The 121,896-nt window shown below is 40.0% G+C and overlaps 3 protein-coding genes across 3 annotated transcripts in view; 1 reads left to right on the top strand and 2 right to left on the bottom strand.

Moving 5' to 3' along the window:
• Positions 1 to 2,583: 2,583 nt before the first annotated feature.
• LOC139728912 (activin receptor type-2A-like) lies at positions 2,584 to 66,731 on the bottom strand. The gene is made up of 7 exons (XM_071639843.1): positions 66,031 to 66,731; positions 19,511 to 19,707; positions 16,034 to 16,217; positions 12,950 to 13,656; positions 11,642 to 11,780; positions 6,110 to 6,240; positions 2,584 to 4,265 (listed from the first exon to the last, which is right to left on the bottom strand). Exons 1-7 carry the CDS (start codon positions 66,086 to 66,088, stop codon positions 4,002 to 4,004), a joined length of 1,680 nt encoding a protein of 559 aa, XP_071495944.1. The 5' UTR covers positions 66,089 to 66,731; the 3' UTR covers positions 2,584 to 4,001.
• Positions 66,732 to 75,598: 8,867 nt separating this feature from the next.
• Positions 75,599 to 103,002, top strand: LOC139728910 (testis-expressed protein 9-like). Its single transcript, XM_071639840.1, has 11 exons — positions 75,599 to 75,718; positions 81,767 to 81,900; positions 86,087 to 86,150; positions 87,789 to 87,902; positions 88,650 to 88,759; positions 89,574 to 89,761; positions 90,714 to 90,796; positions 91,628 to 91,801; positions 99,467 to 99,601; positions 101,989 to 102,123; positions 102,874 to 103,002. Exons 1-11 carry the CDS (start codon positions 75,671 to 75,673, stop codon positions 102,946 to 102,948), a joined length of 1,260 nt encoding a protein of 419 aa, XP_071495941.1. The 5' UTR covers positions 75,599 to 75,670; the 3' UTR covers positions 102,949 to 103,002.
• An 18,444-nt stretch (positions 103,003 to 121,446) lies between these two features.
• The window catches only part of LOC139728909 (ras-related protein Rab-13-like), a 22,000-nt gene continuing 21,550 nt past the window's right edge, over positions 121,447 to 121,896 (bottom strand). Inside the window, exon 7 of the mRNA XM_071639839.1 lies at positions 121,447 to 121,896. This exon is cut by the window's right edge and continues 331 nt beyond it. The gene's annotated coding sequence lies outside the window, so the exon portion shown is untranslated.

Genomic DNA, 121,896 nt, shown 5'->3' with positions numbered 1-121,896 from the left:
GTGAAAACAGCAGAAACAACCCTCCCACTTTTACCACCAGTATAACCACAGCTCTCATACTGATTGGATTCAGTATTACAGCAGTGTATAGATATACCAAGATGCAAGGGGAACCCGACACAGAATGCCCAATCACATTGGATTATAGACTACAAGCATGAGAGCACTGGCTGAGAATGACCTATGAGAGCAATTCAATAAAGGGAGAATATCGAAATCCATACGAACACTGATTGCCAAAACCATCCTATTCAAATGAAATTTAGTACATCATGTATGCCGATGATGCAAAACCTTTTCTCGTCTCAAAATGGCTTGGTGCAAGTTTGCTCTAGGTTCAATTTCAATAAGGTGAACAAGCAAAGAAAAGGAACTCTCTTATTCTATCATTCTTGTAAAAATTCAGAGGAAACATGCACACACATTTAAAAAAAAAAAAATTAAATAAGAGAACCTTCCTGTTTTTGTTTTTGTTTTCTCTTTCCAAAACTTGAAATTGGGGTTGACTACATATTGCACTGTTGGAAAATTGGAATAGAAGTCACCTTATCATCTCAGCAAATCCTAATTTTACATTGTGCCTGTTTATTGAATATCTCTATTAACACTTTTAAAGTTTTTTTGTGGGCCCTTAAAATCTGGCATACTTCAGAATAAAAGAAGTACTCTGCATATTATGTATTTATGTGAAAATGAAAAATAAGGGCTTGGAATCTCAGCATATGTACATTATCAAAACACTTACGCCATTCTATTCTACGCGTACATTGCGTAAAGCGCATCCTCAGCTAAACTTTGCTTATCTCTGTCAGAATTTGCCAAGCCATGTAAATGTCTGAAATTGAAATATTTGCTCAATGAGTAATCATACTCAACAACAAGGAGAGTATGTTTGGTCCAGACTTCACACCTCCTCCCACCATCTCCCCCCCCCCCCACCCCCCCCGTAACAAAATGCTGTCTATTCTACCAGCTGACAGGTAGACAATAATGCCAAATACCCTATGCAAATGTTATCTCACAGTTACATAGCAAACGAACGGCATGTTCGCCAGACGAGCAAACATCTCACAAATCAACGATGCATCATGATGGGTGGGGTGAAGAGAACGGGGCAGTCTGCACGCAGACAAGGAAGTGGTGCACATCTCAAAATGTTTGCCCCACACTACCAACTGTTAGACCACACATAACGCAACAAGTTCGTAACTGCTGAGACGATCACTGATCAGGTGTTCTGTCGCCCAGAGGTTCAATCTCTTTGATGTCGCCACTGCGGCGCTATGTCATCACAATGTGCTTGCCGACGATGTGATGCACCTGCGATCAACACTGTGAGAAAGTCACCCACGCATGACCTTAGGAGAATACTGGGAACGTCCAACTATTAGAGCGGGACAGGAACAAAAGCACATCTATGCTGAAAACGAAAGACTTTGTCTACACACCAGTCGTCTGAAATGTACAGTATCTATAGTATACACGTACGGGCCTCACAAACTCAGAGCTGTATTCTCTTTACGTACCTTGCAGCATTTTACTCGAGGATATGCAAATAATAAAATGCATACCAAATACAAGGGCAATTTAAACTTGACCCCTACCTTTCTCATTTCTCACCAAGATGCCCTCCAACTCATGCGGGTTGGCTTCCCTGCATTTCTTCTACATTCCAAAGTGACATACTCATACAGGATTATTTCTGCTACTGTTCATGCTACTGGCAAAACTCATATAACACTGACACATTCAATGCAGCAGAAATAGGGCATTTGCGAAATTTGTGCTACGTCTACACCCTTTTTGCCTCTTTGACATGTTACTGTACATCACCTTCCCCTGTAAACATGAGAACTATTTAAAATAAGTGGCAAAATGACTACATTTTCTTGCTTTTAAGCTTCCATAATGCCCTCATATAATGCTTTGTGACAGGTGAGCCACAATTAAATCCTCCAATCCATGGAAACATACCTTCATGCGAATTTTGTGATTTTTATCACGTTTTGCAGGAGCTTCATCTCCCCCTTTGAAGGAAAGGAGGAATGCCTACGGAGATCAGACCCACCTCAAATTCCTTCTCCAGTGTGCTTTTGTTGTTGAGAATCTGTGCACATTGAGCCAAGACTAACTCCTCAGCTTAGTCAACAGCAGAGACCAAAAAAAAAAGAAAGGGATACACTGCAGAGTGTGAGAGAGAGAACAGGGGAGAGAGGAAAAGAGGGATAGACATAAAGAGAGAAGGAAAGATAGACAGAAAGAATGAAATGGAGCAGACTCAATTGAAGTCATTTATGCAGCATTCTATATGTTCTGAGTTCACCTCTTACATTGTACCCATGACTACCTATCCCCCCCCCAAAAAAAAAAATAATAATAATAACAACTATTCTGAAACATGCAGCATTTTTCTTGTTTAACTGTTTGCGTTGCTTCATAATGTTCAGCCTTAATAATAGAAATAAAAAGAAAACAAGGTTTCGATATAATGACCGCAACGGCATGTACAAAAATCAAGAATTACAGCAGGGTTCTATTTTCGTTACTTTCTGAGAGGACATGATTTACTGTTTACTCTCCAAAAACCTCCTCCCTGTAGTCTTTGCATTCAAACTTTTGAACAGTCTTGCAAAAAACAAAACAAAACAAAACAAAAACAAGACAAAGAAAGTTAACAATCGGGTGCCACTGAACAAAAGACTACAGAAAATGTATCCTACAATCACTGCTACCTCAACAGCAACAGCCTGTTGGCTCTGCACAATACATCTATTGAAACCACAGTGGTTGTACTTATTGTAAGCTACTTGCATAGTAGGGCATCCACGCGACGAAGCCCTTGACTGCTAACACAGAGGACAACGGCAACATCTTAATCAAGACAAAAAGAAAAAAATATATATATACATCTACATTATACTCTAATATCCTGCAGCAAAGACAGCAACTATGCATTCCTCGAATGCTGGCAAAACAGAAACAGAGTTTGACATGTACACTTAAAAGGGAGAAGAAAAAAAAAGAAGACGGAAAAAAAAATGCAACAGGGACGTTAAAAGTTCTCTTGTGCACACAAAGCATCAATAATGAAATATACTCTCCTATGCCAAGGCAGCAATAAATAACTGCAGACAACAACGCTTACGTAGCATGAGCCACATAGCGCTGCAGCGCCTGCAGACACCATCTTGGGAAATCCTCTCAGAGGAATTCCCGTATTTACAAAACATAATCTTTGCAAAATCCTGCCGCTGCTCCCTCACGGAAAGCCTCGAGGAACATGTCCAAAGTATATCTTATCTCTTGGCGACAAACGTATCACGGAGATTGAAAGAGAAAGGAAGGGTGAGGGGGGAGGGTGCAATTAGGACAGAGTACATCCCATTTTACAGTTTATGATTTGGCCTTATGTCACAGTCACGCAACATTGTGCTACAACGCCCCAGCTGGCAGCTAAAGGGTTAAGTATTGGGGGTGGGGGCGCCTTTTGTCTTTGGCTCACTGAAGAGGTTGTGGGCTCTCCAACACGCCAGCCACACCTCTGGCTAGGATTGAGGGAGTGTCGTGGGTATCCTCCAAGCAGAAACGTGTCACGGTGAAAGGCCATTTCTGCGTTCAATGGCGGTGGCATCCACACCACGGCCATTTGGGGTCGCTCTCCGACGACATCGGCGCGCAGACGATGTCCGCCGCTGACCGCACAGAACTTGTGCTTCCCTCTGCATGGGTTGTCAGCTCCTTGTGCATTCTCGGCACGTTCCCGCCGACACCTCATCCACGTTGAGCAGCCCTCCTGGTTGGCATGATGATGAAGTTATTATATCCCGCAGTTTGTTGCTGCACCAACCTTGCGACGAAGATGGCCCATGCCCAACTGCCATTGTTGACCCTTGCCATTCAGTTTGTCAATTTTTTGTGTGTGTGTTTGTCTGTGTCCATCGTCGCAGAATTCCACACGGAGTGTGGGGACTGAAGTCACTTGCGAGCAGTTTCATCGAGTCTTATAAATTGGACTCCTTCGGTGGCGGCGAAGGCGAGTTCCTGTACAGTATAACATCCGTGCTCTCCGTCGTGTTGGTGTTCTCGAAGCTGGTGCTGTTGTGCAACGTCTGCATGATGAGCGGCGTCTGCGGCGAAGTGTGGTGGCCGTTCGTGTGGCAGTGGCTGAACTGGGCTATCCGCTCCTCCACGCATCCCGCCGAGAGGCGTGCCTCTGCATCTTGGTCCCAACACTCCTCCACCGTTTCGCATAGCAGCTCCAGGCCCTGGAAAAGTTGGGAGATGGAACAATGTAATTAGTACGGTTCCCATTCAGAGCACACACTGCAAAGATCCTTGTGTATAAGTACTAGCTTGTACAGACAACTTTGCAAATTTGGAAAAGCAAAGGCTCCAATAGGATACACACACCACTTGGCTCACAGAGAAGTTGCACTAAAACAGACAAAAATAAATGGAATGCAGAAGTGGTGTATTGAACAAGAACAACTATGCACATAAAGAAGGTGTTCCTTTCTTTCTTTCCATTTTTTCCCCCTCAGCAACTAGAGTTTACCAAAACCGAGCCCAGCAATAAAACACCCTGTATTTAGTAGCAATGTCAACTTTTACATATAATTTTTGTGCTTGTTTTGTAATTACTTATTTGGGCCTTTGGTAGGCTTCCTCTGTGTGTGTTTATCTTTTTAGTAGTAATTATTTCAAACTCATTCTTTACCTCAGTATGCACTTAAACCCAAATATTCAGAAACATCTCTGGGTCCATGATTCTGAAAAAAATAAATAAATAAAAATTTATGTTTTGGTGGCATACATTCCCTATACATGCCTGACTCATTACATATGAACCTGAAGTTCTCCAATGGCCACCCAAATGGAAATTTGCGAGGTCCGATTACTCCATTAACAACTCACAGCTAATTCATTGCACCTGCTTCCAAGCCTGGTTCCCTACATGGACTGCACCTACACATGTATTTCCTCAGACTTACGGTGCCAGAATACATATTTTTCTCACTATTTTTCTTTGAGTAACTGAAATGACACCATGATTAAGAGGAGCCATGTGCCTTCACCCTAGATTAACTGGGTGTTTTCAATTTGACCCCCCCCCCCCCCCCGCCCCATCCTAATTTTGTGACTTTTCAGAAACAGCAACAGTTGTGAAGTTATCCATTCACGACTTTTTTCTTTGAAGTCTTGCACAAATTTTGGTACAAAATTTTTGAAGATCGGACTGAGCATTAGAAGGTCACATGACAATTAAGGGTGAAGATGTCTTCTCAGTCACTGAGATATCCCCATGACGTCTCCACATCGTCCCTGGTAGGTTACTATGGGTCTCTGCAAGGTCGCAAAGACATCCAGTTCTCCAATCCCTCCACTGTCTCCCCATACATCAATGTATCACCTTTAAAATCCTTCTTATTGTTTATAAGATATGTAATAATCTTGCCCCATCTTATCTTAAAAACTTGATTTCCTTCCACTCCTCCACTTCAACCTGTTATCTCCGTTCTTCCTCCAGTCTCCAATTATCACATGGTCCCGGCATCTGTACCCATTATGGCGATAGGGCTTTTTCTGTTATTTCTCCATCTCTTTCGAACAAACTCCCTCCCTATATTTGTAATGCTGAAAGTGTTGATAAGTTTAAATCATTGCTGAAAACTTATATATTTACTCAATCCTAATTTTTGTTGTTGTTGTTGTTATATCATATGTACATAGTGCTGTATTTTACTTCAATATTTTTTTTTTCCCGGATTAATGCGCTTAGAAACATCAGTATTAAGCGCTATATAAGTGTTATTCATTATCACTATCACTATTGTGGACAAAATTAGTCTCTGTGACTTTGCCATGACTACTGAGAGAGATTTAAAAAAGTCTCTGAAAAAAACTGAACTTGCTGGATTCTCTCGCGACTGCCCAGAGACCAGGCTATAGTCTCCAGGAAACATCGCGGAGACGTCTTAGCGACCAGCAAGACTCGAGTTGCCACCAGTTCACCACCTAGTCTCCAAACAAATGAGATACCCACTTAATAAAACACTGCTATGCAATACCAGCAGCATAACACACTGCATGGCTAGCAGAGCAATCTCACCTTGTGCTTCAGCCAGTGGTTTTTGATGGCCGGACGTTTCCTCTTGACCACCACCCACTCTTGCATGTCCTCCAGCGAGGGTCCCTGGCCGAGCTCTTCTTCGAAAGGAAGCCGGTACTCCGGGATGGGACCTGGGTTGGGGGCAAACAGACACATTCGTCAAAGCACCCGTAAAGGGCAACCTGTTAGCATGTACAGTACACTGCAGGTTAATGAAAGGATGCACATAGAAGATTTTGACATCACAGAATTCAATTCACGGAAATATGTGACCGCCGATTTAGAATTTTACAGTTGCATGTCTCCATGGCACCATGATGTAGAATTTTTTTTTTTAAGCGACATGATGATACCCTTGAGCTGCAATATTACAAATACATGTAACATTGTTTCAGTTTGACAAGATTGGAACCGTAGGGTCCTCAGCGATACCAGCGCAGCTGATATTGAAACTGATTGTTCAATGACTCAAAACAACATTGAAATGATGTGAAGTGACTGCTGTATGACTGAGTGTTTTCTGATCCATTTCAGCAGCAATAGAAAATACAGCAATAGAGTTTGAAAACTCTTAAAACCACGATGGTGGTTTAAATTTTGACCATGCTTAACGCAAATTCCATTCTGCGTAAATATGCGATTGACTGATTGCGAACGTCAACAGACGTCCAGTAACAAACGCATGTTGATATGCACATGCCAAAGGTATGCCTATTTCACACCCATTTTAGTCCATGGTCTATAATTCACACCACCTTCATGAATTTGGGTCTTATACTCTGGCCACCACATTGTCTGACATCAGAGTTTTCCAAACTTGCTTATGGCAATCACGTATCAACAAATTAATCTCTCCAGTTTAAACCCTTAAATCTAAGAGCCCGTTTACACCGCCTTTTGGGTCGGCCTAAAAGTCGGGTGTAAACGCACGCTGGCCCAAATGCGGTACCAAATTTGGACCCGCATTTAGACAAGCTCCGGAGGTTGTCTCGGGCCGGCCCTGGGCCGACCTATTCTCGGTGTAAACGCGCACGCTGGCACAAATGCGGTACCAAATGCGAGTCCCACTTCCTTTCCGCAGCGATCGTGACGTAATTGCGTAATGTTATGAGTGCTTATATCGTGCATGCTGTCTTGTCTTGTCTTGAAGGAGCGGAGAATTCTGTCCTGCAATGTCTCACAATGTTTCATCTCTGTAATTTTTTTTTTCCTCACTCCAGAAAATTTGTGCATAGGTAAGGATGGTGAAAAACTGTGAAATTGATTTTTGTTGGGTAGTGGCGGTGATGTGACGTTATTTGTGATTTGAATTATCCCAAAATCCATGCTCTGTCTCGCACAAAATAGTCATTACATCCCCAGGTATTCAGTTTCATGTTAGTAAAAGTGATCGTGACAAAGATGAAAATAATTTTGTGTAACGTTAGGCCTATGCTCCTGACCTGATTGAGGTTGGATGAAACCGCGGCTAACAAACCATTGAAGGATTACGAATAGTGACATTTTAAAATTATGAAAAAAAAATTGTATAGGTCTAGGTGCTATGCTAGAACGTCAGTGCTAAAATTGAGGATTGACTTTCCAAGCCACTCCATTCAATTTCAATAGATTTCTATGTAGACTAGAGTATATTTCTATTAGCAGTTAACCAATGGAAAATGAGAAGTTTTTCAGCAAAAAATAAATTAAATAATGAAATAAAATAAAAATAAATGAATTAAAATTCTATTGAGATGGAATGCTTTCATGCCCTTCCTTGACAGGCTAGGGCTAGATGAATACAGAAAACTGCATTCAGTCCTCACTGCAAATGATAATTTCATTCCAGCAGGAAGACCTCAGTCTAATAAAGTGTATGAATTCTTCATTAGGAATTCTTCATTTTAAGAAAATAGCGGTTTTTATGTTGTGCGTGTGTGTGTTGTCTTGTCTTGGTTGAGTCGGCATACGCAGAGTAGCTGTACTCACATGCAGAGCGCCGCTACCGTCAGAATATTTATATATAGGCCGGCCCAAATTCTCGGTTTTAACGCACACCGAGTACCGCAATTTGGGCCGGCCTAAAAGTGGTCAGGCGGTGTAAACGGGGGTCTAAGACAAAAACCTATGTCATGAAAGACACATCTGATTCACAAGATGGAGTATGCCTCACATAAGCAAGAAGAAAAGGGGGGGGGGGGGGGAAACCCAAGAACTACAGTATGCAATCTCTGCCTTCCCATACATTACATTCTCTCATAAATATGGTTATAGTGTACAGGTGTTATGTGTTCATATTGCTGTGAAGTTCATTGCCCTGGAAGATAGGCCTTCAACCTCACTGCACAAAGGAACTATTTTTCAATTCATTTCTACCAATCTCTGAATGATATAATGGTTTAATAGACAATTGACTTTACATGCTAAATTTAGGTGACCTTTGACCTGGACTGTTTTTCTTTTTTTTTTAATTCCATCATTTCTTGCACACAATATCATTCATTTCCATCCTTCCCTACAAAATGCCAGTACAACTGGACATTCAATAATTTCCATACATTCATTAAAGTACAGGTAACCTTTGACCTTTGACTTTGCAATCATATAATTCTATATTAATAATTTGCCAACTTATCTTTATCCCTCCTCCCATATCATATCAGCATTGGACATTTCCAGCTGCAAACACGGACGGACAACAACATTTTTCATCAAAGTTCAGTGACTTGTGACCAGTAACTGTGAAGAGTTTGCCCAAAGTCATACCGGTCAGGCTTAACCTAACATGGCAACCCGAGTCATGACTTTCTGTCATGACATTCCATCAAATTTGTCTAAAACTGTATTTTTTAGATTTGGGGGGGGGGGGGGTGTGACATAGTAGATGGACAGACAGATTACATGAAAACATATTATTCATGGCAGGACTTTGACACTAAAATTTTTCTCTGGTGGGCCCATTTTAGCCACTAAAATCTTTTAATCTGAAAGTTTGGTGACCAGAAAATAAACAGAAACATAACAATCCATTTGATATCCTTAAGTGCCCGATCAGGGCCCTGTTTTATGAAGAGTTAAAATTGATTATAAAGTTGATTTCAACTGAAGTCTATGGCAGACTGTGTAGTAAGAAAATTTAAAATTGATTTTATCTTTTGATAAAACGGGGCCCAGGTCACCAAAAGATAGCCCTTTTGCAAATTTGGTGGCCAGACATCAATTTTAAGTGGCCCCAGGCCACCGGGCCATTGCTAATGTCCAGCCCTGCCTAAATCGCCTTTCTCAGTAGAGGCAAAAACATTCAAACTCATTTCTTAAAAATTCATCTCTTTTCAGACATTCACCTTGTGGCACAGAACTGGAAAAACAGCACTGATAATCCTTAACTCTCAATACCACTAAGATTATGTGATAAAGGGCAAAGCTGATAATGGTACCATTGTTGCTCATCATGTGTCTGAGAACCGAACTGATAAGCGATTATAATCAAGAGTAGCGATGACTAAAATCACAAGTAGTATGATTAATTTCTTTCTTTTCAGGATGCTAACACTTTTGAAAACAGTGCAGGAATATTTTATGTCATTTAATTTCATTTTACTTTCAGTTGAAATCCTAAATAATGTGATTAATGCTGGTGATTCAAAGAATGGTGTCAAAGGCAAGTGTGGAGCTTTTCTTTGGGGAATGGCAATGAAAAAGCTGTTATATTCCAACCTACAATAAATGTTTAATCAGTCTGATTCCTTATCCATGTATAATGTATATATTTTGTGCATTCATTTGCAGGGTAAATCATTGCCATATGGGTGTCATAATTCAAAGTTGCTTTCTGACCAAAACGAAAAAGTAGTTAAAAAGTATGTATATATTGAGAGCATACACTAGTAGCAATTTGAAAAATGTGCAAGTATTTATGACTCTCACGCTCAATGAGCAGAATACAAATATCCTTCACACTTAGTAGATTGCTTGCTCAACGCCAAAACAAGCATGAATCAGTTGAAACTATGTATATTGAAACTCCACCAACCAGCTTCTCTGAATTTCTTTCAATTTGTGACAAGTTATCAAACATGAAAAAGAAATTGGAAAACGCACTCATGCTTGCATTGGAATATCCACAGGTAGGTCTTATCAAAGTTACCAGTACATGTACACACACATTTGACACACATTTGTACATTAGTGTGAGCTGAATTTCTGTGGTTTTTACTTACAGCAGTGAATCAAATGTGCGTGTCTTTGGCAGGCGATTGTCACTCCCCAAGAAGTGGGATTGTTTGTTTGTTTATTTGTTTTGCTTTGTTTTGTTTTGTTTTTTTTTGCAGCCGTCTGTTTATATGCATAATGTCATGTGTTATCTTCTGACCCTGTTCAACCCTTGATAATGGGCACGTACGAATACTAGTACAGATGTATAAGGCAATGTTTGCAACTACAGGTCATGTGACAGGCCTATCTTACAGCTACATCTGTGCACTTGATACCACTGTGGAGGGCCTGTAAGAGATAAACACTGTGGGAAGTTTTGACTTGTCTTGGCAACACTCTTTAAATTACATATTACACATTTCTCCTGAGCTACAAGAGAGGAACAAGTGCACAATTGTTTTTATCCAATGTGACAGATTTATTGATCAGCCACTAGGTTCTGTTGAATGATTAGAGAATACATTTGTAGTTGTCATTCCTTTGCAAGCGTTCCTCTTTTCAACTGAAATATTACATCACAATCCAAATCAACATCATCCTGCGTTCTACTTCAACTACTGCAAGGAAATATTTTCTTGGTTTACTGTTTGTTTACTGTAAATGCTCTAAAGGACAAATTCACCTTCATACAAATGTGGATTGAGCGAATTAGTAGAACACATCAGTGAAAGTTTGAGAAAAATCAGATAATCTGTTCAAAAGTTATGAATTTTTGATTTTCTGTACAGTCACTGCTGGATGAGAAGACTACAACAGTTTTTGATGTCACATGTGTAGAACAACATAGGGAAAAAATAAAGAGAATTTCACAAAATTTAATCTGAAAAAAATACATATTCTGACTTATCAGTGACAAATTCCCCCTGCCATCTGACTCTTTTATTATATATGAAAAAAGTGAAATTATGTTGAATTTTCTTTATGTTTTCTTTATATCGTTTGACATGTGACATCACAAAGGCAGACAGACATGAGCATCAGTTTTAGCTCTTATTTTATAGCATAAACAATTGCACTTCTAATTTGATGTCCTGTTTGAAAAAGCATTGATTTTAATTTTGATTTGCTACATGATCTTCCATCAACATTTCACAACCCTGCCACCCCCCACCCCCCCCCCCCCCCGCAAGAAAATAAAAACAATTGAATCAATTCTTATAAACATGGGTGAAGTCCTTCGACACTTGTACATTCTCGAGCACATTACTTTCAACTACATTGTACCAATGTAACTGTCATTGCGTTCTGTCTGTCAAGCAATACCAACACGGGCTTCTGCCACTGAGATAAAGCTATTCACAGCAGAGTAACAACAAAATGGCAAGGAAACTTGCGTACCGTCTTGTATCGTACATCTCGTCACCAGCTCCCAGAGTACCAACGCAAAGGCGTACATGTCGATGCGCAGGAAGGCATCCCGCTTGAACTGAATGGCGCCTTCCAGGACCTCTGGTGCCATGTAACGTCTCGTTCCAACCTGAGGAGATAGCCAGCATTGAGGCGAGACATTTTAGTGGGGGTGTGCACCTTTTTTAGCACGATTGTTACCACATACCATCACACATACTCAAGATACACACTCAAACATACACGCATACATGCATACGTGTACACCCGTGTTTACACTGGATCCTACGTTGCAGGGACCGTCATCACAGATCTTATCTTTTTTATAACTGAGCGTCCACACTGCTATCTCGACTGTCCCCGCGCCGTAGGAGCAATCGGGGCTTGGGTGAGCCCTGCCAGTCGGAAACCAGACTTAACACACAACCACATTTAATGAATACAGCTGGGGGCTATCAATAACAGCCCAAGGTCACTCTCCTCTTCAAGTTCTGTCACCAGACTCGACTGGCTTCACAGGGAAAGGGGGAACAGGTCCCAGTGAGTGTCCACACTATGGTTTCAGAGGGGAAAGTCCTGCGGCTGCTTTCATCACTAGCATATCTGTACAAAGTAAATCCTGCCAAGATAGCGTGCTAATTTTTTGATTACTCGAGGAAAAGCGTTCATATCTCACTCAGTGTCCTAACATGCCTCTTACACACTGCATGAAACACGGGAATAACTTCAGAAACGATCAAAACTAGACTAATCAGTTGAGTGTACTATGCCAAATGCTAGCCAGTAAAAAGACACAGCTTACAAACAGACAAAAGGGGTAAAACAAGATCAGCAAGTATATCTGTGTTATCATTTTAGGGAGAACAAGTGATTTGTTTTCTTTTTGATTTCTACTGAAAATTTAGATTACAGATGATGAGAAAGCGAATTTGGAATATGCCAGGACCAGCTGGAATGAGCTTTGCCAAGAAAAGGAAAAAATCTCACCCCAAATTAGCACCATCAAAAAAAGCTTATGACTGTTTGATGCATGCCACATGATTTTCAAGAAACATCCTTTCTATTGCACAGTACCTGGGTGCTATAAGCTCCGTCTATTTGATTTGTTAGGATGAAATGACTCGTTACGTGTAAATACTGTCGCTGATAAAATGCATTGTGTATCCATGATGGGAAACCTTCAGATAGCTCACAAAATGATCTTTTGTCAAATGTGACACATGCATGACATGAACAGCTTTTGATTGACTGGTCAACAAGAAAGGCACTATTCTATAACCGACGGTGTTGGCTTCTTACTTGTCCATGTGTATCTCCTGGATTCTTGCCCGCTTCAAATACGCAGGCCAAGCCAAAGTCTGCTATACACGCCGTCGTACCATTCTTTAGCAGCACATTTTTGCTCTTGAAATCGCGGTGGGCCACAGCAGGTTTGACGAAGGGTATGGCTGTGGTGGGAGGGATGTCTTCATGGAGGTAGGCTAGCCCCTTGGCCATGGAGAGCGCGATGCCACACAGCTCTTTCCAGGAGATGACGTTGGCTTTGAGGTAGTCGCACAGGGAGCCGAGATGGTGGAACTCCGTGATCAGCCACAGTTCTTGGTCCAGGCCCTCACCCCGCTTCTCCGTGGCGATGAAGCGGAGGATGTTCTCGTGGTTCATGTGGGGGAGGTTGTAGATCTCGCGCTCGTTGGCCCAGGAGTTGCGATCCTGGATGGGGAACACCTTGACGGCCACAATGTCGTTGAGGCAAGAGCCCTTCCAGACCGCCCCAAAACGACCCCGAGCTTTAATCTCGATGAGTTGGATGGGAGGTAGAGTGGTGAGAGGGGACGGCGTGGGCTCCACAGTAGGGATGGCAATGAGGGAATGGTAACGGTGCCGTCTGCACATCCAGTACAGCATGATGATGACAAACGTTACCGTGGTGATTGGTACAATGGAATACAAGATGGTTTTGGTCAGCATCTCATTCTTCTTCATCCTTTCAACAGGCTCCCCAGACCCTATATTGACACACACACACACACACACACAAAAAAAAAAAAAAAGAACAAAAACAAAAAACAAATATGGAGTGTACGATGTAGTGCCCAATCATGTGTGTAATCCCCATACACTTTCCAGGGAATTGTGTACAAATACTGAGAATACCACAAATATTTTATGTATATTAAGGTAAATCTCATCAGAACCAACATCCTCTGATCTATCTATTCCACAACAGAGGATTGATTCACATAATGAAAAACATCAATTTTAACTACTTTCTTCCAACAGGGAATCGGGGGGGGGGGGGGGGGGGGGGAGGGGAGGAGAGTTGGAATCGTGGAGAATTCAAGAGTGGCACTACAGTCTGGTTATCGCCACCTGCATTCTGTATGGTAAACACTGTAGCTGAAAGCCTTGTGTGGGAACCTCCTTTCTATACTTTTCTCCAGCTGATACAATAGGTGTGCTGCCTTTAATGGGGAATTCCAACCTAATTAAAAGTTAGTCTGAAAAGAAATGGTAATATTCAATAAGTAGAACAGTGAAACTTTGATCAAAATTGGATAAAAATGTATTAAAAGATATAAAATTGTGAACTTACGCTAATTTTGGACAAACAGTTCTTCAACAGTTAATATGAATATATGCATACAACTGTATGAGCGAGCTGATGATGGCACCACCTCACAATTTTCCACTAATTGTATTTTTTTTAAAAATGACAAAAATTAAATTTCTCCACTATGAAGTTGTATTATAACCATATTCCTAGCTGATTAACTTCAGAATAATGATCAGTCAGATATATTAGGATTTGAGACTGGGCACAAATGTGTTTGAACATAAAAGGCAAATTTCAAAACTTTCGCGTAAAAACTGTATGGCAACGTTGTGAGAGCATGACATCATTAACTCACTCATTGCATAGTCATATTGACTGTTCATAAAGTGTTACGTGAAAATAAGTTAAACTTCATAATTTCCTCCATCCTTATCCAATATTGATCAAATTTTCACTGTTGTGCCTATGGATATTCACTCTTTCTACTCGGACTAACTTGTAACAGGACTGGAATTCATCTTTAAATCTTCTTTATCCCAACACCACCCTCATTGGCAAAAAAGAAAGAATGAGAACAAAAATTGAAAGAAGCGTGATTCTACGACTACATGTGTAGGATATTCTATCTAGTGGGGTAGATATGTGAATAAGATGCTCGCATTCGGCGGAGAGTATGAAATTTTGCATACATAGGGGTATTTGGGGCGCTGATTTAAAAAATTGCCGGATCCAAGAGATCTGACCACTGGGTCGGCAACCATTTTGAATTCCAATATGGCCACCATTACAAAACATTTAAAGTTCTGTATCTTCAGTTCTGAATGACACAGGCCATTGAAATTTGATACATAAAAGCATGGTAATATGATGACTTCAATAACAGATTCATTTGACATGTCTGACAAGTTGCCAGGTAGTCAATTTCATTTTTTCTTTATGGTTGCCATGTTGGAGTGTTAAAAATCTCTATCTCTGGTTTATTAATTAGGCTACCTAATTGAGAGCGCATTTGTAACTGATTGAGTGCGCGCCGCTGTATGTACATTGTGACGTCAGTGAAAGTGCATTATGCTTTATTTTTGCTGCACTTTTTTTTGCATGCCCATGAATGTTAGTCGTGATGTTGGTCTTGGCAGCCATACTGGAATTAAAAATGGGGGGCATAGCGTTTGTCAGACACGTCACATTATTCCATTTTTTAACCCAGCATGTTAAAATACCTATTTGCACCAAGCTTCAGCATCACTTGTCATTTAGAACTCACGATAGTTATGTTAAACATTTCGTCCAGGCAGCCATATTGGAATTCAAAATGGCTGCCATTCGATGCTTGTCAGACACTTCAAATTAATCCGTCACTGAATTAAACACATCAAAACGTTCTTGTGTACTAAATTTTGGTGCCACAGGTTATTTAGAATACAAGATATGGTTTTCAAATATTTTGTGATGCTGGTCATATTGGAAATTCAAAATGGCGGCCGACCAAGTAGTCAGTTGTCTTGGATCCGGCAATTTTCAAAATCAGCGTCCCAAAATACCCCTATTTCTATGCAAAATTTCATACTCTAGGCCGGATGAAAGCATTTTGACCAATTTTTGCTATATATCTGTCCCACTAATCCTGCATGATCCCTCTACATGCATCTCAAGCAACAGTATGCAAGAATCTGTGAAGTATGTCAACAAACAAAATTGCAGATGCCTACATGACAATTAAAGTTGCCGTGTCTGTATATGGAAGCAATCAATGTAAAAGTACTAGTACTGTAAATGCAGAAATTGGCTGCGAAGACAGGACAACTTTTACAGAAGATGAAAAGCCTCACCTGTTGTGGGAGTTGGAGAGAGCGTCGTCTGCGGCTCCGGCGTCGGAAAGAATGAGAAGTCCATGTTGCACAGGTTGCCTATGCAGCAGCAGAAGTAGAGGTTCTGGTCAGCAGGCCGTGAGCTCATGCAGTAGTTAGTATCCAGGCAGTCGTCATGGTTCTGCCAGCAGCCTCTCATCATTACCTGCGCAGACAAGAACGCCAAAGTGCTGTGCAATATACTGTTGTGGGTCTAACCCTCCTACAAGCAATTCCTCCTACCCAATACAGTGATCGTACAAAACAGGGGGGAAAATGCAAGTAGAAATTCTGAAATGAGATCTTTGACAAAAGCATGCACAAATCAAACTAACATCATGGCAACAATGGGCAGATCAATGCAGTATTCTTCCACAAAGGCAACCTAAATTAGCCCTTCATGAATACAGGAGAATTCAACTTCAAAGCAACAGCCATTTCCGATGAAATGTCTGGAGTCAAATCCACATGTATGTACAGTGTATACATTGTACACTGTACCAGTGAAGTTCTGAGCAATATCACACATGTATAAAATTCCAACATACAATTAGATGTCAATCGGTCATCGAATGTGACAGCATAACCAGCTCTTGGAATACTCAGACGTAACTGTCATTGCAGGCAAAATCCAAATGCTACAGTTTACAGTAATGTAAATGCACAAGCTCTCCATGAATATGTAGTAGCTTGAGGATACTTGCTATTTCAGAGTACCCACAAATTACCATGGTTGATTATCTGTTTCAGAGGGTCACCTGTATCTTGATAAAAAAATTTCCGCTTGATTCATCAATCACCAGCCTAGCACATCTTTAATTCTGTCCAAATTCATGTGTGGAATGACTACAGCACAATGTAATATACAATTTGTACATATTATCAGTAGGCCTACCCTCTCTCAATCCTTATCTAATGTCCCGTCCTCCTCCTTACCCCTCCCCCTCTATCTCCCCCTCTCCCTCTACCTCCCCCTCCCCATCTACCTCCCCCCCACCCCCCCCCCACCCCTACCCCTCACCCTTACACCTCCTCCCTCCCCCCCCCCCCCCCATTCCAGGAATCAGCCAAATAAAGTTGGCTCATCTCAAGCAGCACTACTATGGCACTATCATGGATGGATACTAGCTGTCCTCCAGGACTAGAGTGCAGGTGATCCCAAACTCTGCTTCACACAAAATTTGAAGGCGGGACGTGTGTTACCACACAAACAGGATGCACTATGCCACAGCTCCTGGTCCCATCCAAACCATGTTAAACTAAGTAACGCATTTCAATGATGATGGCAATACCCGAGCAAAACATGATGTATTAAAGATATTTCTTTTGCCTGGAGCACCTAAACATTGATTAAAAACAAATATGTTTCATATGTTGAGAAAGAATCCAGTAAATCAGATGCATGGAGTGTGCTATTGAAGAATATTTTCAGTGTCACAGAAAGATATCAAAATCTATCAGATAAAGCATGACAGGGACGTATGAATCACTGGACAGAATAATAGTGTTTACGGGAAGGAACACAAAGAAATAGGTTGTTTAAATGTGGTTTCTTCTGTTTCCTGGGACAGAGCCATCATTTCAAGTACTCTGATGATGACAACAACGGAGGTGTAGGATTTACAGTAGATCCACTGAATATCGAATCTGTATGATGTACACAATTTGAAGATGTTTAGACAATAGGCAGGCTGTCACTGTAATTCAATGAGCTCTCAAAATCAGTTACATAATTTATGTATCTGGCTTGCAAACTGTTTTAGATGTCACGTTATACTATACCGTTGCACATGGTATTTCCCAAAATCACAGGAAATTTATGCTTGCATGCACATACTTTGTACCTAGTCAATATGGTCAATTCACATGTATAGTGTACATTGTATGTAGCTACATTGTATACACCTATGAGTGGGTGTCACCAAGGAGAGCATGGAGCCACTTTGCAAAAAGCTCATGTGCAAACCACATGTATTTTTTTCTTGAGAGTATAGGCTGTATGAAAGTATGATCAAAAGGAGTTCATTCCCCAGCTCCCAATTTACATGTATAGTATAACAGCCATGGTAGAAACAAAACAAATGGAACTTTAAGGAATATCTCTGGCAACTGGAGAAAATGTTTCCTGTGCCTAAACATTACCATTGTAGCTTGCTTGTTTGTTTGTTTGTTTTTTCTGAGATAAAAAAGGTACTGGTAATGTTTAGGTCAAGCAATGGTCATCAAGAGAGCCTGTAACGGAAGGCCTTTTGTTATGATTCCTACAAATCAACAAGTAAACATCAACCTACGGTACCACCATACTCCCACACCCATCTTTGTGTTGAAGAACCACTAAAGGATGTGGTATAAATACACTCATACAGCTGTACCAAGGAATTAAAGGAAGTCATAGAAACTCAGGAATTAAATCAATGCACAGATAGTTCTCAAAGGGCCTAGATGTTATTTAAATGCAAGTGTATTGTACATGTTGATTCATGATACCCTCAACATCACTCACACGTATGTTGTGAAACAAGTATCTAGGTCCATTCCATATGTTTCATGATCATTTTTTTACTATTTTTCTTCAGATTACATATAATGGATACACCCCAAAAAAACCTTGCAAACCAATATTCTCCTTGTGACTCATCTGTCAATCACTGCTAAAGTACTAATGTCTAAACAAAAGACATTGGAATGCACCTTCCACTCGACTGAGCATAACTAGCATGTTTCCGTGTTACTATGAATGTGAATAGACAAGACATCGCGGACAAGCATGCCACTTACAAATGCTCTATCTCAGGGAAGGTGCATTCCAATGCTTTTTGTTAGTATCATAGCAGTACTTTAGCAAATGATTGACAGATGAGGTCATAAGCAGAATATCGGTTTGGAAGGTTTTTTTTGTGGGCGTATCCAAGTAATTTCACCAAATAGAGTAGAAATATTATGAAATATATGAAATGTATATCCTTTTGCCACAGAAGTGTTGTTGAGGGTATCATGAATCAACACAAGTCAACATGCATTTTGCACATATAATGTAGTTTCACTCATGGTGACTGGTCATACAGGGTAGCTCAAGTGAGGTGTTTTTCACACAGAACCACTTCAATTCATTGAAGGGATTTTCTCTTTTGCTTTTTTTTTTACCATTGGTGATTAACATGCAAAAAAAAAAACAACAACAACAAAATGAAAGGAACATATAAGCCTAATATGCAAAATAGATTGTTTCTCCTTTGTTTCATCGAAAGAGAAGTTTAAAATCTATATCTATAGACGCTAACTACCACCACAAGGGCACAAATCCGGTCACTCCATCAGTACAATGGACAGGCCATACTCAATACGACAAGTGCAAACTACTGATTTCTTATTGCACCCTGACCATTCTCCATCTCCCTCCTTGACGAGACACGACGAGAATTGACAGCAATGAACATGGGATTCAAGCTGACATCTTACCTCCACCCCGCCCCCTATGGACGTTTCGTTCTTCCAGAGGACGTAGCACGAGGGCACATCCACTTCGCTGCTGTTGCACTCCTCTGTGGTGTTGCCGCACTTGGTGCCCTCCATCTCGCACTCCTGCTTGCTGTAGTGGTAGCACTTGGTGTTTCCAAGCGGCAGGTTGACACTGGCCCCTTCTACCCCAGCAGACACTGCAAGATCACAGACGGACAAGGAACAGAAATTTAAGGATGTCATTCATTTGTTTGTTTGTTATTGTGCTATTTTACCAGTACAAGCTTACTTTGAATAGTATGGCCAAAACAGCACTTGACTGTTAACAGGAAGTGACTGTAAAACCACAAATATTCGCATGCATGAAAATTTCATGAATTTTGCAAGGAGCCAAGATTCATGAAAGTAAAATGCACATGAAAATTTTGGTCTGCACATTTCTGTCTCCACCATGAAAGTTTTTGTCTACACAAAGCACTGATTGCCAGTACAATGCTGTACACCATCATAGCCAGCAACTTGTGAAAGTTTCATGTCCCGAAAAAAAGGCTGCCTACTCCAATTCAAAGTTTGATGCTGCAAATGTTCCTGGTTTTTGAGTACTTACAATGTATGTCACAATACGTACCGGTAATGGTAAGTTTATAAAGATATAGTACATATCATGAGATTTAATAGAGTACAGTGATAACATCCCATTGACTTGTGTTTCAGTACAGAAACATACACACATACAGTAGATAACCATTTTCTAGCTGAGTGAAAATTTTTGAGTGGCAAATCCATCTTACAAATCCAATTGTGAATAGTTCATGACATTGTGGGGTGCAGGGCACCGTCAGGGTATTGACACTGATATAAACTGCACTCGACACAGAGTGCCTGGTGCAATCTGCATCAACGCTCGTACCTCAACAATTGTGTTGGGCACGCTGCTACAATGTACTCATACAAGATGTGCACTATGCCTATGTACGGTATTTGTATACCAACCCATGGACAGTGTATAGCATCTGTGAGCAGGGAGGTCGTGCCCATTTAAGTACATTGCACTACTAATACTAACTTCACATTTCATGCTTATCAGTGTAAGTGGAATGACAGTGTAGGGGCTAAATGGCGTGCTGTAGAGGCTCGATTAGCCGCTCATCACTTTGTGTGTAGCAACCCTGTTTTGGCCAGTTTAATTTGCCACTGATTCAGTATTGAATATTAGCAAGATTTCCCCCAGCCTTACATAGCTCATGGAAATTTCCATGCATAGTTGTTTGACCTTAAATTCTAGTTCTGACCGGTTCACAGTCATGTTATGTAGCACATGTTTCATAGATTTATTATTCATCATACAGCGTTAATCCAATCACTGTAGATTTAAGTGTGTAACCTATGTTTCTTTTGACCTATCGCGACCGTTATTCGCACGTCACCCATCATCGCACATGCGAGGTGTCACAGGACCCTTCGCGGCATCAAATCACTCCCCCTTCAACTACCCTAGAGGTACGACCTCCGGATCACCTGCGGTAGAGTCACCCTTCACCTCTGTGTTTTATGGGCCCGCTGCTGTTTAAAGTTTCTACCCGGCAGCTGTCCTCTCTGCGCACCGTACCAGAGATTCGGGAATGGAGCTTCGCAGTTTTGTTGTCTCCTGCACAGAACTTTCATTTATTCATCCTATGACATGTTCTCATTGTCGTCGAGTGACCGCACACCATTCATCGCTCTCGCCATGGACGACCCCACTGTCTGGCTGAGCAACTACATCCATCTCGTTCCAGGCGACTCACTGTCCTGTTGAACTTATTTTCTTCAGCCTCCCGCCGACTCACCGCGTTGGTAGAGAGCTGCATTTCATCTTTCTCTAACCTCCGTTATGGCTCTTCAGCCCCGTACGACGGAGTGTCGCATCACTTCAAGTCTCCGAACAATCCACGCATCGAGCTCTTCATCGCATCTTCCCATCCGCTCAGCTCCGCAGGATCCCGTTCGTTGAGCCCCTTTTCTGTCACCGAGTCCAGTCCTTCAATTTGGTCTTCTACGACAGCAATTCGCTTACCTTCACCAGTCGGCACGATAAAATCGCTTTGTTTAATAGACCGCGGACTGTGGACACTTAATTCACCAAACACTTGCCTTTATTGCATGGACTTCAAGTTGATTTCCATTAGTTGGTATGTCCTCATTTCACTTTGTATTTTGTAGCGCTACATTCTACATGTTAACCCTCCACATTTTGAGTGTCTTACAATGTCAGTTTATTATTACACTCTCCTCACATATCTTAAATTGGTGCAATATTTTATTTCAAACATACCACAGTTATTTCTATAATAAATACAGAAAAGGGAATATTTTGACTCATCTTGCTTATTTGTGTGAACTTCTTTCGAGGTAAATCATAAAGTTAAAAAAGGGAGATTGATTGTGTGAACACGCATTTTGTTTAGTGTGATTGAAGATGCAATTTTTAACTTGCCAAACAACACTCTCATATTGTCAGAATCCTTTATCAATTTTCCCACAACAGCATGGTTGCCAAACTTCAAGACAAGGTCAATTGCCAAAACAAAGCATAGAGTTAGGAAAGCATGAATGTCACTTGGCAGAGTCATAGTGCTCGCTGATACATGCTGTATCAGCTGTTTTTGTTTTTATCTTTGTTTTTTGTTTTGTTTTGTGTGGTTTGTTTGTTTTTTTTTTGGTGCACAGGTGATACAAACATGTCATGCAAAGTCTTATTTGCACACACTAGTTTTTAAGAATACATTATAGAGATTTTTGGCTGTTGTTGGTTTTTTCTTTTCTTATTGTTCTTCGTAAATAAGATTGTAAGCTTGATCGATACTATCATGAACACCAAGGGAAAAAAACAGGGGATGGGATTAGATCGCTCATCACCTACATGTATGCACTGGGGATGTCAAACTGGCTTAACTTTGAGATCATTTTGTGAAGTATACTCGTCCATTCACAGTGGCGGCCAAACTTCTCAAAGTTTCCGTTCTTGTCAATGAGTTCTTGACATTTGGGTCACAAGTGCACATGTGCAACAAAGCCAAAAGCAGAGACTCCAACTCTCCCGTTTTCGACGGGAGATCTCCCGCCGAAAACCCATTTTGGCAAAATCTCCCGTTCTCCCGCTTGAGATTTAATTTCTCCCGCCCTGGCTCTGTGTCTCCCGTTGGAAAGGATTTCTTACTTATTGCTATTGTATGTTGAGAAATATAAGCTTTAGATAGCACCAGAGAGCATCTAGAACCCTAGGGACTTCGCACACATCAACTTGGAGTCTCCCGTTTGCAAGGGGTTTCAGGCGGGAGAATCTCCAGATCAGACGGTGCTTAGGGTTGGACTCTCTGCAAAAGTGTGTGTCGTCTGACAGCTTCAGAGATACCGCAGACAGGAAGTGGACTTGTCACATGACAAACTTCGCTAAGTTTCAGCTACCTATGTTCAGACTGCGCAAACTTAAAGAAGATCTGCAGAGGTTCGGGAAATTTTCCTACATAATAGCTTTAGTGGGAGGTATTTAATAGCAAGAAGTCTCGCGACAAGTTTTCGGGAAGTTTACGTTCAGATAGGCCAAGCTTTAAGAAGTTTTGCTAGTATGATTATGACTTACACTGTATGGCAGAGTTTTTGTCTTGCTTCTCAGGCAAGTTGTTCAGACATGTACAATGACTTTATAATTGCACATGAGGTACAGTGTGTACATAAACAGTAGCATATGAAACAAGAAAGTGAGCTTTCTTCCAAACTAGCATTCTTGGATTTTGCATGTTCTACTGCAAATAGGCTGCCCTTGTGGGGAGAGTGGGGTTTTTACATTTTCACAACCTACTTCTTTTCTATCCAATTTCACATACATACTGTACTCTGCCAAACACGTCACTTCATTGTGTGATAATCGTATCAGTTTCTCTTTAAAGTATAATGTAACACCACAAGACGATGCACATCATCTGACAGTACCAGCAATATCACATTGATTCACATACTAATCAAGAAATAATAATGCAAGAAATGTATAGAATGTACAATTACAGCTGTGGGTCATTAAATGCCTCACCTACTGTACTGATTATGCTCAAAGTCACTTTGCATAAGTAATAGTTGAATCCGTCTGATCTGACTGGCCCATGCATCCCTTGCTTTCTCATAAACGAGAGTTCAATATTTGAACCACTTCCCGAGCAGGTTCATAAGAAAAGTATGCCAGAAGTCATTCTTTTCATTTCTACTCTTTCAGCAGGAAAAAGGTTATGCAAAATTGATTCTTTTGTCTCTCTCCTCCCTTTAGCATGGCATACCAGTACACTTGGGCCTCATATCCTGTATTATACAACACATGTATTATAGATCCTTGCCATCTGATTGGAGGAATACAGGTCACATGACATTCAGGAGAATCAGCTATCCCACGTTCATTCTCAATGGCAGTGCAATAGTCTACCATTGAATGGTAAATCAAAGAGCCAGCAGTACAATAGATCCTACAATTGTAGGACACCCTGAACTTCCCTTGTGTATCGTAAAAGCATTTTACTGCATATGCGCACACCTGTTTGTGCTCCAGCAAGACCTATACAGATGTAGAGCCAGATCTAGATCTAGGGGTGCGTTCGAGCGCTCTCCTAAAGCGCACTGTACTGTACCCGCACCAGAGGAGCGCTCGAACGCTCCTAAAGTGTACCGTACTGTACTGTACCGAGCCAAAAGTGGACCACTTCCCGATGTGCTTCAAAAGCGTACCAAAAGTTCGCTGTAAAGCATGCGTGTATCATGCGCATATGTCACAATGGAAAGACATCATTCTCTTTGTTCGGGACAGGTGCAAGTAGTTCAAGCGCCAGGTGGATGACATTCTTGCTACAAAATGCATGACCTTTTCTAAAAATAACTCGCGAGGTACGCTTCCTCAACAGAGCGCTCGAATGCTTCAAATCTGGCACAGTTCGGTACGGTACGCTTTGGTTCAGTTCGCTCTGGTTCGCTTTAGAGCGCTCGAACGCACCCTAGGCCTATAACTGTTAGTCCTCCTCCTACCAGGCCTATATTGTGTGTTGTATAAAACAAATATTCAATGTTTTATCATTTGCACAATGGTTTGAATGTTACATTCTGTGCAAGTTTAACCGTTCTATTCAACTCTGCTTCACGTGGTTGAATACTGTAGAATGGTTACACTTGCACGCTCATGTACATACGTACATGGTTGTAATATCTGGAGCCATCGCACACATAAACATTGAATATCCGTAGAATGATTTACATTGCGGAGTAAATTATGCTCACATAAAAGCTTTCCTTTCAATAGGGCTGTTTTTGTTGGTCTTGATATTTTTGTGTTGTTTTTTTGTCCTTGTCATCCCAGCTCATTTCTTCTCTGGATGAACAATGTCTATAGCATGTTACTACCCATGGTGGTTTTCACTAGCGCACAGTTCGATTTTGGATTTATAGGAGACATTTAATAGGCAATAGCAGGCCCATTTTTACTGCTACATATTGCGACACTAAAAATTGCTATTCACCACTGTACATTTGAGCTCTCCATTCATACAGCAACTACACTGTAAAAATCACATATATTCAGAAATGTTGGGTTTTTTCTGCAATCATAATAACCTTCACATGCAACAATAACGTTTGTGGCTTGAATGTAGTGATACATGTAGGACTTTAGGGCTTTTTACTGCATATTTTTGCTTATTCCCATATACCAACAGTGGGGCTAAGGGGGGGGGGGGGGGGGGGGCCTTAGCCCCACCGTTGGTACCGGACTTTCCTTAGCCCACTTTCTGTTTAAACTTGTTTTTGCCAAAGTGGGCTAGCCCCATCGATAATCCCGTACTATCTGGCCCTGCAAAATAGCAGGGTTAGCACCACAATTGCGGTGCTAACCCCGCAACTGCGGTGCCAAGCAAGCGAGTGTAAACAAAACGAAAATATTATCCAGTGCTAAGCGACGGAGACGAAGTCCGACCCCCCACTGACCACAGCGTAATCATGAATATTCATGTGGTTTGGAAAGTATGGGGCTAAGAAATATGAGTATAAAAAGGTAAGTTTTCTCCTTAGCCCAGGACAAGAGCTTACATGTAGTACGGGATTTATTGGCGAGTGTAAAAAGCCGAAAAAAATTGGTACGGGACTAACGATAGTCCTGGGTCAGAGAAAGTACGGGGTTAAGAAACACTAGTGTAAAAAGGGCTTTAGTAGTATGTGACAAAAGGGACAAATCAAAACAGTAAGAGCAAACCATGCTTGTGACCAATATATCAACTTGCCTCATGATTTTTGTATGGTGAGCAAACATTTATGGTGTGAAACTTTTGCGAATGGCCCCTGACATTCAATGCATTCTCCTGAAAAATACTTTCATGTGCATATTACCATCACAAATCTTGCAAAATTTGTGAACATTTCTGTTTTTGTATGTGTAAAAATTGTACTTCTGCCAAAGTATGTGTGTGCATCTACATGTACATTGTATATTACCCAGGCCTGTTTGAATACGCATATAATGTACATTATCTATTCAATAGAATTGTGTATTCGACTAGCAGGCCAGAGTTTACATGCAGCTGTTATACAAAATGAAATGAAATTTGCGTACAAAAAAAAAAAATGCAGTCACAAAGGATACTTAGTTTGTATTCCCGGTGTTTCTGAACGACTCTTGTTGCCATGCATGCCTACATGATGTACCACATGTTTGAAAATCATTATGATAAAAAAGATATGTTTTTTGGTCTGAAATCCATTCTTTTCTGGGAAAAAAAAAACTTTAGCATATCTTCTCACTGTATGAACACTTGCATTCAGTGTATTCCAGTGTGAAAGGTATACAATTACACTAAATGTACATTGTACAACACATGTATGACAACTGTTGATGACTCATTTAACACAGCTTCACTTGGAAAAGATAGGATAACTGTGCCTACTGTAAACCTTGGAATGGTTTGAAACAGGAAAGCATGTGCACGCAATTTACAGAAGAATTCATTGCCCCCTACATTTCCTTTGGACACTGAAAATGGTAAAGCATGAAGAAAACAAAACTGGCCACAAACAAGCCAAACCTGAGGGAAAATGCAGTCACATGTACTGTATACGCAATACATTTCACAGGGTTTTTGCTTTTCACAAATTATGCGAGATGGATGCTCATCACAAATCATAACAACACACGAAAATATTAAATCTGATCCCAACATGAATGTGACGTGCATGCATACATTTCGTTGTTTATTACTGTAGGTTTACTCCATAATCGCGAAATTTTTGGGAAATTCTGATTCGTGAAAAATAAGATTTCCTACATGTACAAATATGTAAATAGGGCCTAGAAACCTATATGGTGAAGGCCTACGCAGCAGTGGGGAAATGTGTGTACTACAGCTGTATTCAGGGGTCGCACTTAACTTTTTTTTTAACTAGCCAGGCGGACTACTTAGAATCAATTTTGACACTGAAGCAATATTTTGGCTAGCCAGACGGACTAGTGACTTCAGAATTTTATGATTTTTGACTAGTCCGACGTGATTTTGGGTGGCCAATGGCCAGCGGACCATCGCCAATTTCGAACCCTGTGACTGTATGACATACAGTATACAAATACAATGTAGGGCCTACTGTGTACATGCAATGAAATTGGAGATCAACTTCCAGATTATGTCAAGACATTGTAGGCTAATGTCAAATGTACAAAGGGTCTAATAACACACCTTAACCTAACCTAACATACTATGTAGAAGTGTCTTGCATACTCACTGTATATGATCCTACATACGTGTATCTGATTTATAACTTTATCACTCTTTCATATTTAATACAGCATGATGCATTTTAGCAAGATACAGTAAGACAGTGTAGGACCTACACTGTATTCCACATGCAAGGCACGTCATTATAAATTACCGGTATTTCAAATCATGTTCATGTGAAAATGATTTACAAGCATAAATCTTGGCTACATGGCTCAGATATCAATTGGAGTACATAAATGAATACATACATTGTACCTACAAAGTGTATTGTACACAATTATGCACAAATTGTACAATTTTATAGATTTGCTTTTTAATCAAATAGTAGTATTGTACAAAGAGTGCAATTTCTTATATGTACACACAACACACAGTACAATAAAAATATATGATTTTGAAAACCTTTTCACTCAGAAGCATCAACTTGACCAATTATTAGATCAGTCCAATCCATATCAAAGACTATTGGTAACAAGTAGGCCTACACAGTGAACAAAGAGTAACATGCACCATCATAAGGCACAGGATTAAAAGCAGTGTGTTCTACATGTTTCGCAAGCTATATATTTGTAGGGTACTCTGAGGACACCTTGTTGAATTGATGATTTAATTGCAAATTAAAAGATACAAATTTTGTTAAATTCTGCAAAATTTAACTCCATTTGTTAAGTTATAGTAAAGTCTGTTTCCTTTCTACAATATAGTGCCGTTTTCTACCAACAACTTCATTATCTGAATACCCTTTCATCTTAAAGCCATCCAGTGGTGCATTGTGTTGTTGGACATAAAACAAAATACACGCACACGTACACCGCATGCACACAGATGTAATATACTATTCCTCCCCATGACAGCTTCTTGTGATGAAGGCAACTGCAGCAATGCTGCTGAGAAGAGGAAAGAAACCTCTGACCTCAAGTGGAAGACATGTTTTCACTCATCCCAGTGGCCTTGGCATCCCAACACCACAGGCATGGGATAGACCATCCTTCACATTACAAGAGGGCCAGTAGCCTGATGCCTTGGTTAGAAGAACATTCATGCCCCTTTACATTCTGTGCTACCCTGTGAATACCATAGAAACACACACACACATTGTATACACACAACACTCTCTCCCTCTCTCATCATCCCCACCCCCTCTCTTTCACACACACACACACACACACACACACACACATATACACAATACATGTACATGTACACACACAACTCAAAAGCCCTGGCTCTTGTTATAGTAAAGCATCTTTCGTTCTGTATTCATAATAAATGAGCAGACATGCATAATGGCTCTCTCCCCATGAGTTGGGGTACTGCGGGGACTGTGTGTGTATCTTTGTGTATGTCTTTGCGAGTATGTTTTATAGTGTATGGTGGGTGCATGTGTTCCCACAGGCAAGCAGTAAAAACACACACACATATACACGAGCATGCACACGTGAACACACACACAAACACTCACACAATGCATAAACACACCCTCACAAAAACACACACACACACACATACACACACACACACAAACACAGGAGTGTGGGCCACTACTTTACCCATGGCATACCTAACTGCCCAAGTGTGCTGAATGGAATCGCTTTGTGAACAATAGGATTTCTCGATTTACTGGGAAGTAGGCATTGCTCAGGCCCAGTAGGGGGAAATGGAATAATTCAGAGTTAATCCAATGCAACCACTGTGCAAGGTTACAGAAGCATTGTGAATGGAGCCAGGCAATTAAACTCTACTGGTGAAGGGAAACAGCAAATGGCAAATGGTTTTTGATTGGAAACTCAGTAATACAACATACTGTACCACTAATGGCCCGAATGGCACCGGCCAAAGCTTTAGACAACATGAGGCCTGCAGATGCATTTAAAGCCTACATTGTAGCTGATCTACACTGCCACATCTGTGATCGTATACAGCACACCTTTTTTCAAAGACACAAAATTTGCAAATATCTTTAATAGTAAAAAGTCACTGGTAAATACCCCAACCTGCAGGTAGTAGTTCAAATCCTACAAGCCAATGCTCTGGAAACATCTTGTGAAAGTGATATAGGCCTACAATGTATGATCAGCTAAATGAGGCCTAGCCAACATGTACGGTGTACAAGTGTAGATCTTGGAGCGTGTTTCTACTGGGGACACTTCGCATCACCTCGTATCACCTTGCATCACCACAAATTTTTGTCCCTCGCATCACCTCTTATTTTATGACTACCCGAACTGTTTCTACTGATCGATAAATATGCGGTGATGCGCAGTAATGCAGGGAGATGCAAGAGAACTTGTTGTGAATAGGGAGTCGCGTATTTTACAGATGTGGTTGTAAGTCGCGCGGTACATGAAGGTAAACAACAATCAATTTTGAAAAATTTTTTTTAATGAAAAAGTGCACATTTCCTCGACTTGCCACTGACGTATTAAAGGTAATATTATTCACCCTGCCTTCTGAAAGAGAAAAGTCAAACGTTCTTTTATTATGCGAGAAAAGTGAAAATATGTTGAATTTTCTTTGTTTTCTTTATATCGTCGTACACATATGACATCACAGGCTGTAGTAGTCTTCTCATCCAGCAGTGACTGAGCAGAAACTTCAAAAAATTCATAACTTTTTAACAGGTTGTCCAATTTTCCTTAACCCCTCACTGATGTGTTCAACTATTATTGCTGCATTCACTCAATCCACATGTCTACGAAGGTGGACTTGTCCTTTAATACACAAGATGCACCAGCGCAGTGAATGCAGAGCATGTGTGTGACCATTTGAATAACGCGAGCAAAATCTCCCAATAGTTCGAGACTTCTGGTACACCACGAATTTCGTTACCCACTGTGTCTCTACTGAAAATCGTTCCTCGCATCACCGTGCACTGACCACCTCAAAAGATGAACGACGGGGCACCTTGCATCACCGCGCATCGGCCACTACCCGATGTGTTTCTCCTGAGGAAAAATTTGAGGTGTCACTGCGCATCGCCGCACATCACCACGTATCACCACCGAATCACCTGGCATCGCCTCAAATATCTAGCGCTCAGTAGAAACACCCTCTTTGGTGTAGGCCTACTATATGTAAAATAGCCTGATATAATTCTGGTGATGATGCCATACTTTCCTAAAACAAATTTCCAAATGGTCTGAATGACTGTTGGATTTATAGTAAACTCACCAATGTAGAAGCCCTTAATACAGTTTGAAGGATTGGTATCAAGGATTCACCAAAGAAAATCAAATAAACACAGACTTGTTGAAAACCACTTGCTCATCTAATCGAAACTAGAAATGTCGCTACGGCGACTGGTGTATGACTCCGCCATAATGCATGGTTCTCCTAATAGGTCTATAGTACAATGTCTTGACAATGTGTGATGACAGTTTCACACAATTGGCAAAATATTAAAATGACAGGTTTGCCACAAATGTGCTGAATGTTCACTTTCCTAGAACTAGGTTCAATTGGATGAATGATTAAAATGTCAGAGTGCAGGTATTTGGGGGAACTGATGATTTTTACTTGACTTTTGACCCTTTTATAAGTTTATGCATTGAGTAATTTTCAAGGTATTGAGAAAAAGTATAATTTCAGTATCAAATGGTAAAATAGTATTATCTAAACCTGGCCTTGACCTTTGACCTCACAGTTCCAAAGAGAATCACTGTTAGGTAGAACATGCATAAATATGTAAGTTTCATGATAATACCTTGAGTTACTTTTGAGATATGGAGGAAGAAGTGCAATTTAGCACTTTCACTTGACCTTTGACCTTTTGGCTAGAAACTTCCCACAGAATATATATTGGGTTATACATGCATACATCAAGTTTTAAAAAAATTCTTCAGGCATTGTATAAATATAAGGAAAGTAGTGATGTTTTGAGGAGTTGACCTTGACCTTTGACCCCTGACCTTTGACCCATGACCCCCAACTTCCCTAGATAATCACTGCCCATCGGTACATGCATACATTTGTATATACTAAGTTCCATGAAGATACCTTGAACCATTTGCGAGATATGGAGAAAAACATGAAATTTCAACCTTTTTTTCACAAAATAACCTGTGACCTTTGACCTTTGACCCCGTGACACTAAAATCCAAACAAAGTATCATCCCCCCAGGATATACCCTCATACCAAGTTTGATGCAAAACCACATCACGGTTCTTGAGATATCGACAAAAACAAAACGGGACGGACGTACAGACGTACGGACGACCCGAAAACATAATGCCTCTGGCCACTTCGTTGGCGGAGGCATAAAAACAAATATGGTCCTGAGAAACATGTAATGTGAGTGAAACAACTCGTTCCTGTCAATCTGTAAGGAGTACTACATTTCATCCACATGTATGCAAACAAAGAAGTGAATGAAATATGAAGAAGCCTTTCTATTGTGTGCATTCAGATCAGTGATACCTCATCTTAATACACGGGTGAGCTCAGCTTGAACTCCCTCGTTTGTTAGCCCTATAATTGCCAATGATAATCCTTCCAAAAACAACAAAAAAATCAGAGTATCATAGAACCAGATGGTTACCTGTCTCACTACCAACATTTAATCACCTGTTCCTTGTGCCATTATCAACTTTTCCTGTAAGCTTCATCTATACATGTACTTTCACAATGTTTTGACTTATTTTGCGAACAGACAGACAAACAAACCAACACCAACAAAAACATAACCTCCTTGGCGGGGGTAATAGGGACTTTTCAATTTCACGTCCTGGACATGGACGTTGAGGTAATGACGTTATTTTTATATGGAACTGTGCACGCTACAGGTTCTCCAGCATGTCCAAAACCATAATAATGCGTTTTCCAAGGATTTCAGGGCCACTTAGTTTCAGCGTGTGAGTGATGTCATCGCTTGGCATACCAATCGCCAGCCCGCTGGAGAGGACAGGGCCATGATGTCACAGCAGTACAATGTGAACGGCGTGCACTGAAAATCAAAGTAGGTGATAACACCGCAGACGTGACGAGTGGACTGCAGCAATAAGCCAGTTTGTAATTAGCTCATGTACACATCGGTATACAAATGACTATTCTTTTTTCTCAGTTACAATTTATGTACATTGTAGTTAGGCACTTCACTCATTTTCAAAGTGGCATAATGCATAAGCTTGCCCGACGTAACAATTTATGGAATTCATGTTCAAACAAAGAATGAACTTGCGTTGAGATCAGGTGATCAGAATACTCCATCAGTTGACAATTTTATAGCACAGATCCATTTCATTGTTTTGTATTGAATGCCATAGCAGCCTTTTTCTTTTTATATAGCAAAATACCATTCTTGCTGTCAGGTGGATGTGCTGGCAAGCACCATGTACAAAAGGATCACATGAATAATCATCGCATCACAGATCCTCAGTGAGTTTACAAACCAATATGCCTATTGGCACAAATGACCTTTTTCTGCTCATGCGCAATGTGGAAGTACGAACTGGTCTATTTTGAACCACTCTTGTATATGAGAAAGGCAGCCACGTCCACACAATCGAAAAGTCCCTACACAATAATAATGCCTCAGGAATCCCCTGGGAAGGAGGCACAGTGTAAAAAAATAATCAAATGCACACTACAAAAACCAAAACTATAATCAACAAATGTTCTGCAAAATGTTCACTATACTTGCAATCGCTTATAAAATGTGGCAAACAAAAAAGAGAACGCAGGGTGCATCAACTCACTTCTAGAATTAGAAGTAGAATTAAAGGGACTGTACAGTTCTGGTTGAGATGAGGATTTAGCTTTTCACATTTTGCGAGATATTCAGAACCCACTCTATGAGATGTCAAACAGCATACAATTCTAAGGGGAATCAAAAGTTTATTTGATGAAAATCGGTTTTGAAATGACTGAGATATCCCAAAACAAGGTGTAACAAAGAGATCCTAATAAAAGCATGGCCTGCATGTTATTATCGCTTTTTTGGACATCTCGGCCATTTGAGAACCAATTTTCATTGCCAAACATTGAATACTTCTTAAAATTACATGCTCTTCCATACTTAAAGGACAAGTCCACCTTTATATACATGTGGATTGAGTGAATGCAGCAATATTAGTAGAACACATCAGTGAAAGTTTGGGGAAAATTGGACAATCCGTTCAAAAGTTATGAATTTTTAAAGTATCTGCGTAGTCACTGCTGGATGAGAAGACTACTACAGTGTATGATGTCATATGCGTACAACCATATAAAGAAAATAAAAAGAGAATTTCACAAAACTTTACTTTTTGAATAAAGTGCACATTTCTTCAACTTGTTAGTGACATATGTTAAGGGTAATATTATTCCCCCTGCCTTCTGAGAGAGAGAAGGCAAGTGTTCTTTTGTTATGCGAGAAAAGTGAAAATATGTTGAATTTTCTTTATTCTTTCTTTATATCGTTGTACTCATGTGACATCACAAGCTATAGTAGTCTTCTCACCCAGCCTTGAGTGAGCAGAAACTTCAAAAATTCATAACTTTTGAACAGATTGTCCGATTTTCCTCAAACTCTCAATGATGTGCTCGACTAGTATTGCTGTATTCACTCAACCCACATGTCTATGAAGGTGAACTTGTCCTTTAAGAGGTTTCTCATTATCTCACTTAGGAATGTTATAAACCTGAATCCTCACCTCAACCAGTACTGTACAGTCCCTTTAAGGTTTCCAAACAACTTTCAGGGAGATTTGGGCAGATGAGCGGAAAGCTGTTTTGATTATGGGGTCAGAAACACCTTTCTGAAACACAGAAAAGGTGAGCCAGAGATGATCATTTCAAAGCTGCTTTGAAGTGTGTTCATAGCTTGGACATGCCCACACCAAATCCATCTCTGCTCCTCAGGTCAATCTGAGCAAAGGAGCTGTGCAGTGACCAGAGATGTACACAACAACTCCAAAAACATGTTCCAAGAGGCCTTTGCAATACTGTATACGCCAATATTTTCGCGTACAGATATTTTCGCGAATCACAGTATCAGTGGCATTTTCACGTCTTGTTAAATTCGCGATTGATACTAGTAGTAGTAGGGTCTACTGACAAGCCCGAGAAACACGTTCAAACACTTGCCAACGTACTTGTAATGTTTTTCCATTTGCATTGTGACTTCCCAAACATGACAATAGAAAAGACACAGTAGAAGATTTATAGAATGAGACAATTATGGGAACTTGCAATGAGACACTCACACACGGCATTCACAAGTACCTACCAAATGCAACAAATAGATGTAGACGACAAAGTTTCAGAGCTGCGCTAGCACTAGCAAAAGTTTTAAATGCATCCCTTGGCCTCACCGGTGCTCGGAGCCGGTGTTCGTTCGCGTAGGGTAACTAGCACGTGTAACTGCAACCAGCAGCCCCATGCGCATAGCATATAATGGGGCTGCGGACTGTGGCATTCAGGATCATGGCAGAGTAGTATCGCAGACAAATATCAACTTGAAATCGAAAAATTTCTTCCATTTGAAGACTTACTAGTAAAGGTGAAGTATTGACAACAGGGGTCTGTTTGAATTGATGACTTAATGTGACTCCGTCCAGAGGAACCTGGGAGAGCTACACTGAATTGACGGCCAGCGCATGCTCACATAGACATAAATCCAGTCAATGGACTTGAAATTTGTGCGCATGTGATATGTACACATGCGCTGGTCGTCAATTCAGTGTGGCTCTCAAGCTCTCCCAGGTTCCTCTTGACTGAGTCACATTAAGTCATCAATTCGAACAGAAAGGGACTATTGGTAGAACCAAACGTTGCACGAACCCTGTTGTCAATACTTCAACTTCCCTGGTAAGTCTTCAAATTGAAGAAATTTTTCGATTTTAAGTTGATATTTGTCCGCGATACTACCCTGTCATGATCCTAAATGCTACAGTCCGCTGCCCCATTACGCTATGCGTATGGGGCTGCTGCGCTGGTCGCAGTTACGTAGCACTGAGATTGCACATGTTTAGCATCGTACCGGGTACTGCACTTCCACAATCGGTCGCACTTACTGTAGCGTACGTACTAGTAGGATAGTATGTGTACGTACTGGCCGGTGTAACAGCCACGTTGGTCCGGCCAGCGTTGGATGCATTTTGTCATCAATTTGTACATAAGGTATGAGGGGGTAATATTTTTGCGTGTTTTTAATTTCGCGATCAACCTGAAACTTGCGAAATTCGCGAAAATAAATACAGTATTTAAATGCGTTTGGATACAAACTGTAGTGGGTATTGGAACATGTTTCAAACATGGGAAAGATGATAAATGCAGCCAAAGTCATTCTTTCTTTCTGCTGCTTTACTCCCCTTGAGTCGTGATGTGTACAGATAATCAAATCAGTCTAGCTAAGACTTGCCAAGACATCATTCCCAACAACCATCCAAAGAACAATGCAAACTCTGGACAGAGATGTGGGTATTGTTTACAACCATTTATTTTGCTTATGTCTGAGAACAGAAATCATTTAGTCTCCATGACTTGTACAATACTTGATAAAATCATTATGGTTCAGCCTTAACGATGGCAGGAGAGAGGAGAAAAACAAATGCAAGGGAGGGGGAACCCTGATTTTAGGGAAATACGAGTGTACAAATGTAGGCCTGTGCATCATTTCGAATACAGAATTAGCCTGCTAGTATTTCAATAAAATGCTGAGAAGTTTGCTGTTGTTGTTTTTTGGAGGAAGTTGGAACTGAAAAATGCTGTTCTACTGAACTTTCACTGCTCTCCCCCCCCCCCCCCCCCTTAGAAATCACTGTAGGTCCTACTGGTTATTTGATAACGTGAATAACTTTGGCTTAAGCAATATAATTATCAGCAAGGAAAGGCTGCTGTTGTTGAGTGTCTGAATTCTAAACTACAATCCAGCATGACATCGGAGTTAAGTTGAAAGCTGAACGGCAGGAAGTACTTTCCCCCGTTTGCCTGACAGCTTGATATGCCCTCTGCCTTACAGCAGGGACAGTTTGTCTAGACCTGGAGACTACTCTCACTACACAGAAGATTATTAGTCTCACACTACAGTCTTTTGCAAACAGTTTTCAGTCAGGACTGCAGCTTGTGGCTAAGCTCGCATACATTGAGTTACGTCATGGCACTTGATGTTACAAGCCCATGAATGAAAACACTACAAGAGCATTAACTGTACGGAGTATCTCTCGCAGAGTGTTTTTTAACCTGTTGAGGACGGACTGATTTTGCTACAACACGCATTTCCCATAGACGCTTGCCCGAGTATATTCGGGACTCGTCCTCAATGGTTTAAAAGACACCACACAAACCCAGCTCATGCACTACACACACTTACAGTATGTTCCCAGCTTCCACATCAGAGCGGCATCTCTTCTCATTTGAACCTGTCTAGATGTAAAATCTGCACTGTCTACAATGTACATTCCATACCAAAAAGTACACATCAATGTTATCTAGAGCACTGTAAAGTCATAGATATCAACATCACATCCCATGAGGTAGCATATTGCTTAGGCCTATATGACTAAATGCCCCCCCCCCCATCTCAACATAAAGCCCAGCGTGCCAGAAAAATACAAAAGTGTAAATTGTTTTAGATATCACATTTGAATGCAAACTATTCTTTTCCTTTCAACTCTACTGTATTATCCAACTCCCCCCCCCCCCTCTTTTTTTTTTTTAATTCTTTCTGCAAGTGAAAAGTATTGGTAATTTGTAAGAGGTGGCTGTTTTCTGAGCCTAGCTCACAGGGATGGAACCAGCTTCATTAATACCCCTAAGTAAAGGAATGATGAGCGCACAGAGCCCAAGATGGCTGCTACCCATAATCCTGCGAGACATGCTGCGAGATGGAGTTTCATGCCCCTCTCCTCTCTTGATGGGGTAAAAATTTGTATTGCGGCATCCAGTGGCAATGAGTGACTCAATTACACATAAATCAGTCTCAAGACACTGTATGTTGGCTGACATCTATATCAATTAGGGTACAAACAAGGAGAAGGTTCAGGGCTAGCAAATTTTAAGTGTCATGGGCTCCATGAAAATTTCACATTTTACGCCAATCTCGACACAACAAATGGGGATCATCAAAAAACAACTGAATATTTTTTCGAGTCATTCTATCTTTCCACTGGTACCGAGAAACAGTATATTACATATTTGTGCATAAAGACAATTCTTAAATTAAACTGGGCAATTGCTGTGTCCTGCTCAGGACACAAATTTTAAGGATAGGCCCATTTACACTTGCTTGGAAAAATCGCGATTTTTCTAAAATCGCGACATTTGGGTGTAAGTTGCTAAGCAACTACACCCAAACGCCCTCGAAACATCGCCAGAAAAATCGCCAGCCGGAGTGCGATTTTTTGAAACTTCGCGAAGTTTGAGGCGAAGTTAGCGAGTGTAAACCCAAGCCGCAGAAATATCGCGATTTTTCATCACGTGACTTTCGGTATCGGATTGCACCAGGAGTTTACGCGCGCTCCCCTCTTTGGAACGTGTAGAGAGTACGTCGGTCACTGGCCAGAGTACTACACACACGGTATAGACAGCTGTGTACAGGTCTAAACGGCCGATCCTCGATCGGCTCGTGGTCTCTCACCTCCCTCTCCCTGATGAAACTAGTACGTGAAAACTACTACATAGCAAACTTGAAGTTCTCCAACCACGTATCATCACCCCATGACGAGTTAACAAAATTATGTTCTCCCAGAAAATGCGTTGATTCAGATTGTGGGAGTGCCCGTACTGCTCTCGATATACATTGTTTGTGGAATACAGGAGTACGTAACAAGTGTGAGTTCTTGCTGTCGCCTGATAAAATACCAGTCCTAACTTCCAAGTCCTACTTCTCACTTTCGTCATATCGGCAAAATTTCATGATCCTCCTGAATGCTGCTGTAGATGAAGTTTTACACACCTACTACGTATGTGATCTAATATAGCAAGCTCTATAGTTTTACCGTAAGTAAACAGTCGCGAGAAGCACAAATTTATGTGTGCATTGTACTGATAAAAAGCCCTGCTCAACATTCCAACCAGCTGGCTGTGATCAAAATACGTGTATACTGTATACTGCACTGCAGTGAAAACGAACAGAATAGCGCGCGCTTCCACTCAGCTGCCGTGTTGAAAAGAGGTAAATTACGCATGCGCACTACCGACCAAAAAATCGCGATGTTTCGTGTGAAGCTCAAACTTCGCATGCTTTTGCGCAAGTGTAAACGGTGGACGAAAATATCGCGATTTTAAAAATCGCGATGTTAGTAAGTGTAAATGCGGCTACTGTCACTTTTGCAGAGAGGTGAATGACTTCAGGGTCATTCTAACTCGTAAATACTGAGATTTGTAAATTTGATAGGATGTTTGATACCTAATACATAATATATTCTATTAAAAGTCCACACTCATTCACACTATCACAATGCTTTGAATTCTTTACCAAATTTACAAAATGCATTCCCCTGCGTGGCACTTTGAACTACATGTACGACATGTATATGGCAAAGGGCATGATGGGTGACGTGGGGTGCGTTTATGCTCATTTGGGAAGGCAGGATTAGCGTTTTGAAAAGTTGATCCAAAACACTGTTTTAAAATGCCCTTCAGGGAGGTACTGTTTCTGTTTAATACTGTGAAAAATGATTGGAATTACAATTCAAATCACTCTCCGCAATTCCAGTTTGCATTCACACGGCAATCACAATTCTAGTGACGCATCATTACAATCATGTTGCAAAGTAAAAGCACTCTCCACTATGTGAAAACAAGGTTGGACTGTTTTCATGATCTGAAAACAAAACTGGAATCACGATTCAAATCACACTCTACCATTCCAGTTTGCATTCACACAGCAAAAAATGCATAATTTGAATCACAATTCCACTGAAGCATCAGTACAATCGTGTTTTAAATGATGCACTCTGGGGAATATGGTTTAACAGGGAGATGAGAGGAAATTTCTCCTCTCACCTCCCTGGTTTTAAGCACTCTTGGTGAACTGAAGAGAGGCACTGCAGTCGCTACCTCATATTGAGAATTACTGAAGGACAACCACATACTGTAAAACATGATATATTCGCGGCATGAAATTTTCGCGAATTGGAGCCGAAAGTCCTTTTCGTGGCATGAAATTTTCACGAATTGCCACTGGTGTTCAATGCATGTAGTGTAGACAAAAACTTTCATGTGCATTTTAATTTCGCGAATTTTGGTGCTCATGAAATCCGCGAAATTAAAATGAAAGCGAAAATTCCTTGTTTTACAGTAATAGATACATAATGGATGTACCACACACGAAACAGTTGTGACTGCAGGGAAATGCACTCCATAGTATAAACATGCTGGTAAAATGTGATCATATGCCTGTACGCAAGACTTGTTCCCCAATCACACTTTTACTGTACTTTACTCAAAACCTTCATTTAATTTTCACTCTTGCAAGTCAAAGCCCTATGATGGTCAGTGCTGGTGACTTCCTAAACATCAACGCAAATTTGTTGGTGTCACTATACAAATGTTGTGTCTCAGGCTCTACTCTCTGCATACACCTTGTATGTATCGACATGTACTATCCATACCAGTACTAACTAGAAATGTCGCTATGGCGACTGGTATGCCTCCGCCATAATGCATGATTCTCCTAATAGGTCTATAGTACATGTGGACAATGTGTGATTACATTTTCACAAAATTGGCAAAATATTGAAATGACATGTTTGTCACAAATGTATCAAATGTTCACCTTCCTTGACCTATGTTTAATTGGATGAATAGGAGAGCATGTACTTTAACTTCGACTTTGACCCTTTCATAAGTTTACGCACTTGAGTAATTTTCAAGGTATGGAGAACTAGATATATCGCTACGGCTACTGATATGCCTCCGCCATAATGCATGGTTCTCCCATGGAGCTACCAAAAAGATGGAGTAACAACGGTTGGGGTCCTTTTGAAGTGATGCTCGAAGCCGACTCGTAAAAAGTAATCCTCGCTAAGCCCCCGTGAGCGAGAGCGATGACAGATGAGACAGTGCGTACGCACAATGACGTCATCCGCAGCGCGTTCGCAAACTGGTTCTTACCATGGAGTTACCTAGCTCCATGGTTCCACCATGGAACGTCAATGCATGGGACTACACAAACTGCAACTGCCCCGTCGACTTCGAGCATATTCGATTTAACATGATTCTGAATTAATTATAGCTACAAATAGTGAATCTGCAGTGTAACAAATTGTTTAACATGTCATACCGTCGTTTAGTATGTAAATCACGATATGATACGACCGGCATGTAAACAAACACTGCACTCTCGACACGATCAATAATGGCCGTCATGCTGTCCCGAACAAACACAAAGACAAATAACAGCTGGCTTCACAACGGTATAGATAAAATGTACGCAATTGTACGCAGTCAACACTTACGTAAGATTGTAGTTTCAAATGTCAGCTTTACGGACAGATATTGAAATATGTGGAGAAATGTGAGGGATTTTTATTTAGAATTTTATTCTTAGGGTATGTACTTTACCACAGTCACAAAGCATGACGACAATACACTGTACAGTACCTTCGCTGTTCATGGGCCAATTCAGTTCGTTCAAAGTGCACTGCACTCGGTATCTCCTCTGTTTTGCCTGTGGATATTATGCGCATGCGCGTGGTCTTCAGCAAAGTTTTGCGCAGCCATATGTTGTTGCAAGTCGAGTTTTCGACTCGATACAGCACTATATTGTATGTGCAATGTTGGTGAGTATGACGTCATTTTTGCGGCTCGGAGCATCGTTTGCCAAAGTATCCCCTGCGGGACGAGTTAAGCCGTCCCAGCGAGTGCGGTGCTTTGAAGTCTGTCAGAACTGACCGCTCGTAGTTGGGTTACGTAATATTGGTGGCCTTCGTTGTTACTCCATCTTTTTGGTAGCTCCATGGTTCTCCTAATAGGTCTATAGTACAATGTCTTGACAATGTGTGATGACAGTTTCACACAATTGGCAAAATATTAAAATGACAGGTTTGCCACAAATGTGCTGAATGTTCACTTTCCTAGAACTAGGTTCAATTGGATGAATGATTAAAATGTCAGAGTGCAGGTATTTGGGGGAACTTATGATTTTTACTTGACTTTTGACCCTTTTATAAGTTTATGTATTGAGTAATTTTCAAGGTATTGAGAAAAAGTATAATTTCAGTATCAAATGGGAAAATAGCATTATCTAAACCTGGCCTTTGACCTTTGACCTCACAGTTCCAAAGAGAATCACTGTTAGGTTGAACATGCATAAATATGTAAGGCCAAGTAAAAAAAGAAACCAGTTTCTCGTCCTCGCGCGCATCGATTTTGGCCGCCGCATCGATTTTTTTACTATTTACTATTTTCAAAATGGCGCTGAAAATACCAAGAAATTCATAATTCTCGTCCCAACCCGCTCCCCGCCCGCATCGATTTTCAGTTGCCGCATCGACTTTTTTGATATTTACTATTTTTTCGGCCGCCGAAAAAAAAAAGATCGACAATTCACCTACCAATCGTGACGTCTCATTTCTAATGTTTACGCCTTGCGTCCTGTAGACTGCTGTAGACTGTAGTACAGCTGTAGCTTCTGTGTGTAGTGTGTATGTAATAACGCATGCATTTCACACTGCGAGCTCGGCCGATCGGCAAGAAGGAATGACCCACAAAGCGTCGAACTGCACTGTAGTTGGATGGGCGGCGCGGCGGGCCGGCCTACTGGGCTGTGATGTACAGCGCACTCGGTACGTCGTGAACGCGATAGCGGCAACATTTTTGCGAACAATCGCTGATATTCCACGCATATTTCGCGCGTTGTTCATATTTTTCCCCGTTTCTGATATTTTAAGCGGATGAATTGTACTGTACAAATGCTTGTTAGGATTGTACGGTATCGAGTTTGTGTACATTTTCATGTCATTGTGACTATGTGCATGTGTGTGCAGTGTCAGAAGGTACGGTGCCAGCAGGGAGGTCCACACCTCCCTGGTGCCAGTGCAGTGGCCGTGCCGCACCGTATATCGGCAAAGTGTGCTTGTTTTGTAGCTGTCCAGGGTCCCCTTCCCTGGTCTGTCACGGCGATACATTCTATTTTGAAGAGAAAATGAATGCGCTTTTCCAGCAAATGTAGAATTATTAAATGGGTGTACAGTACGCGCAATAGAAAACGCCCGACGAAAGTGCGTCCAAATTTCGTCCCAACGCTTTTTTCGTTGTTGATTTCGTCGGGGACGTTTTCAACGCTTTTTGCGTCCAGACTTCATGGACGGATTTTGGACGAATTCAACGAATTCAACGAAATCCCCGAACGCTTTTCCGAAGCTGTGGACGCATTCAACGCTTTCAGCGCTTTCAACGCTTTCAACCCTTTACACGCGATCACACACACACAGGAAAGTTAGCTCTAATCGCGAATTGCTAGCTCTTCTTTCGTCGAAGTTCTCTAGGTTTCCCGTCCATTTCTCTCATTTTCTCTCTTTTGCTTTCGTATCATTGTATCCCTTTCTTTTCAGAGTACAATCATACTTTAGAGAGTATTTTTTCTCATTTTTATTAAGTGATTACCGTGTTTGCCACAATTTGGGGTGAGTTTTTGTTCGAGTGTTTGTTGAGTTTTTCGATTGAACGATGTGTCGATTATCTTCGTGTGTGCGAGAATATCGTACCCACTCGTTTGTTTCCGTGTAAGTATTTTTACCGTAAAGTGTCTTCATCGTTCGTCTTCACGCATCGGGTTTTCACCCTAGTTTTCCTCATCGTAGTTTTCCACATCCATTTTTTTTTTTCCGGTGCAAGATACTCTGTGTATTTTCTGCTACGGTAAAATGCCATCGTCGATATTTTTTGTGTATTCATCGTAGTTTTCCACCTCCATTTCATTTTTGTGTGCAAGATGTGTAGCTAGGTCTGCGATGTCTGAATCGTTTACAGATGTGTTTTGTGAGAGTATTAACCACGATGATTTTGAGGATTTTGAGGGTTTCGCGGTGGATGAGATCGACTGGAATGATAGTGATAATGATAATGAATCTACACTATCTAGTGGTGTTGATATAAGAGCTCTTATGATGATGCAATTTATTTCGTGTGACCGACCATCATGACGTTGGCGATGACGAGTACGAAACGAGTAGCCTATACATGTACAATGTAGGCCTGTAATGATCTAAGACGAGAGTGACACTGACGACATGGCCTGGCCCTGGGGGCTGTTTTAGTGTTGCCTGCTGAGTAGGTGTTCCATTCTATCCTTTCAGTTATCTTTCTATCACTTTCTTCTTTTGACCCTGGATGGAAAAAAAACCCTATCTTGCCATGTAAAGACAGAACACATACCATCATGAAATATCATGACATTACTAAAGTAATAAAAGAAATAAGTAAGCGATGAAAATTCTTGTTTGTAAAATCATAAATCAAAGGTGATTTCATATGAACCAGCTCTTTGAAACGTATTTAATTTGCCTATTGATACTTGCTTTGCAAGTATACATTTTCTCTCCCATGGACTTCGTGTCCCCCCCCCCCTTTTTTATGTGCTTTAATGATTATTCTAATTTGTTTTGTCAATATCATCATTATTGCTGTATTAATATTACCATACTTTGATATGGTTAATTGCATTTGTTGATTGACTCTAACTTTCATTTTGTTGCCTCCTCTTGGTACTTGTACAGATCCTTTCTAGGGCTTGCTGTTTGCTCACCCCCCCCCCCCCTTTGCTGTTGCTATTTCACTCTTTACCTTTCTTTGTCTCTCTGTTGTTCCTTATCTTGTTTGATGTTGCCTCCATATTCATCCTTTTCCTTCAATGGTTGCCCCCTGGCCCTCACGACCATTACTAACCTTCCCCTGCCTTTTGTCTGTCCATCCTCCTGCTCTAATCCCCCTCCCTTTACCTGTTGGGCTCCTTGCCCATGACATCCTACCCTCTCCTTTTGTTTTCTTTGTTCCTTGTCCCTTGCCTGTTCCTGACTGTTCTTGTTGTGTGAAGTCGCTTTACATGTGTGTGGTTGCTTTTAGGTATGCCTATTTGCCATTTTGCTTCTGACGAAGATTCTGCTATGATCGAAAACTTAGGTCCCTTTTGACTCTATCCTAAAAACATTCATGTACACTCCCAAAACTTGCTGGGCTAGTAATGAAAACTTCCATTATCTAGCAGGGGAGAGGGAATGCTTTCATTTTCTCAAGAGAGCTTTTGTGTGAGAGAATGCAAAACTTGATTGAGTGTTGCCAAGTTGTTTTCAAACTTCTTCATTTTATTTGATCTTAAGCATAATCACTTTCGTAAGTACATGTACAGTATTACGATTTCTTCTCCCCTGACTGTAATCGGAAAGTTTGCCATAAGGACGATCGCTAATGTGTTTGGATGTGCCGATATGCGAAACACGTGGTTCAGAAGAATGCACCATGTGCTACTTACAGTTGTACTGCCTTAAGGTTACTGCAAGTTGAATGGATCGAATGCGCCATAGGCTTAGTTACGGTAAACAGTTTACGTTCGATGCGAATAATTATTACGTCTTTCAGGATCGAAGAATAATACACACAAAACATGCAAACAAACAAATTCACGAACGAGTGTTGATAACCAAAATTCATATGAAAAGTAATAGGCAGTTTTGATGAGCGTGAAATTTTATCGTCATGATTTTGCCGTTTAATCGGGTGGTGGCTGCATCACATAGGACATCTCAGTGAATTTGTCTAGGCATATGAGACTTTTCATATAAATCTGTGATTGCATTTTTGAGTGATTAATCAATTCCTTTTTACAGTTCGGGAACCAGAACATCAGAACATCTTTGCAATGATTCCTTTAACTCAACTCACCCGCGAGTTCTTGGATCGATATACTACACCAAATGCGCGCATTCTTTCGTCTGGCACCTGGGGTCTGGCACGCACCTGGTTTTGTGGAAATTTCCACAAAGGGAGAGGGTGGGGTTTTTCCAATCCCAAGAGACCGCATTATACACAAGAAGACAATCTCGTCGCTTCTATCATTTTCCGTCACTCGTGTTTTCCCCTTATTCTTTGCTAATAATGAACATTTCGATTGAACTTAACGATGGTTGTTCACACGTGGTTCCTTTTGTTGTGAGGTGTAGGTATTTTCTTTTTTTATCATTCTTGGGAGGGGAAAGAAGAGTAAAAGAGGGAAAACTTATTTAAATAAACGAAGGGCACGTACGCTCAGCATCCACAGCAAGCCGTCTTTTACATCAGCATCGTTGATTATCATCACTTGCACTATCATCAGGCATCACTCGGATAATTTTGTCCTTTTTTTTATAAACATTTAGAAACACGATCACCATCACTCGAGATAAACACGTAGCAGTGGCAGATCCAGAGGGGGCGCATGAGGCGCACGCCCCCTTTATTTATCGTGGAAAAAAAAAAATAGAAGTGAAACCCGGAAGTGGCACCAGAAATATTAGTTGCGCACCTCCCCCCTCCTGTACAGAATTCCTGGATCCGCCCATGCCTGTACGAAAATAAATGTCAACAGACAAAGTATCAACAACCTCCCTGACAACCACATAAACATTACCACAGAGCACACCGAAGCGGCGGGCATCAAACACCCTTCGAAATACTGCAGCAAAGCGCGAAATCGCTGTTACGAAAATGCATGTATATATACACAGTGCGAGGCAATTGAAAGATTACCTTTAAATATTTCAGAATATGAAAGGAACAAATAAAGTGATATGAAACGAAAGAAATCGTACACCAAACGAAAGGTATAACGACCTCCAATAGGCCCTTAGCCGCAGCATATCAATAAACATGACGTAAACCAAAGCACACGGAATATGCGTGTTTCGGATTCCTCCCTTCTATATTTCTTTCCTGAACTATTCCCAATGCCCGAATAAAATAATGACTAGTTTGTTACACTGATTTCTTCTTCTGAGGTAAGGAAGTTCGTTCGTCCGAAAACAAAAGGATTGACACTCCGAAGGTTTGCTAATCGGGCAATGCCCCCCCCCCCCCAAAAAAAAAAAAAACAAACAGCCCACAAAATGCTCGTTAATCAAAACATTGGTTAATAATGTTAAAGACGATAATAATAATAATAATAAAAATAATGATAATAATAATAATAATAATAATAATAATAATAATAATAATAATGATAATAATAATATAACAATAGACAGAAATAAAACAATATATGGCCCCCTATAGCAATTACCCGCAGCATGATTACATTTTCGAATCAACAAACATGGATCGGCACAAGGAATATGCGTGTTTCGGATTCGAAATAACGCCGTAACCATCGGAATAGCGCACCCGTTTTCTTTTTTTTCGGAATAATGAACACCACGGAAATGAATAAATGATTTCAAACTAAGAATCCATCGTAATTCTTGCCTTAAAGATTTTCCTCCCTTCTATATTTTATTCCTGAACTATTCCCAATGCCCGAATAAAATAATGACTATAGTTTGTTACTCTGAAACATGGTGTTGTGAGTCAAGGAAGTCAAGCAAGTCAAGGGAGTCACTCCGAAGGTTTGCTATACCCATCGAACAATGGGGGAAACAAAATAATAGTAATACATTTTATTTTCAAACTAGGTACGAACATCTACAAGGTGTAGGGAATTTGCGTGTTACGGAACATTTTATCACTTTCGCATCAGCGAACTTTACGTGCATTGGGTACTACAAAAATGCCTCCCCCCCCCCCCCCAAAAAAAAAAAAAATGTATATATAATTACACCAACGCTTGAGCATAACAACAAACAAGCAATCGAACAAACAAATAAACAACTTAAGATTTAATCTCATAGCTGCTTTGAATATTTCACGTTCCGTCTGCATGACTGTATATATACTTCTTTTCAGAATTATCTCTCGCTTCCCGCTTCACAACTAGGAAATAAACGATGTCAAACTACAGGTATATAAGAATTAAACTTATTGTCTTACTCTGAATATAAAATTCATTATTTCAAAAGTTCGTTTATCCTTGAATACAACAGACTCGATACTACAGTACTCCGAAGGTTTGCTAATCCGACAATAACGCACCTATCCAATCACAAACATTCGTGCATTTTCGAATTATGAATCATAATTTGACTATCACATTTACGAACATCTATTTTTCGTGTAGGGAAGTCGCGTGTATCTGAATGTTTCATTTTCGTCCTAATGAACCTTATGGGTGCATGGGTACAACGAACATGAACCTCAAACCCCCCCCCCCAAAAAAAAATGAAATAAAAAAAGAAAGAAAGAAAGAGCCAAGTCAAACTAAGAATCAGTCTGCATTAGTCGCTTTGAAAATTCCACGTACCGTCTGAATGATCTCTCTGTCCAATAAAGAAATAAACGATATCAAACTAAGAATTAAACTTATTGTCTTGTTTTGAATATTATTTTTTTTTTTGCTTTTCTGGGGCCCGTTGCATAAAACTTACCATTGAATTTCAATAGTAACTACCGTCAGCATCAATGATTATAAAATTTACCGCTGATTTAAGACTTACCGCATAGAAAGGAGCGGTAAGTCCAGCGGTAAGGGTTTTATGCAACAGGGCCCTGATTCAATAAAAAAAACGGGCAATGTAACGCGCAATTGCTGAAGAAAGAAAATATATTTAATGACCAAATAACCGCGAACAAATCCTTCTAATTTCTTTTTTCCTCTTTTTGGGGGTTAATTTTCTTTCTATACTCAAATGGATTTTACGTACACACAATTTTAGTGAAACCATTTTCTTTTTGGTCGGCATTCTACGATAAGGTTCCTGTGGGTTCCTGTGGGTTCACCCTCGCCAAAATTGCGTGATTTCTCTTAAATACTATGAACCCGAATGATCTCTGATTGGTAATTTAGTCTATTTCATGATCAACAGTTGTTTATTTTCTGCTTGTAAAAAAAAAAACAACACGTGAACAATTAGTAGGCCTTATACTGGGTCTTGTCATGTATCGTACATCTCTGTTTCGTTCAGCCGAGCGAGCCATCACATGGCAATTGCGACGCACATACGGCGCACTCGCCTTTCCCACACGTGCACATTCCCTGGTTACATGCAGCCCGCATACCAACATGTGATGTATCAGGTGACTTACAAATGCAGTGAATAATCTGCTAACGGTGCCATACTTACAGCTAGGGTAAGGGAAACTAAAACTTTTACAAATTGCTTCAATGAAAACGGCATCGATGTATGTATACATGTTACCATTCTTAATAGTATTATGTGAATCAGGTGAATTCCACGCCTGTCTACTGTTCTCATTCCCGACCGCTGTGCTACTACTAGTACTTGTTGAGTCTAATCTTGCAGTGATTCTTGCCGGCTAGCGGCTGTGGATGTGGCCACTACACACACACGTGTGTACTGTATTCCATGTGCGCCTTGGATCACGGACGCTTTTAACGAAATTTGGACGAAACTGCCGAGCTCCGAACACGCATTTTCCGAACGAGCAACGCATTTGCCGAACGAAATTGAGCGGGCGGTCGTGCGTGAAATGCGTCCACAAAGCGTCAGAATCGTTGCTACTGGATCGATAACGAAATTTCGTCCAAATTTCGTCCAAATTTCGTTGCTACTCGATCGATAACGAACTTTCGTTGGAAAACGAAATTGACGGAGGCGTTTCTTATTGCGCGTACTGTATCTACAAAATAAATAACTTTTCCACGGATTCTGGTTTGTCTCGTATTTCTGCGGGATACTTTTCTTCACGATGTAAATTCACGGACACAGCCGTGAGTGGTATCACCTGTATAGTATACTGTTATACAATCATTCATCATCCAAATAATGAGTGATTATCAAATGTCTTTTTAGAACATGAAGAAACATCTTTAAACGTTTAATGCTAGAATGCCATATATCAGTATCATTTTGACATCCATCTGCAATTGTACAAGCCAGTTTCCAGTTGAATGTGCTACAATTGTACTGTGAAGAACTGCAGATATACATATCAGCTGTGTGGACACAAAAAGTCACAATCACCAATAAATAAAGCAGTGTTTTGAATATCATGGAATTTATTTCAGTCGTACATTTGTTGAATGACATGTTTTATACCTGTTTCAATTAATAGCACAATACATCAGAATTGCAAGTACACTGGTATCAGAAAAGCCATTACAACACTAAATACCAGTATTAAGATGGTCATGTTCCCTTGACATCTGTAGTGGAAAGAAAAAGCAAATGTATTTCTGCATGCATGAAGTTTCATTTCAAGTATGGCACATAACCATCTATTTGTTTGAAAATGCACAGAGTGCAGGCAAGACGTACACTTGGGACCTGGTCTCATAACACAACTACCAGAGTGATATTTCATTTCATAAATTGAATATAGAAAATTGTAAAGCCCTTTCTCAGAATTACCGGACGAGAAACACATATTACTTTCATTTTGACGATCCTTGAAAAAATAGTAAGATATCAAATAGTAAGGACCTCCCTCATCGCCTTGCTCAAAAAACCCGGACGAGAAACTACTTTCTTTTTTTACTTGGCCTAAGTTTCATGATGATACCTTGAGTTACTTTCGAGATATGGAGGAAAAAGTGCAATTTAGCACTTTCACTTGACCTTTTACCTTTTGACCTTTGACCTTTTGGCAAGAAACTTCCCCCAAAATATATATTGGGTAATACATGCCATACACCAAGTTTAAAAAAAAAAAACCTTCAGACATATTGCATTTTAAGGAAAGTAGTGATATTTTTAGGAGTTGACCTTGACCTTTGACCCCCCTGACCTTTGACCCATGACCCCCAACTTCCCTAGATAATCACTGCCCATCGGTACAAGCATATATACTAAGTTCAATGAAGATACCTTGAACCATTTGCAAGATATGGAGAAAAACATGAAATTTCACATTTTTTTTCACAAAATAACCTGTGACCTTTGACCTTTGACCCTGTGACCCTAAAATCCACACAAAGTATTATCCCCCAAGGATATACCCTCATACCAAGTTTGATGTAAAACCACCACACGGTTCTTGAGATATCGACAAAAACAAAACGGGACGGACGGACGTACGCACGGACGGACGGACGGACGGACGGACGGACGACCCGAAAACATAATGCCTCCGGCCACTTCGTTGCGGAGGCATAAAAAGTGCAATATCTGTATTGAACAGTAAATTGTTATCATTTTCATCTGGCCTTTGATTCATAAGAGAATCACTGTCAGGCAGAACATACATAAATATGTACTAAGTTTAAAGATTACTTGAGCCGCTTCCGAGATATGGAGAAAGAAGTAAGTTCAGCACTTTCACTTGATCTTTGACCTTTTGACCTTTGACCTTCTTGGCAAAAAAAAAAAATCCCAGAGAATCTCTAGTGGGTTATACATGCATACATTAAGTTAAAAAAAATAATCCTGCTGGCATTGCATAAATGGAAAATAGTAAAATTTTGAAGTATTGCCCTTGACCTTTGACCCCTGACCTTTGACCCCATGAACCCCAAATTCCCTAGATAACTACTGCCAGTCAGTACAGGCATGTATACTTTGTTCCATAAAGATACCTTGAACAATTTCCAAGATACAGAGAAAAAAGTGAAATTTTAACATTTTACTTGACCTTTTGACCTTTGACCTTTTCACCTCATGACCCCAAACTTTCACAAGAGAATCTTAATTGGGTAATACATGTATACACTAAGTTTCAAGAAAATATCTTCAGGCATTGCATAGATATGGGGGAAATAGTGCAATTTTAAGCATTTGACCTTGACCTTTTGACCTTTGACCTTGAGCATGTGCACCCAAAAGTTGATAGGCACAACTTCACCCCCTAATACACATACATGCCAAGTTTCATTAGGATACCTCAAAAGGTTTTGATAGTTAATGCCCTGTCCACAAAATTCATTACGGACGGACGGAAGGACGGACGGACGGACAACCCGAAAACATAATGCCTCGGGCACCACTTCGAGGCGGAGGCATAAAAATGAAGAGTTTTAGGTTCTAGCATTTGAAGAATTTGACTAAGAATGAACATTTTGGTACCAGAAACTACTGATTCAACTCCAGTATACATGTAAACCCAGGCTACAAAGAGTATTTTGGAGGATTTTTCTGCCAAGCACCAAACAGTTTCAAATGCATGGAGTCCTTCAAAAAAGAACAAAAACTAGAAATGTCGCTTTGGCGACTGGTATGCCTCCGCCATAATGCATGATTTTCCCAATAGGTCTAGATAGTACATGTGGACAATGTGTGATTACATTTTCACAAAATTGGCAAAATATTGAAATAACAAGTTTGTCACAAATGTGTTGAATGTTCACCTTCCTTGACCTAGGTTTAATTGGATGAATAGGAGAGCATGTATCTAGGGATTTAAGGACTTTAACTTAACTTTGACCCATTCATACATTTAGGCATTGAGTAATTTTTAAGGTACAGGTGTGGAGAAAAAAGTGCAATTTCTGAATTGAATAGTAAATTGTTACCATTTTCATCTGGCCCTTGACCCTAAAATTCATAAGATAATCACTTTCAGGTAGAACATGCATAATATGTACTAAGTTTCAAGATAACTTGAGCCACTTCCGTGATATGGAGGAAAAAGTTAGTTCAGCACTTTCACTTGATCTTTGACCTTTTGACCTTTGAGGCAAAAAAAAGAAGAAAAAAAAAACTTTCCAGAGAATTTCTATTAGGTTTCACATGCATACACCAAGTGTAAAAAAAAAATAACCCTGCTGGCATTGCATAAATATGAGGGAAATAGTAAAATTTTGAAGTGTTGCACTTGACCTTTGACCCCTGACCTTTGACCCCATGAACCCTACATTCTCTAGATAATCACTTCCAGTCATTACATGTATATATACTATGTTCCATGAAGATACCTTGAACAATTTTCCAAGGTACGGAGAAAAAAAAATAAGTTTTAATATTTTTACTTGACCTTTTGACCTTTGACCTTTGACCTCATGACCCAAACTTTCACCAGAGAATCTTAATTGGGTAATACATGTATACACTAAGTTTCAAGAAAATAAGAAGGCATTCAATAGATATGGTGGAAATAGTGAAATTTTATGTATTTGACCCTGACCTTTTGACCTTTGACCTTTGACCTTTGACCTCATGACCCAAACTTTCACCAGAGAATCTTGATTGGGTAATACATGTATACACTAAGTTTCAAGAAAATATATTCAGGTATTCAATAGATATGGTGGAAATAGTGAAATTTTATGTATTTGACCTTGACCTTTTGACCTTTGACCTTGAGCATGTGCACCCAAAAGTTGATAGGCACAACTTCACCCCCTAATACACATACATGCCAAGTTTCATTAGGATACCTCAACAGGTTTTGATAGTTACCTTGTCCACAAAATTCATTACGGACGGACGGAAGGACGGACGGACGGACGGACGGACAACCCGAAAACATAATGCCTCCGGCACCACTTCGTGGCGGAGGCATAAAAAAAAAAATCACTAATGCAATAACCTACATTGTAGTTTGTTTACACTTGGATACCATCTACTAGTAAAAGAAATGTCATGTGAGTAAAATGTTTTAATTGGGAAGACGTACAATGTGCACAGCATATCAAGAACTGCCTCCAAGGTGGAAATCGAACTTTGATTCTTTTCTTAAGTTTGTCCCCAAGATCTCTGAGCCTGTTGAAAGGAAACAGATTTCAATGTGTCACAGCAGTGCTTTACAGAAGACCTGAAACCGTGTTTGCTCTAGCCTATGTAAATGCCTAATTTCATATCACAAACAAGAAACATGTAGTGTGATATGATAGTAAATTGCCAATTAAGATGCAATATAGAGTGCAAATTTCTGAACAAAACTATTCCCCTCATCAAAATGTGGTACTGTCAACAAAGATAATTTCTGCAACACAACAGCTGACCATCTAAAAATGATTTTAAACTAGAAAAGCATTCTGAGAGCGCAGACCTCCGCCAAGCAGCTACTTTTCACCGATGATCTTGCTCTTCCCAAAGATATTTTTCTCCTCTCCATCGCTGGGGAAAAGCTCTTTGAGCTCTTCCATAGAGATCAGTGATTAATTTTCCACCCATAGGTACATGTACATGCTGAAAAATCGCCTAATTTCCCAATATAGAAGCCTTTATTATGTCATAAACCCTCAGCTGCGCGGTGCGCCTCGCCCTAGCAGAAACTAGAGCACGCACTTTAGTGCGCGTTTGAAAACCTCAAAAATGTGCAGCTTGAACTCCCAAGTTCAATGACCCTACCAGTCAAAATATCAAAAATCCTTCATAAAATCCCCAAAAATTCTTGGATCACTACCAAAATTGTGTTAGTTGTGTCATTCTCAACCTTTCCTGTAAGTTTCATCCAAATCCGTTAACTACTTTTTGAGTTATTTTGCACACGGACAAACAAACAAACAAACTAACTATTTAATAGAAACAAACCAACCAACAAACCAACAAACCAACTGTAACAAAAACATAACCTCCTCCCTTGGCGGAGGAAAAAAAATGTCAAGTTCTAATTGTACAGTACAGCACAGCTACAGTGTACCCAACATACTCCCAAACCAATAATCTGAACTTTTTTCTGTTTTAATCCAACTTGTACTTTCCATAACATGCAGGGAAGAAAACCCTGCTTAATTAGCTGGAAATGGAGAAGGCGTCTCCAGTCTCGCGCCTTGAGAGGTTGCATGTGGCGATATTTCTCAATCATCAAGAAGTGAATCAGCCCCAACAAGCCAGACAGCAGTAAAAAGGAGCGGAACTTCAGGTCTGCCTGCCAAAAGGGAAGGGTCCAATGGGCAGTGGTGTGGTATAAAGTACATGTAAACACACACATACACTGTATATCGCAAGACTGAATAGAAAAGGACATCCAATGACCTCTATACTATGGGCATGTCTCAACTCAGACTCGGACAAGACCGGGTACTTAACATCAACGAAACTGTCAAGCAAACCACATGTTTCCATTCTTCATACCTAAAATCTGACACAATTTCTATATATTGCATGATTTTCACTGGCTTGCATATTCATGAAAAATACCCTTTTCTCTCACTACTAGTAGGGAAAACTGTACAAAGCTATTCAAATCAAATTGCTTTCTTGCTAGCTTTTTTGACTGGTTTAGCTACATTTCGCAAAGGCAAGCCACTGACTACACCCTGGCTGGTACCCATTTCATAGCAAACAATGCCTTTGTAAAATACGGTAGGAGATGACTTTTGCTTTTTAGTTTTAATAGCACTGCACATGTGTAGACCAGTGCCACATGTTTCAAGTAAAACTCCCCTGCACAGCCATTTCCATTTCACCTTCAGAAATTTTATCTTCGCAAATTTCACGAATTGTCTATGAACTGCAAAATAACAATGTTTAGGTGAATAAAAAAATGTGTGAAATTTGCAATGTGCGAAAATACTAAATTACTTTATAAAAAATCAAGCTACATTTGCATGCCGGCGCTGGATCACACACAAGTATATTGTAAATAGTAACTGCTGTACAAGGGTGAACACACGTACGATTGTACATGTGTACGTGTACCTGTACATGCTATCGCAGGTCTAGCAGTAGCATGCTGCGTGAGCCATGACGCAGCGATATCTCAGACATAATAACACATTAATACAGTACATGTACTTTGAATGTAGAAAACATTAACCAAGTGTACGGTACTTGTGAATGTTTACATACAGGGAATCACTGAGTAAAAAACATTCGGTACTAGGGTTGTTGCTTGTTACTCATTTTATTTCCTGAGAAGTGAAGTAATGCTTACTAGACCCCCCGCAACCACAAAATAAACAACACATGAAAATGTCTGACAAGTGGCAATTCAAAAAGATATCTGAGCAAAGAAAAAAAAATTCAGCTCGTACAATAGATGCAAACCGCATGAGGTGATAATGATGTTCTATGACATCACAATACTGATCTCTTCACATGTCTCCCACATCTCACACTTTACTAGCACTCAAACACAAGTCTCAATCAAATATCTCCCTTTTCTTGATTGAAATTAGAAATGTCGCTACAGCGACTGGTTATACCCCCGCCAAACAACATTTCATAAGCTTTGGTCAAAACAACATTTCATAAGCTTTGGTCAAAAAACTGAGGAAGTAGTTAAATCCGCAAGATCTTTCCTTGATCTTCTGCCATTAATATGCCGTTACCATGGCAACGTACTTTCGGGTACTGTCGAAAAATGCGTCTTGCACATCTACAACCAAAGGCACACATCTGTACCAAGTTTCATGGAAATTGGGCAAAAACTGAGGAAGTAGTTTGCAACACAAAATTTTCCATCATTTTGGCTCATAATATGTGAGCTGTTACCATGGCAACATACTTTTTGTCACTGTCAAGAAATGTGTCATGCTGACCTATATCCTAAGACAAACATTCAATATGAATTCCATGAGAATTGGAAGAACACTGATGAAGCAGTTTTGCCATGAAGCATTTTGCCCTATATTTTACCAATAACATGCCGTTACCATGGCAACGCACTTTTTGCCACTGCGGAAATATGTGTCTTGCACATTAACATATTCAGATGAACATCTGTACCTAATTTCATAAAAATTGATCAAAAACTGTGGGAGGAGTTCGCGACGCAAGATTTGTACCCATTTTTGCCCGTAATATGCCGTTACCATGGCAACGTACTTTTGGGTACTGTCATACGTCTTGCACATCTACAACCCAAGGCACACATCTGTGCCAAGTTTTATGGGAATCGGTTGAAAACTGAGGAAGTAGTTCGCGACGCAAGATTTGCAACGGACCGACCGCCCAACCGACCGCCCGACCGTCCGCTGATTCCTATATACCCCCTTCAAACTTCGTTTGGCGGGGGTATAATAAAAGAATAACAAGATACATGTTGTACATTATACAAGTTTTTGTTGAATAGGCTGTACAACTGTATCAAACTGTACCAACAGTGAAATGATATTGCATACCCTATCTGTACTCTATTCATGAAAGAACATCACAATTTTGAAGAGAAACTTGTATAATTTGATTTTTCTTTTCAGCACATAATTAAAATCTACTACTACTGTAGGTTTGCAGGATTCTACTCTTTTCATCAGAGTCAATGCTCGTATAGAGTAGAGTAAAATGACATACAGTACGTTTAGGGATACTTACAATATCTCTCTGTAGGCCGACTTATTTCAAAGGATACAGTAACTCATACTTGTACAATGTAACAGCACATCTATAGCAGAAAGCCTGAATTACATGTAGGCACCTTGCAGATTTTGCATTAGTACCACTACTGTTCACATTCTCACATGCCTACACGTTCGGCAGCTTGTAGACTTCACATCAGTTGCCTGCTACTGTAAAGTTATTTTGATGCCATGTCATTGTCAAGCAGAGAGAAAGTGCAAAACACAATACCATGTACACTGTATGCTCCATTCACAATGCAAGTGCCCAGCGGGCAGCAATGCAATATCAGAATCAAAATATCTTGTGCCTGTGCTGAATGTATATTTGGCACAATTTCTATGCAAAACCTAGCAATGTACCACCAAAACAATTTGTGTCCCATTGAGCTAATTATTAGGCAATGCAAAGACCCTAATCCATACACACAATAATGGTTGAGGTAAGAGACTTGTAACAATCTGTCATTAATTCTGTCCTTCAAAACACAGAGGGTACAATTGCACATTGACATGAATTACAAACTACGCTACTGGTACTTCCGCTAGTGGTTTTGTTTAGATAACAAATACCGGTACCATTAATGTCTCAACTTCTATCTTTTTTTTCTTTTTTCTTTTTCCCCAAGGCTCCTCTTCATCTCATAACTAAATGTACCAGCACCTTTGAGAAGTATGACAGAACCTGGTACTTCAATTTCAAGAGAGGAAATTGAACATTCCAGCACTCAATCTCATGGCACTCACTTGAATAAATCTTTCTTGCAATAATCTTTACGAATCACTATTGCAATCATATTTTTAGTAACCTTTCAGAGGCTTCAATGTAAAAAAAAAAAGAAAAAGAAAAAAGAACTCTTTCAGATGACAGAATATTTTCTTGTGTAATCATGTCTATTGAATTGTGTTTTTTATCTTGTTTCATATTTTGGAAATACATTGTACATGTACAAGCTTACTGGCCAGTCAATCAAACTCACAAAGCACATGCTTTACTAGCGCAGTGCACGCAGATCTTGTTAAATTTCATGCGGTCTGTGGGCGCAAAGTATCGTATGTGCTATGTATGTAGAGTAAAGCTCAGCTCCGCCTCCTCATTCATGTTTTAGAGGTCAAGCCTTTCCGACAGGAAGTGTGCACCCCTCATCACGCAAACCAAGATTTGAAAATATCTTTGAATAAGACCTCCATTTGCTAATCCAGATTCTAGAATCATTATTAGAATAATTTGCTTTCAGATGCAAGAAAAATCTTGATTACAATCGCCATTCTTTTATTACACTGTAGAAATCATAAAAGTGATTACGCAAGAGATTTGGCTATCGTCTGAAAGGGAAAAGAATAGACTGGTACAGTAATCACCATTTGGACAATCAAATTTTCAGTTAATGTCATTAAATGTTAAGTAGGACTCTATTTTATCAAAGTTCAGTGACCTTGCCCGCGCCTCCCCTTCCCACATTAAAAAGTGTTCCAAAGCCTATTCTCTGAAACTGGGAATACAGAGCTGTATATAGGCACCTACGATTGTACATCACACTAGACTGTAAACACCTCAACTATTAACAGCAATATGAATAAATCAGCATTATGTATCATAAGCTGTGTTCCGAAGGTCAATTTTCGGCCTGCTAGCAATGCTCAGTATACAATTGTACGTGTAAAAACAATCAGTGGTATGTGTATTAAAGTCCAGTTTTCATATTTTTTCCCTCTCCAAATAACACTCACAACCAGATGCTTAAATAATAACTGTAGCAGATTCTGTTCCATTTAACAAAACACAGATACAATTTGTAGATGGCATTGTCCAATTAGAGCATTTCTACAATCTCCCAAGGATAAAACATATTGCACGAGTGCACTGTACAATTTGTACATGTGCACATTTCTACAATCATGCTACTGTATAAGCCCTTCAAACTGATTTCATTGTTTGTTATTACTTGCCCATACATTGTAGGACACATACAGCACATTTAGAAAAGCAGAAAAAAAAATGAATTAAATTGAGCTGACAGCCAGTGCTCTTCATTGGCTTGTCCTTTGTGGTATTATATACAAATGCATGGGGGGGGGGGGGGCGGCTGTTAAATAGAGAAACTGAATTTATAAACTTATACTTGTTAAAAGATGATCTCATTAATTACAACATTAGACTACACTGCTCAACTACATGTAACTCAACTGGAAATGAGCTTTGTTTGTGCACATCCCAACATGGAGGACTGACATTGTTTGACAAACAAAAAAATGTCACATTTACCATACGCGTGTGTACACGTACAGTACATTGTAGCTGGATACAGTGTACAATGAGCCACCAAAGAGAGTCACCGATATTGAATACTCTTTTTTATTAAAAGTTTAGGCCTACTGATATAAAATACAAACAAGCTGACTGCATAACTCAACAAAAAAAGGTACAGTAAAACCTGCAAACCATCTTTCACATGATAAAATGCTTTGGCACGTGATGTCATTATGAAGACTACTGAATGCTACCGAAACTTGCATACTGTGGTTGAAAGAGCTCAGCAGTTTTACTGATGAAAGCAATATGAAGGAGCCTTTGGCACTCATGAGAAGTGACAACTGTGCTTTAAAAACCCCATTACTCATCCCCATAATGACTGTCATTCCTACTGGCCAATACACATTGTACAATCACTGTACACACGGCCACTGCACATTGTATATGCCTACATTTGAACGTACAATGTACATATGTGTGCAAATTATGTATAGTCAAGGGGGGAGATGTTCCCCACAGAAGGGTCAGAGTAGGCAGAAGATAAAAGCTGTATGTCCCTGACTCACACAGAAAGCATTAGGACCCACATGAATCTTCCCTCAACTGAATCTGTTTTACAGTGTAGTGTAGATGCCCTCTGCAGAAACTACAGTGACAGCACCAGTGTACAATTTGTACTAAGTATACAGGAACCTGTAGAGTTAAAAACATCATTTCAAACATTCTATCATCTCTGAAGTTCACGGAATCAAACACTATTGAAATACTGTAAAACATGATATATTCGCGGCACGAAATTTTCGTGAATTGGAGCTGACGGCCTTTTTCATGGCAATTGGCATGAAATTTTCGCGAATTGCCACTTGCGTTCAATACATGTAGTGTAAACAAGAAATTTTGCATGCATTTTAATTTTGCGAATCTTGGCGCTCGCGAAATTCGCGAAATTAAAATGCATGCAAACATTCCTCATTTTACAGTGTCCATCAAGGAAATCAAAAGCTACTCTTGGTGACAGGGCATTCTTGTATGCTGCACTGAGATTATGGAATAATCTCCCTTTGTTTGTAAGGCAAGCAGCTACAATTAATGAGTTTAAGGTCAGGTAAAGTCATCTTTTGAACAAAAAATAATGCATTCTATGTTTGAATTATGTATGTTGTGATTATTACTCTGTAATGCACAGTATCAGAGCTACCAAGTCTCACGCATTCTGCGTGAGACTCAAGTATTTAGGGGCCATCTCACGATCCCAAGCATGACACCCATTTTTCTCACGCATCGGGCGAAGTCTGCAACTTGGGCCTATAGTAATGAGCATAGCTCCAAAGATTAAAGTGATAGTTGCAATTGAAGGTATATTTCCATTTTGTCTTTCAAAATAAGTATAAGATAGTCACTTAAGTATGCACCTGATCGCACTATTTATAATAAATAAAGAGCTAAAAATTGAAAAAGCTCCCTACCGTGGGAGGCCACAGGGGGGAAAAACCCCTCCCACACCCTCGCTCACGCGCACATTCGCATGCCGAGATGCCGAGTCATGAAAATCTCACTCATAAAATTTTTTTTGAACTTGGCATCCCTGCAGTATAGTATACTATTATAGTAGCTGCACAATATAAATGTTCTCTATTATTATTATTATGAAAAATAAACCAAACATACTGTACTCTGCAAATCTCAGTGGAATGAGCTGCAGTTTCTATTGTGCAAGTTTCCATATGTACAATGTAGTACAGCAAAACATTTTTTTCAAGCAGTAATGCACTCTGTATTTAAACAGTGTGTAAATTTATTCAACACTGGTACGCACACATGTACATTTGGCGATTAAGAATTTGGATTGGGCAACTTTCAAGGTCATGAACCATTTATAGTTCATTTTGTAATATTTATCTTTATCATTCCATCAGTTTCAATCTGTTCTACAAAAGCTCTTCCCAGAGACTCCAACCCCAAGCACCTTCTGATCTGGAGATTCTCCCGCCTGAAACCCAGCTAGCAAACAGGAGACTCCAACTTGATAGGCGCAAAGCGCACATTACGAGTGCGAAGCGCGAATTTTCTTGCGGCCAGGTTTCATGGCCCTAAGAGGGCCCTGGAAGCTCTAGGGTTCTACAGTAGATGGTATCTCGTGGTATCTAAGGCTTATTTTTCGATACACGATGATACTATTAAAGTAAAATATCATTTCAAGCAGGAGACACTGAGCCAGGGCGGGAGAAATTGAATCTCAAGCAAGAGAACAGGAGATTTTGCAAAAATGGGCTTTTGGCGGGAGATCTCCCGTCGAAAACGGGAGAGTTGGAGTCTCTGTCTTCCAATGTATGCTTGTAATACTAGACTGAGTTCAGGCTGCTAACATTCACAACATCAAAATCAGGGATAGTTCAAAGAGCTTTCAGGGAGATGCGCAATTTGTACCATGCATCAGTGTACAAGCAATAAATGCCCAGTATTTACAGTTCGAATGAGGCTTTTAGTTTTTCACTTGGACACAGAATCATGGAAACTTGCCAACACTGAGTACAATTTATTATGCAGGTATTTTTCACAAGTACACTTTATTTTTTCTGATTGCTTCAATTTCTCTTTTCTCTTGGATCATACCACTGTATCTTATTATCAGTATCTGTACAATAGTAACCTGAAACTGAGAGACTAAAATCAGTCCTTCTCCTTCTCTTTTGTTTCGTTGCCAAGGGATTCCGATTTCAAAATTAAAACGAGTAGTGCAATGTACACGGTACATTGTTAACGCACATACAGTGTACATGTACACATGTACAAGTATACAAATGTGTACATGTACTTCCAAAATGTGCACATCCTGCTTCAACAGATTTGTGACGGACCAATCAAAAATCTTGCCCTGATAAAATAATCTACATTACCAGGTAAACAAAGAACATGAAACAAAATACATTGAAAAAAACATTGTACAGTACTTCAGTGTTGTACAATGTACATGGTCAACTAATGTTTAAATATTTGGCGACTACAATAATTTGAAATGCATATCCACAAATTTTACATGTTAAAATTTGAACTATAAGTATGACCGATTCTTTTTTTATTTTTTTTAATTATTTTTAGGTACAGCTGTACAGAGTACATGTACATGGTACAGAACTTTGTAGGAATGTATTGATTGTTTGTTGTAGAGAGTGCCAATGATCATGAAGTTCACACTTGTGTGTGTGTGTGTGTGTGTGTGTCCCATACAATAGGTGGGACTGTTAAATTTTGATATTATCAACCGGTGCCAGTTTGCACCAGTTGCACAGTTTCTCCACACGATACACATGTGGAGTTTCTACATATGTAGGCCTACATTGTACACCTGTACGTTGTACAATTGTCCAGATGTACAATGTACACTTGTACTTTAGGGAAAGGAGGAGGACTGAGTATAGTAAAACCAGAAATTTTTGTGCACATGAAACTCTCATGAATTTTGAGAGCTAAGACTCACAAAAGTAAAATGCATACAAAATTTGTTGTTATTTTTTCTGTCTTCACAAACCATGTGACAGGGAGAAACAGTTGGGCTTAAAAGTTAAAGCCATTTATACACAGATCAGGCCTACCTGTTTCTGCATCGCAATGCGGAAATAAATATCATTCATCACCATTCATACACACTAATACATACACACAAAATCACTATACCTGTAGCTGCAAATGGAGCACTTTGAATCTCCAGACAGCACATGCCATAATAAACACTAGAGTGTAAACCCTGGACATCTCTTACCCTTTTCAGTAACTCTCTTGACTTGGGCCAGGCCCAAGCTAAGTTGTAAAATTTTGAGTTTATGAATGGGTTGGGCTATAGTGGCCCGCACCAGGCTCAGACTACATGTATTTTGGCCGTGCTGTAAAGTAGCACCAGGCGCGAGTCAGGCTCGGGCCTGACGCCGATTGAAGAGTTTATGAACGATAGCAGTGCCAGGCTTGGGCCAAAATCCCTGGCCATGCCTCTGCCGGAGCGCGCATCCAGTTACCATGGTAGTCATCGCTACATGCAATGTGGCCAAGTTCATGAATCAGTCATCGTAAAAGCAGCACAGCTCTGCTATACTTGTAGTTACTGAACGCAATTTTTACTGCTTAGTATGGGGTAATTTAGCTCGGGCCAAGAGCTGGAAAAAAAATGCATGAGTTACTGAAAGGGATTAAAGAGTACAGACCTACACACACGTAGTATAGCAAGTTGCATGATACATGTTATAATTTTAAAAATCAATGGTTTCTTCACATATCATATGCTACATCTACAAGAGCAAATTATCACAGGAGTTTAAAAAAAAAAATCAAACTGGTGGAGTGAGTTTTACATTGCAATACATTGCATATCACAATATTTTTCATTTTGGCAAGACTTCCTTTAATGTCCCCCTCCCCCTACCTTACCACTTGCCAAATACGAGTGTACACATACATCTTTGCGAAAGTTAACAAGGGTAGGATAGTATAGAGTGTAAAATGTAATGGCAAAATTAATGGGGGGGGGGGGACATAAGGAAGAATTTCTACGGAGCCAACTGGGAAGGTGATATGCTGTATATTGAGTCAACATGGTGGGCTGTCAAGCGCACCCACACAGAGCATTTATAAGCTCTAGCACCAGCAATTTAATAATTAAGTGATTGTTTTCTACTAGTCTCACCTAAATTGCCATCATTTTCTAGTTGTCTACATGAATTCGGACTATCCTCAGCTCCTAAAAGTAAAAACGCGAGTATACATCGTAAATTTGGGGAAATTTAAACGACTAGTCTAGACGAGGATTGTAAGAATCTAGTAGAACTACAATAGGTCAGTCCGGGAAACCCGCTCATGAGGCCTGCTCCCCCATACGAGCACTCCTCCGCCTCATGAGGCCTCCGGAGAGCCTCATGACGCCCCCGGGGAGAGAGACTCATGAAGCTCCCTGTTCACTTTTTATTCATCTCACATCTGACGTATAAATTGTAGCAACTTTGCACAGTGATTTTTTATTACACACACATGTCCACTATCCATGATGAAAAGAAGAAAAAATTCTGTCTGCTTTTTTTACAACAATCAAGTTTTAATCAACCAATGCACAGCAACCCATCAAAACACGGGCGCCAGCAGGTTCGCTCAATGCAAGGCTGCCGCACCTAGCGGCCTGATCCAACTATATATTTGGTGCTTTTTTTCTGCGGCTCTCGCATCTCTTCGCGCACAAAGCAGCCTTGTGAAGCTGAAGTCTGACATCCTTTTACAATAATTCATACGAGAAAACTAAAATCAGTACTAGCCTGATCTTGTGCATATATTCCAAATTACTATTCCACAATGATAGAGTAGGTGGGTACTCCAGTTTGTTAGCAAACAAATCACTTTGTAAGGTATGACAGGTTCACTTTCTTCGTCAATTCCGCCATCTGCTAACCTTTGGGCGCTTTTTCTGGAATCCTGCGACGCGACGTCACATCACATCACAAATCCAGCACATACAGACAGCGCGCAAGCTGTAAGATTTTCAGAGCGAGCTTGCGCAAGCTCGCTCTGAAAATCTCACAGCTTGCATGCTCCTCCGGTGCGTGCACAAGCTCGCTCTGAAAATCTCACAGCTTGCGCGCTGTCTGTATGTGCTGGATCTGGATGCGTGATGTGATGAGACGTCGCGTCGCGGGATGATTCCAGAAAAAGTACCCAAAGGTTTGCCAACGGCAGAATTGACGAAGAAAGTGAACCCGTCATACCTACAAAGTGATTAGTTTGCTAACAAACTGGAGTGCCCACCTACACTGTACTCTATCATTGTGGAATAGTAATTTGGAATATATGCACAAGATCAGGTTAGTACTGATTTTATTTTTCTCATTACAAATTTTTAAAAAAAGATGTCAAACTTCAGCTTCATGAGGCTGATTCATGCGCGGAGAGGTGAGAGCCACAGAAAAAAGCACCAAAGATATATAGTCAGATCAGGCCGCTAGGTGTGGCAGCCTTGCATTGAGTGAACCCACTGGCGCCCATGTTTCGATGGGCCGCTGTGCATCGGTTGATTAAAACTCAATTCATGATTGCTGTAAAAAAAACAGACAGAATTTTTTCTTCTTTTCATCATGGATAGTGGACATGAGTATGTAACAAAAAATCACTGTGCAAAGTTGTGACAATTTATATGTCAGATGTGAGATGAATAAAAAGTGAACGGGGAGCCTCATGATTCTCTCTCCCCGGGGGCATCATGAGGCTCTCCGGAGGCCTCTTGAGGCAGAGGAGTGCTCATACGGGGGCAGGCCTCATGAGCGGGTTTCCCGGAATGAGGTGTACAATTTGTAGGTCTACAACTGTATGTAGTTGCTATCGGGGGTCACCCCCAAAACCCCCGAGAAGCGAGAACCACATATGAAGCACCACACTCTCACGCACAGATCAAAGAAAACACACACAAAACAAATGCAATCGTCGACAGCCGAATCACGGACCATATCGCAGATCGGATCAATATTTTGGACGGTCGCTATCGCCATCGGCAAGCATCATTAATATAACGCTCTTTTTAGAGCGATTTTGCTCTTTCCGTGATTGGCTGCCGGTATTCTGTATAAAATTTACCCAAAGCCAAGAATCTTCTTTTGAAATGTTTTCTGGTCACCATTGTTGTCCACTCCAACTGAGCAGCGTGCGACCATACAAACGTGCATTGCCATCTAGAAGTAGAACGGTATTTGAGAATTGAGAGCCTGAGTCAGGGGCGGGGGCATTTCATGAAGCATTTTGTCCGACAAAGTTGTCGCACAAATTTGCTCTCACTCAGCCAATCAGATGGAAGCTCTTCAGTAGCTTCTAACAGTTTGTCAGACAAAATATCTGACAAAACGCTCATAAAGCATTTTGTCAGATATTTCGTCTGACAAACTGTTAAGAGCTACAGAAATCCTTGCATCTGGATTGGCTCAGCCTGAGAGCAAATTTGTGCGACAAAGTTGTCGGACAAAATGCTTCATGAAATGCCCTCCTTTCAGTAGACTAGTTGGTTGCATGGTTTGAAAAATATCCGACTAAAAACGCTTCATGAAATGCCCCCCTGCCCTGGCCTACCATCCAGGCCATGTACCCATCCCAGTAATATTATTGTTGGCACTCGTAGTGTCGTACTCGAGTCGTAGACTACAACAACAGTCAGTATATGGCAGTAAATTCCCTAGCTGGCCTAAGCTAAGCTACATACTGTGCACGATGCATTCACATTGCACTGTGTGTATTGACCATCGCTTTGAGAATTGCGTGCTGAAGGCCCCTTGATATGAGATTGTTGGAGAGACATCGCATGCAACTCACCAATTAGGCAGAGGCCCCACACCATAAAGAACCGCTTCAAAAGCTCCTCAACGGCCATGTTGCTTGGTTGTGTCTTGTCCCAGAATATATACTATTTGGCCTATTGGTGTGATGTCTTAAATCGTGCTTGAAGCCACTAAAACCAGTGATGGAAACAAAGCAATTCAGCAGCGAAACGCAAATAAATTGGTCCACGCTATTCTCGTTCCCACTGCACTGCAGGGTTCGTCAGCACCCGCACGTCCTCTCATACAGATGCATTGATTTACTGTGTACACAAACAGAGCCTATTTGGTTGAATCGCGAGCCTGAACTCCCTGGTGGAAATATTAACGATGTCACGCTCTAAATTTGTCCATGCGAGATGATATTCCCTGGTAGCTCCAATGTCAAAAACAAATGGTAAATAGTCAGCTGATTAAACTGTCGCTTGTAGTCAGTATCTCTCGCTGGAGCGTTCTTCCACATATCGCTAAATAATCTTGTTGTGGTTTACCTTTTCTAAGCAATTTCACAGTCGGGCATCTGCTGCACACAACAGTTCACACAACTGCTGCTTAGCATGCATTTGCTCTGTGTAGTTTTTGCTAGGGTCCGGTAGTCGTCAGCTGCTGCGTGGACGTCCTCCATACACACACACACGGTACACGTACACACACATCTCCCAATGCTGCCGCGGCTAGGCTGCGTGAACGGCACGACATGGGTACCGCGGCTCCGCTCCGGTTGTCTGGCGTACGTACGCGCTGCTGGTATGGTGCAGAGTCAGAACATGGCTTCTGCCTAGCGCTAGCGCCCAGCCTGTGTGTTGTATGCAAATTACGAGTACTCAGTACACTGTGCTCCGGCAAGCCGGCGAATAATACATGCATTATAATGCAAGCAAGCTCACGCAGAAAGCTCCTGCCAAACGTCAGATACGCGCACGCTCCAAGCATGTACTGTCCTTCAATGTAGTACTCAACTAGAATACGAGCACCATTCCATATCCCGGATGTTATATTTCTCTCTCTCTCTCTCTCTCCCTCTCTCTCTCTCGGTTTTATGTTTTGTCAACAAAACGGCATGTGTATGATAATAATGACATGCAAGCGTAAGAACCGCGCTTGAGAGAAAACTAAAGATGTTCTATCATATACCTGCAGTCAACTGTTTTCGAATGACATATGGGTGTCTAATGACAATAGATTACGTGTGTCGCTAGTGTATGTATCATTACCTCCGCTAAGGAAGGAGGTTATGTTGTCATCGGCGTTCGTTTGTTGTTTGTTCGTTGGTTGGTTGTTTGGTTTAATTGTTTGTTTGTCTAGCTATGTGCAAAATAACTCAAATAGCTGTGGACGGGTATAGATGAAACTTGCGGAAAAAGTTGATAATGACACAAGGAACAGATGATTAAATTTTGGTAGTAATCCGTAATTTTTTATGGATTTTTTAAAGGATTTTTGACATTTTTGCAGATAGGGCCAAAGAACTTGGTAGTTCAAGCTGCGCGTATTTGAGGTATGTGCTCCGCTCGGGCGAGGCGCCGCGCAGCTGGAAGCTGATGACGTGAACAAAAGGCTTCTATATTGGGACGATTTTCAGCATGTGTGTATGGATGGAAATTACCGGTCTGCCTCCTCAGAGTGCTTTTCTAAATTTTGTCGAGCCCACCGGAAAGAGGGGAGACTAAGGGATCGCCTGCGCGGTCTGTCCGTCCGTCGTCCGTCTGTAACGCTACAATTCTCAAAAACTTAATTACTTTGTACTGAGTGCTTCAATGTAAATCAAACTTGGAGTGAAGAGTGTTTATGCAAAGTTACACATGTTACCAAACAGGAAGGTCACCTTAAGGTCAAAGGTCATAAGCAGGGGTCAACGAACTTTAAGGGCCAATGTTAAAGGGAAGATAAACCCCAAGAGCAATGTGGATTGAGTGAAAGCAGCAACATTAGTAGAACACATCAGTGAAAGTTTGAAGAAAATCGGACAATCGATGCAAAAGTTATGAATTTTTAAAGTTTTGGTGTTTGAACCGCTGGATGAGGAGACTACTAGAGGTTATGACGTATGAGTGGACAACAATACCAAGAAAATATAAAGAAAATTCTACAAAAATCCATTTTCCATGAAAATTACAAATTCCATCAACTTGATATTGACATATGTTAAGGGTAGTAATCCCCCTGCTTTCTGAAAGCGGTTGGTCCATTGCTCTTTCATAATTCTAGAAAAGTGAATTTTTGTTGAAATTCCTTTATATTTTCCTTGTATTGTTGTCCACTCATACGTCATATCCTCTAGTAGTCTCCTCATCCAGCAGTTCCAACACCAAAACTTTAAAATTCATAACTTTTGCATCGATTGTCCGATTTTCCTCACACTTTCACTGATGTGTTCTACTAATGTTGCTGCTGTCACTCAATCCATTGCTCTTGGGGTTTACCTTCCCTTTAAGTTTTTATGGTGCGTTTCGATTATGGCTCATAACTTTTGATTGGTATGTCGATTTGTGACCAAACTTAGATGTAGGTGTCCCTTGGGGAGTTGAAGGTCACCACAAGGTCAAAGGTCACAGTATTGGGTCAACAAACTTTTAGGGGCCAATGTTAAGCTTTTACAGTGCGTTTCAATTATGGCTCATAACTTTTGATTGGTATGTCCGTTTGTGACCAAACTTAAATGGTAGGTGTCCTTTGGGGAGTTGAAGGTCACCACAAGGTCAAAGGTCACAAACAGGGGTCATCGAACTTTTAGGGGTCAATGTTCAGTTTTTACGGCGCGCTTCGATTATGGCTTATAATTTTTGCTCGGTAGGATTGTTTGCGACAAAACTTTGGCGGTAGATGTCTCTTGGGGAGTTGAAGATCACCACAAGGTCAAACAGGCGTCAACGAACTTGTAGGGGCCAATGTTAAGTTACAAAGATCTTACTGTACTAACACTTTGCCTTGATTCCACTTTATAACAATCAAAGTTAGATTTTTACAAATGTGTTGTGGTATGCATTTGTTGGCGTGACACATTTCGGCACTTGTCTTGTGTTTTGTTTTGGATTGTTATGTTGTTCCACTTTTTGCCTTGCAATCAAAGACCAGAAAGACAACAGGTTTGAGTAAGGGGATTGAAAGTTCAATGCAACTTAACTTTATATTTCATCATGGTAAAATCAAACAGACAGAATGGTACAAGTTTTAATCGAATGAAAACAGAAAGTAAAGTTTTGCATTTTGAACGAAAACAGGTGTCATTATTTTGTTACGACTGCTCGAGGCAAATTAATTTGAACTTGACAGATTTTGTCATAGAAATCATATTTTAATTCTCAATGAATCGGCGATCAGTCCCTACACCATCATCCCTTGTTGCAGTCTTCGAATGATGTATATCTGCTGTCTGTTTCCCAACCAGGAAATCACAGTGTGAATGGCCTAAATCATTCCATTCGATTTCATTTCCAAATTAGAGGAGAATCAGAGAAGAGTCTGCGGACATGCATGTCACTGGAGCCTTTAAATTATGTCTACATCATCTCGTCAATGTTTGTGACCACACATACTCAAATTACTGTTTCATGAATCACATCAGATTCCAGAAGTTTCCTAATAGGGGCCTATCCTATGTCGGATTTTCATGAAACTCTAATATTTCACCTGTTTTATTCTATAGCAATCAAAGCTACCTTTAAAAATTAATTGATGTTTCATTTTATGTTCTATAACAGGAGACAAACGTCTGGTTAATACCCATATACCCCCCCCCCCCCCCATCCCCTCCCCTTGGGGCCCCCGATAAAATATTATCGAATAATCGCTGATCAAAATGAAGAGCTGCCACTGTTGTCTTTATTTTTCCGATGTTTTCAGCCAGAATTATGGAATTTTCGATATCACAAATAAATGAAGTACTAATAGATCATTCTGATGTTGACTATATACTACACTTCAGAGAGATAAATGTATAGAAAAGAAAGAGTTTGAAGATAGAAATGTAAGCAAAAGAAAAAGAGGAAGAAGAAAATAACGAAAAGAGACGCCTATACTGAGACACCAATGGCAGCTTCCGGGAAGTTATGATACTCTATATCTTTATATTCTTATTTGTTTCAGTCACATCGAGTTTTTTTTTTCATTTGTGTGTGTGTGCGTGAGTGTGTTTTGGAACAAACTTCACAGAAAAAAAAAATGACACAGTATAATATCAATACACACACGGATGTTAGGTTTAGGTCTACTGCAAACAAGAATGTTTGTCTAAACCCTCACACATTGGTTAGCGTTGGAACAAGTTCGGATGATATATATGTACAACACATTTCTGTACAAGGAAATATATCCTTTGATAGACAGTAAAAATCTGTTCCACTAGGTCATCCAGAACGCGATAGCTCTATCCACGCGTGTATGTAGGAAGGACAATTTCCTACCGTAAATTACGTGTTCTGGTGCATTTTGAATGTTTGTTTTATTTGTTGTTGTTGTTGTTGTGGTGGTGGTTTATTTATTCTGATAAAGTAACAAGATTGTCCCAAAATGTGACTTTTTGGTTGGTGAATTTTTTTTCTGCCTGTTTTTTTTTTTCTTTTCATTTGTGAGGCGTGAGAAAAGCTCGGTTTCAGACGGGTGATTAACAGAAAGAAAGAAAGACCCCTTAGATATTGACACCCCCCCCCCCCCATTGTAAGTACAATTAATTTTGTAGTAAACTTCACAGCAAAGTGTAAAAAAGCGCATTGCGTTGCGCTTCGAATCTGTGCTCTTCTTTTCAGTGCCCATCAGTGCCCACGAGTAAATGTCGCCCTCTGTTGTCTTCGGCAACTGCACTCCTCTGTCACGAAAAACAGCTACTGTTTAGTGTACAAGGATATAGATAACGGTAAATAAATTAATCACTCACACGCAGAGCAATCAATATGTCATTCATTCGTGGATCGACATTGTGTTTTTTAGGCATCTCTTTGATTGTTAGAAACTATATAGACATATAACGGCTCTAACCGTGTACGTGACCTGTATGAATAGGACATTACTTCCCATTGTATAGGCCTAATGACTTGTATGAATGCACTATACTATTTTTTCTTTCAAAATAACTGCTTCATGATGTTTTACGGAGAAATGCGTTGAAAGTTTCCTTCTATTTCTTCTCACCTTTGTATAAAGCCTCGGTGCAGCGTTTGAAAGAAAGAAAAATGGCTTATACGGTTTTGAGACGTACGAAAACAGTTACTAACAGCGTTATTATTTTAATAATGCGTGAAGGGGACGCGCGAAAGAGATTCCTGTATTTATGATCAAGATTCAATGTGACTAGGCATGTAATACCCGACAAGCTAAAACACAAATTTCCTCTGTTTAAAAAACAAACAAACATATGGGTATTAGACAATGAATCTCGTTTTCCCTGTTCGCATTCAACAGATTTATACTGACCTAACGCATTGGAAATCAGTTGCTTTAACATAATGATCATAATATTATATGGAATATTAATTCTACGCTTCACAACACCGAGGGAACAATGAATAATGGTTATGATTGGCAGAGCAGTCGATTAGTTTGTTGTCCATGTTGTTGTTGTTGTTGTTGTTGTTGTTATTGTTTTTAATGTTGTTGTTGTTCTACGCGGTAACTTATACTGCATGTAGCCTCAAACGGACCAACGACATCGCTGTCAAATCAAAAATCTCATACTTTGGCTTTTGCGTTAGAGTGGGTTCCCATCAGCATTCAAAGAGCCTTTTGCTTACATGTAGTTGTTATTATTGAACACAAAAAGAAAGGAACAAAGGATTCTCGAGAAACTTGCTTTGATTACGAATTCCATTTTTTTTTTACTTTTCTCTGTATAGTCAGGAGCATTCTCTCGATCCTTATTTGTCTTGTCACAGCACTTACAGAAAATCCATGTGAGGACATGATGACGTATTATAAGCCATTCTATCGCGGAGGTTATAAGCCTAGTTTTTTTGCATCCGCGTGGCTCTCGTCTTCGACGATAAAGTTTCATTGTCCTTAGCTGAACTCTACCACCACAAATTATATCTGGATTAAAAGTCACTCAATTCCATCAAAATCATCGAAAGTGGAAAAATGTAGACCGCTATCGTCAATCAGGGTTTGATTATTATGTTTGTATAACAATTATATCTGTTGTATCAATTGATTCACTTTGTTTTCTTTTGTTTTGTTTTGCTTTGTTTTGTTTTTGGCCCATATAATCATAGGCGCGGTCAGACTGGCAAAACATCCAGAAGTTAAAGATCGCGATCTTTAAGATCTCGAAGTTTTGCCAGTCTGACCGCAAGCACCGCCGCGCCGGCGGAACGTTTTCAAAAGTGTGTGTGTGTGTGTGTGGGGGGGGGGGGGGGCACTTCCGGGTTTCATGAGCTAACAAGCAAAAAACAACAACAACAACAACAACAAAACCCAACCTGATGTCACTCAGGGTTTCTTCAGCTGACAAGCAAAAAAAAAAAAAAAAAAAAAAAAAAAAGCGGTGACACCTTAATGTATTCCGTTGTATGGAGCAAAGGGCCCGAGCCCCCCCCCCCCCCCCCCCACCCCACCCGATTACGCCGGCCATGGCAAACTTCCCGCGAAACTTCTCGGGAAACTTCCCACTCCAACTATACTATAGGGATTTTCCCCCACCCCCTCCAAACTTTTAAATTGCCAGAGTGACCCGAGAAACTGGAACTTCGCGATCTTTGTCACGTGACCAGTCAACCACCTGTCCGCTGACAAGTGCCTCCGAATTGATTTGTAGTTTCATTTTCCATCTTTTTCGCACATACATATGTCTCACTAGGCGTTTTCACATCAGCCCGATAAAAATCCATGCTCGAGGTATTTTTCATTTCCCAAGTCAGAAAAATAGCGCGCTATTTCGAAACATCGGGCTGATGTGAAAACGCCTACTATTAGGCAAGGTTGTATGTGTGAGCGATAGCGAGTCTGTAAGTTTCCAAGCAAATGACACGAAATTAGCTATGTTCTGACGTTTGCTGCTTCTCATAATTGGCGCTTATTAAAAAGACGTTTCCGCCTGAAAAGGTGCATCAGCTGAATAAGGCCGGAATTCGGGAAACAGTTCCTTTGTCAGTAACGATGCATGATTACGCAATCATCATTTTCGAGACTCCTGTATATGTATTCGTTGAGATGCGCATAAGGGCTTTTTACACTTGTAAATTTTTGCTTAGCCCCGGACCAACGGTGGGGCTAAGGGGGGGGGGGGGGGGCCTTAGCCCCACCGTTGGTACCGGACTATCCTTAGCCCACTTTCTGTTTACACTCGTTTTTGCCAAAGTGGGCTAGCCCCACCGATAGTACGGTACTATCTGGCCCTGCAAAATAGCAGGGGTTAGCACCGCAATTGCGGTGCCAAGCAAGTGAGTGTAAACAGAACGAAAAAATAATCCTGGGCTAAGCGACGGAGACGAAGTCCGACCCTCACTGACCAATCAGAAACGAGGTAATCAAGTGCTGCCGGTGCGTGCGTGTACGTGTACAGTACACAGCGTAATTATGAATATTCATGTGGTTTGGAAAGTCCGGGGCTAAGAAATACGAGTGTAAAAAGGTCAGGTTTCTCCTTAGCCCCGGACAAGAGATAGTACGGGACTAATTGGCGAGTGTAAAAAGCTGAAAAAATTGGTACGGGACTAACGATAGTCCTGGGTCAGAGAAAGTCCGGGGTTAAGAAACACAAGTGTAAAAAGCCCTATAGTCAGGTGGCGGCGGATCTCGTATACTTCAAAGTGGTTGGAGTCGTTGAAAGTCCATTCGTATACAGGTCCATGGTCTGACCGCGCCTAATGTTGATCATTTTTCTCAAATCAAGACTGGCGCTTGATCCATTAGTACTTGGCCTACTGTATTTTCTTCCAGTAGCCCAGCTGGATTGTGATAATTAAAGGTGTTTTGTCAGGTGCATGCATAATCTACTTGCGTAGGTCCTAGCTCGCCAAGTTTTAAGCAAAAACGTAACTCCATTCTTGTCAATATAATATTTGCGATTAACCTGCTAAGAATTGAAAATGATAAGAAAATATGAGACATTAATTCTTCTCATAACTTGAAGAATATTCCCTGTTATGCAACATGCAAATAAGGCATCATTGAAGAGGTTTTAATTTGCACCATCAATCTGATGATATAGACTGACTTTAAAATGGTTAAAGATGGCGCTTAATCCCTTCTGCAAATCAAACTCTTCATTTCTTAGCTCGTTTTAAAACATTTTCCCAGCTTTCCAAAGCTTTTGAAAACCGTCCTGGGTTGAACAGTGTTACAGCTGCTGTCTCGAGCATGCGCAGAACACCATTTTTGTTTTGTTTTGTTTTTGTTTTTTTTAAGCCTAATAACGTCGTCTTGAGCTTTCGCGTCGCGGATCAAGCTCGCTACGTACTGTACTTTGTTGTGTAGGCCCATGCGCGCGTTTCCCGGGATGCGTGTTTTTTTTTAGACGGCACAGATTGGGGACCCTAACCCTAACCCTAACCCTAACCCTAGCTCTAACCCTAACCGGGTTAACCCTAACTAAACCCTAACCCTAACCCAACGTGTTTCCCATAGGTTTAATACGTGCCATGCCCCAATCTGTGCCGTCTATAAAAAAAAAAAAACGCTCCCGGGATGTGATATGATGATGACGGGTGGTGATAAATGCGGCTGGTATAAGATTGTTTCGAATTGATTTCGTATAGTTACGAGTTTCATTGAACAATAAATATTTTTTAATGTATAGAAGCATTCAAAATCAGGGATCCCTGTTCAAACTAATCCCTTAAATACAGCAACAACAAAAACAAACTACGCCCAATTGGATTCGCCGCCATCCACCACCAACAACAAGAACAAGACTAGTTATGCTTTGATGTGAACAAATACATTTAATGAACACCAGAGACTGATATTACTTCTTGCCATATAGCTAGTCCACTCCCCTCCCCAAATCAAAGTGTTCAATACAATTTTATTGCACAGATATTTTTCTAGATTTTGCTTGTGACCCCTGCATGCATAGTGGTATGTTATTTTCACCAGTGTAGCAAGACAGTACTAGTACATGACGCGTACTAGTAAAGTATTCATCGTGGCAATTAGGCGAAGCATCCTTTTGCCGTCGGATAGTAAATGGCTCCAAAAGAGAAGCCGCGTCCTAGGCAACGCCGTCCCTTTTGATCACATCCGCCTCTTCCTAGCAGCTCGCTCTGCAGCACTGCGCTACGATAGGCGGCGCTGCTGCTCCCGCATATCTCGCGCGTATGTATTCTTCACAACAGCTGTAAATTTATACGTGAGTAGGCACCCTATATCATCATTCTTTGCTGACAAACCTACGAAATGGCAGATTCTAGAGGACGGACTGGGAGTTCGAGGCCCGCTTCTGCTGTGAGTATGATATCAATCGACCTGCAGATAGAAGTTAATGAAAACACGACTACAAGCTACGTAGATTTTACCATAGGCCATTTTTAGTTTTTAACAGTGTCCCATACCTTCATTATTTTGCTGGTAAATGGCTGGACTCATTGCCGACATTGCCATTGGTGTTCCCGCATATCTCGCGCGTATGTATTCTTCACAACAGCTGTAAATTTATACGTGAGTAGGCACCCTATATCATCATTCTTTGCTGACAAACCTACGAAATGGCAGATTCTAGAGGACGGACTGGGAGTTCGAGGCCCGCTTCTGCTGTGAGTATGATATCAATCGACCTGCAGATAGAAGTTAATGAAAACACGACTACAAGCTACGTAGATTTTACCATAGGCCATTTTTAGTTTTTAACAGTGTCCCATACCTTCATTATTTTGCTGGTAAATGGCTGGACTCATTGCCGACATTGCCATTGGTGTACGTATAGCCCCGGAGACCGCGCCGCCAGGCGCGGTCCTGGCGGCTTCCCCGCAGTTTCGCTTATGTTAGTTCAAGTATTCTGTGCGCTTGTGCAAGTGATTGTGAATTCTGTGAACATCGGTGAGCTGCTTATAAGACATCATTTTGTGCATCACAAGCAATGAAATGCATCAAACAGTCGCCGATGATAGTCATTTAGGTTTCATCGACCCATGTAAGTATTCCTAGTAGTTTCTGTTGAAAAATTAAGGAAATATAGCGCCGCAAAGGCACCCGTTTGTTCAACATGAAGATCAGAATGGGAGCACGGCGCAGCCGCCACACTGCGTGTGGCGGCTGTCGCAGTTAGTGTACGTACAGCTAAAGTCGCTAAACGGCTAAACTAAATACAGTATAACTAATTTTACGCTACTGTTGTGTTGGCGCTAGTGTACTTTCCGCACCTGTTTGTCAAATGATCTCCAAACATCCACAAACTCACCCTTATTATTCAGCTAATTCAGTAACCTATATAATACGTGCATCTGAGTCTCCAAAGTCGATTTAACACTTTTAGTATTTACACAGTCACAATGTCAACTCACAAGTGTCTGAAAATTGTTGCTGTCGGAAAATCTCGATCGCTTGAAATGCTACTCTGTACACAAGCACAGTACGAATACGTTCAGCGCATACACTAGGGGTTGATCATGATTTTGGTTTGAATGTAGCCACACAGCGTTTTTCTGTGGTGTCATTGAAAAGCTAAAATTTGTTTTTCTCTTTTCATTGACCAAGTTTTGCATTAGCAGTTGTATTAAACTTCAAAGCCTGAGGTTGAGCGCACATGTGCGAGTGTGTGCTGCCACTTATATCTTTCTCTTTCTTTCCTATCTTTTCTTCTTTCATCTATCAGGTATAATCTATACCTAAATTTCTCTTTCCTTCCTATCAATCATATCTGTGTGGTTTTCCTCTTGCCTAACTTTCTCAATTTCCTATTTAACCGTACTTTCTGCCTAATTGTTCTTTGTTTCCTTCATGGGTTGTTTTTCCCTCCAACTACTGCAAGGGTCTGTCCTTTCTATCCTCTCCAATATCTTTTTTTTTTAATGTGTCATTCTAGTGAATCCTTTTCTTTATTTCCTTTTCAACCTGTATAATTCTTTCTTTCCTTCCTACTCATCTTTGCTTTCATCCAGTTTTGATTCATCTCTCATTCTCTTATTCTATCTAGTGCTTTTCTGTTTTCAATCTATGTTTTTCTCTTTGCTTTCCTTTTTTCTTTTCAAACATATCTATCTCTCCTTTGCTTTCCTTTATGATGCAAGTTTCTCTTCTTTCTTTCCGTCCATTATCTTTTAGCGTATTCTCTGTTTTGTAAACCTTTTGCTTCATTTTTTCCAGGTTTTTGTCTCGCCCACCTGAGGTGAAGGCGAGACTAAGGGATCCAAATGGCGTCCGTCCGTCGTCCGTCACAAATGTTAAAGTTTACCTGCAAGACTCTCTTATGATGCATAACTTGGCAGCTGTTACAGCAATGGCAGCCACACTTGGGTGATAGAAGCACTAGGGGTATCTTCATGTTAAGGTGTTGTTAGAGGTCATGTGATGATGTCAAAGGTCATTTGAGGTCATATATGTGACCCTGCACCTCAAAACAAACAAAAAGTCGCCAGACATGAATTTTTAGTTAAGACCATATTCTGAAAGAGCAGACTTTAAGCTGTAAAATGATGTATAACTCAAATCAAATGGACTCTCCTAACCTATCTAAATATTGGAAAGAAAGCACAAACTCAGGAAAAGTGTGAACTGAGAAAAGAGGCTCTAAAGTACAGTGTCTATTCAAGCGCTTAATCTTTACCAAACCGTGCTGGCTGCGCGATGAATGGGACAAAAAACAGGAAGTAAACCACCAGAGTAACAACAATGAAGGGATTATCAGATTAAATTGAAATTAAGCATGCCGCATTAACACATTCTGTCCACAATTAATGTCAACTTTCAAAGCAGTAGCATTACCCTTTCAAAAGTTATTAGAGTTGAAAGTGAAGAGTTTGGACAAGGTTTTTCAGAAATGAAAAAGGGATTCTAAAGACACACCTAATCACACTATTCTACCAAAAATGTTCAAGATAAACTGCTAAAAAAACACACTTTCCTGCCCGTTTTATGATACCAAATTTTAGCACAGTGTAAAAGAAAACCCGCTCTTTCAGAAAATATGAAAAAGTTAAGTTCGGCTAGGTTGACCCATTTCACTTACAGTATTTTCAGTCCTCACGCAAAATTAGTGTGTGCGACTTTATGTTCGTTTTGAGGTGCACGGTCACAGTCAGAGTATGTGCAAGACTCTTTTTTCTATGTTAAAGTTTACCTGCAAGACTCTCTTTTGACAAATAACTTCACATGAGTTGCTTGGATTACAACCTAACTTGGGTCATAGATGCAATAGGGGTACCTTCATGTTATGGTGCCGTTGGAGGTCACAGGATAAGGTCAAAGGTCATTTGAGGTCATACGTTAAAGTTTACTTGCAAGACTCTTATCACACGTAACTCGACACATGTTGCTACAATGGCAATCAAACTTGGGTGATGGATGCACTGGGGGTACCTTCATGTTATGGTGCTGTAAGAGGTCACATGATAAGGTCAAAGGTCATTTGAGGTCATACGTTAAAGTTTACTTGCAAGACTCTCTTATCACACGTAACTCAGCACATGTTGCTACAATGGCAATCAAACTTGGGTGATGGTAGATGTCTCTTGGGAAGTTGAAGGTAACCACAAGGTCAAAGGTTACAGACGGGGGTCAACGAACTTTTAGGGCCCAATGTTAAGTTTTTAGGGCGCATTTCGTTTATGGCTCATAACTTTTGATCCCTTTGTCCGTTTGTGACCAAACTTGGATGGAAGATGTCCCTTGGGGAGGTGAAGGTCGTCACAAGGTCAAAGGTCACAGACAGGGGTCAACAAACTTTTAGGGCGCATTTTGATTGTGGCTCATAACTTTTGATCCCTATGTCCATTTGGGACCAAACTTGGATGGTAGATGTCCCTTGGGGAGTTAAAGGTCATCACAAGGTCAAAGGTCACAGAAAGGGGTCAACAAATTTTTAGGGCCCAATGTTAAGTTTTTATGGCGCGTTTCGATTATGGCTCATTACTTTTGATCCCTTTGTCCGTTTGTGACCAAACTTGGATGGTAAATGTCCCTTGGGTGTTGAAGGTCACCACAAGGTCAAAGGTCATAAGCAGGTTAATTAACTTCTGGGAGTTAAAAAAAATATTAATTCCTTGTACGCGAATGGGCGAGACACAATTTGGCGATTGCCTTGTTTTTTATGCATTTTCTTTTATTTCCTTTTTCCCCTTTTCCTAGCCTTACAGGCTTTATATTCTTTCACCCTTGTCTTATAACCACATTTTTCACAATCTTCTTTCATTCACACACAAAGACAATACACACACACACACACACTCACACACACGTACACATACACCAGGGGCGGATCAAAGGTGGGTGCACATGCCCCCATTTTTTTTTTATTTCTTTTGTTTTAACAAAAAATAAAGAGGGGGCAGGCACCTCTGGATCCGCCACTGCACACACACACACACACACACACACACACACAACGTGAACGACCCTCAATCAATTGCTACTGCGACTGGGTACAAGCTGAGAGAAAGGCGGAAAAAGTATTATCTTTTTAAAGATACCATAGAAGAACTTGCTCTGATCACCATGAGACAGCTACATTCAGCTCAGACGCGGCGCTTGCTGCCGTGAAGGCTTTTAGTACACCGTGCTGTGCTGTCTGCTCCCGTGCAACTAGTTATCGCAGAGCGAACTAGCTGCGATTGACACATTCTGACAAGTGTAAAAGTGTCAAAAAGGTGAAAATTCCTTTTCTGCTGGCCTTGAATCTCACTCGGATTTATATTTGAGGCTGTTGGATATTTAGAGTAAGTTTGTGCATGTTTGAGATCATTTGACAAACAGATGCGAAAGTACACTAGCGCCCTACTGTTTACTAGACTATAATCCTCTAGAGCATTACACTTTGACAGTAACCTGGCTTCAGACATACCTTTGCACTTCATATCTAGCCTACTCATTCACATGTAAACTCTTGTGTATCCATATCTAACGTTAATGTGCATGTAACTATACCAGCCGCCCTGTCGCAGAAAAAAAAAATTTGCATGATCGCACGACGCCTGGTCGGGCTAATGTGCATATATATGTGTGGATACCTTTCTGTGTTGCTGTTAGATTTCTATGTGGTGTAGATCTAGAAAAGACTAGATCTAGTCTACTATCTAGACCTAGATGGTCTATGAATTTACTGAGCTAAGAAGGAGTGCAAGAATACTATTACAACAAAAAGTACAAATTAGTTACCTTGTTTCTCTTCTCAGTTGAACCTCTTGTTGTTGTTGATATACCAAAGCATGCTCATGAACCGTATCCCTGTGGGAAGTCCTTACTCCTGTATCGATGTTCCATAGCGAATGTCCTCGTCAACTTCTTGTGGACTTACCTGTTTTACCCTCTGGTTAGCAAATCTTGTTAATTTCGACATGGCATAGCATGTTCAGTGTCACATATGATGTATTGCACGCTCAAGCCATCTTTGTGCAGACTATTACCAGGCATTGAGAAATGGAAGGTTTCAAAATTTACCAGAACACACCGTAGCCTTCCACGGATCTTTCTAGGTTAGATTCAGTGAAATCATTGATGTAACAGATAGCCGTCAGCAACAGAATTAGTCAGCAGAGAGCTGCATTATCGCTTTCAAAGATACTGAGTAGGTCATGATTCATAGTGTCTGTTCAGTAAAAAAAAAAGTCATATCTCTTTCTGACAATTTTGCATGGCAGCAGTCTGTTATCAATCAATATGTCAACCATGCAGAGATCCGTGCCACATATTTCTTTTTCTTGCGGAATAGTTTTAACAATACATTAATTATGAACTGATAGTAGTACTCAGTAGATCGTTTTATTCTTTTCCACAACATTAATCTGCTCAACCAGAAACTTTATGACATAAGATACTATGACCCATGATAGTCCACAGAATGAAATACACACAGTTTACAGTGTCATTGCTCAGGTCCTTTGAGAGCATTTTAGTGGGATTGCCACTTTTCTTTTCTTTTTTTTTACGTTCACATGTGTAAGCTAAATCCAACAAAATGTAGCAAACCCATTATGTTGTTGTTGATTTTTTTTTCATGTTGCCTCCCTATTCTTCTTTATCCTTCACAGGTTGCCCAACCATGAGCCTTTGGATCATCACTGGCCCCTTTGTTTAGGATAATCCCCCACCCCCTCCTTTTTACTTAATTTCCTCCCTGCTTTTGACACCCAACCTGCCCCTTTTGTTTTCTTTGTTCCGTGTCCCATGCCCTGACCTGCCCCTCTTGTTTTCTTTGTTCCGTGTCCCATGCCCTTCCCAGACAGTAAATGTTACATTGTGTGTAGTACCAGGGAGGTAGAAAGAGGTGTCTTGCTTGTCTTAATGTTTGTCATTTAGTCTCTGATGAAGATTCTGCTGGGATTGAAAGCTCAGGCCCCTTTCGACTCTGTCGAAATCAACATTTAACATCCTACTGGGCATCCATGTACAAGCTGTATACACCTGGGTGAACAGGCAAAGTTTCTTGCTCAAGAAACATAAGTGTCATGGTAGGTCTTCAAGCCAGGGCCTACACAATGGCAGCATTTGACACAAACCACAGGCACTGCCATTTGTGTTCACATGAATAACTGGGAATCCACTTCTCTATGAAGTAAAAAATGCATAGTAGTTCAAGTGCGAAGTAGGTCTGTACGTCTCTAAGCTAATTCTGACGCAACAGTGGATGCCTTGTTTTTGTATCATGACAGAGAAGCAGACCTTCCACCGGTGGCGGAGCAGGTCGCAGGTCATCAGCGGGGGCCAAAGGGGCTGCGTCCAACTCAAGGCCCTCGTCCAGCGCTGGGATGAACAAAGACTTACTGAGCAGGGAGGAGGAGTACATGTAAGCTGATTCAGGAGCTCTTGGCATGTTTGTTTGGTGCTTCCCTTCTCACGAGTTAATCTAATCCTCTACTAGAAAATATTAACTAGTAATTGACAAAACACAATATTTGAATATCTGGTAGCATGAGGATTTATGGGTGACCTGATTTGTACACTCCCCATTGGGGTACATTAAAAAAAACAAGAATAGCACCAGTTAGTGAATATGTGCATCGAAGTGTACACTCCTCTGTAACAGTCAACTCCAGTTGAGGTTCTTCAGCTGTCTGTGTAATTTCAAAGAGACGAGAGAGACCAAGAAGACCATGAAGACAAGCTACAAGTACACAATTCGCTACAGGAATTCTTGATTAAAGCTAAGCTGGTCCAGTCTTCCACCCCTATGGTATCCCCATGCTACTGAAGAGTCTTTAACTCTTTGTGTGTCGTGTTCACAGGCTCGGCCGCGGCTCGGCCGCGGCCGAGTCTACCTTCATTTCAGTGTAAACGCGCAAAAGGCCAAATGCGAGGCCAAAATTGGCTTCGCATTTGGCCTCGCTCTGGAGGTGGTCTCGGCCGCGGCCGAGCTGCGGCTGAGCCTGGCCTTTTCTCAGTGTAAACGTAAACTGGGCCAAATGCGTGGCCAATTTTAGTCTGGCTTCCAAACCCTCTGCCTGTATCTTTTGCTATTCAGGATATTAACCCCCTCAATGTCGAAAACTAGTATAGTTTAAGGTGGTTTTATCCAGCAGAGGATTTTTTCCTTCAGCAAAGGCCTTTGCCCGTACGGCGACTTTGTCGTCAAGGAATTCAGTTGGCAAAGGGTCTGAAAACCAGACAATACCAAATTGCGTTTGTTTACAAGCAGAGCGCCACTACGACAAATTATTGAAAGGTTTGAATCAAAAGCGCGGCCGAGCCTGGCAGTGTAAACAGACAAAATTGCGGGGCTCGGCCTCGCAATTGAGGCTGGGCTCGGCCGCGGCTCGGCCCAGCCCCGCACTATAAACGGGGTCATATATTGCATACCCCAACAGACATCCACAGAGCACCTCGCATTGATACTCACATGTGAAAGATAGGCCTATTTTATGCTTGTGGTCATCCATGGACCAAATTTAAACCATGGTTTGTATTTCAACCACCCTTGTAAATACAGGCCAAAGAGTTAACAGAGAAATAGATTTTTTCTTGAAGTTAGTTTCAATGTGAGCTTCGAAACAAGATGCTCAGCTGGGGGTAGTCAAATGCAAGACTCAAAACTTCTAAATGTCGATCATCTGGCATAACAGCTCCAGTGAAGCCAACCACAGACATGACCACTATTAGAGGAAGCAATTACCTTTGGACATGCAACCACAGAAGTGATGGCTCTAAACTCCCTCAGAAGTACATGGCAGTAATGCAAATAGAGTGTCATATATTTATGGTGTCTCTGATACTGTTGCCAGTTGATTCAAAACTGGGAATTCATTGCATGACTTGGAGTCTGACTCTCAAGGTGAGGTTTTGTCCACTGTACTACTACTACTACTACTACTACTACTACTACTACTACTACTACTACTACTACTACTACCACTACTACTACTACTACTACTCCTACATGTCAAATGCGCATGTAATGACCCTATCACATCGTTCAATGGAGCACCATTCCATTGATCTTTTAGTCATATTAGAATCATGCACATTCCATATCTCTGCCATCATATCAGTCACCATACAACAGATTTTTCTTTATAGCAAATTCATTATTTTTTTCTTTATTTTGGAATTATTCATAAATTTGAAAAAAAAATTCTTCAGGAAAGTTGCTGAAAAATGCAAAATAATGTTTCTTTTTCTTTTTTTTTTTCATGTGTGGCTATGGAAGTTTGTAACTTCAAATCACATACATGTACTCTGCCATGTTGCTCATGGCAAACATATTCCCTTGACTACTATAATCTATTTTACACTGAGATACATGAATGAGTACAGAGGTATAACTACACATTCACACAGCTAGGCTATGGTATGAATTGATCTGGCAAACATATGTGTACATATGGCATGACTGGAATGTTTTCATGAAACAAACGTGTGACCCTGCATCACAAAAAACAACAAAAAGTCGCCAGACATTGATTTTTAGTTAAGAGCAAATTCTGAAAGAGCAGACTTTAAGCTTTCAAATGATGTATTACTCAATTCAAATGGACTCTCCCAACCTATCCCAATATTGGAAAGAAAGCACACACTCTGGAAAGTGTGAACTGAGAAAAGAAGCTCTGAAGAACACATCTATTCAAGCACTTAATCATTACCAGTAAGCCATGCTAGCTGAGATGAATGGAACAAAAACAGGATGTATACCACCAGATCAACAACAATGATGGGATAATCACTTTGTAAAGTGTGAACTGAGAAAAGAAGCCCTGAAGTACACATCTATTCAAGCACTTTGTAATCATTACCAGTAAGCCGTGCTAGCTGCGCGATGAATAGAACAAAAAAACAGGATGTAAACCATAGGAGCAACAACAATGAAAGGATAATCAGATTAAGCTGAAATTGAAAATGCTTCATTAACACATCCTGTAGATGATTGATACAGTATTCTCCGCATAATCGGGTATCGCTTAAACGGGTACTCCGTTTAATTGGGTAGTAATGTCAAAATCAGTTCCAATGCACATTAAAATTACCTGATAATCAGGTTGCCTCTCCGCATAAATGGGTAAATAATTTTCTTGTAATCTAATTTCTACCCACATTTTATCGCAGATATAACACTTTAAGAAATCACGAATGTCAAACTTTCCATGGCTAATGGCATTCTCTGCTTAATTTGCAAAAAATAATGATCATTTGGGGGAGTGATTAAACATGAAAACGCATGTACCAGCACCGACTTGCCACACGTAAACAAATATCACACATGTAGCTGGCACTCACAATTGCATAGACAGACAGGAGTTGAACACACTTGCGCTCCTCCCTTGCTCCGCAACATTCTCACAATACAAGAAGTATGCAACGAAAATCTAGCCATGCACCATCTCCATAATTTTGCTTTTCCCCAGTCACTTCTCGAAAAGTTAGTAACCCGACATTCTACGTGACTAGCGCATGCAAAGAGACGTGTTCATTTCGGAAAACGCCTGCATGTTAGCGAGGAGTCTATAGTCAAACGACAAAGTTTTATGAAGACATATTTGTTCATAAAAAAGTGTAAATTATTGCTCCTGACTGAGCAAGTGTAAGGTATGTATAATGTGCCGTGAAAGCATGCGTATTAAGCATACAATGTAGGTGTTTGGTGCAATGTACAGTGCTTGTACATATGAAGGGTTTGTTTGCAAAAACCGATAAGTCCATTTTTGAAGATTTTGAAGTATGATCTCTGTCATAAAGTACAAAATAATACCTTTTAAGTGATATATTGGTCACTACATATAAAAGTATATTTCTTAAGTTATGGTCGAAAGAAGCAAAAATTTTCTTATTCTTTTTATTTTTCTTGACCTTTAATCGCAAATATCTCCATTTGGCAAATATGGACTTATCGGTTTTTGCAAATAAACTCTTCATATTCACATTGCGTGTGTCAAATGTCAGTGAGACGTGTTCTTCTGTTAATCGGGTACTCCGCTTAATCGGGTAAGAAACGCTCTGTACCAACTTTCAAAGCAGTACCATCATCCTTTCCAAAGTTATTAAGAGTTGAAAGTGAAGAGTATGGACAGGGTTTTTAAGAAATGAAACAGGGACTCTATAAGACACACGTAATCACACTATTCTACCAAAATGTGTTCAAGAAAAACTGCTAAAAATTCAATTTCCTGTTTGTTTTATGATCCCAAACTTTAGTATGATATAAAAGAAGACTTCCTCTTTCAGAAAATATGAAAAACTTAAGATTGGCTAGGTTGACGCATTTCACCTATTTTCAGTCCTCGCACAAAATCAGTGCATGTGACTTTTTGTTGCTTTTGTGACACATGTTCACATATATGATGTGAAATTTCTTTGTTGATTGATGCCATATCTACGTGTTGCACCAACTGCACACTGCTCATTTGTGAATACTCTCACCAGAATCCTTGTAGACTATTACCCGGGACCTCAAGGACTAGGATAGATATGTTTAATGCCTTGTCTGTTCAAGAAAAAAAAGAAATAGATATTCTATTTTTTATTCTTGTGGTATAATGCCACAGGCGTTTGAATGCTGCCCTGGAGGCTAAAACAGCATCTCTGATACAGGAGGCAGAAGAAGTTATGGTAAGTCTTTCTTGATTTTGTTTTTGTATGTATGTGTTATTGTTGCTTTCTTCATTTTAGATCTCAACATCTATAAAAACAACAGCTATGACAATGAAGAATCATATTCAGCATTTTTTTTAACAATGACAATGGCCATTTTTGGAGACAAATTACAATTGCCAACTAAATTCCTATATCCCAGGTTTTATAAGTTACAATTTTCATTGATCACTAATTGTATCATAATTTAATGCACCACCAGTGCTGAAAGTTTGTTTACATTTGATTGTGCCCCCTCCCCATTTCACAATACAAAACTCACCATGCCTAGTCACAATGTGATGATATTAAACTAGTCTTGATATCAAGTTTTGATGCCCTGTAGAATGTCACTTTTTGAGGCTTCACTTCTACTTTTGTGACCTGATTCAAGAGATATTGCTCCAACAATCCAGCCAGGACTACAGTGACATCAGGGTGTGATGTCAGAATTCGATAGCTTCTATCAATGAAAAAGTGTGCCGTATAGCTCTAGAGACATATGCCATGAACATTCTACATGTTGTACCAAGTTCCGCTTTTGGGACATCTACCCTCTTTAGTAGTAGCTGAAGTCTTTTGATGCAGATGTTTTGCAATACATGCAGAGCAGTACGTATTGTTTGTTTCATCTATTGCCCTGTTAATAGTTTATTTAGAAACAGACAGAGCAAGTATATGTAGCCAGACTAGGAGTTATACATTCTTGTGTAACAAAATATGGTACTTTGATATGTAAGATTCATGTCTTAGCATGTGTTTGGTATGTTTTAGGACAGTGCTTCTCAATTGGTAGTCCGCGGCCTCCTGGTGGGGCATGAAGCTCATTCAAGTGGGCTGCAATGTTGGCCAAAAATGAAATAAAAATGATTCACATTCGATCCAACTGGACCTTGAAAACTATTGCAAGAGCCAAAGTTGACCTAGGGTTGAAAAACATTAAGATTATGAGAAGTGTGGTTTTAAAAGATTATCATCTGCAAATGTAAAAAAAAAAAGAGAAGAAAATGCAGATTTGTATACTGCAAGAAAAGGGAAGTTTTGAAAATTGTGACTGTGAATGGAAAAGTGTGAACTTAAAAAAGAAATGAAATACTGAACATGTGTTAATGACCATGAAAAATATATCAATAGACCATCAAACTCATTTATTGCAACTTTTTGTAATATTGGCTGGAAAAAAAAGAATTAGAAAAACAAGGTGTCCAAAAAAAAAAAAAAAATCTGGTAATCTGATATCATTTCATGATGAGCAATAGGTTAAGTTCGTTTTCTTCAAACCTTAGAAAACCCTTACTTGCGGTGTGTTGTGTCAAAAGCGTGACAAATGAGTAAGAGCTTTACCCAAAGTTTACTTGTTAGGAATGGTAAGAGCTTTTATAACATAAAGCCTGAATAAAGGTACAGAAGGGGAGCATGTTCTTGAGTGATATGGGGTTAGTTTTTCATTTCTTTTTTTCTTTTAACACTGACATGTATTACCGTAAGACTTCATACACAATGTTTTGAGACATTATTTTTCAATCATGCACAATTTTTACTGTCTTTCTAATGGAATGTACGACCTTTAGAGACCAAAATAAGTGATACCTTTGCTGTAATAATCTTTGTTGACAGAGGGACCAAGAAGACATCTTGAGTCGATCCATGAACCGTCTTGAGCTGAGCGGAGAGGAGGAGCACCAGGCCATCTTCAGTGCCGATCCCGTCGTCTCTGATGACATCTCAAAGGTACTCCCACAGCATGGCCGAGAGTAGCTGACCTACCAACTTGGTGTTGCATACCATCATATGGAATTCCCCTGCAAACAGCATTGCAAAATAAGTGGCTTGGACCACGAGTAGCACAGAGATACTGTATATGTGACCCATGACAATGGATTCAGGCAAAAGTCGCAATAGCAAATTCCTTCCTAGGCGGGGTACAAAGACTCTGACCATTATTTTCGTTGCTTTTGTTTTTTTGGTGGTTTTTTTTGCAGAAATAGAATCTTCGATATATTTTCTACATCTACGCTAACTTTCATGGCACAAGACTAAGTTTTTCCTATTGAAAATGGAATTTTAAACACCCTATATTGGATCACACTTATCAGTTTCGATCTTCTTTCGAACACCGCGAAAGGGTCCCCAATGATGAAAAAAACCAAATCAACTACAATGAAAATGCAATTTGTAAAAATGTGGATACGAAAGCACCATCTGCTCCTGTTACGTTTACACACGGGCATGGCGTGTGGATGCCATGGGGTAATGCGTGCACCATACACACGTACACCAGCAGGCTTGCAATTATTGTATCCGCCATCTTGAAAGACGTAGGCTACTGGTAAACAAGCCCGAGCGAAACGCATTGTGTATTTTGGCTCTCTACTCTGAGTTCCAAGGAAGGTGCCGGATAAGTGCGATTGGATTGTAGTAGGTAAGGCTTTCTTGATTGTCAATCACTATTAGTTCTGTTTTTTATTCTTCTTCCAGCCTTCGTTGATTCCTGCCACAAATTTGACGTCGGAGAAGAAGCCCCCCTCAAGGGCGAGACCTGGCTCAGCCTCTGGTGCCGGCAGGCCGCCGTCAAGAACGAAATCCAGGTAAGTAGGCGAAGGGTTGTGTGGTGTTAGTCGTGTATTGTCTGTGCGTTTATGTGCATGTGTGTGCATGTTTGTGTGATAGCATGTATGTGAATTAACATGGGAGTCACTCCCCCCCCCCCCCCCCCCCCTGAATTTTCTGATGGTAAGTCAATCATTCATTTGTTCGTTCATTCGTTCGTTCGTTCGTTCGTTCGTTCGTTCGTTCGTTCGTTCATTCATTCATTCATTTTATTTCAGCTAGTTATTAGCTTCAGCCAGGTCTTTTCTTCAGCTTGTCTGTGCATAGATTTAAAACAAACTAACAAACAAACAAGCAAAGATGCTATGATATGAGTTTTACAAAATGATATGAAATGAACATATGAAATCATAGAAAAAAATTGTCTAATATAAGCATATCAAATATTTCAGACTAATTCCACACATCCCATCAGCTGATTTTTGCTGAGGATATTTTGGTGTGTCGTATTTCTCTCTCATTCTTCTCAGCATTATATAAATGGGCTGAAGTCTTGGCTTCATTGCAGGCATGTAGTACAGTATTCGTCTTGACGATACCAAGCAGTCACCTAGACTTTTGCATCCATTTCCACAAAGATGAAAATTGATTTATTCAATTCATTTCAATTTGATTGTGTTGGCCTTTTCAGGAAAATTGTAATATTTTCATGTATATGTAGAATACATTCATACAAGACACAGGCATAGCATAGATACATAGGAATACAAGATATATACAATAATATGATATCAGTATCACTGTTGGAAATTATGATTCGGCTAAAGGCAATCTCAAAATATTTGGCTCCAGACCCAGATCGCAGGCTTCCGTGTCCGCCAACCTCGCAGACGATGTCGCCATTCCGGATGCAACGCAGGCGGACTTCTCCCTGGCGGACACCATCTCGGCCATTGACAGACAGTACGAGGAGGGGAATCCCCCCAGCGATGCCGTCTTCGACGACGTGCTGCCCCAGGCTGCTGAAGGGATGGGATCAGGTGGGAGGCCCCAGGGATGCAGGGATGCAAAAAAAGAAAAAATTATTGTCTTCTCCTCATTAAATTGATACCCATGTATTTCACTTCACATCACGGTATTGGAGAAATTTGCATAGATCGTGTCACTGAATCTGCCCAAAATCGAAAGACATGTTCGAGGTGCTACATAAGCACTTGCTTTATACCCTCAGGGCAAGTGAAAATCAAAGTCGGGCAAGTGTTTTGGAACAATAACAAAAAAATGCTTGCCCATATTGGGCAAGCAAAAAAGGTTTGAAGTCACCTTTTTCACTTTTTCTCCCTTAAAACCCACAAAGTCAACTATACAGAAGGCCAAAGATAATGAGAATTAAGTGATGCAATGCACTTTTATTTCATTTCAACAACTTTCCAACATTTCATGAAGAAGTCCCAATGCAGTGTATCACCAACACTCGTTCAAACCAAGTTTGTTACTCCAATATATTTAAGCTGTATCATTTTGTTATCTTTTTGGACTTTCTTTTTAGGCAAGTGTTCTGCAATGATTTGAAAATCTGCTTGTCCAACCAGGCAGGTGGTAACAAAAGTTATGTAGTGCCCTGTATGTACAGAAAGTTAAAATTTGAGAGTGACACAGGATTGTAAATCACTTACACTATGTAGCCAATTTAAGTAACATGGAGTATTAACTTGGCTCTAAAGGGCTTTAAGAATTCTGTAACTAAACCACACAACTATGTATAAATTACAAAATCTTCAAATGAAATAATTTTCCTTTTTTACTCCATCTTGTGAAACACTGAACAAGATTTGTGGGGAATGTGAGAAGCAGTCTGGTATTTATGTTCCTCCTCCGCACAATGCTGATCTGTTCGTTTTAAAGAGAAATGAGGAGAAAGGGACAGGAAAGTTTTATATCAAGAAGTCAAGAAGGAATGATAATCGTAAAGGATAATATTTCTATTTACAGAGGCCACCATCAGGTTTCTGAAGGCCAAGCTACGAGTGATGCAGGAAGAACTGGACCGGCTGGCACACGAGTGCAACCAAAAGGTATTCGTGATCCGTTCTTGGGGAATATTCTTGTGAACGGCTGTGAATCCAATATCATGGACTCAGAAACTTAAATAGCGCCATCTAGAGGCTGAGGAAGCTGGACTAGATTTCTCTGCTCGTGACTGATTATGGAAGCCATACAGTGGATCTGTGACCACTAATTTCATCTAGTTTATAAGGTTACTTATATCCAGCTAAATGAGCTTTGTTGTGATTCTTGTGAAAGGTACTTCTTCCACTGCAATGGGTACTCTGTAATGATGATTTGTTTTTACAGTCTGTAGGTAAGGAAAATAAGAATTGAAAGTAAACAAGCAATTTGCATTGATGTTTGAGTATTTGCTTGTAATGGCCTTTTGTTAGGGCTTGTGTACATTTCAAAACTTGTGACTGAAGGAAGATAATTCAGCTGTAAGAAAAACTGGTCATATCATTTGTTCTACTTTCATTTTTTCTGTAGAGCTAGAACCTCTTTTTTTTTAAACATGAGAGGACATGAGAAAAATTGGAGAGGACATTTTGGGGAAGAAGAAAGTAATGTGCTAATCTCTCCCAGAAATAATTTGTATGCAGTATACAGACCTTATATGATGAATCTGAATATTTGCATGTAAAATCCAAATTGAGTGAATTTGACTTGCCCATGTACATGCACTGGTATGAAGGCAGCGCACAGTACATGAACAAGGTGTATGATGATAGTATTGTACTTTACGATAGCAAATTTACTGCCCGCAAAATTGACAGGAATTCCCGAACTGCAAAAAACTAGACTCAATGAATATATGGCTCATGCAGGTAGTCTGATCTTGGCTTGATTTCTTCCAGGATGAAATCTTGGGGACACTGGAGGGTCGCGTTAAGGAGGCAGAGGAGGAGAGGGGGCGGCTGCAGCGGACCAACCAGACGCACCAGACGCAGATTGACAAGTACAAGAGGCTGGCTGAGGACACAAGGAGGAAGAGCGAGGGGCTGGAGACCCAGCTGTCTGGGCTACGCAAGGTGAGCATTTCCAGTCCCGCATCCGATGTGATTATTTAATATCTGTGTGATCGGGCATTTAACTTGAACTTTGCATGCTTTCTTCATCAGCATTTAGTAATCCATCTACCTGGTAAACGTAAAGGACAAGTTCACCTTCATAGACAAGTGGGTTGAATGAATGCAGCAATATTAGTAGCACACATCAGTGAGGGTTTGAGGAAAATCGGACAATCTGTTCAAAAGTTATAAATTTTTGAAGTTGCTGCTCAGCCACGGCTGGATGAGAAGACTACTATAGCTTGTGATGTCACATGTGCACAATAATATAAAGAAAGTATAGAGAAAATTTGACATATTTTCATTTTTCTCGCAAAACAAAAGAACACTCGACTTCTCTCTTTCAGAAGGCAGGGGGAATGATATTGCCCTTAACATACATCAGTAACAAGTTGAAGAAATGTGCACTTATTTCAAATAGTAAAGTTTTGTGAAATTCTCTTTATTTTCCTTATATCGTTGTACGCATGTGACATCATACACTGTTGTAGTCTTCTCATCCAGCAGTGACTGCACAGATACTTTAAAAATTCATAACTTTGGAACGGATTGTGGGATTTTCCCTAAACTTTCACTAATGTGTTCTACTAATATTGTTGCATTCACTCAATCCACATGTATATGAAGGTGGACTTGTCCTTTAACCTAGTTGCATGTAAGCACTCCCACTCGGGTGGAGCAATACTGTAAAACATTATATATTCGCGGCACGAAATTTTTGCGAGTTGGAGCTGACGGCCTTTTTCATGGCATGAAATTTTCGCGAATTGCCACTGGTGTTCAATGCATATACATGTAGTGTAGACAAGAAATTTTGTGTGCATTTTAATTTCGCGAATCTTGGCACTCGCGAAATTAAAATGCACGCGAACATTCCTCGTTTTACAGTATGCCTTGGTTGAACAGGAAAGCTATGGTGACACAATAGGGTTAAGGTGGATTAAAGGGGTGATATAGTTTTGGTTAAGATGGGGCATCATGTTTCCAACCTTATTTGTGAGATAATGAGAAACCTCTAATGAAATTTGAAAGAGCCTACAATTCTAAGAGGAATTTAGAGTTTATTGGATGAAAATTGGTTTTGAAATGGACGAGATATCCAAAAACAAAGAGGTCTTAATAAAAGGTGTGACCCATCTTTTATTTAAACCACTTTGCTTTATTTTTTTTTTATGTCTCAGCCATTTCAAACCGATTTCCATCAAAGAAACTTTGAATTCCCATCTCCACTAACACTCTACCATCCCTTTAAGTGCATTAGGACCTCGATTATCCAGCCATCGATTATCTGGATTCTCTGGTATCTGTACATCGACTGGCTGACTTATCTTTTTATATTTTCATGCATTTTCTGTGCCAATCTCACTCAAAACAAACAACAGTTCAACCATTGTCATGCGAATACATGGCGGGACATATTCCAATCATTGCAGCGGACTGTAACTTTTAATTCAGTTTGTGAGATGATATGTCAATTACTAGTGCCACGCCTGTCACTACACTGTGCGCACAGCAGTGGTTACAGAACAATGCAGTGGCAGTATTCGACGAGTGGCAATATCAATCTTATTGTCGGTCAATATCAATCAAATGAACAATACATGAAGGGATATTTTACTTATATTTTGTTTTATTTTGGTATCAATTTATGAAGTGTGAAACATTACAGTGCTATGCAGATAATCATAATATTAGTGAATTGGTAATAACATGTATGCCCCTAGCATAATAAGCTAAAAAGTGCTGTATTTGAGCATAATAATCTCTTATCCGGCCAAATCGAATATCCTAATGCCTGCCAGTCCTGATGTGGTCGGATGATTGAGGTTCTACTGTACTCTCTATTCAGTGGCAGATAGTTTCAGACATCTGTGGCACTCAGTAAAGAAAGCAGTCCAGTGTAAGTGAGTGCCAATTTGTGAACATTGCTCAGCAAGGGGATAAGTGAAGGTTGATAGAAAATCTTGACTTCAAAAACAACTTACCTGCTGTATTATCATCTTTGCTGAAAAGTGTTACTTGTATATACATTTCATACTGGTGTGTTCCTAAAGAGAAATTGGTACTGCTCTCTGTATGTTGCTTGATATTGGTTGACAGGACAGCATTGATAGTAAAGATGATTGTGCATCAAGTATGATGTTATTTCTGCCAGTAGATAAACATGAAGCATGTAAAACTCTTTAGCACCAAAGATGATGTGGCTCTTACATTCACATACGATGTAGGTGGCATGAGAGATTCCAAGAATGTATCGTCAGGATCACAACACCTTCCCCCCCCCCCCATCCCCCTTACCCCAAGATCAACAGCCAGAGCATTACAGTCCTTCTAAGTGTGTAATGGGAAATGGATCTGCGAGTTGCTCTCGGCCTGTGACCTTAAGTCTGAATGCCCAGCGCACAAACCAACAGATTGCACCAACATGCACTGTCTGAGATTATAGATCTGTTGTATTCACACACAATTTTATCAGAAGTTTTGTCTTTTGTGTGAAGTGGAGAACTTTTCCTGGCAACATACGTGTATGTCTGACCTAACATTAAAAACTAATTGTTTCGGTCATTCTATCCATTAAAATTATGGCAATATATGTTTTTTTTTTTTTCCTCAGGATGTGACACTTGTTAGTTACCAGTCTATAAGTAATTCAGAATGTTATCTAATAATCAGGGTAATTAAACAAATCACAGTCACAATCAGGTATTTTATAAACAATTTTTTTTTTCCTTTGCAGAGTATCTTCTTTAATACTGTAAACAGTTATACTAGGTGTTTCGAAAAACATTTCCCACTTTTGATTCTTAATAATTCATAAACTATATATCAGATAACACTGTCATTGATATGAGTAGTAGCTGAATAGTGTACAATTTGGTTGAAGGTGGTTTGAATATGAAAACATAAATCAGTTTCATGAAATCCATGATTAATTTCACAGTTAGGTTCCAGATTTTCCTCTATTTTCAACCCTCTGTACAAAATTTCACTTTGCACAGGGGTCAATGGGTGTGTATGGGAATGTGTGGTTAACACCCTGACAATGGTCCTAAACAATGGTTAGGGTTTGAATGCTTCATTATTTATTCATGAGAAATTCTACTATCACAACTAGTCTTTATTCAGCCTCTGGCAGTATCTGTGTAAAGTCAAACGCCTGCCGATACTGTCGTTGGGTCTCGACAGTGCTCTCCCTACTTCTGAAAAACAATATTACAATGAATACCTTCTGTTCTATCGTAAACATTGTGACAGGAAGCAAAGAAAATCAATTAGAGTATACGCTTGTGTAAATGGAGCCTTAGATAAATCTCCTGTGAAACATATCGCCCCAATGATAACCCACGGCAATCCACATGAATTATTGATTAAGCATTCATGTGCCTCGGAGCACGAGACTGACGCCTAGTCAACAGGTGGTTCAGGCATGTCCATTGTTAACTCTTAATGTGCCAGGCCCAAAACCCCTAACGTGCCAGAGGTTTTTACCTAACGCCAGAACGTTTCAAAACTGGACTAACAATGAAATTTAAAACCGCCATATCTCTGAAACTATTGACTTTTTTTAATTGAGTTCTACACAACATATATCAAGAAATGTTTGTTCTTTCGTGTCATGCAGTCAGTTTGCCACAATTTCTATCTGAACCTGAAATATTGCAGAAATAATTGATACATCAAAAAAGTTATTAAAGATTTTCGTGTAGTATGGAAAAAAAGAGTCAGTCGTGTTTTTTCTTCAATGGAACGCTCCCTTGACTCTGTGAGAAAGTTTTAGAGCAACATCTCCTCTTTCAAATGATAACAAAATTGTCTTCTAGAATTGTATGATTCCAAAGATACTAGCAGTTTATTTTGTCTTGGCAATTTCTCTTTTTGCCTCAGTAATTCATTCCCAAATCTGAGTCCTTTAGTCCCAGATCCTGTATTTGCAACTAAAGCAATAGTCCCGGGCCCTGGAATAGTGTCTTTTGTCCACCTGAGAAGGAAGAACCTGCTAATCCTCCTTTTGTCTAAGCGGACTGCGGGCGGGCGTACTCTATTGAAATTGGCAGGCCTTTGTCCACGCGCAATTCCTTTGCTAGTGCGGGGACGATTAGTTACATTCACCAAAACAAAAGGATGAAAGACTTGACCGACGAACCTAAGCTGACCCTCTGTGAGGGACAAAATCAAAGCAGCTTCCCGCAGGACAGCGTCCAAGCGGAACAATGCGAGTGGAACCGCATACACAATACACGCAGATTCAATAGCATACACACGCGTGGTTTACCTATGAGACTTTTGACCCATACACATCTCGCAGAGGGTGCGCCCGCTGCGGATTTTCCCGACGCGAAAAAAATACAACTAGCTGAAAAATCGTGTATTTACTCAAAACTTTCCAATGTAAGCATGCTCATATTTTTAGTGGAAACGATGGCTATACTAATCAGCTACCAGTACATATCATTGGCAGTTGCTTGGTGTAACACATTACGGTACCACAAGAACTTAAATGATCAATGCTTTTCTTGCTCTTTTTAGTCGCCGATCGGCGACCATGGCACGTCAGGACTAAGGTCGCCGTTCGGCGACCATGGCACGTTAAGAGTTAAGGGCCATTGTCAGCACACACTCACATACACATCATTGGTTCCTGTGCAAGGTTCTATTTTTGTACAGAGGGTTAAAATTTGACCAAAATCTGAAACCTTACTTCAAAATCAATCTTAGATTTAATGAAACTGAGTTATGCTTTCACATTTAAATTACCTTCAACCAAATTGTACACTATTCAGCTATTATTTACATCAATGACAGTTTTATCGGACGAATAGTCTTTGAGCTATTAATGATCAAAAGTGGGAAATGTTTTTTGAAACACCTAGTAGATGCCAAAGTTTGTTTCATGACAGGTAGATAGTATGTTCTTTTGTGTTTTGTGTTAATTTCACAAATTCTGTGTAGTGTACATATGCGTAAATTTTATGCATAGAATATAACGAAATATAATACAATATTAAAGTGTTGGCACTTGTCTGAGCTGAAGTAATAATTCTTTATTCTATGAAAATGTCAGTGTGAATTCTGCAGTAGTTTTATGTTTTGGTGTACATTTTATCAATCCTACACCTTTTATTGTTGACTTTATCATGTGAACTTTAGAATTTGCATTATTGGACTATATAGCATTTTCCTAATCTTTCACCTGAGCTGTTATTCAATACCCTGAATACATTCCAAAGACTGGAATCATAAAAATTGAGTGCCAATTTGCTTTTCCTTTTAGTGTTTATTCTTTGCAATTATCATTGTCTCTTTTATTTGCCCTGATAAAACATCGGGCCTGTCGATACAATCTCGAACAGTTCACCAAAACTAGGCTATAAACTGAGAGTCAAATGCTGAAAGCCTAAGTTTCCAAATTTCATGTAGCTAAAATATCTCAGTGCAAAGGATGTACAGTCAAACCTGCCTTAGTGGTCACCTGTTTATAGTGGCCACCTGCCGTATGCGGCCACTGAAAGAGCCCCCAAAGAGAAAAGCCATGTTACAGACCCTGTGTAAAGCGGCCACCTGTCTAATGCGGCCAGCGGCCACCAATTTTGACTCCCGTGGTAGACTTTAATCTGTCTGTAGCGACCACAGACCCATACGGAGCCGCAGCAAAGCCGATGATTCATCACTTTTTTCCGCTTTGCAGCCGTGCCTGTCATTCATTGCTAGCATTCAGTCATGGCCACCGCTACATTCACCTGCCATTCAGTCATAGTAATGCACGTAATAGTGAAAATCTTGCTTGAAGTAGGCCTACATGTACGTACAAATGTATGCTACTGTGCAACAACTTGATCAATACTGGCATTGTTAAATGCGTGACGCACACGTACGTATGCACACGTATACGCATACTACACAAATGTACAATACATACATGTAGGTGATGCACACAAAATGTCTGATAACCTGTCTATAGCGGCCACCTGTCTATAACGGCCACTCTTTTTGTCTCCCTTGGTTGGCCGCTATAGATAGGTTTGACTGTATTTTAAAGACATTTGATTGCCATCCCTCAAAGTGCATTACTAATTACAAAGAAAGTAATTTTGTGAAAAACCAGACCAAGGGTCAAATTTTATGGTGGAGCTGCACTGGCATCAGATTTTATGTGAAAGACAAGATTTTTACTACTTTTAGAGAGAAAATATTGTGATCAAATTGTTCTCGTGTAAGCATTATCGTGCTTTAGAAACGCACAATTGTCTCTTGTGGGAAGGGTTGTAGTGAAGGGATGACTGGTAGAGGTAACGAGAAGAAATTGAGGAAGGAAAGACTGTTTAGCCAAGGACAGTAGATCATGCAAGTAGTATTTTGATATACAACTAGTGAGTGGTCACGAGTGCGATGGTACAAGATTTTGCACAAGGTGAAAGATAGAGGTGCTCTATTCAACGAGGCAAAGCTGAGTTGAATAGTGTGCCTCATCTTTCACCATACACTATTTTTTTATACAACACCTTGGGCATCAACAGATGTGGTCCACACAGATTCTTTAATTTAGCACAGAAATGGCAACCATTTTTCATGAAAGGTGAATGAGTAGCACAGTCACAGTCAGTCTACTAGTTGTACGTATGTGTGCCTACTGCGTGTGCAAAACCGATCATTTGAAGTTGTTTACAGCAACAACAAAAAAAGTGACAAAAGGCATGCTTACAAGCATGCTTGTAACTGTTGGGTGTGTGTGGCAAATGCTTGTTTATTATGACATCAAAGCCGTGCAATGGATAAAAAACTACAGCCTGTATCAATTACGAGTTTAACACAGGATTAGCGATCGACCAATCAGGTTGCTACATTCTGTTTAGGTGTTGCATAGTTAAAATTTGATTGATGGTAGACGGTATCAAACATTTCAGTGTCAGGAAGACAGTGAAAGCAAAACAAAACAGACGGACATATCGACAAACTGACAGGAAACATACTTATGTCTAGTGGAGAGGGGTTTGAATGGCATACACAGCATGAACAAACTGCAGAAGAAAGATCCTACAGCCGTAGATAGATCATGATCACAAAAGCAGCATTTTGTCAAGCAGAAGAGGGAGCTTCCATCCTGATTTCTTGGGGTTTGATACAAAAAAATCAAAATCAGACAAGTAAGTTAAATTTTGGAGAAGAAAAAATTGGACAGTGAGAAAATATTACGAATGGCAAATGATTGGAGAGTACATGTACATATAAGACAAACTGGCAACTCTATGTAACCTGGATGTTGAGTAGCTCTCTGTTTTTTCATGTGTTGTTGTACACAGAATTTCACTATTTTTTAGTTTTCTCAAATATGTGGCTAGACATGGAACTCATCCGCTGAAGCAGGACATACTGAAGGAAATGAAGATTGGTGAATTTCTGTGTACATTAAAGTGTAAAAGTATGTGTCTTCAAGTGTCCGATTTTTCCCCAAAACTTTGACCGATCTACTTCACTGATTTGTCAGTTTTCATTCAAAGCAACACAGAATCAGAGTGGAATTTCCCTTTTAGTAAACATCCCATGATATTTGAATTTCAGTGGCAGAAAGTAATAAATACAGGCAGACAAACAAACATGTATTTTTTTTTTTTCAAATTCTGCTGCCAGGAACTGGATGAGCTGAAGCGGAACCAGAAGAAGTCTGCTACGACGCAAGGCGCCACCGAGGTGCGACTGAACCGAGCACTGGAGGAGGTTGAGAAGTACAAGGCGGACATGCAACGGTTAAAGGCATCATCAAGGGTAAGGATCTGGCTCCTGACTGGCACAATAAACATTTAATGAGATGATGAGATATGAGATGCTGGAAGTTTAAGCACTTTAACCCATTGAGGACGGGTTGATTTTGCTACAACACGCATTTCCTAAGACACCTGCCCGAGTATTCTCGGGACTCGTCCTCAGTGGGTTAATGACATTGACATTTTGTGTCCAGTTGTACAAATTATTGGACAAGTATCATGCTGCACATCAAATCTGTTATGCTTAAGCCAGATTCAGTAATATGCAAGGAAAATGTTCCATAGTGAGTGTCTGTTTTTATTGAAATTTTTGATTGAGATGTAACACAAGGGCCGTGAAGCAGAAATTGTTGAAACTACTGAAACAGTTCACTTCATTTTTACTTTGAGATCAAAATGTGTTAACACGAACACAGTGGAAACCAGAATTGTACCATTTGTCCAAGCAGTCTTCAGAAATCTTCTTCTCTAGAACCAGAAGCGATAGAGCAAAGTTAACACTATGAGTTAGTACATTGATGACTGTAGTTTCAAGTTTGTTCATTGCAGATCCAGGGCTGCCCCTTGGAGTTTGGGGGGGGGGGGGGGGTGGATCCAAATGCAGACCAAATTGTACATTTTCCTCTTCTTGCTGAAAACAACATAACTGATTTTCACCAAACTTGGCAAGTAGCATTCCAAGGGGGTTGGATCTCATAGTGTTTGAATGGGCACCATGCTTTTCTTTGGGTACCCATGGGGCCCCAAACCTCCTAAATTAAGGAATATTCAATGATATTCTTCTCTAAAATCATAAGTGATAGAGCTTTAAGTATTTTTTTTTCAAAACTGCATAGTCGAACGTTCCATAAAGTACAGTATACTTGGCAGGTATTTCTACCAGTGTGATACCGCAAATGGCACCATGCCCCCAGCTCTCAAAGCTGCCCCCTGCCCCAAGTTCCCAATGTTCTCAGGTAAGAGTCTGCAAGAATGCATGGAAGGTGAACGTGCGATACTCGGGTGAGCGTGAGACCCCTGGGTCTCTTGTTATAATTCGAGGTGCCGATACATGAGTGACCTGAATATCTGGTGATACACCCGTTGTAGGTGGCAGATCCAATGTTGCTTGCACCTGTAACCAAAAACATCTTGACTGTTTTGCTGTGCCAGCATTGGAAAGTGTTGCTGCAATTTGCAATGCAAAATGTTTACAAACTTTAATCTTCTTTTCTAACATGTGGATGTAGAAATTAGTTGGCCTCAGAATACGCTACCCATGCAACAGAAGGCATAAGCTGGTAATCAGTTTAGAAAATCACAGTTAGAACAAAATCTGTGAGTTAATGGGAATGCTAGTCTTTGATCGCCACTGGCAACAATGTCAAGCAATATGTCGGTGGTATTCAAAAGTAGTTACTGATTAACTCCTTGTGTGCCATGGAGTAAGCCCACTTTGTGCCACATTGTTCTGAGACTGCACTGCATGATTGCTTGTGGAAGACATTGTTTTTCAAGCCATGTAACTTGTAGGAGCGTTTATTATAGTAACGCAGTACTGTAAAAAAGTAAAGAATATTGCAAGCTTTGCTGCGATGCAAAGTTCATGACAAAGCTATGGCTAAGATGCTTTCAGTTTATTGTGGCATGTTGTAATTTATTGATCAGTTTGTGAGTGGTTGTGCACTTGAGCAAAATACTGTATATGCCATATATTTCGCGAGTCTAAATTTTCGTGAATTGGGAATTCCCGACGACTTCGCGAGTGGTTAGATTCGCGATCGTGGAGTTCTTTACTGAACGGAGAAAAATTCAAATGTACATGCATACATCTCATTCACATCAGTATCAGTGTCAATATTTTCGTGTGTCTTTAATTTCGCGAATAGCACCTGACTTGCGAAATTCGCGAAAATAAAAACCTCGCGAAGTATTCGCCGTATATAGTATGCACGGTTAGCAAGCCGTCAGCTGGGTTGGGCATTCAAATGTAGCGCACAAAGACTTAAGCAGAATGGCCATATCAACCCATTGAGGACAGGCTGATTTTGCTACAATGTGCATTTCCCAGACACACTTGCCCGAGTATACTTGGGACTCGTCCTTAACGGTTTGCTGTATACGCCGAATATTTCGTGAGGTTTTTATTTTCGCAAATTTCGCGAGTCAGGTGCTATTCGCGAAATTAAAGACACACAAAATTATTGACTCTGATCCAGATATGAATATGTGACATACACATATATATTTCTCCATTTAGTAATCGCGAAGTTAACCACTCGCAAAATCGCCGGGAAGTCCCGATTTGCGAAAATTTAGACTCGCTAAATATATGACGTATACAGTAACTCTTTTTTTAAGTGGAGACTTTTCATGTCTGTGGTTTCCTCCTATTTCTCCCTCCCTCAGGAGTCCACAGACGGCGAGAGGAGGAGAGTGGAGCAGCTGCAGGCGGAGAACAAGCGGCTGGAGAAGCAGAAGAATGAGCTGATGTCGGGATTCAAGAAGCAGCTGAAACTGATCGACGTTCTCAAGAGGCAAAAGGTTAGCTTTGGACGCGCAGATATCCGACGAATTGTCATCTACGGTAAAAGCCAGAAACATTCATGGCACGAAGCCTTCACGAATTAGAGCTGATGGCCTTTTTGGGCGACATAAAACTCTCACAAATCACCACCAACATTCAATGCACTGTGTAGACAAGCAATTTCCTGCATATCTTGGCTCCTCGCGAAATTCGGGAAAGTTTCATGCATGTGAAAATTTCCGGTTTTACAGTATGCTTTATTTCGTCCACAGAGATTCTTTCCTAGAGTGCAATTCTCTGCCCTGCACAAGTTGATGTGAGAAAAAAAAACGAACAAACATAGGGGGAAGTTGCATGGATAGAATGGTGAAAGTGTCATCAAAGGCACCATTAGACATGACACCAATGGAATTTCAAACATTTTCATGTTTTCTTTTCATCACAGTGTTTGTCACATTAGTTGAATCGTGTGCTGTGTCATTGATGCCTCCCAGGTACAAGTGTGTTTGTGTGTGTGTGTGTGGGTGTGTGTATGTGTGTGTGCCCTAGTGCAATTAGAATTTATTTGAGTGCTTGTGGAAGCTGTACATTTGAATGGATTGGGCCGCACATCAATGTTCATGCATTTCTGTGAACTGGATGAAAACATACGTGTATAAAGCAACTCCACAGTGCAAATTCGGTATGTTTTTGAACTGCACAGTGCGAAGAATTAACCATGTGAAAATATTGAATTTTACATGTACACTCCTGCATTTGTTTTCCAGATGCACATAGAAGCTGCAAAGATGCTGGCCTTCACGGAGGAGGAGTTTGTCAAGGCATTGGAGTGGGGCAATTGAAGAAAGAAAGATGCAAGGATGTGGTTGCCATGGCAATGTGAGGTATAGTTTGACGCACAGAGTGCAAGAGGCTTCAGTGGCTCTTTCTCAAAACCTCGGCCGTGATGAAAATTATCCTGAAATGTGCCAAGGTTTATTCATTTATTTATTTTTTTTTTGGAATGAACATTACCATGGAAATCATTTCTGCATAATGGAGTGGGCATCTTGGACATGTACCCTGAAGGTGGAAAATCCTTTGGTCAAGGTGTTACATGTGCGCTTGCCCGATTGCCCGGGGCAAGTGAAAATCAAGTTGGGCAAGTGTTTTGGAACAATGAGAAGAAATGCTTGCCCGAATTTGGGAAGCAAAACGTTTTGAAGCCATGTTTTTTTTTTTCACGTTTGCCCCACAAACCCATGAAGTCAACCGTACAGAAGCCCCAAAGGTAACGACTGTTTAGTGATGCAACACACTTAAACTTCATTTCAGCAACTTTCCAACACTTCTGTGAAGAAGCCTCACTGCAATGCAACACCAACACTTGATCAAACCAAGTTTGTTACTCCAATTTGTTTATGCGTAAGAATTAATGTGTGTTGTTTATTGAAATGATTGTGTTTTATTAAGCCCTTGACTTACAAGATATTTTTAAAAGCGTTTTCTTATACTTTTTGGGCTTTCTTTTTGGGCAAGTAAAATTCATGTTCAAGCAAGTGTGTGGCAAAAACTTGAAAATCTGTTTGCCTGACCGGGCAAATGGTTAAAAAAAGTTAAGTAGCACCTTGCTTGGAGAAAAAGATAAAATTTTCCCATTCTTTCGGCCAACATGATTTCTCTACCCTGATTTTGTCAGCTATCTTTGCGTTACTTAATCCTCACTTGTCTCTGAAGTTTGATTTTGGAGGTTTGATTTTGTGAAAGGATATCAAACTAATGCACTGACCCACAGATGCATAAAGGATTATCATTTTTAACTCTTTTTTTTCTCTTTTTTAACTCCAGGCTTTGTAATAAGATGTTTAAGTAATATTTTCATTTCACAAGCGGTTTGTCAGCTCATTAGTTTGATGAGTACTTTGCCAGTGCCGTAGCTGTGACTCTTTTAACATACATTGTATGTCTGCAGGTCAATATAATGTTAATAGATTGCTTTTCAGACCAAACGATGTGTGTGGATGTGAGAAATTAATTTTATCTCATTCCTTTGAATGCTTGATGCATCCTGTAGTATGTGCAAGGTAGACAGTAGTGCGATATAAAATGTGAATATTGCATCAGCACAATGTGCAGGCATATTTTTCAAATTTGTCCACGACATACGGTGGCATTTGAAATTCCTGTGAGCCCATTCGAGACTGACGCCTTGCTTTGCATGTGAGACAATGGGAGCCAGACAAATGATTTATTGACATAGATGTCTCATCTGGAAGGTTGATAGTTGCTTTCCAGGTAATGTCCTGTCTTATCACTGGACTATGTCCCTTGAACTAATTATAGACTTTTTTTTGTTTAAAGTTTGTTTGTATGTCCGTCCATTGGGTGTGTGGATACTTTAAAGGTAGCAATCCTGTCTTTCATGTCGTTGAAATTTATACAAAATCTCAGTCGCTAACTAGTATATAATGTCAGAATGACTTGCAAAATTTATGATCCAAACTAATCTATTTTTATATTGTTAGAAAAGTAAAAAGATCTTTGCTCCTTTCCACATATGAATATTTAGGATGTCTTATAGGTACCTTTAGCCCCAGCATGTGTTCTCCAAGAGTGAAATTTTTATATTATGAGATAACAATGGCTAGTTCTCAGTTAAGGGGCCACTGACTGCTTTTGCAAAATGGGTGACTTCTGCCTTTAAGAACTTTACATTACTAGCTGGTGTCACCGATGCGATCCTTTGATAAACATTAAATTCCTTTATCAGTTTAGCTCTCCTCATGGACATTCACAACCTTTGAAACTAGTTTGTAACCAGTGCACTGTTTGTGAGAAGAGATCACTCGTAATATCATTGCTAGCTGAAAGGAAGCCTTACTTTTTTTCGCAATTGTGTTTGGTAAATTGCTGTGTTTGGTAAATTGCAGTGTCTGAATGTAACTTGGATTGAAGTGAGGAAGGGGGTGACTGCTCCTAAAACTTAGGCTCAAACTTATAGATGATCCTTTTTGACGGACATTCCCACTTTTTTATCAGTAATACTTCTCCTGTTGACATCAATGACCTTGTAATCACCAAATACTTAATCTGTAACCAGAGAGCAGTGTATATGTATTGCAGTGGCTCTCTAGATTATCACAGATACCAATTGTCCTGTTTTTAGTTACCTTAAGAAGGGTCAACTACATTCAGTTCTCAGTATAGTCATTACATCATTGCAAGATTTTTTTGTTTTCTTTCTCTCCAATTTTTACCTCCGCCAAGGGAGGAGGTTATGTTTTTGTTACTGTTGGTTTGTTCGTTCGTTCGTTCGTTCGTTCGTTTGTTCGTTTGTTCATTTGTTCGTTCGTTTGTCTGTGTGCAAAATAACTCAAAAAATATTTAACAGATTGGGATGAAACTTGCAGGAAAGGCTGAGAATGACACAAGTAACAAACGATTAACTTTTGGTAATGATCCGAGAATTTTTGGGGAATTTATGAAGGATTGTTGATATTTTGGCAGGTAGAGTCAGTGAACTAGGGAGTTCAGGCTGCGCATATTTGAGGTTTGCCTGCGCGCACTAAAGTGCATGCTCTAGTTTCTGCTGGGGCGAGGCGTGCAGTGCAGCTGAGGGTTTATGACGTAACAAAGGCTTCTATTTTGGGAAATCGGGCGACTTTCAGCACCGATGCTGTGTGTACGTGTGATATCTCTATGGAAGAACAAGATCAGTGGTAGAAATAAGCTGCATGCTTGGGGGAGGTCTGCGCTCTCAGAGTGCTTTTCTCGTTAATTAATGTGATTGTCTTGAACCTAGAAATCCTCCTTGCCCTTGATGATGATGGTGATGATGATGGTGATGATGATGATTCCAGACTGGCATGATAACAGAATGAGATGATGAGATGATCTTAACTCCTTTTGTGCCATGATGTTAAAACCCCTTGTGTGCCACTTTATTCTGAGAAAACAACACAATCATGCTTTGGGAAAACATTATGTTTTTATGCCTCCGCAACGAAGTGGCCGGAGGCATTATGTTTTCGGGTCGTCCGTCCGTCCGTCCGTCCGTCCGTCCGTCCGTCCGTCCGTCCGTACGTCCGTCCGTCCGTCCCGTTTTGTTTTTGTCGATATCTCAAGAACCGTGTGGTGGTTTTACATCAAACTTGGTATGAGGGTATATCCTTGGGGGATAATACTTTGTGTGGATTTTAGGGTCACAGGGTCAAAGGTCAAAGGTCACAGGTTATTTTGTGAAAAAAAAATTGAAATTTCATGTTTTTTTCCATATCTCGCAAATGGTTCAAGGTACATGTATCTTCATGGAACTTAGTATATGCTTGTACCGATGGGCAGTGATTATCTAGGGAAGTTGGGGGTCATGGGTCAAAGGTCAGGGGGGTCAAAGGTCAAGGTCAACTCCTCAAAATATCACTACTTTCCTTATATTTATGCAATGAATGAAGGGTTTTTTTTTTAACTTGATGTATACATGTATTACCCAATATATATTCTGTGGGAAGTTTCTTGCCAAAAGGTCAAAGGTCAAGTGAAAGTGCTGAATTGCACTTTTTCCTCCATATCTCAAAAGTAACTGAAGGTACAGGTATCATCATGAAACTTACATATTTATGCATGTTCAACCTAACAGTGATTCTCTTTGGAACTGTGAGGTCAAAGGTCAAAGGCCAGGTTTAGATAATGCTATTTTCCCATTTGATACTGAAATTATACTTTTTCTCAATACCTTGAAAAATTACTCAATGCATAAACTTATAAAAGGGTCAAAAGTCAAGTAAAAATCATCAGTTCCCCAAATACCTGCACTCTGACGTTTTAATCATTCATCCAATTGAACCTAGTTCTAGGAAAGTGAACATTCAGCACATTTGTGTCAAACCTGTCATTTTGATATTTTGCCAATTGTTTGAAACTGTCATTACACATTGTCAAGACATTGTACTATAGACCTATTAGGAGAACCATGCATTATGGCGGAGGCATATCAGTCGCCGTAGCGATATATCTAGTTTTTTTCAAATCTTTGTAACTTTTACAGATTTTTACTACCCTTTGACATGTACAGAGCAAAGTTGTAGTGAAAATGCAAATCTTTACTTTGATGTAAATTGCATGTCATATCTAGGATTGTATTTTGCTTTCAAATGATGAGTAGCTACATTATTGCACTGGCATGACTTTTGCACATAAAACAGTGCCGGAAACTCAGACTTTACCCCCCAAATTCAGTAGGGACCACCGCTTGAAAGTCAATCACCACATAAAATGCAAGCTGCATGTGGCAAGAATGGAATCCCACAAATGCTTTTCATTGTACTGTGGCATTTGGTGATTTATTGATTGGTTTGATTGAGTCAAGCGTGTGAACGTGGCACATATGGAGTTACAAGTGAGCAGTAGGATCTTAAATATAGTCTGTTCTTGACTGAAAGCCAATGCAGCTCAGTCAGGAGAAGAGTGATGTGATCAGGGAGGTGGAAGCTCTTCCACCTCCCTGGATGTGATCATACTTCCTCACGCGTGCCGATGCATCATCCGGCATATTCAGCCATCATCAGGGGCACCAGAGATAAGTGGCTAATCAAAAGAAAGAAAGAAGGAAGCACTAAATCTATTCATACATAGTGAACAAGGGTGGAGGAGGGGAGGGAAAAAGAAACAGGAAACCTTTTTCCTCCATGGAAAAGCTCTTCGACATTTGGCCCATTCACACTGCTACCAATAGTCTCGATTTGAATTGAGGCAAAAAAAAAAAAGTGGTTTTTTGTAATGTGTGTGGACATAATAATTATGCCAATAGTTATATTCAAATAGCAATCAGCCCACCACTAAAAGTGTGACTTTAAAAAAAAAGGTCATTCTGTGCTTATTTGCAGTTCCAAGTGTGTATGGATGCTGTGCCAAATCGCACTGTTTTGTTATATCCCCAAATAGGAGGTGGGCTGGATGGTTTGGTCAAGGTTAGGTCAGACTCCAAGACTCGCCCATGTGCAGTTTGTCTTCACTCGAACTGATGCAAATTTAGTCACTATTTGACTTTGTAAGTGGGGTGCTATTTAGATAGCGAATTTTTCCTTCACAGTACGTGTAAACCAGAAAAAATATTAAAAAAAAGATGTGATTCAAATCATGATTCAAACCTCACATTTTCAGTGTGTATGAATGAGCTTACTTTAGAGGGAATTATGATAAAAAGGTGCTGATAATCATTGTGATCTGGTGTACTGTGAACACTTGTCATATTGGTCATCATTTCTTGTGGATCTTGTTTAGTAGGGACTTGCTGATTACAAGGAGGACCTTTAAGATCACAGTATGAGGATAATATTCAAGGTCATACTGAAATTAGTCCAAACTACTTGTTTGAAGCTTACCTTCCCGACCCCTCTCACCCATCCCCACCCCACCCCATTCGATCGATATCAGCAACTAACTATATGACCTCTTTTATTGCTGTATGGGGTATTACTTAAGATAGCTACATCAAATAAGGTGACTTGCAAGTGCATTTGCATGCAGTAAACAAGACTTTTATTGAGTTAGGTTTGGTTAACAGGCATCAGATAGGTGGCATTATGGTCTCAGCAGAACCCAAGATGAAAGGAAATTATTTGATCTGAAAGTCCAAGAGTCAGTTGTCAAATTACAGATAATCCACTTGAAGTCAGAAGAAATGCAATTGACCAGAGTAGCAAGATGGAGAAAAAGAAAAAACTTACATTTCATATACCGGTAGGTGTTGGTTGCAGTAACAGTTATATGGCTTACACAGTATTTCTTTTCCTCATGTATCTTCTTCTTGTTGTTTTTATACATATGTGGCAATGCTGTCTGTTCAATTGACTTTCATATTAGGTGATTTTCATTTGAAATGGAATGTTGTGTAATGTTCTTTGCAGAACCAAGTAAATACTTGCATTTTCCTCATTTGGCATTATCAGAGTACAAAAAGAAGGTCCAGGATATTCATTTACATTGAAAAAAAGAAGAAGTTTGGTGACTATTTCTAAACCGCGGCTGTATAATATGATCCGTCTTGTCGAAAGAAAACAATACTTAGTTTGTGATGTATATGACATGACTGTTATGTAGTGAATACAAGTTGTGGATACAGGCAGTTGTTATGGCAACAGTGGCATCTTTAACTGAAGAGCAGTGAATATATGAAGGTGTGAAAGAAGGAGATGCACATTGCAAAGAATGCTTGTTTGAACGTGTCTCACCATGTGCAGCTTGCAAGGACCTGCAAGGTCATGTTGTTGTTTTCGTGACAACTTAACCCTAATCAGGCTGGGGGGGGGGGGGGGGCCCGAATCCGCCCCCCCCCCTCGACGTTTCGCGCAATATCTTCGCAGCGCGATAAGCTCCCGTCGCGATGTTTCATGACTTTTTTCTTTCAAGTATCGCGCAACTTTTGAGACCAAAATTGTTGCGGTACCGTTTTGACGCGACGCCCGTTCAAAAAAAAATTTGTCAACCCCAAAATTGCTCCAAAACGTGATTTTGTGTAAAAATCCAATGCAAATTGTGTTTTTTTTCAATTAATTCACATAAAAATTCATATCTTGACTCAGAATGGACGAAATTAATTTATTTTAGCATAATAAAGCTTCGAAAAATGTCTGTGACAAATTTTGGCCAAAAAACAAACAAAAACAAAAGGTCGAAAAACAAAGAAATACATAAGAAATTCAAAAAAACAATCAAATACATAAGAAATTAATTTCGATACAGATTTTTTTTTATCTTATGTCTCAGGAGAATGATACAAGAAACATTTTTAAAAAGAAATTAGCTTAATTAGAGCATTAATAAGTGATTTAGAGCCCCAAACTGATTTTATGCATATATTACAATAATCAATTAATATAAAATATAAGAAAAATTTTTCGGAGAAAGCAACCATACATTTTGATAGTATACATCGCGGACGTCGCGTGTGCCGATTTTTGGCGCGATCACGCGTTCCATAGGCGAGATCTGAAGGGGGGGCGGAATCTGCCCCCCCCCCCCCCCCCCCCCCCCCCCAGATATAGCATAGCCAAAAAAGCCCAGCCTGATTAGGGTTAAGCACATCCAGAACTATCCCACACAAAGGATATTTTGCAGGTCAGTACACTGGTCCTCTTCTTGCTAAGCTGCGCCATTGTGATAGTGGATTGATTCCACCTTGACAACTTGAATAAGCACATCCAGAACTTCCCCACAAAGGATTTTGCAGGTCATGTGGTCTGAACATTGGTCCTCAACTTTTTAAGCTGTGCCATTGTGACAGTGGATTAATTCCACCTCAGGCCTTGCTGTGGTGTGAAGTCAGGGAACCTCACCCCAAGGGTGTTCCAACCGGACAGTTCCAAGTTACTGACACGAGCGCAAAGGGGATTCAGTAAAGATTAATACCAGTACATAATCCCTATTCAGTAGCAGTTAGGGTCTGGACTTTGTCTCTGATCAGCAAAGAAAAAACATGACATTGGATACGCCAATTAGTGATCAAAGGGCAGTGAGGATTCAAGGTACAGAGATAGCCTTCTTTTGCTTGCTTCCATCCCCCCTCCTCCATTCCATCAAACAATGTCTTTTATTAAAAAGCAGGTCATTGCCTCTGACATAACACATGATCTACATTGTACCATGTCTTTCACGTTATTCCATTAAATGTGCAACTGTCTTCCATTGTTAAAGAGGTAAAAATATCAATCAAAAGTTGTCAGAGCCTTTTGATCCATGCAGACTCTTTGTCAGAGGCAGAAAAAAAAGTTTACTCCACTGACCTTTAAGTACTATTATTATACAGGTAGTTTTTGGCGGTTTTTTTTTCCATTCTTAGAACAAGATCATTAACATACAGTATTTCCCCCCCTCAAAAAAAAAAAAGAAAAGAAAAGAAAAATATGATTGGATTTCCACGTTGATAACTTTCAAAATGATTTAACAATCTGAATGCTATTTCAGGGAATGAAACTATAGGTTCTTACCTACATCTTGCAGAAAACCCCATTTACTTTGGTTAAGTGGTCACAGAGAAATGTGGATCATTCTAAAGCATGTCATGGGTACGTTCTTCCAAGTTTAGCACTTGGTTGCTCTTGGCATTTTGTAATGCATTTTTTAGCACAATGGACAAAACTTGGAGGGAAAGGGATTCTTGACATGTTCTCCCAAAATCTGTGACCACTGAAGCAAATCAAATGGGATGTTCTGTAAGATAGATGTACTTGCTGTGAAATTGCATTTTTATTCATTCACCATTTTTGTTTTTCAAGTTATTATTGCAGAAAGTCTAATTGTCATTTTTTTTTTTTTTTTTTTTTGGGGGGGGGGGGGCATACAGTATTTGCAGCGCAACACAGGGGGTACATGGTATTCTATGCTTTTCAATGCATGGCTAGCCATACAGTCACATTTGATATCATTTGTAGAATGCATTGCAGCTCAATGTAAGGGTCCCTGTGATACGATTTAACCCATTGCATCCAAGTATAGGTACAATTGTAAACTTGAATACATTACCACAGAATATGAAAGATGCAAGGCACATATTGTTCCCCACAAGGAATGTGTTAAATGCTCACCAATAAAATGTAATGGCAATGTGGACCTCCGTTATACATGATGCATTACATTATTACAGATTACTGGGGTATGAATAGAGCAGGGCTGGCGGAGCGTTTTCAAAAGTGGGGGGCCCATGTGTTGAGGTAGGGCATACTGGCTGGTCTATGAAGTCTGTTTTGTTTTGTGTTTTTTTTTTTAATTTTTTTTTGTAATACCTCCATCTCATGTGTATAGAACAGGCCAAAGTATTGAAATGAAATGAAATGAATTTATTTGGAATTAAAAGAAAAAAAAACAATTGAGAATCCTTCCAGTATCTCCCCCCTGGGACCACTGTAATGCAAATCTGTGTAGAATAATTGCACTGTGCTCTGATTATTTCGCTTGTTGCAATGGTAACTAGTATCATAACAGACAATCATGGTGAATGTTGTCATTGAGGGACAGGAACCTGAACAAGATATGTATTGAATGCATGCCTTGAGACTTGTTATAACTTCAGTGAGGTTTATTTTTAGTGTACTTGTCATGTGTAAACTATATGACTCCTTTTGCCGAAAAGATGAGTACCAGAAATGGACTTCGAAAATCAGATAATCACATTTTATATGTTGCATGTTTTCCACTTTTCTGTACTTCTTGCCCTTCGGACACATTCCTCTGAGGTTTGACAGATGTGTTTCCCACTTGTTTTTTACCTCCGCCAAGGGAGGAGGTTATGTTTTCGTTACCGTTGGTTTGTTTGTTTGTTTGTTAGTTAGTTAGTTAGTTAGTTAGTTAGTTAGTTAGATAGTTTGTTTGTCCGTGTGCAAAATAACTCAAAAAGTAGTTAACGGATTTGGATGAAACGTGCAGAAAAGATTTAGAATGATACAAGTAACAGATGATTAAATTTTGGTAGTGATCCAAAAATTTTGGGGGAATTTATGAAGGATTTTTGATATTTTGGCAGGTAGGGTCAATGAACTTGTGATTTCAGGCTGCGTGTATTTGAGGTTTGCATGCGCGCACTAAAGTGCATGCTCTAGTTTCTGCTAGGGCGAGGCGCGCCATGCAGCTGAGGGTTTATGACGTAACAAAGGCTTCTATATTGAGAAATCAGGCGACTTTCAGCACACAATGCTATAAGTACGTGTGGGTGGAAATCACCGATATCTCTATGGAAGACCAAGATCAGTGGTGGAAATGAGCTGCATGCTTGGCAGAGGTCTGCGCTCTCAAAGTGCTTTTCTAGTTTTCAATGTGAAAAGCTTTTATCTCTTATAACTTGATGTAAGAACTTTTTCAGAGCAAATCAAGACTGTTACCCATATTTTCACCAGAAAGGCAGGTTGTATTCATCGAACCCTGCCATCAGCCAGTAAGTTTCTGATATTGTTTTAGTATGACAGTATCATCACACTTGTTTTTAGTAGTGTGTGAAGTTGAATAATTTGTCGTGTGCATGGCAGAATATTGTTAAAGTGCTTCCCTGTGCATGACGGAATGCTGTTAACCCTATGCGCACTCCCACTGCCTAGCGACAATCTGCCTTGCGCAGGGAAGAGCGTTGACGACAATCTGCCATGCGCACGACGAATTTATCATTATGGAGTGCTGTCAAATGAAGACTTTTCTGAGATTTTCGCCGTAGCAATGTAATGTTCTGGAAATATGCATGGATTTTTGTAACGCAGCAGCTGTGTTATCGTCATAGATGAAATTCCATAGCCACTGCCAGACATGATACGTGAGAAAAGCAAAATGTATGATGGACTGGAGTGCAGAATGAATTACTTTCACATTGTTACCTTGAAAGGTGATTTGAAGCGTTTGCAATTTGTTTGCACATTAGTACATTCCCATTACAAATCCTCCCCTTTCATCACATAAACAGGAAGGAAATTCAAATTTCAAGAATAATGAAGACATTCCAACAAGGCTTGCAATGATACAGTTTGAGCTCATAATTGATAACTGAGCTTTGGTATCTTCAGTATAGTGTATATTTTTTATTCTTTGTTTTTGTTTTGTTTTTGGTCATTTCTGTCATGCTGTCATGCACAGGTCAGAATTTTAGGGATATTGTCAGTGTAAAAGTGTACATATTGATTTGTATAAATATACATGTATTAAAGTGTATATGCGAATAAAATTTTTCTTGTTTTGTGAAAAATGTTATACATGTATCAGTGCTGTTATGTCTGTGGGTGTTTTGGTGGGTATGTACTTGTTACTGTGAATATGAATGGGTGAAAACAAAAACCTGTGCCAGGTATTTGTGCAATGTCCACTTACTGAGTGTTATGTATGTTTCATGTACCTGTAGGGTTTCAATACCAACAGCTGCTTAAGCTGGAGCCCGGCTTAAATGGGAGAAGAGTTTGTTTCCCTCGACTTGTCCGGATTCACCCGTACTGTATGTGCCATAGTGTAACTTGAAAAAAGATTTATCATTGGGAATTCAGTTAATCCATCCAAACTTGTTGATTTGCAAGCCCACTCAGGGCATGTAGCAATGATTCTTAGACCAACATGAAGGACATGTTGTTACAAAATAAGGATTATGATAGGGGGATTAGATTATCTCTATTCACTGACAGTCGTAGTTTCCACATAGTTGTGCCAGTCGGCCACTGAAAGTACTCCGTCATGCTTGCCTATTGGCAAACAAAGCACAACAAGGCTTCAGCGAGGGCCACTGTACAATTGAAATGCTGGCAGGAAATAAGACATTGTATGCACCTGCCTGATAAGCCTCACTAAGCCTGAAAGAAATGATATAAGACTCTGGTACATGCCATTCACCCTTGGCCTTGTAGAATAAATGTACTGTAGCTCCTTTTGTGAGAACACCTCGTATTTTCTTCCGTTTGAAAGTTGTGGCGAGACAGTATTGATTCTACTGGCTGAACACTTTCACGTGAAACACTATTGATTTCGCTCTCTTAAACCCGTCGAGAACGAGTCCCGAGTATACATATTCTCGGGCAAGTCTCTAATATGGGAAATGCGTGTTGTAGCAAAATCAGCCCGTCCTCAACGTGTTAAGGTTTGTTGACAGGGTCGACATGTATTGGTTTATGCTATGCAAGGTGGTCGAGTCTGTCTTACATTTGTAACTAAATTCATTCAAACACACAAGCATGCATACATAAATGTTCCCTCTGTCTCTGCACTCCACACATATGAATGGATGTGCATGCGTGTTTAGGTATGTTTATGTATAATATATATAACTCTGGATCCAGGTTTCGGGAGACATTGTGTAGATAAGCATGCAATGTCAGCAGCAAAGCATGCAGTAAATGGAATTTAATATGATTGAAAGTGTTTTGGAGACACAAATTGTCTCCTTGAGGTTGTGTGTCTCGTTGACATAGTATTTTGAGCATATAATGTTTTCCTAAAGCTGGATCCATAGTTTTATACATAAACTGTTTATGTATATGTACAGTGTTCATGTATATATACATATACATGTATGTATATATATATATATATATATATATATATATATATATGTACATACAATTTACATATGTATGTATATGCAATGTGTATATCTATAATGCATGTACCATCTCTTATATGAAGTAACGAGAAAAAAAGCTGCTATTCATATATCTCCTATAACTACACATACATATACACAGAGTGATGTTTAGAGAGAGAAGTAGAGAGAGAAAAAAAAAATATAGGGGAGAGAGAAAAAACAACAACAACCAGCAGACACTGCATTAGTTATTCCACATCTTTGGAGCAAGCCTCACTTGTAGGGCCAAAACAAAATGGTATGACAGCTAGTACATGTACGTTCACACACTGCTATGACCCAAGAGGTGCTGGGACAGCCTCCAGTGCTGCTGTTCTATGTAGACATTGATTTTGTGGGCCTATGTTAGCATTTACAGTAACTGGCTTGTTTGTAATCTCTCTTAGCCCTCCTCCCCCCCCCTTTTCCAGCATTGTGAAACACGTGACTCTTGCTATGCAGGAAAAAAAAAAAATGTATATATATAGACAGTATATATACACAAGGTATTTGTATGTGTCCATAGAATTGTCAAAATTCTGGGCACAGGAGATGACAAATGAAGTGAGTTAGGACACAAGCATATAAGTATAATTTTGACTGGCCGGGATGCAGGCCCCATTTTATCAAGCTAGAGTCGTCATTGATCATGAAATTAATGATAACTGTGATCCACTTGAATATAATGTGGGTAATATGTTGTTAATGTAAAAAAGAAATGAGCAAGTACTGTTATGTATTTTATATGTTAGAGGGACTGTACAGTACTGGTTGAGGTGGGGATTCATGTTTTGAACATTAAGAGAGTGAGATAATGAGAAACCTCATATGAAATATGAAAGAACATGTAATTTTACAAAGGAATCAACGTTTATTTGATGAAAATTGGTTTTCAAATGGCTGAGATATCCAAAAAAGTGACAATAATAAAAGGCGACAGGCCATGCCTTTTATTAGGATCTCTTTGTTTCACCTTGTTTTTGGATATCTCAGCCATTTCAAAACTGATTTTCATCAAATAACCTTTTGATACCCCTTAGAATTGCTTTCTCTTTGACATCACATGGAGTAGTTTCTGAATATTTCGCAAACGTTAAAAGCTAAATCCTCACCTCGACCAGAACTGTACACACCCTTTAAGCCTTTAATTTTTATCATTATTATTTATTTTTTTGTGAGTCAGGACTTCCAGACCGTTCAGTAAGTGGTTCATTTCATGGTTGTGGAGTACAGCAATGAACCGAGAAATGTAAATTTGAGTTCCAAAATCATTCTCTCCATATCTTTATGTAGGAACCTATACTTTATTTGTTTGGCTATATCAAAAATTCTACTTCAACTACACAGAACTGTTGGTCCTGAGGACTTTGTTATAATGGGAGTCACCTGTATAAACAAAATTATAGTTGTATTAACAAAATGTATTATCAAATGAGGACTGTTAATGTAGACTAGCTGTCTTCAGGGGACAGCATTTTTATAACTAATTAACCAGTTGTTTCTGCAATGTGGCAATCCTCATTGCTGTAATGCAATGCAACTTGGTTACGGTAAGCAGGGGGCTTATGTACTTGAGTAGCAAACCTGATGTCAAATATTTGTATTTCAGCACACTAGCCAGTACATCCATCATCCATACTTCAAAGGGACATTTTTTTTTTTTTCAGTCAACAGAGAGTACACAAGATTCATTGACTCAAAGTAAATATCATACATATTTATTTACAGCTGCGGTAAGAAAGTCACATGTTTGCTGCGTGCTCGGCCAACATCACAAATCGGACAGAAAAGCTCATGTGTACCTCAGATGACATAACAACATTGCCAATGGAGAGGTGTTACACTACGTACAATGTGACAAAACCCCACACACCACTGGTGTAGCATGATATGATATGCACGTACACAGTACTACAATAGAGTACCGTACATACCTCTATTCCAATAAAGAGTGGATTTAATGTACTGTCTTTTTGCACGCACACTTCTATCAGTATTTTACCACACATCATTGGTATTGCAGACTTGCAGAAAATCATCTTGAGCGCAATGACCCCCGCCCCCTCTGAAAAAAAGGAGACAAAATGAAGAGGGCATTAGAGTAAGAATGCTCATAAGAAAGATGCAAGCTGGCACATTAGTTGATGTAATACATATCTGTGTATTTTCATTTCATCATTATGTGCTGGGTTGTCTGCTCATGCAAGTCTGCTGAAAAGTATAAAACATAGTGCAGAAAGCAGCTGTTACGATATCAGTCCATGTGATTCTATAGATGCAATAGAAAAGGATTAAAAAACAAGATACAGTACGACATTTGTGCAAAACAATTTGCATAATTACAAGCATTGATGGGCTTCAGTCTCTGCTTATTTTTTTTTTTCAGAGAACTTGCATACCTTTACCAGTCCTCTTCAAGCAAACTTCAGAAAGACATATCAAAGACAAGTAAGGAAGAAATCTTTGGCTTATCGAAAGAAGATTTCTGTCTTTGGTCATTTAAAAGTGTATTCGTCAACCGAAATCTTCTAAGAGTCAAAATATTGAACATTTTCTGTTTACCACTTTAGTACCTTTTTCTATTTCTTAAGACATCTCATACCTTTTTTTTTTTTCTGACACATCTCATACTCCTACTACTGCAAGTCTTGTTGAGGAAAAAAAAGAGGTCTACCAAGTATGTGAATATACTTTTCTTCGATTAATGTGCGATTATATTGACTGACCCAAGAAGGTGCTATAAATTCTGAAATGTTGATGGCCACCAAAAATTACATTTTCCATTCCTTCTTTTGTCAACCGTGAACATGATCACAGGGTTTTTGTTTTGTCCACTTTGAAAAAAAGTACATGTACAGTTCATCTGAACACACATGTACTTCCAATTGCTGCCTGCATATACAATTATCAGTGCTCTTTCATGACATAGCATCAAATGCATACTACAAATGACCTCTTCTGCCCATGGGCAGATGGTACCTCTAAAGCGGGTTGGGAGATTGCTACCTTCACCTCGTCCACCCGGTTCTTTACTAATGCAATCAACCCGATGTAATGCAACTTCCTCAAGCAAGTGATGCTGCCCTGCTGAACTGGATCTGCAGCTCAGATAGAAACTTATGAGTCTAAATAAACCCCTCACCCACCCGGTTGTATTGCATCATACAACAGAGGAAGACCTCCAAATTAGCCTACATTTTACAAGAAAATTACCACAACTTCAAACCAGTCATTAGTCAGAATGGTAAAAGAATGATATTTGTTTTTAATTAAATAACGAACACAACAAAATTCCCCACCAGAATTGATCTCACACATTTCCAGAGCGTCTAGAGCTCATCTTTAAATACTGCACGCAAAATGTGTCACTCGCCAGGACTACCAGTGGCCCTCAAACGTCTTGCCTGGTAGTGTTGTAATCCGCTGTTCCAACACCGTTTTCAGTGGCTGTCTGCAATAACCTCACTAAACAATGCCCGTGATGTCACCTATCTGAGGTGAACTCTCATTGACCTTGGAAGGAGGTAAATATAAGTATAGACTATTTGCATACATGATGATTGCCAAGAGAGAGAAAGAGGGGGGGGGGGGGGGGAGGTAAAGGTGACAATTTACTGACTCGTCAGTTGACCAATACGGTGCCAATTAACATTTCCAAGGTATGGCATATGAAAAAAAAAAGAGAGAACACATATCACCAAAATAAAAACAAAAGCAGAAATACCCAGTGGATATCCAAATTGACAATTTCTCACCTTTTCGCAAGAGTACATATTTCTCCTTTGCTTCGTCTATTATTGGAGTTCCACGTTTAATGTTTAATGACAACTCCAGCTTTTGGCCAGTGGAAAAAACAAAGAATGAAAAAGGAGAAGCAAATAAAACTGAGATTTCCAACACATACAGTAATTGCACCTAAAGGCCGTATTTTCACTACATTCAAAGTTAGTGTTATTCAAGTGTTAGTCACGACCTTTTGCAGTTAAGCTATTGTGTGAGGATCTCCTATAAACACAGACTAATATTTTTTTTTTTTTTTTTATTTGGGGGGGGGGGGGGGGCGAGAGGCACATACCTGCTGTTATTGTAATAAATATTTACCACACCCTGTTCGTATATCATAGGTCTTCCCATCTGCGTATATGATGACACATAAATAAATACAACCACTTTCCTGATCTACGATGCATTATTTCACTAGTGTTTTCACTTACAGTCCTGCATAAACTCTGGGCGACAACGTAGATGGGAAAATTTGTGGTAAATTGACATAAGCTTGCTCTCTGAAATTTTAAAAAACAAAAACAAAAATGCACAAATGAATAGATAAACAGCATTACTTCAAATACACAAGGGTGTACAGTAGTACTACCATGTTTGACACAGCAGACTTATTTGGACGAACAATTGGCCACGTTATGACTGTTTTGTGGAGCTTTGACATGACGGCTAAGTTGTGCTACTGTTTTTACCTATAAGGCAAAAATACACTCATACACAAATAGCATTTAACAAACTTCAATGCAAATCATCTACATAAAAAGCAACTTGAAAACATACTCGAGAACAAATGACACTAATCTTAGGCAAGTGAAACATACAAAGCTGAACATTTACATCATATTGCTATCCTTTTACATTACAAGGCACTTAGTGGCTTGGAGTTGCTTGTCTCAAGAAACCTAACAAATCTCGTAGAGGGTTGGAAACAGCAGTACAGCATCTGAAGTATGCTTGCTTGTCTACAGATTATTGCACATTTTTTGAAAAAAAAAAACAATTTGCACTGAACAGTGTAGTAAAATGGGGATATGAACATCATTAGAATTCAACAAAACAACCTTTCCCATGTAGATCAAATCTGCATCCATCACAATTCAACATTTTGCGCATTGGCGTTCAGCGCTTTGGAGAAATTCGACCTCTTGCGGTATCCTAACAACATCAGACAGAGTCTGCAAGTTAGTGTAGAGATTCATAAAATCTGACCACAATGTTTGTGACAAAAGTGATACATTCTGAACAATGCCTCTAAAGATACACATAACCAGATTTCACTATCGTGAATTGCTACCAATTTTCAACTTGTTTTCGTAAGTGTACACTGCATATTAACCTGCTTCTACATGCTGTCCAAAAAAGTAGAAAATATTAAATTTTCCTGCCATTATAAAACAGTTTTAATATGAGGCATAACGAAAAGGAGGTATGTAGGTTTTACTCCTGTTCACCATATTTACACCTAATGTCGCCTTAGAACAAAAAGATATCACAATTCCAGAGATGAAATGACAAATCTAGGTACGTGTAGGTCGGCTAACCCTGTAATTTTGGTACATGCACTAAAAAAACAACAACAATTCTGCCAATAATACATGTAATAATAGTGTAAAAATAGCCTGTATTTCAAAATGTATTATTACATAGATTTCCCATTGCATTGATTAATGCTCCTAAATGTACACATGTTTATATGATGACTGTATGTATGTGTGGGACACCTTCACCTTCTCCCTTCTCGCAAAAGGACCCACTATAATTCTTAGTGCAATGGTGGGTATGCTGTCTCTCATATAAAGCTGTGTCCCCTCGAAAACAAACAAGAAACAACAAAACAGAACCCTACACACTCTGCACTGAAAGCTATGGCTTATTCTTGTGAGTTTTTTTTTCCCTTTGCTTATTCTAACACCTACATACTGATAATTTCTGTTCTCAGAATTGCATCTTTTTACCACTTTTCTTATCTTTGGCACTATCTGCAAGTAAAGTGTAAATCAAATCTGTGTTGCATGAACTACTAGAAGCATATAGTAGGTGCAACTATTTTTCAGGTTATGTTTGGGTGTATACCTTGTGTCAGGTGCATTAATTATAATAATCAAAACCTGCAAATTCCACAGACTAGATTTTGAACCACCTCCATGAGAGTATATCAAGTAGCTTTTCTGCTTATAACCCTGTACCAAAACTTGTCACATTTGAAATTTCACAGTATCTGAGTGTCTCGGGACTGAAATGTTCTCAAGGGGAAGTGCTAAATATTGTAAATGTGTCTATGCAGGCTCGATCACGATGACGGGATGACAGTTTTGGACTATGAGTTGCAAAATATTGCTTGATAACTTAACCACCTACTGAGGGAAGCAGGCATAGACGCTCAGCATGATTTCATGGAGGCGAGAACACATTTCTATAGAGATGACAGAGAGGGTAAAAATAGGCCTTGCAAGCTTTGATTTATGAGACCATAAAAAATCAGAGTGGACAGTATCCCACCAACTTGTGATCAATGGTTTGTGTGTCAGTTCAATTACATATACGTACATTGACTCGTCTAACATCCAAGTTACAAGCTTATCAGCATCATACTCACCACTGGGTTGTACATACAGGGCTACTGTAATGGTTACAATACCACCATCATTACGATTCAATTGAACCAATGGCACCAAACATCTAATAAAATGACTGAAATTGTACACCAGTACTGTCTTTTCTGGCCGCTTCAAAGTCTTGGCACTTATCTCCAAGAGTTCATTCCCACGTAGTTTGGCAGAGACAACTGACAGAGTTGAAAAAAAAAGTGCAGGATTTGTCCAGATTCCATTCTTGCAAAGGAGGGGAGAGCCCATAGACCTCCTGCGGACACAAACCAACCTGACCTGAGGCATTCTGCAATCCAGTTGTGGAATCCTGTGGCTGACCGATCTCTAGTTTATCAACTCCCAGT

The sequence above is a fragment of the Diadema antillarum genome, unplaced genomic scaffold (assembly GCF_040938485.1).
Source record: "Diadema antillarum isolate AM-2024a unplaced genomic scaffold, OU_Dant_1.0 seq00000205_RagTag, whole genome shotgun sequence".
Taxonomy (NCBI): Eukaryota; Metazoa; Echinodermata; class Echinoidea; order Diadematoida; family Diadematidae; genus Diadema; species Diadema antillarum.
Note: the sequence above shows the minus strand (reverse complement) of the source record. Positions and strands in the feature narration are given on the sequence as shown.

What these genes read in the sequence shown, in the direction of transcription:
- LOC139728912 (XM_071639843.1), bottom strand. Translation starts at nt 66,088, where the DNA reads ATGGCCGTTGAGGAGCTTTTGAAGCGGTTCTTTATGGTGTGGGGCCTC. An exon ending in GTGGGGCCTCTGCCTAATTG is followed by an intron (nt 19,708 to 66,030) that starts GTGAGTTGCATG and finishes GTGATCTTGCAG; the next exon opens with TGTCTGCTGGGGTAGAAGGG. An exon ending in CAGGAGATACACATGGACAA is followed by an intron (nt 11,781 to 12,949) that starts GTAAGAAGCCAA and finishes CTATCTCCTCAG; the next exon opens with GTTGGAACGAGACGTTACAT.
- LOC139728910 (XM_071639840.1), top strand. Translation starts at nt 75,671, where the DNA reads ATGGCAGATTCTAGAGGACGGACTGGGAGTTCGAGGCCCGCTTCTGCT. An exon ending in CCGTCAAGAACGAAATCCAG is followed by an intron (nt 88,760 to 89,573) that starts GTAAGTAGGCGA and finishes ATTTGGCTCCAG; the next exon opens with ACCCAGATCGCAGGCTTCCG. An exon ending in GGTTAAAGGCATCATCAAGG is followed by an intron (nt 99,602 to 101,988) that starts GTAAGGATCTGG and finishes TCCCTCCCTCAG; the next exon opens with GAGTCCACAGACGGCGAGAG.